General features: G+C 40.3%; 2 protein-coding genes across 5 annotated transcripts in view; one reads left to right on the forward strand and one right to left on the reverse strand.

Annotated features, from left to right (window-relative positions):
- Nucleotides 1-2,246, forward strand: part of arhgap32a (Rho GTPase activating protein 32a) — a 22,058-nt gene extending 19,812 nt beyond the window's left edge. For both annotated transcript variants that reach the window (XM_078284288.1, XM_078284289.1), the window contains one exon: nt 1-2,246. This exon is cut by the window's left edge and continues 1,173 nt beyond it. In XM_078284288.1, coding sequence (XP_078140414.1) covers nt 1-1,166 — 1,166 coding nt within the window. In that variant the 3' untranslated portion in view covers nt 1,167-2,246.
- Nucleotides 2,247-13,891: 11,645 nt separating this feature from the next.
- On the reverse strand, nt 13,892-108,364 carry cadm1b (cell adhesion molecule 1b). 3 transcript variants are annotated; one of them, XM_078284246.1, is made up of 10 exons: nt 108,244-108,364; nt 39,398-39,544; nt 36,525-36,677; nt 35,281-35,418; nt 31,366-31,524; nt 30,557-30,653; nt 30,061-30,233; nt 22,943-22,973; nt 14,163-14,314; nt 13,892-14,025 (listed from the first exon to the last, which is right to left on the reverse strand). In XM_078284246.1, the coding sequence occupies exons 1-10, from the start codon at nt 108,317-108,319 to the stop codon at nt 13,907-13,909; spliced, it is 1,245 nt and encodes a 414-aa protein (XP_078140372.1). In that variant the 5' UTR covers nt 108,320-108,364; the 3' UTR covers nt 13,892-13,906. The 3 variants fall into 3 exon arrangements, with proteins under 3 accessions (XP_078140372.1, XP_078140373.1, XP_078140374.1); XM_078284247.1 differs by lacking the exon at nt 108,244-108,364 and adding an exon at nt 45,038-45,124 and having other exon boundaries at nt 39,398-39,539; XM_078284248.1 differs by lacking the exons at nt 22,943-22,973; nt 108,244-108,364 and adding an exon at nt 45,038-45,124 and having other exon boundaries at nt 14,163-14,291; nt 39,398-39,539.
- Nucleotides 108,365-144,179: the final 35,815 nt, after the last annotated feature.

The following is a 144,179-nucleotide window of genomic DNA, read 5'->3' on the forward strand; positions in this document are numbered from 1 at the left end:
GCCTCCAACCTGTTCGGCCATACTATGAGAACGGACGTGCTGAGTACCGTTACAGCCCCTACTCAGATATAAGCCCAGTAGACAGCTCTCACTACTATGTGGACCCCTACCGGCCGAGCGGTATCCGACATAGTCAGTCCTATACCTTGCGTTCCACAAGGGATAGCGGGAAGTCTGATTACTACAACTACCCTCCGCACCATGTCCCCCCTTCCAACAGGGAGCTCTACATAGAGAGCAGGGACACCGTTGTTTACGAGGCTAGAGATGCAGAAGTTTTTGAAAGAGTTCTCTATCAACCAGTCAAGCAAGAGAATAGATACAGGCATAAAGCTACCAGTCCAGCTGTGTCTCCCTACGAGAGTCCCATTTCACCGACGGACTCAAGAAGTAGAGAGGTAATGCACACGAGGAGCAGGTCAGACCCAGGAAATGCCTGCCTTCTCTCCATCGACAGGGCGGACGGCCATCACGAGGTCGTAGCTACATCCCCGACCTCCCCAGGGCCCCAGCAGGCAGAGCCTGTGGTCACCAGGCGACTGGGTGGCCACCGGCCCAGTGAGGAACCAGTCCCACCCAGGAGAGAGAGCGTGTCCAGGAGGATTCAGATCAAAGAGAGCTCCTCCCAGGCGCACCAGGCGCACCAGGCTCACCAGGCGCAGCAGCAGCCACCGCTACGCAAAGTCCCCTCGCTTCCAGAGAGGGGCTGCCAGAATCTCAAGAGCGTTGAGCACAATGACAGAAGCCATACCCGAGGTCGCGACCAGGATAGGGTAGCTATGACCAACGCTGTTAACAGCTACTCTGGTATTTTGAAACCCAGCATCCTCAGGAGACCAGGGCGATCGCAGAGTATCAAAGAAAATCGTCACTACCACCATTACCACGCCAAATCCCCTCTGGATCCAGAACACCTGGGATCCTTTTCCACACAGCCCAACAGAAGGACTCAGAGCACTAAAGTCAGGCCCACACACTACGACCACATGGAGGGGTATTACGCAGCTCCCAAACCTAAACCCACAAGATCTGGTAAAGCTGTGGCTGGATATTTCCCTGGCCAGGGCTGCATGTCTCCCCACAGACACAGACTGCTTTCCAAAGCTCTGGGTCACGGGGCTTTTCATCATGCTGGACTGAGATCAGAGGCTGGGGTCTATGAGTGATTCCGACCGCTGGTTTTTATCTGATTCCACATCGGGGCCAAAGGAGAACAGCACTTTATCCTCTGCCAGACCAACTGACTATTGTGTTTAAAGCGTGTTTGTTTTAACCTTCAAGAGCTGCTGAAAGATGGTGTGAAGTGGGGCTGAGGCCGGGGATTCAACACTGTTGACGGCACTTGTACTATAATAATATATTGAGACGGGATTTGAGGGAGCTCAAAGGGAATGAATGAATCCTATGCAGAAATTGTCATAAATTTAGGGATTGATCGGATTTGAGAGTTGCAGTAAGAAGCATGTTTGAGAAAATGGTGGCTGACATTATCTATTATTTTGTGTCTAAACATGAGATGAAAAGGTGCAGTAACAACTGGTTTTGTGATTATGATTTTAAAATACTAGGAATGTGTACAAAATAACAATGTCATTTTAAATGTATCATATTTGTATAAATAATAAATAGCTAGCATATGTGGCCAATGTGCTGTACATTATTTTTTTCTATTCTAGTCTAGGTTGTAATTAGCTTAATTCTGTTGAGCTAATTACAGGCCATGTATCAGTCTGCAGACTTCAACATGCACTTTTGAGGATAACTGTGTATGAAACACATTGTCTTACTTAACCTGGTGTACATGAAGCTCCTTGATATTTTCTTCTGTAAGAAACAGAATGCTTTGAATCGTTGTGGAAAAACTTTGGGTAAATTAGCACTTTTGGTGGTTAAAAAGGAAGATAATGATCTCATGATTTCTAACTTTTCACCTTTCTCCTTATCACAAAGGGGACATTGAATAATACAATCATAAAATACCAAGGAGTACTATGATTTGTGTAAAGTCAAAACAAGGTGAAATATGCTAGACATAAAAATGAAAATCAACTCATTCATTAGGAAAGTATATTTTGTATGGCATTGTGGTTTGTCACAAAATGATTTTCTCTTTTTCTCCTTTTAGGGATCTTTTAACAATGTGGTGTTTTACATATGGTGACGTTTTATTCATTAAAGATGCTATTTCAAATCCAATCCTGTAGATGATGATATTCTGTTAAGACATATTAAATGGTTTATTTTAATGAGAGTCTTAAAGAAAAATAAAGACATATATTATAACTGATCATAGTTGAACTCTTGTGTTATGGGGGTATTCTCTTGAGGAGAGATATAGAGAAGTTGTAATACATGTGTAGACGTTTTGTTAAATCCACCAGCAGATGGCACTGTAGCACCGCAGACGTGACAAAGCTCCTGTTAGACTGAAGACTTTCATTTGCGTCTCAAAACATCTCATACCTTTTTAGAAACACTGCAAAGGATCATATTTTTTTTATGTTCATATTGCTTTGCATTTAGTATTTGTATATATGTATATTTAGTGAAGTCTATTAGCAGAACTACCTGTATTTGCAATACATACATGTTCAAATAATTATTAATTCAGCATTATATCCTCCAGTTTACTGAACTTATGACCTCCGCCATAGATAACAATAACATGCTCAGAATATGAGTGTGAGGCTATTCCTCATGAAAAATAGCTGACTGTGTTACTACTGCATGTCTGTTCTAACACGGCTTAAATTGAGTTGAGCGGTTGGAGGATAATCAAAAAGGATCAGTCAAGGTTGTCCAAAGTGCCTTGGGTATTATTGCTTTGTTAGAAATTATTAAAGTAGCCCTCCCATCAAAACAGCCCCCCCTCCCTCCCCCCCATTCACAGCTGACTGAAAGGCTTGGTCTGTGGCAAAAACCATTAAGAGAGCCCGTGGACTCAAAGCAATGTCTCCTGGCAGCTCTGCATTGCTCCTGGAGCAGTGAGCCATTGTTTATTCATCGCTACATTGGCATTCAAGGTGCATCCACACTGTTCTCTCTCATAACCAACAAGTTGCAATTTTTATGCATGTGAAGGTTGAAGGCAAATTATTTATGGGAGACTGGACCTGAGGAAAGAGAACGGCCTCAAGCAAAATGGTTTACGTTGAGAGCAATCCTTTTCTATAGGCTATTGAATTCGCTGGATCACAGCAAGATATGCATGTATTATTCAGCGTTTCTGAGGTGGAATTGTTGCCCTACTAGACAGCCATCTGCTTTTTGGACATTGTGATGCATTTGAGACAAGCTACCTTTCAGGATCAGGTTAAAGTCTTATTTTTCAGCGGGAGGCAAATGAAATGAGTGGAAAATGGCTCTCCAGTGTCCCTCCCTCTAGGTTTGCCTCCCGCTCTGCAGGGAAGGTTGAATGCAAGAAATGGTATATCTGAGCAGAAATTGCTTGTGCATGTCTTGAGGTGTCTAGATTGGAAGGAAAATGTTGAGCAAGTCGAGTTCAACTGTGAAGGGTAGGAACTTTCACCTGTATGTGAAATTATTCAGGAACATCTGGTGGCGTCCAGATGCAGAGATGGGATGTGCGAGGAGCCTGGTGCCAAACAGCAGCAGGTGTGAGGCGAAAGGACTGTCACCTCTCCAGGGGCAGGTGATCTGCAGGATAATAGTTGCCCTGTAGCCTACGGTCTAAAAACGACGGCTCTTTAGAGGTTTATTTGTGAGCAAAATGGTACGCTACAGAACCTTTAAGTTTTGAAGAACCATTTGAATTTCTTAATGGTCCTCAACTGCAATTTACATAACCGTATAACACATGGCAGCAACAATGATTCTGTGGGTCTTGGCGCTGTAATGGCCCCTTAAGGAACCATTTTTGGTTGTTCATTATAGTGTAATGTTCCATTTCAAAGCATTATTGGTACTATATGCATCTACTACAGTTCTTCATTGCTTCTTTGATAGTTCTTAAATCAGAACCACAGACTACTTACATTTAAATAACTTGGTGGTGAAATGGTCTACGCCTCTACCTCTGAAAAAAAAAAGCCTGCGACGACTTGGATATGAAACCTGCTTGATCTCACTTTGAGTCTCCATTAATAATCCTAAATAGTGGTTGATTTTTTCTAGTGAATATGTCTAAAAAAATCGTTGTATTTTAAAATGTTTCTATATAACGCAGTGTGATTGTGGCTTCGTACAGACCCTTAAAACAGAGGTTTTATAGGGCAGCAAAAGTGGTTCCTTAATGATTACAAGCCAAAGAAAGACTTTTTAGTACTTTTCCTTCTTTGAGTGTATGTGTGACTGTAGTCAGTATAAGTCTGATCAGCACTCTGCCATCCTGGCACAGTGCCACATTGTCCTTGGTGTTGATGGCTTGGAGATGGGTTTTACAAGAGCTAATGAGTAGATGGAAGTTTCTACTTTTAGGCACGATCTTGTTACAGTATCTTTATCTGTATCTTTTCAACATCTCACTGATTATGCAGTTAGGGGAGCTGCAGGCTTCTTCACAGTAATCACTATTAAATTGAGTCGCTGAGCTTTTGGCAAACTAAGCAGATCCATCTTTAAATGTATTTCACTTTTGCATCCTTCCAATACTTGCTTGTCAAATGTATTCTTGCCATTGACAAGGCAGAGACAGTTCTTAGAGATCATCTATGGCTCACTTAATTACTTAACATGACAATGGATTCTAATTTAATTACAACAGTCCAAAGAAGCTTGTTTGTACTTGAGACAGCCAATTAGGCTTTGACTATGGGCAAAAATATATATTTTATTCAAGTGTATCCATGGTTTTTGAAATAGAAAATCAGCTGCTTTTTACAGGATACAAAGGGTGGTAGGGTGGAGGCGAGCAGGGGCACAATGCTTATTGATTGAATAAGTGATTAGACCTCAGGTTTAGACAAAGGCTCCTCACTTGCAGTAATAGCTGCTTATTTAGGCTCGGTTTTCTAATTTGGCATTCACATGCATATCAGAGCAGACTACAATCTGCTGGCCCATACAATACAAGTCTCAGCTTGTGTTGCAAATAATGCTCTTGACCTTTAGCTGATGAATAATAGCCTGAGAAACAGAATGCAGTTATCCATGGCACTACAGTTGGTTCAAAAGGTAATCACCAGTTGAATAAGCCTTAGCCATGTGAATCCATTTGGGGCATTTACTTATAAATGATACACCTGTTACTTGGGCATGGTTCTATGCCGCTGAATACGGTTCTATGATTTTGAATTTAACCAAATTTAAAACCGTAGGGCATGACTAATGAGCAAATATGAGCAAAGCCAAAAAATTCAACAGACAGGTTCTAGGCTTTGGAGAGAGTGGTTTTACCCACACATAAATGTTTGTTTTAAGCCCCCATCTGGATCACTTAACATTTATTCTGCCCATCAAATGAAAGGCCTGAGTAAACAAGCTCAGAAGGATGCTCTATGTTGCCTGTTATTGAAATTATGGGAGTACATCCTGTCCAGGCAGTAGCTGTGGCTGGACATGGTTGGTCAGTGACCATATTTTGGCCAGCCTGATTAAGTCAGATAGGTCAGACATCAGTCTATATAAACAGGATGTGTGATGAAGACATGGTTTGGAAATTGTGCATTTAAAGAGAAAGCTAAGGCGAAGCAGAAAAAGAATGATGTTCATGCAGTAGTTTTACAGACCAGTAAAGGAAGACTTGCTTGCTTCAGGCTCCACTAATGTCACTTAGTGTAGCAATGCACCCCCCCACCCCCCACACACACACACACATACTCCCCCAGTGCAATCAACCTACATGAGCCATTGTTGTTGCTAAAATAATTTCCACACATATTTAATTTATGCATTTATGAACTGCATTTAATTCCCGTATTGAGGAACAAAGCATGCTTGATTACAATGTAGCTGTTTTGACACGCCCATTTTTAAATTGGACTAAATTAAATATGCTTTTGGAGAGAGGCAGAACATTTTTATGCAAACAACTTTAAGGTCTCAGCTACCACTAAACCACTTAGCAAGCACATGTAACAGGTAATGTGGTTAAATGTGAAATTGACTGTAATTGGCCTAAAATAATTACACCAACACCCCCCCCCCCCCCCCCCCCCCCCTCCATCGTTTCCTTATGTTCCAAGCTTTCTATTCAGCCAACACCCGCCTTCAACAGAAAACTAGTTTGCTATCAATTGGATGTACTAAAATTCAAACATGGATAGATCTATTCCAGCCCTTTATATCGCTTTGATTTGCTGACACATACAACACAATAACCCACAAACCGGAGTGGATAATTTTCACTATTATGTATGCAAAACAAACTTCGACTGTACGTAGCAGTCAGTGTTTGACAAATCTTTCCAGTGTCCTGACTAGAGGTAAAGGACATGATGATGAGTTTTGTTTACATTGTCATCACACTTGCATCAATATAATTAGGGAAGGTTGTTAGGTACTGAGTTTATTATAATTACTCAAGGATTAAAATGAGTTCCTTAAAATAACATAAATTGTACTGCTATTCAGCACAACAGTATAATCAACTGTTTTTTGGAAAGTGGTCTTCATGTCTTGTCTTCATGTTCATTTTGCTCTTTTCCATACGTTACATTTTCTCATGTATCATTACAACTCTTATTTTCTTCTGTTCACATCACAGTCACATAGTAAGAGTGAGCTAACATTGAATACTTACTACATCTCAGGCTCAGCCTTTCATGCCTGAAGTGAATACCCAGTGATAGCAGATGAATTATGCTTTTGATGATGGCTTTTCTCATCCGGTCTTGGCTCTTCCCACGTGTATGGGCTCTTGTGTGAACAGAAACTCTCTGTTGACGCACAGAAATAACCGTGCACGAACACTGGCTAAACATCTACTCAAATGATTTTGCATTGAGTTGCTGAGCAAAAACAGCAGAACAAAAAAGGACATGAACATCCCCCTGCCTTTCTCCCCAAAAACCTTTCTCTCTCTATTCTCTGTGTTAGTCTGCAACTCACATCCAAACACACCGAAACTGTAGTGATTGGCACAGTTACGGAGCATGAATCCGTTTTTTTCCAACTTAACTTATTCTCACAAATAGAATTCAAGCTCATTCAAGCTAGCTAATGAATTACATCCCATGATGCCTTTGTTTTCGGGTGGAGCCCCTGTGTTTGAATTCATGTCAATTTAATTAAAACATGTAACTTTTAATTACCTAACTAATTAATTAAACAAGTAAAAATAGAGTCAGACTGATAAATTATTGAGGAGGCAGTGTTCACGCAGCAAGTCTCTGGCTCACCAAAGCACACTTTGACTGGCTTCAAGGCTGTGTACAGATTTTTTTTTAGACTTTAACAGGCTGTCCCGCAAAAATAGAACGCTTTCATACACTGACAACTGGAATACACACGCGATACATAAGTGAAAAACATCTATAAAGGCATCATGTGCATCAGAAAGTAGTTGGAACACTGAATAAATAAACTTGTAGTGCAACAATAGCATCTTTATGGCACTCAAGGTACCTCAAAATAAGATAATAGTGAACAGTTATCTAAGTGTTTCAAATTAAAAAATCTAATTTAAATGAAAATTAATTATGCATCAACAATACTAAATATAATAGATTATGCACTGACATTACTGGAAAAAAAAGATAAGGGGAGAATATTGGGAAATGACTCCCTTGCCTATTGTATCTTGGTGGCTATGAAGCAGAACATCAGTGTGAATTTGGTAAAGTGCAAAGAAAACTTCTCCCTGCCTCCACAGAGAGAAGTCACCTTGAGTTTTTGGTTGAGGGAACTTCAGAGGCTGCTGCTGGGAGCTTAGTCTCAGAAGATAATTACAGATTTCCTGTCTGAAACACTTAACTTTTTTGGGAGAGGGGTATGGAGAACCTATTTTTCTTTGCTTTTTCTAATTATCATGCCCAAAACTTCCACATCAACATCAACCACATTTCCTGCCTCTGGTAAGCATCAGTCTCTGATTAAGTATCAGGCAACGAGTATTAAACATCAAGCACTAACATCGCTGACATTAGAGCCTATAGTGCTGTTCACAGCATCTTTTAGGTTTAGAGTTAATCACCTCACAAACACAAGTCTCCTCTCTCTGACACTCTCATACAGGATTAACAGGCTGGCTATGTGCTTTAATTAATGCAGATTTCTCTGGGTCATAGCAGCCTGAGATAATTGTGTTGTGGTTATCGGAGGATTCAGGTGCTTGTCCTTCATCACTCAGCATTGTTTAAAACAACTGGCACGTCTATTTCATGGAAAATGATTTGGCTTCCCCCCCCCCCCCCCCCCCCCCCCCCCCCCCCAACATTAGGCTAATACTTATTGACAGCAAAGACTTTGAAGATTTAAAAGCAGTCAATAGAGGGTGTATTCCTGAAAACCTTTTTAGCTTGGCATGACTTGGCCTGGTTGGACTGGGTTTACTCCTGATTCTCCTGTGGCCTGGATCTTGAATTCTCTTAAATAAAAGCCATTCCGCTTGTTAACTGTAATCATGCCTTTTTCTTTCAGGTAGATGTTATTTGTCCCACATATAAAATGGTTTAAATCTTGCAAAACAAATAAAAGAATAGTGGTGCAAAAAGCCATTGAGGAAGATGCTGTTGTCTCTATATGGAGTTTAAACAAGTTTGAAAAGCAGCATACTTGAGGGAATTGTCTTGTCATTTACATCTGAATCAACCAATAAATAAGAATTATGCAAGACCTTGAGCGTTTGTGCTACACAGGAGCGGCATGGAAGGAGCTAAGTGTGCAGACAGAGCCTGTCGCGTTTGCCTTTGCTCACCCACTATTTATTCCCACATCATTTAATTATACCTCAGCCAAGCCAAGTGCTACATGCCATCAATCTCAATCAATCAATTAACCAACTAAACAAGCCATGCTCAGACATTCGTTCACTCTCAATTTCCCCATTGTGCTAATTACACTTAAACATGGCATTCCAAATTAAAATTGAACATTTAAATAGATTTAATAGAATCTAACTGAAACATCACCCTTCTACATTCATGCATTCATAATGCACTGACAGCTGATACATCATGAGGGTCCACAGAACTGCAAATCCTTGTACCTGTTGTTAATGCAGAGGGTTTCATTTCAAGAATTTAATCTTACGATTTGGCAAAAAAAACCCAGAGTAAATCCTATGATCTGTCATGTCTCAAAAATCAATGGGCAGGTATTAAATGTTCCTCAAGGGAAGCATTATATTTCAATGATCGTGAGAATAAGGGAGAAAAGTGGCTGGTTTCTAAGGTTAAACTATTCCCATTAAAGTTTGAATAATGTTATTGACCTTTACCTGGGATGGATCACTTAAAGTAATGGGAAATGGCTGCACTGACAGAATTATGATGACAGAATAGCTTATGGTTATAAATTAGGTCTTGTTCTTCAAAATGCCTATCAATTTGTCAAATCACCAACATCCATGTATTCTACCAGAAACCTTTACGGCGACCGTGGCTGTGGATGTCAGTCATTGTGTCATTTAAAGCGCTCGCCTCACTCAGTGCGGCGCCTCACTGCGTGTCAGTCACTGGGAAAGGCTCAGATTGCTGCTACTCCCCACACAGCATGCACAACTGTACTGTAGTTTTGTTTGAACCCTCTCATTGAAGCCATATACATTTCAAAAGCTGCAAATCCTTCGTCCTCGGGAGTTTGGCAATTATCAATGGCTCGGGATGAAGTGAACAGGTCGAAGTGAGCTGATGTATTCAGTAAGTTAAACAGGAATAAACAGAGTCATTCACAGCTGGAGTGAATTTTGACTACAAATACGAGTTAATAAAGGCCGCTGGCTGCATCTCGAAGCAGGAGAGGACTACAAAGTTAAACAAAGGCAACAGGATTTGGCTATGATCAAGTCAAAACGGCACAGCACTTTAAACATTGATATCTTTTTATTAAGACAAGTAACTCTTCTCATTTTTTTTTTTTTTTGTAAAAATGTTTGTGAACCAATACAAAATATGTATGGTAATATGAGAAACATCTTCTTCACTACACAAAAAAATGTTGCCTGGGTACAGAGAAATTTAAGATTCAACAACAAAACAACTATTTGCTGTAATAAACAACCAAACCCCCCCAGGCATTAAAACATGGGTTTCATCCAAATATCCAAGACATGTTACAGATCATTCATAAAACTTCATGTCACAGTAAATACACCATCTTTTCATCTATGAAAATTTATTTGAAAATGCATGTATTTAATGGATGCAAACTTGTAAAGAGCAAACCGATGCTTGATTTTGTTTTGCTGTCACATTCTATAATTCATGAGAAACAACTGATACTGTAAACGTACGTGGGAAGTGTTACGATGGAAGAAGTTTTATGAACATCATTGTGATTTAGTTGACACTGACTGTACATAATTTGATATTGTCTGCTTAACAAATCTAGTTTTCTTTCTTTGTGAGCTAGGTCTATACAAAATAATATTTAACGTTTACTGTAACAGTGCACCATATTAAGAACACATAAACATGTACAACTGAGAAAAACATGTACATCTTGTGATTTCTTCACTTCTGAATAGCTGTGGTACTACAGTATATACTTGGGGCCTTAAATTTGCATTCTACCTGAGATGCAAAACACAACTATTAACACTCATGAACCTGAGAGAGTGAAAACAAACGTACTAAATATCAAGTATTAAAAACAAAATTGGATTAGAATGATGCTTCCGACAATCCTTAACGTTCCTCGATAAAAGCAGCAGTCACTTTATACCCAGTTAAGATAGATATCGAACTTCAAAACAAAATTAGTCATGCAGATAACTGCTGTGTGTTTCCATGACACCGAAATTCTTTATCCAGAAATAAATGTAATTTTCTTGCAGGTTATTATAGCTTTTAGTTATACTGTATACCCCTCTGATATTACTAGTGAGCCTTGTTCTAAGATATCCAAATAAATAACAAATGAAGTAACACTATAGTTATGGCCATATTGAAATTTTGTGTAAAATGTGATCACTAATTAAGACAATAAATACTACATCTTGGCATACGACATTCTAGTCAATGGAAGCTGCCATACCACCCTGATAAACGTACAAATATATTTTCAGCCGTTTTTTTTGTTTTTTTTAATACATCGAAATCATTCCAGCTTATTGTTCCAGGTCATAATCGTGATGCAAGTCTATGGTGCATGAATACAGACAACCTCAATGGATATTGGCCCTGTAAGTTATAAAGTAAGTATAGAAATATACAAGATATACTGTAGAGTGTACATGAAGATATGATACTAACCATATGCCTCAAAATCAAAGAAGGCACTAAATTAAGTCCTTCAGTCTTTTGCTTTATAATGACACGTATCAAGAGGTGGGTTTAAGGCAGTGGTTATCCTTTTTGATAATACATTTATAGATGTTTCTTTTTCTATTCAGGCAATACGATGAAATCACTCACTAATTACCAAACAAGTCTATGTTTTACATTTTCCTCTTATAGCTGTAACAGAATTAGACAGCGGTCTTGTCATGGACATTAAGCATGCATGGTGCGTCTCTCTCTGTGAGTGTGGGATCTTGTGATTTGTGGGGGGAAAAAAAAAGGAATTTGTTTCAGTAGACGGCTCTACGGTCTTCGATGAAGGTTTGAGGCTGTAGGATGACAGTAAGAAAATGACCTTTCCCGTTCCCCACACTAAAGCTCTAAGCAAATCTTTGATAACTTGCGAGGGTTCTCTGCCCATGTGACCCGCCAAGACAGCCCATAGGTAACAAGTCTTCACAGACAACAAGGGAGTTTAACTGGTTCATATCTGCAGCGTTTAAATGTCTTCTTACATTTGTATGGGCAAGGGCAAGAATATTCTGTGCAGCAAGGATTTCAAAGCCAGGAAATACGCAATAAAAGATTTTTTCACTTGCTGTAGGTATTCAGACTGACGTACCTTGATACGTTATACATCACTGAAAGGAAACATTTCAATTGAAATTGTAACATTCTGTCTTCCCTTTAACTCAGTACAATCAAATAAAAGATAAAACCTTAGATAATAAAATAACTCAAGGTCCTTCTAAAATTTCTAGATAACTGCTCAATATATTAAACTCAATATATAACTAAAATAAATCGTCCAAGAATGACACACAAAGATATAAAAAAAAAAAAGACAAAAGAAATCTATTCTATTCAGAGAGGAGCAGTCTGTAAAGTGGAATTTCAACTTTTGCTGTACATAAGTAATATGCTGTGTATTTGCCCACATACACTCACATAACTATTGTATTTGGTCCACTGCTGACCAAGTGGGTGGTAAGAAAATATGAAGGCTTTAATCTTAAAACCAAGCGCAGATCCAGCAGGTTGTACCAAGATCAAACAAATAATACAATTTAACAAGGCTTTATGATCAATGCAGCAAGGCCAGCTGCTCTTTAAACTATGACAGGGTTTAGTCAAAGTAAACCCTGACGCTAACAACAGCATAAAGTCTGCCAACGCAAAGGGAATCTAATGGCTCTGTAATTACGGGGGCTGCATTTTCTGCCATGTTTTTGGCCCATCCATCCCTTAGATGTCAAAATAAATGCTGGAAAAAAAATCATTACTAAACAACGGATTGGTAGGGGCCGTCTTGATCAGATGATGTGTTTTCTTCTCCTAATAGACGTGGTGTTTTCAAGGCCCAGATGTTCATCTAATGACAACAGAAAAGCATAATAAATAGATAACGATGTTATCTGGCATTGTTGATATACCATTGTCCTCTCAATCATCAGAAACACCAACTGTGTGTTTACAGATGATCCTGAAATGCTGCTTGACACCTTGCTTACGATTGCCAACAATGAAAAATGAAGAAATGGCACTGATTTTCTCTATGGAAATCTAAACTCTATGTCATGCCACATTTCAGCTGCCATGCCATAATCCCCTACACAAATACTGAATTGAGCTCGCATCTAGTGATAATCAGATGTTCTTATCTGACATTATTATCGTGTCTTTCAAACCAATGAGAGACCAAAGTTGTACTTTGCTGTTTTGGGCATAATCATCCCACCTTCAGGGAAGAAATACATTCTATAATGAAGATGATTACGCAGAATTGTTACATTAGTTATCAGCAGAATGAACCTGACCTCAAAGGGATGGGTGAAATCTGTGTGCCAAAATATGTCAAAACTAATCAAAGCCACCGGATCTGTATGTACGGGAGGACGAAATGTAATACAGCTAAAATCTTGAATTAACAGGGACCATTAGACTTTGACACTGGGGAGAAACGTGTTGACACTGTGTCCCAGTTTTTCTGGAAATTACTCAAAAGTGCGGGCGAGTTGGCTTCTAGTACACAGTGCCTCTGAGATCCAGGTACATGAGCTAATAGCTTGCTGCAGCACACATAGACAAACACGAGGCCATTTAATCTCCTCCAAAAGCCAAATACAACAAAAGGATCTAGTGGAGTACATGGGAAAAAATTAAACAAGCACGTGGGCGGCGGGCTGGGAAACAACAACAACAAAACGAAAAGAAAAAAAAACCCAAAAACTAAAGAAATAGAACAAGGCACAAAATTGTCTGTAAAATAATTGAACTGTACAGAATAGGCCCCAGCAGTCCAGGAAGGGTCGGATAGGAGAACCAACAGCACCAGCTCGTACCACTTGGCCATGCCTGTCCTCCTTTCCTCTTTTCTCTTTCTGTCGTCTCGTCACCCCAAATTCCACCCCCCCTAAACCCCCCCTCTCCTCCCCCACCCACTCAGAGTTAGACATAGTGCTCCTACAGTATCGCCCCCCCCTCCCACCTCCCACCTCCCTCTCCCACCACCATCCCCCCCCCCCACCCCCCCCCCCCCTCTCTCTCCCCTCTCTGGCCTGTCCAAATTAGATGTAGTACTCCTTCTTCTCATCTGTGTTGTTGTGTCCCCCCTCCGCATTAATGATGGCCGTGTCCGCATCTGCCGCATCGTCTGCCCCCTTGGCTTCATGCGTGAAGTAGGTGCCTGCGCAGGAGTACAGACAAATTAGCAATGTCCCCCCCCATGCACTTGAATGCGATTGCACTCCACTTGTAACCAAAAACACTCCAACTCTTAAGATGTGTTCATGATCAAGTATGATTGTACTGCTGGTGTGCTACCTTTGTGTCTGGCGAAGTATCGACCAAGAACAATGAGTGCGCAGAGGATGGCAAACATCACCACGGCAACCACTCCTCCAATGACAGCATGGTCAATTTTCTGCGGTGCCCCCTCGCCGGCTCGGGAGTCTGAAAACAAGACAATAACAGTAAATAATTTCATGATCAGTAAAACGCTCTCAGCCAGTCACAAAGCTAATACCTTCACATAGACCTTGACCACCCTGGAATCTATGGCTATTACCAGATTAGACTGCCAAAACACACTAAATTGGTTTACTTTCGTTCAAAGCTTCTTAAAGAATGACCTAACCATGGAGACATAATATAATGAAAAAGCTATTCAGTAAAATGCCAGCTTGTGTTGTTTACCGATAAAAATGAGACGGTACAAAGACACATTAGATTGCAGTTGGTCTGTGGAGAATGGCGAATGTTTCACCATTTATTGGAACTGAAGAGCCCTTCTGAGGGCATTTAAACCATCTAGTGCTTATGTGCTTATGCATATACACTGTCACTTCACAGCCGCTTCAGACCACCAGTCATTCAGGTTGATAACACCCTGAATGAGGCTTCTTGTACATATGATATGCGACATTAAGGATGCTCATGTTGTGTGAAAACATGCTAACGACAGTTTTGTTTTGTTTTTTTCCTTTCTAATTTCCCTGCCAATTAAGGTTCATACATAGTCCCTAACATACAGGGTTATCATCCTATGGCTTGTGAAACTCATTCGAATTCAAAACCCATTTTATATTTAATAAATCCATTCACATTTTCTATTTAACAAAAAAAAAACCATAATGTTCAAATAACTGACTGAGTAGTAATCAAAAAAATACTGGAGGCCTATCTAATAAAGAAGCTTTTTACTAAGTTGCATACCGTGTATTTGTGTCATTATACGGTTGAATCCAGCTCATTATATGTGTTATGATGTCTTCAGTGCCATAACCGAAATGCCTGTCTGAGCCTCTTCAATGAACAGTGTTGAAAAAATGTTTTAAGACAGTTATATTGCAATGATACACTAGACATCTTCTGCAATTTAAGAGAGAGCTCACACACTGTAAAATACACTGTGATTTAAGGGGCCATTTCTGGAGGTTATAGAGCTCAATCATCAGAAATAGACACAAGTCTGGAGATAAATTGGCGCACAGTGTCCCCATGCAGAGAAATACATGGCAGCCTCAGGTGTCAGAGTGTAACTCTGTCTACCATTTAGCCAGATTTATCCATGCACCACAAAAGAACAAGGCAAAATTTGAAGCCTTTAAATTTCCAGTCTCAGAATAGTTCAGAGGCATTTATCAATAGCCTATATCTGTGCACATTTGGACTGATGGAGGAGTGGCGGGTGAGGGAATGGCTGCACTGTTCTTTGCTGCATGAGGGAGCAGCTCAATTCTCCATCAATCTCGCTAGTCATGCTCTGAACTTGAATGATTCTGATAAAAGACGAAGAGGAGAGTGCAGAATTTCTTTACACTGTGAGGGTATAATAAGTCCACTTGAGGAGTCTAAGACAAGTGACACATTCACATCTTGTCCAATAACAAAGCCTTATATAAGTCACTTTCGGTTAACATGAAGATAGCGTGGAACTGGAACTGCAATGAAACTGTAATTAATGAGAAAAGTTCTGTTTCGGCTGAGCGCTCTTGTAAAATGGACTCGTCTTCACCGAGCAAACGGTTGCTGTGCGTCTGTATCTGAGGAGCAGGGATGTGCAAGGCGCAGTTTGTTTACTGTATCAGGATGTCAGATAACATAGCTCATTCCCAGAAGAGAGGGAGCGGCCCATGCTCCATGCTAATGAACACACTCCCGCTAAATGGCCTGAGCAGAGGAGTCCTGTCTCCTCGCCTCCCTCACCCCGCACCTCTCCTGCCCTCACCTTGCTCCCCGCTGTCTTCCACTTGACACATCTGCAAGGAAACATGCCGGGTCTCGGCCATCCCACACACCGAGGGAACATTTTATTTCTCAGGAAGAAATGTGCCCGGTGAAAGCACCGAACACATCTAAAAAGGTATCACAAAAATGTCAGCGAGAAACTATAAATCTTGTGACACTATGAACTGTAATGGTTGGTTGCATATCATGTCGCTTACATTATGTAATGAATGCTGGTTTTCTGTTTGGCAGTCATTTATTTATTACTTGGGCAGCGGGGTGGCGAAGTGAGAAGGGAGACCATCCTTCAACTGGAATGGGAGGGGGAAGACTTAAAGGTCCAGTGCAATGAGAATTGCATTTCTCAATTTCATGGTATAATTTAACAGAGGACCTGTTTATGTCAAATTACTCAAATTATAACTGTCAACAATGTGGAAACGCCCTCTGAAAAACTCTCCCTCTGGTTGTACGTGAATCCGATTTATAATTCCATTCTACTTCCTTTTAACGAATGCTCTGATTGGTCGACAGTATGCATAGTTAATGAAGTGGCCCATAGTCTGTCAGACAATAGCCGGCCAGCTGCTTGCCAAGCTAGTCAAAATCTCTGTGCCTCCATTGTTGCTGTAAGTGCTGCAAGTTCCAACACTAGATATTTGTTCCCCAAAGATAGAAACTCAGTTCTTCAAGAATTGTACCATCTAACCATCAAAAACTGAAAAAAAAAAAAAAAAAAGATTCTCATTGTGTTAGAAATGAACATCAACCTTTTCCTGACTGAGATGAAATCATTGCATCCCCACCAGCTGCCACTCTGTAGCTGACCCTGACCTCTGACCTCTATGTGCATGGTGTAAGCGAAAAGAGAATTCCTCCATCGGGGATCAATAGTGTCACATTGTTATTATTATTAGTAGTCCTCCCTCTTCCTGCGTAGTTCACATGGTACTGCGTTGCCCTAACACTTCCAGGATCAATCGTTTGATTCCCACCGGGGCTGTCGATGTTAAAAAATGTATGTATTCATAATACCGCTGGCTGCTTAGAATAAAAACCTTCTCCAAATGACAGACAATATTATTACAGCAGTCTTCGTGGCCTTACACTTGAAAATAAATAGAATTTGATTATGTGGGTAATGTGGATGGGCTGCGCACCGCCGGCACAGCTCTGCTCACTGCTCAGCGAGTGCTGACATGCCCACACCTCCGTCCTGACAGGATGTGCACAGCCATGGGGATTTATGGGGGAATAAAGAGGATTTGCAACTGATGCCCGTGTCTGCACAGCAGTGAAATCTGCTCCACTGAACTACAGGACCACATGCTTTACGGTCCCACCTTTCTGTCTCTGTACTGGAATGACTAATTGCCACTCTGGTCAGTAACAGAACATCCTATCAGACTCTCTGTCAGACTGGGGATCAGAGCTGTGTGTTTGTCACCTGGCTGATTACATGGAATATTGATTTTTTCTTTTACATTTTATTAGTCATAGTGTAACACACTACAGAATGCTGTATATAAGCAAGCGCACAAACACACACTCTAATAGAAATACCACCAGTACCATTATTATTTTTTATTACTACTACTAATAGTAATAATAATAATAATAATAATAATAATAATAATGATAACAATGGTAATAACACACTTATTTGCACTTTTCTAATAGCCATTTTCCTTTCTATCATTTACTTTTTGCAGTTTTCTGCTTCGGAGAAAGCCATATACAGGTAACACACACACACACACACAGACACAGACACACAGACACACACACACAGACACACACACACACACACACACACACACACACACATAGCAATTTATAGATGCAATTACATGGATATAATTGAAACAATGATTCTCTTGCATTGATAGAGCAATTCCTTCACTTACACAGAATAGGTTCTCAATGTAACCCTTTTCTGGGCAATAGCAGCAGAATGGGGCATTGCTACAAAATCTGCTCAAGGATTGTCAATAGCCATTTTGCAGCATTGAACTGCTAACATCAGTGTCTTTTGTATTTGCTGTTTGAAAAGGAAATGAACGTAATAAGTTGAGCATGTGTGGTCAATCTCCTCCAAATCATTTTTCATATTGCTATTGTGCCGAATCATCAACAGAACACAATATTGTCCTCAGTACAATTCCAATGCCACGGCTCTCCAGCTAAATAGCGTCCAGAGTCTTTTGTAATAACCACAACAATGATGTGAAGACGCACGTAATTCAGCTGTGACATTTAACGGAGGTGTTGAAAATACAAGTGAAGGTCTGACTATGACTAATAAAATGACAAATGAATGGAAACTGTGACCGTGAACTTGGGACTCTTCGTTGGCTGTTTACTGAAAATTTGACATTGGCAAAACTCTCCACACAAAAGCCAGTAATACCCATCTCCACTTCATGCTTCCCCTCTGCCGCTTTTCAACATGTTTTCCCCCAGCGGAGATCAAGGCGAGGGAAAAGGTCGACAAACTAATAGAAATCTCTGCCCTCTTCCCAAAGTAGCCCAAAGTAACATGCCACACAAGCGCACCTTATCTGCCGAGAACGAGGACAAGGAAAAAATTCAGCAGTCAATATGAGAGACACAATGACAGTCCATCTGTTTAAGTCAGAGGGCACATAACATTGAGTCTGCATGACCTAATGTGCTAAGTACAGCTCTCATAATCATTTAAAACTATCCCAATATTACTGCAGTGGAACACTCTTTTAACTTCAGGGTGGGCTGGCATTAGAAACTTATTCCCCAGACACCAATTAAAATGGACCATTACAATATTTTCTTTCTTTAATAACTGTTAAATGGAAAAAAAACAAAAAAAAAAACTGTGGGTCAAACGTAAAAAACGAACACTATTTCAACAGGGAATCAGAATAAACAAATCTAAGAGAAAACAAATTAGCATTTCTAAATGATCCTTTAATTATTCCAGTGAAGAACTTCAAAGGGTGATAATACTTGTGAGAGTTAAAACAATTCCAGTAAATATTTAATGATTAATTATGTTGAATATCAAATGCACTCCTAACAGTCTTTGTTGGAGTCAAAAGTGTGCATGGAGTAAGGCTTGATTGCACCCTAAGCAGTGGAACGCTGCCAATAGCGAACATGTATCATTGCAGAGGGCAGAATCACCAAACAAAACAAAACATGTATGACTCTTATCCTTAAGGAAAACACGCCAGAAATTAAATCCTAAAGTACCATCTGGCACTAAATCACACGTTTTCTTTCTCAAAACAACAAACTGCAAACAACAATGGCATATCATACATGTCCCATAATGCCATGAACAATATCTGCATGAGAGCGCGGAAGCTGAAGGAACAAATACATGGGAATAATCATGAAGTACTGTATATACTGTGTTGATCTGTCATAATTATCTACAAATCTCCAGTGGCTTGACCAAGTGGGCAATAAAGATCATATTCTTATTCTTATTTCTTATTCTTATTTTTACTCTTATTTTTATTCTTATTCTTCTTATTATTATCATTATTAATATTATTATATTGCTCATTATGATATTACTCATTATTATATTAATACTCATAGACTCGTGTACATGTTTACTTTCAAAACTATCTTTGGCAGGGCTTTACATTTTTTGCAGGACTTTGGTCGCACAACTATGCTATAATGTCATCTATACAAATTTCCACAATATGTCACAGTAGGCTGTTCATCTCAAGAAAACCCCTTTAAATGTTATTTAATGATTGTTCTGGACTACTATAAAGGCTAGTACCGGGTTTTATGTTACTTTAGATTATTCAGTGGAGGTCCTAACATGCTAAACAGCAATTTACCCTTGATTGTGGATTTGAAGAAACATAGGGCCTTTACAATCAAGACTTGAACGTAATTCCTTGTTCCGTGTCTTTCCTCTCCCTCCTCTCGACACGCTGGGGGAGAGGGGGGTTACTAAAGGCTTACCCAGGATATGATGTCCCTGCCTCGGATCATCTCTGAGCGTCTGACGAGCTGGAGCATTATCTCCGCAGACTCCCGTTATTCCCTTAGAGCTGGGAAATCTGGGTAAATTCTACCTTCTGCCCAAAAGAAACATGACTGCTGGCACAGTGCTCATGGAATACCATCTTCATTTCTTTTCTCTGTGCTGTGCTGTAACCTTGAAAGCCATGTAATGTACATGTTGCAAACTCATATTTTCTTTCACAATAGCTTGCAAGGTTGAGGTGCTTGTTCATTCGTGTTGTAATTACAACTCACAATTGAATACAGCACGTTCCGGCGAGGGAAACGCTGGCACTTTACAACTTGTACATTCAGTTCATCATTCATTTGAGAAATAGCTACCTACAATCTATTCAGTGTGAAATCTCTGAAACTGAATGAAGTATTAGAATCACTGAGATTGAAGGTCACCGGTATCTAGCTTAACTAGCTTTCGCGCAATACAAGATGTCAAGTAAAAGCAATTTCTAAATGCATTTTACAATGACCATCAATGTAAGTTTTAGAGTAAATGGGTTTTTTTTTATTTTTATTTTTTTAAAGAGCATAGAAACAAGGTTTGAAAATTTTCAAACACATGAAAGAAATGTTTTTATAAAATAGTGACTCATTTCTCCCAAGAGGTCTCCACAGGCTCTGGATCTTTTAAGACACTGAAAGACTTGACAATATGAACTCTTCTGAATTTTTTGAACATGCTCTTCATTCTGACACAGCAGATGAAACAGCATTGAAGACAAACAACTGTGAGATTCTGTGCTTTACCATGGCATTTGCTCCCCCTCAGCACAAAACCATATTTAGGCCTTGAACTGCTGCCTCTGTTGCTAGGCTACACCAAGAGGGGGAAAAACGCTTATCAGAGAGGAGAAAATCTAGCAGCGCGTGAAAGCATCACATTTTGGAAATTAAAAGCAATATTCGACATCAACTATGAGCCACAAGAAGAGGAGGCAGTGCATTAACAACTTACAGAAGCCCCATTACATGTTTCCTTTCACATTAAACAGGGGAAATAGTGTGACCACATGGAGGACCTGCTGCTTATGAGGATTAATGAATGATGGCAACTTGAAAAATGTGCTTATTCATTCAGTTGGATGATCCCCCTCGCATTTACGCTATGAAGTGCTCAGATCTGGGTGGAGCTGCCGAAACAGAGCGCACATACTGTCCAAAATCAGGATCACATAGGTCTTGAAAACAGTGGCTTCTAATAACAATGCCAAACCTCTATTGAAGGTGCCAGTGCCAGAGCCAAGGCACGTACTGATTATAATGAATGGATAACAAATTGTGCTGTATACTTCCTTAGTGGCAAGAGGAAAATGCCATACTGTGCTGTTATGCTGATTAAGGTAGTGCAAAGCGATCTACCGCAAGCCAGCTTAACATTGCCCCTGTGACAGGGTATTTAGAAGAGTAGTGAACTGCAAGAAAGCTCAATTACATCCTCCCAGCATGTACTGCATAAATCATGGTAAATCCTCTTTCAAGCCTGTCTTTCGGAAATTACTGAAATGTTACAGTATGAAAACATGGAGGCGGCTGCATCGCTGCAACTCAGAAGTGAAGACTTAAAGGAATACAACACGGAGCAATGCAGAGTTTTTTTTTTTGCAAAACAACTTCCTGTTTGACTTTGCCACGCCCAAAGAGAGGCATGGGATTGAAATGATCGTGTGCTGTGTCCATGCTGTGAGATTACTGCCATGCCGCTGACACTGAATCTGACAGGAGAAAACTGTCCTAAAGAGAAAATTTCACCCATAAACAATACTGTACAGTACTGCTTTCATTCTAAATGCAACCCACAGGACACAGTATTCCAGTCATTAATCTAAGATGTGCTATGGAAGGGTATATTATTATTATTTGACCTGGGGGAACTCACAAATAGGACCGAGGGCACTGCCATTTCCAAGACTACTCACTCTATTTTTCATGAATAAATAAAAGTAAATGAATGAATGAATGAAATATAAGTGAAAGTTGCCATTACAGTATTCTGATCAAATCTTACAGTATTTGGACCTTTTGATGCAGTCTCACATTAAGAGTTTCAAACCTATCATTTGTATATTGACACTACTCATTTCTAAAATTTCAAAAAATAATTAAATAGCTGTATCTTTGTAGCAGCTATTGATAATCCGATCTATTCTATAAGGATAGCTTTTTTGTATTGAAAATGTCACATACTGGCATATCCAAATGTCATCTCCCAAGGTTGCCTCGTCATCTGTCTAGCGTTAGCGCTGCTTTTGAAATAATAGTGATTTTTTTATGGTTAATATTGAAATAAATTTTCGTAACGCGGCCGAATCAAGGCGTAAAATATTGCGTACAAATGACGGCGAAAGGTTGCTCCGCTATAAACGCCGTAAATGAACTGGCTTTCATTCATATCATATGTCTTTGAGAAAATAGTTATTGATGTTTTCAGCCTCGCAAAGACGTGATGTGACTGGCATTTGTGGGGGAGATGTAAAGGGCATTATAATATGACGGATGGGCCGGTTGAGATATGGCTGCAGATGCTGATAAGATAGCGGAACAGCAAAGCAGAGTCTCTACATTTTCCCAGATCAAACATGTGACTGGAAAGGGCTATGACAGGTGTCTCTGACAGCCCCGTGCTGCCTGTCCTCAATGTCACCTATCAGCAGCACTATCTGATTAAAACTGGCCGTCTACAGTCTCTTATAACCTTATATTCGATCTCTCTCTCTCCCTTTCTCTCCCCCCGATCACCTGATCACGTGCACACACACACACACACGCACGCACACACGCACACACACACAAATGGTTGGTGAGAGGGACAGTAGTGGGGGCATACAGTACCTTGCGTGTAGTCTGGGTTGGTGGTGGGTGTGGGGATAGTAGTGGGAGCATCTAGATGGGAAAATAAAAAAAATAAAGAACATGTATAAGAAATAAAGGAAGACAAGAGTGAAGAAAGAGACAAAAGTCATTGAAGATGAAGAGCAAGCGCTACCTGCACTGCCTGCAACTTTCTTTTTATTTGGACACTAATACCTTCACTTCACTGTTTCTTGAGAACATTCTCTGAGCAACTGTGAATAATAATGTCTCACAATCATGGAAATGAATCGCCGTGTTCCATGATATCTTACAGTAATTAAGTCGAACTGTAAATTGAACCGTTCAGCTGGTCTCCCGCTGCAGCGCAGCAGAGGCCCGAGCAGCATCTTCTGCCCCATAGTGTACTGATTAGGCCTGTCACAAACCCCCTAAACAAAATAATGAGAAAGAGAAAATGAAGGCCAATCCAGGTATGCAACAGTACTAAGAGGGTTGAAAGCTTCCTCACCGGGGGAATATATGCCTGTCTCCGGTGCAGGGGAAAGATAGCATGACCCCTTGCTGGGGGAGAGTCACAGCAGGGGAAATTGGCTGGCTGTCTCCATGCCTTTACTGTCTGCACTCCATCAAAAGACAGCAGTGGGGGACCACACACTCCCAAACTAATGATAAAACATCAAGGACAGCATAATGTTGCCGCCGGGGATGGAGTGTATGGCGGAGGTGGCGGTGATGGTGGTAGGGGGGTATCAGGGTATCAGGAACAGATTCTCCTCTGACAGTATTTGAAGAGGGGGGTGGGGTAGATTTCCTTCCCTGTGACCGAAGGCAGTCTGATAGCTGAAATGTCAGTGTCTGGGAGAGGGAAATTGGCCATTCAGGGAAGAGGGTCTTCACAAAGGCCGGGATAGGATGTGGCACATATAATAGCCAGGCGAACAAGAATTCTCCATGGGCAATTTCCAGGCTGGATGACTCTGGGCTCAGCATTATGAGAGCTGAAATATGAGCGTATTTTGGACGGGGCCATATTTTCAGGGCGCATTTGTATCTGTGAGGAATTTGATATGAAGAAATTTAACCATAAAGTGAAACAATGTAGGAGAAATTGTTTATCTATGCCTGCTTAAACCTGACTGCCAACAGGGCAGCCGGGTGGGGATTCTGTTTTACTCTTGTCTGTTTGTTTTCTCTTGTTTAAAAGTTCTTTATCCTTGTAGTTTTATGTAGATTTTCCTCGAAAACAGGGGGGGAAATACGGTGAAAAGAGATTATTCCAATCCATCTAATGAATTCATATTGTGAATAATTCATTCACATGCTGATATGTCAGATGTTGTTCCTCAGTATGGTGCATGAGTGATAAAACCAGTATGATTCACACTTTCACAACAGCCTTTCATAAGTACAGTTGACCGAACCATATCTGGCCGTGTTATTCAAATTTCCGAAGAAGCTACAAATTCCCGATGAGTTGTGAGAATCTTTGACTTCATGACCATAGGAGATTTCTCGGTCCAAAAGTCAACTGCAGAGTAAACCGCGGAGTTAAAGACAGCATTGTTCTCCTGCCAACAGGCAGTATGTGTGAGTTATAGCACCGGGTCACCTCTGTCCAGACAGAGCTGTGAGAGAAAGGCCTCTACAACCAGCTTACTCCCACAACCTGACACCAGCCAGGGGGCACAATTCACAGCCTGCTGCAAACACATCCACACAGAGAACAGCCTCGCTAGCCTCTCTCCCAGCCTTCGACCAGCCACATACAATATATGCACCACAATAGAATTTGATTTGACATGGATTTACATCAGCCTCACACCTATCTAGGTTGTCCCATAGTGAAAGGTCATTACTCTTCTTGAAATAGTAAGGGCTCGAAGGACTAGCACCGGTAGAGGGTGGCAGCAAGATGAAAGAAAATTGATGGACAATCCACTATGGCTCTATCAATACTGCGCATGAGAAAATATTTATCTAGGACAAAACAACTCATTAAAGCAAGCCTATTCTTTGCGTGCCACTGGTTAAACAAAGCACATGCAGAGCAAGCCATGTTTTGACAGACCTGTGATGGCTTCACGGGATGTCACAAGAGCTGCATAAATTGCCAAACAAAATACTAAAAATGTCCATGCCAGGTCATAACGAGAGAAGAAAATGATAATTCTGCCGAAAATTGTCTGAGAGACAGAGGGTTAGGTTAGCTGGGCGGATGGGGGTGGGTATGGGGGTGGGTGGTGGTGGTCGGTGGGGGATTGGTGCTGTGTGTGGTTTTTGAAAGGCTTAGAGATATACCTGCTGAGCTAAAATGCATGTGGTTATCATGTTAAGACCAGTCCATGTTCATAAACACACACTAATTAAGCTACTGTTGCAAGCATGATTAGTCTGGGAAAACAAACCCTCGTATGGACCACAACATGATTTTGTCGGGCATTAAATCCTCCGGAAAAGAGGAGTGGGAATCTCAGACATAATTATACACTGTTATTAGCACCTTTTACCAATCTCCTGTGTCTCATTATAGCAAACTAAAGTCATAGAGCTTCCAACAGTCATACACCAGAGATACAATGCTTAATGGGAAGTGGTAAAATATGTGGATTGGAAGTTACTGATAGAAGAGGGTAAATTATATCCAAACGCACACAGATTGGTTAACCATGTATGTTATGGAGATCATTTGTTTCTGGACCAGAGAACATGTTTGCTTCCCATGTACTGTGAGCTACGTTCATCTGTGAAACTGCTGCTGTCTTATGGGTGCAGCTGAAGGGGCGATGAAGCAGAGCTATGATCACAAGAAACAAATGATACATAATCCAAACAGCAGCAGACACATATCTTTTATGACTGTTGAATGCCTACAGGCATTTCATTCAAAATGTCTGAGCTTTTAGAATATTATATTATTTTAAAGATCTTTGTTCAATGATAGAAAGCATGCCTTCCAAACTCGTTCCTAAAATATCAGAGATGATTTACTGAAAGAGAGGGTAAATCTCAGTTCTTGTGGATGTAAAGGAACTTAACACAATTAGGAATTCAGTGATGATAGCTTGAATAAGTCTGCCTTGAGTGAGCTATTTGCCGGCATATGCTGTCCTTTTGTTTGGGAGTGATCATTACGGGCCCATTGGGAACAAGCAGATGTCATCATCTGCCTGGCAGAGCACGATGATGAATAACCATGGGGTGGCAGAGTTATGAGAGTCACAGGAAACCTATGTCACAGTGACAAAGTCACACATGTCAGCTGGTGAAATAAACACATTACTTCTCTGAACATCAGAAGTGACCTACAGGACTACAGAACCTCAGACACCACAACTGACCAGGTAACCAAATGTGCATAAAAACAACATACGATGATGTGAAAATCTATATTTCTATATTATAGATCTATATTATAGATTGATTATTGAACATATTTCAATAATGAAAAACTGGAATACCTATGCTGTTCTGAATGCCCTCTGTTGGTGTTGGCTGCTGGTGAAGTGCTACTGTAACTGAAACCCAGTTTAAAAAACATGCAATACCTCATCAGTAACAGCTTACCACATCCATGCAGGCTGATTCAACTCTTATCAGCTATTTGTTGACAGCTTGTTGAAAAAAACATATGGTATTTCTGTGGAACTGTGAAAACACCCATCCACTAATCCATTAATTCAGTTTTGGGAGATGCTGCTTAGTTAAAGCCCCACTGCATCATTGCAGTGCGGCACCCCCTGTTGGAACACTGCTGCCCCACTAAATGCTTTATATTTTGATTCTTTACACTACAATTACTACTACTACTATTACTACTACTACTACAACAACTACTACTACTACTAATAATAATAATACAATTTATAGCACATATCCAAAAGCAGAGTTTACAAGACTATGTTCCTCAGGCAGGTCATTCTTCAGTCTTGGGGTCCTGACGGCAAAAAGCACAATCAGCTTGTTGAGTTTAGACTGAGGGACGGTCAGGGGGGCCAGAGGACTTCAGGCTGCACTCCGGCTCCTAGGAGTTAAGAGGTCTGCAATGTAGCTGGGGGCCAAACCTAGCTGTGCTTCAAACATGATCAGTAATATCATGCTAAAATGGGGGATATATGGTGTCTTCATTGCACCAGTTAAAATCCTAGTTGCTGCATTTTGAACGAGACAAGAGAGTTGCAATATTTTGAACAAGAAGATATAAAAGCATGTAGAACCTCCTCTAAATCTGTGGTTGATAAGAACAAATTGATTTTTGATTATCAATTACAGGAAGCAACACTGCACAACTTTCTACTTAATTCACTCTTAAATTGACTGAACTTTGACACAAGGACTGATAGCTAAAGATGCTAAAGACGAGTTCTATTTTGAGTTTGTTTCAGGCTGTAATGCTTGTAAACACTGAAGTAAAACTGTATTTTGAGTTACAGTGTGTTAGAGTTTGGCTGTGATTTCTTAGTCCTGACCCCCCGCACCGTCTCTGCTGGCCCTCACAGGTTTTTTTTACACACTGTCCCAAACCCACCCAGAAGCCCATACATCATTAAAATCCTATTCACTGCCTGCCATACAATTGACGAATTACTGCCTAATGTAAAACCATTACCAAGACATTTATTTTCACGAATTAATGTTTCCAACAATTATTAAAAACATTTGCTTATCAACTAGACAAAGAACCGGACGTATTGCTGGTTTTGTGACACACAGTTCATGGCTGTCGGCCGAACCTAAACAACTAAACTGAGTAATAATCAAAAGGAATATCGCCAATTAGGCTGCAGTGTTTTGCTGTCTCACAAAATCCATTTTCACCAACTTTACCATTAGCATAACACTCACCACCTCGCTGCTGCTCCTCCCATGGTTCATCTGATTCGGCTGCCTTAGGCTCATATTAGGTTTTCACATGTTGTTTTTAGAATCCAAATCTAACAGTCTATGTGCGATGCATGTGATGTAATGACATGCTGTGTATGCATGGCAGGCCAGCCAAGGCTTGGATGTATTAGGCAGAGGAAGAGTGATTTGCTAGTGTGGCCATTTTAGAAAGAAATACAGACAGATAATAAAGTCATATTCAAATCACATCAACTATTGTGATTATTCTCTTAACATCCTAACATGACTGCTCACATCTGCCTGAAGCTATTAAAAAAAAAACTCTACATCGCCAAAGTCTGTGTTGGGACCTCTTCCTCTTCCGTGGGTTGTTAATATTGCCAGAAGCATGTACTAATCAAAGTCTGTAAAAATGTCTGTGAGTAAAATTCATATGTCCAATTGAAATCTGGATTGGAGCTTCACTGTTGAGTATTTTGAGCATTGGACCATATAATATTAATATCAGTACAAAATTACCATAAATCAGCTATTTTCTAGCCAAATCAATTTGGCAAAGACGTGTTGTGTAAATCCTCACAGATACACACAGAGAGGTGGGGATAGGCAGAATAAACACACCCCTCTGGTACTCTCTCATAAATGTAAAACTGAGATGCACTGATCAATCATATCTTGAGTTCTGACCATCAATTCATACTTCTTGGTTTATACAAAATATTGCTTAATATGAATATTTTACTCATCAAGTTTGAAAAAAGACAAGCAAACTTCAAGAAATATTTTATCTAAGAATTCACCCCTTTTTATCTATCTAAATCACAAATTGGAGCTGCAGAGCGGGTCGTCCCATCCCTACTAATTGAGATCCCATAGATTTGCCCAAATTAAATTCTGGTGTGGGGTGTATGGGTCACTGAACAGCAGAGAGTGAGCACTCTGTGAAGAGAAAGCTGGACTCACCAAAAATGGTTGCACCTGCTGTGAAAATGTTTTTTTTTTCCACCATCTCTACCAACAGCCACTAGGAAGAAGAAATGCAGGTCTGAGGAGTACGCAGTTTACTGACGTCACGTTACAAAGTTTCTAGGTAATGAAGTCCTTTAACAACTTTGCCAAAACTTCACACAGTTATCTCCTGTTGCCACTTGCGGTCTCCAAGTGCGATGTAGCCTAGTGTGGCTTTAAACAGTGTTGTTGTCTGCAGAAATGCTGAAACATTTTGTCAGATCATGTGTGATTGCAGAAGCATGGAGTCAGTGGCAATAGGCTAACTCTCTCTAGGTTGTCTATAGCTTCATGTCATCTACTGCTTTGCCTCATTAAACGTATTGTGTTAACAACAAACAAAGGAGACACAAAACTGCTGGCAGTGTGCCATGACTGACAGTCATGTTAAGTTAAAAAGCCCTCCTTCCAGAATCTATCCTCCTTGGAAGCAGGTGCTGCAGTCAAGAGAAATTCAAACCAAGGGGCCAAAACTGGCCTTGGCATTTGAAGTACAGTCCTGGGAGAGACGGACCCTCTATAGCCCCCTACTGGTTCACTGCAGAACAACTTGAAACTCTTGGGACCAAAATCCATCTTCTATGTAGAAATATCAAGTCAAATTTCTTCTACAAGACCTAATAGCCTCAACAGCTAATTTAATTTCTACCAATGTTTCCCCTTATGGTGATTTTTTAAAAATAACTCTGCCATTAGGAACATATTTGCATGAATTTTAGTGCATGTGAGGGGGCATGTCTGTATAATCCTGTTCTTGGCTTGCAGCGTCAGCCACAGCTCCGGGCAACATGCGGGTGTTGCTGTAGGACCGTAAAAGGCAAATATGGGCTGACTTTTCCTGCAGTTGTAGGCTCCACCTGCTCCACACTTTTTACTTTCTACTTTTTCTAATATAAATGTATCGCCACCCAGAAATCACACTCCCTAGGCGGGAGACAGGTGACACCACAGTCACTTCATCCATTATTTTCTACTCATCGTGCATTAATAGTACAGTGGCAGTGGAAATCTTGAACACAAATTCCAGGCTACGTGGATTTGTCAGCTGCAGCCAAGTTCTGTCATTTTTAAGCTCGCAGTTCCTTTCAATTGTGCCTTATATCCATGTAAGTTTGCAATGCGACTCTGTTTGTTGCACAAATGCCGCGCTAAATCCTTATCATTCCAATACAATCCCCCGACTGCCACAGCTACTGCAGGCAGCCACATCTATAAAGCTTTCTATCTCAGCAATACAGACCGTGTCCTGGTGTAAAAGAGCGATGGTGGCAGCTGAACATCCATTGCGATGATGCATAATACCTACCATATACATGGAGGATGTAGTCGTCGTAGGCCTCTCCCACAGCATTGGAAGCCACGCAGCGGTAGGTGCCATTGTAAGACTTATTGAGGTTCTCGATGTAGAGATCAGAGCCGGTGACCACAGCGTGAGGCGGCACATCCTCGTCGACTCTCAGCCAGCTGATCTGATGGGGACTGGAAAGCACAAATACCACACACATCATTCAGACGCTGTCTATCCATAGCAGAAATCTGAAATAAAGGTCAAAACTGAGATCATCTGAGGAGGGCCATTGGCAGGCCCTGTCTAATGATGTATTTTATAAACAGCACGCAAACAACTGGTAACATTTAAATGCTACAATGAAATGGAAAGGTTAAGGGAGTGCTCAGACTGGCAGAAAAGGGATATAGAAAGTCGGAAACTGACATATACTCAGCTATCTGGGTGCTTTGAAGTTATAATGTAAGCATGATTCAGGGTAAAACGCTGTATGTCCACCTATGTGAATACTCACTGTGGTTTTCCTTCTGCAATACATGTCAAATCTAGATTGTCACCCTCTCTAGTTAAACCTTCGGGATATGTCACCACGATCTTCACTTCTGGTTTATCTGAAAATAAAGGGATGGGTTTTTACAATACCCCAATAGTACAAGGTTTAACAATACAGCCTTTTCTCTTGCATACCTATAGCCAAAGCAAAATCAAATTATTACTGCACTCTAAGTGAAGTGTTGAGTAAAATAGGCTTACAAATGAAGTGTAAAGTAACACAGCCAAGAGTAAAGCATACAGGAGAAGAAAATGATTATCCTATGTGCTCAGTAGACATCCAGTCAGTCTACCTACAGCAAAATGATTTCTTTCCTCTTATCAATGCTAGCCAAAGATTACCAAAATGTCAAGTGGTTCCAGTCAAGCTTTCCCTGTCTCTTTTTTCCTTGAAAGGTCAGACAAAACAGTTGTCTACCTGAAAAAATTAATATTCTACACAGACTACAAAAGGGTACCTTAACCTTTCTTTGATGTTTAACACAGTGTAAGGCAGCCTGTACTACCTCTTCAATCAATGCACCATTTAAGGAACACCAAATATCATTCGACACCTGAGCAAAAGTTACTTTTCCCTTGTGGTGACTGTATCCCAAGGGCCATGGTGCTGTGAATCTGTAAGTTTAGAGTGCCAGGACTTCACGATCCATGGCTAACAATCTTAGGTAGTGCAAAGCATCCTGTACATCTAGGAGCCAGTGATCAGAAATACACTGAGAGTCTACTTAGTCTAGTTCTAGGCAAGAAAAACGACACTTCCAGGTCACTCACATAGCACTTCCAAGTGTCTTTGTGCCTGGAGGTCCTTTACAGCTGGGTGGTCAATGATGCAGTCCACTGGCACTCCATCATCCTCTTTGGTGACAGCAAATCTTACCCGGCTGGTGACAGTGAACATCCTGTCATAGGTCTCCTCCGCTGTTGTCTCACCTAGAAAACAATCAGAAACACGAACAAAAGTCAACCGCTACACGACACAAAAACAAATCTCAAATCCCACAGCGGCACTATCTGCAGTGACCGCAACGCTCACACAGTTGTTAAGAAAAGAACATAACTTGTCAAAGTGGACCTTCTTTTCCAATTTCATTTGCATGTCATTTATGATTCAATGATGTGATGCTGGAAGCAGATTTAAGAGGATTCAAACGAGCCTTAGGCCTTCAATTTGGCCGAGAGTGGCAAGGAGCGGCTGGATTGTATATATAAGCTTGATAATGAATGCCTCTGCAGCTTGAGGGTTGAGCGTTGTTGGGGCTAACCCTGCAGTAATCTGCTGCCCACTAGGCCCCTGGCTGTCAGAGGGGCATTCATTTAGAGAGCATTACAATGCCACAGGGGCATCGCATTAGCCGCAGTGCTGAGTGTGATGGTTTACTCGCACTTAATGAAGTGAGGAAATAATTACAGCCCCTCTCTGACCTGCAGCGCACTTCCATTTCAGCCCTGTCACAGGGGAGCCGGGCCGGACTCAGGCAGGGCAAAACACTGTTGTTCCACAGTCGATGATCACCACTACACACATGTGTGGCCTCTTGATGGTTATTAACCCCATGTAACACACACCCAATCACCCAAGACCCGCCTACATAAAACTCAAAGCACTGGGATGGGTAAGTGGTCACTGCGCTTGAGGGCATTAAATTTGAGTGCTGTGCCAGCTGCTGTGAAAGAACAGGCTGTTTGGAAAGCATATTGATTCTTGAGGGATAATAAGTAAGTAACAATAATAACAGCAACAGTGGGTAATACTAATAACAGTAATAGAAAGTGTGGCAAGAACATTATCAAAAAAGTAAAAGAAGTAGCATGCTCTCAATTAGAAACAGAAATTATGCTACCTTATAATTATGGAATCAATCAGACAATAAATGATTGCGACATCAACAGACAAACAGTCCAAGGTAATCCATTTATTAAAGTTTCAAAAGAGCAAGACCAAAAATGACCACTGGCATTATGTAGAATAAATATACAAACTGACCTTAATCTTAAATGTTTATTGTATTTGTAAATTCCTGTTTGTAGCCTGTAAGGTGTTAACTGTAGTCTGCATCAGTGTTGTTTGATCCTATTTCACTCAAAAATGCATTGCAAGTATTACTGTTATACATACATTAGTTAATCCCAAACATCTGTAGTTAAACTGGAGTGCTGTGACCGATGGTAACGCTCTTCAGATTAATGCCACTGCCCATCCTTTCTGTCCCTCACTCAATAAAAAAAAAAATTATACATTTTAATTAGATTTCTCTTATCAGTCGCTGCTTAGCTATTGGTAATGATTAATTTTATAAAATAATTTAGATCTGAAAATATGGCGGTGGGAAAGTTAGTTCTGAATTATGTTATAAAAATCTGAGTCACACAGACCCACATTTATTGTACAGGCCAATGAATGCTTGTCAATTATCAGTTTCATCAAAACCTAAATGAGGAAAACAACTGCGGATCAGGTCGTGGAAGGACGCAAATCTGAATGCAGAGGAGCCTTGAGTGTTGCAGCAGAGATGTCAAATCAAACGCTCTTGTGAGCATCAACCACTGATCAATCCGGGCGCAATCAAGCGTAGCCTCTTCTCAGGGTGACTCTCTCTCCAGTCTAAGTCAGAAGACTGCCTGCTAGCATACTGCATAGCAGCTCCTGATCAAGCTGATATAACAGTGCTTCTAAATTACTATAGTATTGATATTACTATTAGGATAGCAGGCTACAATGAGATAACATTTCTGCCATCAAAGTTTAATACATTTAATCTCTTTTACACTCACCATGCTAAACTCACTCAACAGTACATTTGAATGGGGTGAGATTTGTGCCACCAGATAGACTGTGATTTATGTGTTCTGAATTTCTCAGTGAAATTGAATGCTGGCATCTGAATAGGATTTTTTAAAAACTCAACTTCGAAAATCAGTTTTTCAGTATTCAGATTTGATTTAACTGAAAACAGTTAATTACTATTATTACTATTTCTGTTAAAAAAAACAAAACAGAAAATTACTGTTATATGTAGTACAGATTTGCAAACTCTACTCAACCTTTCAAAGCCACAATTTCAAATTCAGCTCTTGAAAAGGTTTCAGATTGTGGCAACATCTGGGCATTTAGGGGAAAGCAGTAGCTTGCAGAAATCATAGAAGCCCTGAGAGGCAAGAGACATTTTTTTTTAATTCTCTTGGTGGATCCAAATAAGTTCCTTCTAATGTTTTTTCTCTCCTCTGTTTATCTAAACATATTAACTTACCAACAGGTGAAAAAAATAAATTCTACAGTGTCCTAGCAGAAGAGATGGGCTCAACTACATTTAAATAATATTACAGTTGTCATTTATGCTAACAAGAAATGTAGCCACCTTGCAGGGAGTCTTTCCCAGTCCTGAACCCATCAGTCCCATGCCTGCCAGCATGATAAATGGTTGCACAACCAATTGGGACAATTTGAAAGTGTGTGTTTATATTAGCCCACAGACTTCTTTGCTTCCACTATAGCTGGCTTGCCCACGCACAGACAGAAGATAAACACATGATCACAGTGATTCTATAAAACGGATGTGTGCCTTTTAATCTCAATATGCACGAGAGCTAATAAATTGTTTAGCACATCTGTAATGAGAAGTGATTTGTGTTTCCTGGGGTACAGGAGGACGTGACTCTCTGGCTCTCTTTATGTATCCACTGCCACTATGGATTAGCCCTGCTCAGCATGTCAGTGGCATTTCGCTGATCTAACCATCCTGTTGTCTCTCCCTCCCCTACACAAGACTCAACATCTCATAAACAGAAATTGACTTCGACTCCTGTAGGGAACACTGGAGGCACAGATGGCATTTAGCTTCAGATTCGCTCTTGTCTAAATATTTCATCTCTCAACAAGCCAAATGAATCCTCTCCATTCTAATACATATATAATTTGACAACAAGCCCAGAGATATCCACACTGTGTAAATATGATATGACCAAAATGAATATCCTTCTTGCTGTACAATAAGTAGATAATGAATAATTGATGACCCCTAATCATAACTGAGAGGTAATAAGGATTTTTCACCACCCCAGATTATATACCCGTCTCCAGCACCTCACAGCAGGCCTAAGGCGCTGAAATGGAGATGAGATGTGCAAATATGAGTTCATAACCATGTTTACCTTGTATAGATGGCCAAAGGTAAATAAATTAGATTCAGGGTTGAGAGTAATTCTAGTCTTAAAACCATATAATTCCATCCCCAGTAGAGGTAAAATAAAACTAAATATTCACAGTAAATATTTAAGCAACTTAAAGTCAAACAGGCATCTGTGAAATGAAAATTAATGTACGGCCGCGCTTTTAAGACAAATATTTTACCAAGTCTTTTTTTTTTTTTAAATTGTATTCCACTCCATGCAGTCGTGAATGCATGGTGTGATCATTAACAGGCTGAGCAAGCAGCCCGGCCTTATGGACAGGGGATTTTACGGAAAGGAAACAGCTATCTTTCCGCTGTATATGCTGGACATGATTACCGTCCATGGTGTCTCCTATACATGTCAATCAACATAATAAGTACAACACACATTAATGTTTTAGGGAGAGAACTACATTTTTGCTCACAGAAGAAGCCCCTCTAGAGACCTGGACTTCGAGGGAAGTGGACAGGCCTGGAGCGTGTGAAGCAAACTGGGGAAGGCTGTTATTCTACTGACCTGTCAGTTCTTCCTCTCCTTTCATCCATCTGATGGAGGCAGCTGGCTTGCTGCCCATGGCTGTGCAGGTGAGCTCGGTCTCGTTCCCATCGCTGACCACATCCTCACGGCTCTCGATGATTGGGCTGCCTGGCGGGACTGAGCCACAGCAACAGCAACAGTCAGGAAGACATGCATGTATACACTACCAGTCAAAAGTTTTGACACACCTGATTCAATATACTATGATTTAATTCTCTTAAAGCCAGTTTGATCTAAAGGCTTATGCTTAAATGCTTGAAATTTGTTTCTTAGACAAATATAAATAGTGAAGTTGATGCCTATGTATGAATTTCTTTCCAAAGCCTTTGCCTTTCTCTCAAGGCACAGGGCGGCTACTTTAAAGAATCTAAAATAAAAGATTGTTTGATTTGTTTAACACTTTTTTCATCACTGCATAATTCCATTTGTGTTATGTCATAGTTTTGATGTTTTTAACTATTATTCTAAAATGTGGAAAATAGTAAAAATAAAGAAAAATGTGGTGTGTCAAACTTTTGACTGGTAGTGTACAAAGAAACACACACCAAATATTCTGCTATGCTAAACTTATGTCAGGACCCCAACTGGTGTTCAGAAACCTACAGTTACATGGCCATTATATCTATGCAAAATAGGATTAGGCACAGTTGTCCCCTGCCCCTTGAATTAGTCACTGCATGCAACTTGCTGAACTTCAGACACTTGACAAAAAAAAAAAAAAAAAAAAAAGTCAGTGGGGTGTTTATTTCAAGGACTCTTCAATGCAACCCTTCGTTCAGAAATTCTGCAGCTAGGTTTCAATTGTACAACTAGAGTAATTACTTTAAAGTGTTCTTAATTCCTTTCAATCCCCCAGGATGTCTGCATGTATAATAAAGCTTAACTAGAGTAATTTCACTCCAAAGCATCAAAGTGTGGCACAGCTGACTCTCAATAGGGAATCGTTTGGAGCAGCCAAGTCAACATTCACCAGGATTCACAGAGTCAACACAGCTGCCAAAACCAACACGGTCTGAGCCATCAGTCTCAGCATCTGCTCCTTTTCGTTATGCTGTTGAGCACTGCGAGAGCCTAATTGGCTGACATTTTGTTTCAGTTGCTAAAGATAACAGGATCAAAGATTACTATTATTTCATATTCACTATCTATAATGGAGGGAAACACAATAAAAGTGTGAGTGTGTGTGTGTGTGTGCATGCTCACACATCCATGCTCACACATACCCAGGACAGTGATGTCTGCGTAGGCTTCCTGAGGAGGATCTGTGTAGAGCTGGCACACATAGCGTCCCTCATCGGAGAGTGACACGTTGGACAGAGACACCCGCAGTTCGTTGTCAGAGAAATTCACCAGCTGGAACCGGCTGTCCTTCAGAGCTGTGGGGATACATGCGAGACAGAGACAGTGAGGATACCGAGTATAGAGACACAAACGTGAGACACAGGAGCGAGGAGAGGAAAAAGGGAAAAGGTAAAAGGGAAAAGGGAGGTGGGTGTGGAAGAGAACAGGGAGAGAGAGAGCGGGAGAATGAGAGAGAGGGAATGGAGGAAGACAAAGGAGAGACAAGGAGAAAGTGTGAGAGAGAGAGAGAGAGAGAGAGAAAGAGAGAGAGAGAGAGAGAGAGAGCACTGCCCTTTTGTGGGCTTTCTCCTTAATTGAGTAAAAGAAAAGTGAGTTTCAAAATGATTCATACAAGTTGATTTATAAAGTAGCTTTACAGTCCACAGAGCACTCGCAAAGACAGGAAAGTGTGAGGAGTGCTCATGAGGACTCCTAACAAGCTAGGAAGTCTTAAAATGGGCTGCTGCTGGTCATGGGTGGATGCATCAAACTCACATATTCCAGAAAAAGGAGAGGCATTCAAACATACATAATGAATTAAATCACAGTGTGGAGGTAGAGAGGGTTAGATGCCAGAGAGTCTAAATCAAAAGTAGCCAAGAATCTGTATACTTAAGCCTGTATAGATTGGCTGAATTTTCTTTTAATGTCGTCAAACTAGGTTAGCCATCTCTCAAACTTTTCACTCTGCTCTTCATTTGGGTCAGCCCTCATCCCTAAGCACTATTTTACATAAACACCCTCAGTTGATTTGATTGAGAGCCCTTTTGATGTTTTGACCTGCCTTCTTTATCAAGTCCTCTCTGCATCTGTCGAGCTAACGAACTCTATTCAGCCCGTATCTAAAGCATAGGGAGTTATTCCTGTCAGGCCTCACAGTCAGCATCTTGATCATTACCCAAGGTCTTGGGGCAGCGTCAACATGAAACCTCATCCCCAATACTGTCTTATAATTTGAGAGTTCTTTGGAAGTCTTTCCTCAAAGGGAAATGATGACACTGATGCACTTTGAGAGTCAAAGCGCCTGCTAGGGAGGAAAACCCTTCATTTCTAAGACACTGAATCTAGTTTATACGAGGCAGTTTAATAACTGGCAGGCTGCTTACATAAGACCGTGGCGGTTACAAAGACGAAACCTTTGCAACACAAAGTCAGACAAGTCCTGAGGAAAGATACAGTGAATAAGTAATGGTGTGATATTACATCATCATACATGGAGTTCCACCTTGGCTGTCTGATAAAAGCTCATTCTACCCATTACAGACAACAACACTGCCAAACTGCATGCCATCAAACACATATCTAGTGGAATAAATGTTTCATCCCATCAAGAGCTGCTCAGCCTCTACTTATAGCATAATTCATTTCTATTTTTTGCGGTAGAAACTTGTTTATTTGACCAGCCAGAACCTTCACCGCTACTGCAAGGCTGTTTTAGTATATGTGTGCGTATGTCTCTATGGCTGCCGCTGTTCTTGTAGTTCCTTGTGTATGTCGCTGTTGTTTACCTCCTCGTATACAAAGACCTGCCACTGTGTAGAGAGGCCCTGTTGACAGGTAACAATGCCACTGGCAGAGGGGGGTCCCCGCAGAACCGGCAGTCCTTTAGGAACAGAGCCTAGAATAGCGCTGCCATGGGGTTCACAAGGCCCCATTACCTGAGCGCTGCTCCGCTAACAGCGGCAGCAGTCCAATAAGTCTTTAGCTGCCTGTCATAAATCTAACACAAATTCGGGTCTATTTAGAGATAAACAGGAGATTTGATAATGTTATCGCATTGAATGAGGTGGAGAAATAACAAAATGATGTTTGTGAGGCCACATGGAGTGGCTAAATCAAGAAAGAAGAGGAAAAAGTTGTCTTAACCTTGTGGAAAGACTGTATCCAGTCTTGCAAAGGGTTGGTTTGAACTAAAAACAGTACTGAGCCAATAGTGATTGTAACCTGGATGTAAGACCTAGCTATTCACTTTGTGTTCACTTAGGTAAATTGAAATGACCCTCACTCTCCGTCTCATCAATACAGTATATAACACAACATGAGTCAGAGGAAATACTTCTAAGATATATAACATAACATTGCCTATATGTTCATCCATTCTTCTATGCCATGTTTTCAGGCAGCTCTGGGTATTTTGTACAAATATGACAAAGATGTGTACTGAAACTCCCCTGATGCTGTTTGCGAGCCAGAAAATGGAGCACGCGTCCTGCTACCTAGACTTGTGAAATAACAGCTGGGATGCAATATAGACTGAAACGAAGGGTGTTTCTTCCTCACCTTGAATCCTGGCTCAGATCCCAGATACAAACAAGTAAAAAGCAGACAAACTTCAGTTCAAAGTAGAAGTAGCCCATATGCTCATGCATAATCATAATGTTCAATATCCTAATCTAAGAGATTATCGTAAAATCGAATAGTGACAAGGACACAAAAGTATTCCCATTATGGCCGCACTGTGTATTATCGCATATTAATCTTGAACCAATCTGAGCTTAATGACTTATGTAAAAAGGCCAGAATGTCAAGGACAGACAGCATGCCGTTTACACACACACTCTAACCCAAAGCCATCACTGAAGGCTATAATTGATCCCTTATTATACAGTATCTGATCCTTTACAGTAATGTCAAAACCAGGGAGATTTCTTTAGCACAGGAGGTCCTGAAACATGACATGGGGGACAAGACGGTGGTTGTAATACACGGAGAAAGAAAGGTATGGACGGTGTGACCGAGGTATAGCGGCACTTACGTCTAACGTCTTTGAAGTAGATGGTCTGTCTGTTGGGGTTGAGCAGCTGGATGACGGAGTCGTCGTTGTTCTTCACTCTGCAGCTGATGGTGGCCGTTTCTCCCTCGATCACTGACACGTTATCGGCCGCCAGGTTCTGACCCTCGACTTCGCAGCACAGACAAACAGAGCAGAGAGAATACAATTCAAATGAGATGCATGCATTTCTATCTGGGTATTTATAGCCCATCAAATATTTACATTTCATACAACAGGGGGGCTGTGTGTCAGCGCGTACACAGTGCAAAGATTTGCAAATAGGCCCTATAGATATAAACTAGATTGTCCGTTTGCAGCCATGTCTAATCCTTTTAATATAAGAGGCATGTGCAATGTTTGTCACTATTGATCTCCCCCAGCTCAGAGTGGGCCCTGTGAGTCAGTGCCAGATGGGCTGCAAGCTCCACTGCCCACGAAGGAAGGGAGAGAGAAGAAGAGGGTAGGAAGAAAAAGAGACAAAGAAAAAGAGTATAAGAGAAAGTGGTAGGTAGTAGATATGGGAGGGGCTGGGGGGGAGGAGGAGGGGGTGGGAGGAGGAGAGCTAGAGTTAAACAGAGAGAAAGAGAGAGGAGAGAGAGAGAGGAGAGAGAGAGAGATGAGTCGGAGCTGGATGCTGTTTCTGGTTAAGCTTTATCAGAGCCCTCCATCTGAGGTTCCATGTGACCAATGTGTGCTCAGTGTGCTCAGCGGTTCTGTTCTGTATCTCTACGAATAAAAAGTGCTGTAAGCCACTGAGTCACACTCTGTGATTTGGCATTGTTGCCACAGACAGCACCCGGACCTCGATCGTCGTAACTTACACCGTACACACCTTACGCCTAAACCCTCTGGTTTTCACAAAGGAGGCTGGCTTTGTTTCCCGTCTTCCAAGTGAAGGAGGAAGAGAATCAAAAGTCACCTTGTGCTATATTTATCTGGCAGGAGTCAAAAAAGCGTAAGGAGAAAGGAGGATGCTTTTAAATGCCTCAGATTCGCACCAGCAGAGGAACAAGACTCTCAGCCACAGCCCCAAGGAAACATCAAAAGCACATTTGCATGCCCGAGTTGTCAGACACCTCTATTGCATTCTGACATTTACAAAGTGGGGAAAAAAACACCTGCATTTTCAGATAGTGATAATGGGAATAGACAGCCAAACTAACATGATTCAAAATGAACTCTGTGAATGCGGCAAGCAATAAGAAATTAACCTCCTGTGTAGGAAAGCTCCTCAGAACCTGTCTGATGCAATGAACTACCCATCTCATTTCACACTGCAGCCACACAGTTCATGTTCGTGACACACGGAGGGTAACAAGTGAAAATAGACACAGATTATGTGCAAAAAGTACACACTGCGAGCCATTAATGTTTAATACGAGAAAGGTTTTTAATACAGTTTTTATCCACATGCAGGTGAATGTGCATGAACATTCTGTGAGAGATTAAATTCCGGAGAAAAGCATAAATAAAGTGAGGTATAGCTGAATCATGAGCATCCAATCAAAATGATGATCATGCGGTGTGCTGAAATGTTATGTGTGTGTAATGAAAGTGAGTGTGTTGCAGCCCGACCAGCTCTGCTACACTTATACTAGTATGACAGAAGATGAGGCAAAAGCGCTGTGAAGTGTTTTGATGTCTGTTTTATTTCTGCACTGTAAAAGTAATATATTTGGCAGTCAAAACAGCAACATAGAGCAGCCTCAAAGCAAGGTTATTCTGCTCCCAATCTGTTGGACTGAGAGAAAGGGAATGCAATAGATAAATTCTCCATAAGGTTTAGCAGCCCTAAGCAAGGTTGGTCCCCCTCCAATATCCCAGCCTAGGCTCATCTCCAATTCAAAACACACATAAATAACGTCGCTGTGATTAGCAATCCCATCAAAGTGAAAACAGGCCACTTTGTGGAACATGGAGGGTTTTCGCAATTGGAGTAAACATTTTCAATTGCCTCGGCATCCTGGTCATGATTGGGTGCAAATGAGGAGAGGCAGTCATTAATTCTGGGTGGTGGGTGGGGATGGGGGAGTGGGGCGGGGGAGTGGGGGGGGGAGTGGGCAGAGGCATGGCACAGATGACTGGCTGATAAATTCACACTCATTCCAGCAGCTGTCTGGGAGAGTAAAGTGCCTGTATCTCTACACATGGCTGCCCTCCTGTTCCTGCATCACAACATACTGAATGAAACAGTCAGAGGGAAATACAGACCTTCAAAAGTCTGTGCACTCTCTGAGGGGATGTACAATCTGGCACCAAGTGTCTGGCATGAAGGCTCATCAACCGTACTCAAAATGCAAAACAGCACCAAGCCCAGCCAATTTCAACAAAAGTTGACGAAATCAGGAAATATTATCAAACCAGCTCCTCCATCAGGAGTTAGGAAACGGGCACCTTTTGAATCAAGTTCCCTCTCTCTTTGAACTTTCCCCTCTTGTTTTCACATCAAAAGACATGAAAGGGGCAGCGAAAAAGCAGGACAGCCAGCCCCCAATTCCTCTCCCCTGAGTCACCGCTGTCTGGAACAGCCTTGTCCTTTCAAGGAACAACCAGGACGATAGACAGTCATTAACAATGAAAGTTTCCCTCTCTGCTTCTCTTGATGCTCCCTTTTCACAGCTACGTCTCTATCTCCTGCTCAGTCATTAAACCCTGATCCTCATGATGAAATGCTGTTTTAAGGATGTTCACAAGTAAAAGGCCTCTGTCTTAGGGCGTAATTAGTGCTGTGCCATTTTCCATGGACCCTTTGCATTGGGAGGTTTCAAAAAATTCTTGCCCACTAATTTGACCGTCTTTTCACCAAGGACGAGCGCTCTTAGAAGTTTCGGGTCCCCATTTGTTTAATGATGCTCCAACATGACTGCAAAAAAAAGGCTGTTCCACCAGTAAAAAAATGCTCTCTTCTTTTCTTCTGTCGAAAAATTATGAGGTTTGTGTCATTTTCTGACACGATATGACCCGTACATAATATAATTGTCAGGTGTTTTTCTTCTTTTTTTTGCGCAGAGTTCGTGAAGAGTAATACCAGTTAAAAAATTGAGAATTACTTGCGAGAGCTCACAATAACATTTCAGGCAGCACAACATGCAGCGGCAAGAAGAAAACAGCAACCATGAACATTCATGTGAAAAATGCAGAGACAAACTGACAGGGATGGACAGTCAATCAGCAGAAACAGACAAAAACAAACAGTGCCAAATGAACAGCAGATAGCAAAAGAAAGTGTACCTGTCATGGTTTCAGCAGCTCCTGTTGCAGCGCAGGCGAGGGCGAGAGGAGAGAAGAAGAAAACAGACAGGTTGTAAGCAGGAAGAAAGCAAGCAGAGAGCCATATTCCACTGGTATCACACAGTTATTTATAATTTCTAAAAGGGATGTTGAAATTCTTTCAATTCAACCTCCCTAGGGTTCCAATCGATGCTATTTGTGTTATTTTCCACTAATTAATATAATTCCCTCATACGGTATGTATCAGCTGAAAGGAAAACACAAAAGCTATCATAAAGACACATTTTTTACAATCCAACCATTTTATTCTTCCAAAAGACTCGACATAAAAGGAGCATTTTTCCGACTTTTCTCTCTCCGCCTATTTCTTCTTGGTGTCATATTAATATGGAGGAGCATGGGGGGGATATTTGGACTTTGTTTTCCCTCCATCTCTCTGATTGAGATTCCAGCCAGCCCTGTGCCGGAGCAGCCACTGCCTGGAGACGCTCCCCTGGGACCCTCGGTGTATACTGGAGAAGAGAGCACCCATTCGGAACGGTGCCCACCCAGACTGGCATCTCACAGGGCATGGGAGACTGGCATGTTCCCAAGTCCCCGCAGCGGCGCTCGGGGCCTGTACCCTTGGGAGGGTTTCCATCATTCATTGTCTGCAATTCATAAACACCCACCCCTCCCCTACACACACACACACACACACACACACACACACACACACACACACACACACACACACCTCCCCCCGGCCTACGCTGCACATCCACATCTACATTTTTATTCCCGCGCACCATCTTTTATTATGTTAGCACAGACTTAGGGTTCTTTACTGTTCTCTGGCTGTGTGCAATGTGAGCTTCAGCGCCTGGTGTACTGTATGGTGAAGTGACTGGTTGTCTCAGTTGTCATTGCCAGCGTAATAAGTATGTGAGGTATGACACATGTCCTTGTTATGCTCCTTTGTGCATTTCCAATGTGTCAGCAATTCCCACAGGACAAAAAGAACGGGCGACAAATCACACATGACGGAAAACAAATTTTGAACATTGTCCAGGAGTCTGCTATCACAGCATATCCCGTCTTAAGTCACTTGCGTTAAAACTCAGAAATCAAAATATTATCTTGTATTATGAGATTACTCAGTTTTCATTATTATTTGTGAGGCACTTCTGCTTCAAGTGACAGTGATTTGAACGAGAGGCGCCCACATGCTATACAGGTTGATAGCCAGATTAAAACTTGAGCTTGAGTGAGCACACCGTATGTGTCCCAGTCCAACCAGCCCCCAGGACACCCCATAATGAGGCTTTTGAGCTGCTTTAATTGCCAGGTAATTATAATGTTGTAGCAACATTATGTAAATTACTCATTATCATCTTGTATGTGTATATGTACCATATCTGCTCTCATTTTATATTATTTTGTTAGGAAAAACACAGTGCAACGCGGAGAAACGCAGTGCTGTGATACTGGGGCGTGTATTGGTGTGTATTCTTGACAGCGAAGGCCTATATGCTAACAGAGAGAGTTGTGATATAGTGTACTGACACCTTCCCTAACCCTTCAGTATGATCCACTTCCTGCTGGTGGCCTCAGAAAGCGCTATAAATAGCTTTGTGGTGGCGTCTGCTGTGCTCCCCTTCTCTCCTCTGTACCTGCAGCACATTAGGTAGGAGTTATGAGGTGCCAGCTCGCCTGTGATTAGATGTCATGGCTGTCGCTCTGCTTAGACAGCACTGATAGACAGATTTCTGGGGAAATGCGTGTGATGCCATTCGTGCGAGTGCGGCCATTGCACCAATCTGTCAATCACGTAGGATGAGACCAGGCAGGCCAACCGTCCTCCAAATAATGTCTGTCCTTGTCTCCTCACCTCCGCTCCTTTTCATCCAAATCTCATCCTCATGTTCCACAGAATGAGCGGTATTATGCTCAGTAAGATAAAAGTGGAACATTTCCACTTTCCACCCACAGTAATGCTGCATTTCCTGGCAGAAATGTGCTCATTGTGAACATTTGAAATGGCAGATTCTTGTACTGCATTATGTACTCTATAAGAAGTGAGGCACTAACTGTTCTGGTATTCAGACATACCCATCTGCGTTCAGCCCATTGTCACCCCAATGAATCCATAATAATCCAGGGTATTTTTTACTCACTGAGGCAAACTGAGATCTCAGGAGACTGATGTCTGTGTAGTAAGAATGGCACACAGCCTCTCTCTCTCTTGCTCTCTCTCTCTCTCTCTCTCTCTCTCGCTACTGCTCAGTAAAAGCAGTGGGGTAACACTAATGAGGCAACATTTCTTCTCAGTACTAGTGTGATGTCTTTGAATTAATGTTCTTCCTTTCAGGTAAAACATTCCCTTGCTTATTTATGCTCATGATCTGCAGCTTGTTGCATGTCAACCAAGTGTGTGATCGCACTGCATAAGAGGACATAGCAAAGTTGGATGCTGTAGCTCCCCATTGAGATCCACATTGGCTACCTCTGTGTGTGTGTGTGTCTGAGCATGCATGGGTATGTGTGAGCATGTGTGTGTGTGCAGGGTGGCTGCCTGGCTGTGTGTAGCCCACTGAGTTTTCATTTAATTAAAAGGATCAGAGGAGGGCTTCAGAGTTTTCTCTTCAAGGAAATCTGATGGAGAAGCCAGCTCCTGCAGAGTGGACCCAACAAAAACAGATCGACTTTTGTGTTCATCATTTTCAGAGAAGCAAGCAATCAAAGGGTTTAAACTCTCCGCACAAAGAACACTGTCCGGCACCTTGAAGAAGGCCTTTGATGTCAGGCATGCTCGTTTGTAATCCACATTAAATAATTCAAATAATCTCTATATAAAGATAGTTTACTTTTGCATATGACTACCATGCTTAGTTGCTTTGATTGTAATAGACCCAGCCATTTATAGAGCCACTTATGTCTCCTCTCATTATTACTGTAATAATTACATTATTTAATAATAGCAGAAATTAGTTACATTTTATTTATACAGTTGACCTGCTTCTTTTATTCGCAGCTCTAAGATACAGCTTAATCCAGGCCAACCTGTCAGTGAGATATCAGAAAACACTCACCTGTTTACTACTGGGAATATTCAGATTAAATCCTCCCCAGAGCCGGCTGAAACATATTAATCAGGTAAGCTTACAGGAGATGCCAGGCATGTTCCCACTCGATAAACTGCAGTAAGAGGAGATTTTGTATATATCCCCACAGACGTGGTTAATTGTTCGCTATTGATGGGATATTCTATGTAAATGGCTGATCTATGACCTGAATGTCAATGTTGTGCTTTTGTGGAACCCAGGAGGACACATGTAACCGAAAACAGCTTCTACTTATGGAGATTAATGCGATAATCCTTGGGATTCCTTGGATTTGGTGCCTTGTTTTCTCTTACAAATTGATGGTAAAGTTGCACTATGGGCATCTACAATTACACATAACAATGGATGCACTTAAGTTCTTTGGAATAAAGGGCTAAAATAAAAAAATTCAGCATCATTGATGTCTTTGAAAACTGACAATAGAAGGTGTGTAATCTCTGTGGTGTAAGAGACTGGTTCTTGTCACTCAGAAACACAACAAAACGTCTTCGCAGCTGACAAAAAAAGCAGCAAACAGCAGCACGTCGCTTTAATGACAACTCTGTACAGCTCAGGTAGGGTTCGCCTCTCACAGTCGTGTCAAGAAAAAAGAGAGCACTAACATGTTTCTGACTAGATGCCAGGCTGCTGTTCCACACAGCCACACATGACAGACACAAAGCTGCTACACTGTAGCTCTCCCAGTGACACAAATAAATGGCATCAAAATGCAAAAATGAAAGTGAAATAACTAAACAACGGTTACGTGCTATCACCATGACACTTCTGTCACTGGGTAATTTGACATAATGAAATAACAACTATTCTACCAGGTATAAGGCAGCGTGTCAACATAATAATCCGAGTCAGGAACAGCAGCATAATAACCCACTATTAAGTCATACTGATTGTGACAAATGCAATAACTTCAAAGGTCTATAAATCACCAAGCAGCTGCATTTGTTGTGAGGTACAAAGATTTCCTTTCCCTAGTAGGTGTGATCATCCACTGTGTTACGTTAACAAGACCGGTTGACTGAGCATGGACTTAAGTGCAGCAGTTGCAGTGTGCACTGAACCCATACCAGGCAGCAAAAAGAGATCCTTGGTAAAGCTTAATGAAATCTTATTCACATTGTCTATTTCAGTGACACTGCATCTTTTGTCTTTCTCCTCAAAGGCAGCAGGCACTGCGAAGCCTCTTTTCAGCCCAGTCTCAGGTGTAAAGAAAGTTGCGGCAGGAGCGTGTTTGTTACCACAGGAGAGCAACCAAAGCTCTGATTCAATGCACGGCTCTGCCCGGATCAAAATGCACGCATTTCAAACTTTTTCAAATCAAAGCCTCAAAACAGTCTTGGGGGATAATCATGCTATTCCAGAGACACTGTAATGTTTCACCTATGGTATGGTGTCTTTTGCATGGAGTGTTTTTTTCCCCTTCTTTTGGGTGTGTTTGTATGTGTTTGTGTGTCTTGTGTGGGTGCCTGGATGTTTGCTTGCCTGTCAGCCAGTATATCTGCTTACTCACTATGAGTGTGCGCACATGTGCATACGCGGTTTGTGTGTGAGTGTGTGTGTGTGAGAGGGGTAATTAGGACATTAGGAGAAGCTTCTGACAGGCTTGTCATCGCCACAGCCTGCCCAGTGGAAAGGAGGTGGTCAGAGGGGTAAGTGGGGGTCCAGAAGGGTCAAGAGACAGCTGCTGCACCACCACTCACTGTCTGGAAGCTCTCAGAGAATATTAAACCACTGGGGCCTCAGCCAAGATGCTCCCTCATTTACGGAAAACACAAAGCCTTTTCACAGGGAGGTAGCAACTAATTTATACCGCTGAACTGTTATAGAAGTCCTATTGTTTCAACAATGAAACGAAAACAACATAAGCATGAAAAGACCATAATAAATGATGATGGCATCGAGGTAATTGAGCAATTTTGTAAATCACTAAATGTGAAATTCAATGATTGTTGTTCTCATTTTTCACTCAAAAAGTACAGCCTGAGCTACGTTTTTTTCTTTTTTTTGTCGCATGATGATAAATCTGTGTGGTCTTATGCCTCCTGTGCATCTGCCTCCAGCAGAGAGGCTCTATTACAATATGAGACATATTAAATACAGCGCCCATGGCTGATGACCTTGGTGATGACATATCATTAATTGTATAGATGGATTATTATCATCACAACAATAACATGGCTGCTTTCCTGCTCCACTCTCTGTAGCACCTGTGCCCATTCTCTCGCTGCCTCTGCTCATACACTCATAATCACATCTATCAGCCCAAAACGTTAACTGCATCCGGGGACGCTAAACACGTCCATTTGTTTGCAGTTGTAATGCCTTTTGTGCGCCTCAATCAGACACCTGTCAGACACACACCTGCTACCTCAGTGCTAAGAGAAAAGGCAGAGGGAAGGCCTTTTGTTTCCTCACAGAGTTTATAATCAGCACGTTGTTTCCAATCTTCCTCCACCATTTTTCAATTTCCCATTTCCCTTTTCTCAGTCAAATCACTGCTATCAATCAGGTGTGTGTGTTTGAGAGAGGGGGGGGGGGGGGAGAGGGAGAGAGAGAGAGAGAGAGAGAGAGAGAGAGAGAGAGAGAAAGAGACACAGAGAGAGAGAGAGAGGTGGGGGAAGTTCCTTGATGGAACCATCTCCAGCCCTAGGCCCCATTAGTCAGAGAGTGCAGGAGGAAATGTATGTGTGAAGGTGCGTGTGTGTGAAGGTGTGTGTGTGTGTGTGTGTGTGTGCGTGCGTGCGTGTGTGTGTGCGCGTCAAAAATGAATACCGCTACAGCGTGTCAATATAAGGCCATTTAACATCCCCCCTTCCATCCAAATGATGCACAATGTACACAGCTGACATTATACTCTCTATCTCTAAATGGATACTCAACCCAGTAGGTTCTATTATATTTTGCCCTTTACCTCTACTCTAGTTACTGATATCATGACAGAAGTTTACCTATAATATCAAAACAATTACTGTGCAGCCATGATAACATCTTCTCCATATCGGCATGCCATGCCATGAACACATCTCAGAGGTGAATGCAGTTGATTGATATAGCAGTCAATACGAATCATACCATAACAGCTGCATAGGCACTTGTTATCTGAAGCCATATTGATCTCGTGACAAGAGGAGCTTATACGCATTGACATCTGAAGAGAGGAAACCAAGACACTCTGATAGTCTGTTTCATCCAACACACCAGGCATTAAAACAAAAATAGCACACAGCACTCTGTTAACATTCATGAGACACGAATTAGGCAACAAATTAGGAAACAGTGAATAAAAGACGCGCAAACACAATAAGTCCGGATTATTGCCGACGTGGCAATATGCTTGATGTTTTACAGAGTGTATTGATTAAAAGGGAGATCTATTTGAAGTGGCCGTACAAAATGGCAACTATAGTAAATTCACAATGGCAGGGTAATATACAGCTTCACTGCTTTCATTTATTCACAGCTTGACATTTCCTCCCTTCCACGAAGAGTGTGCTCTAACTGTGTGCCAATGGCCACATCATTTAGACTGGACCCGCATGAATATTTAACATTAGTGCCTGGCTCGTAGCTTCCAGAAAATGAATTATTTTTAGTGGGCTTTGCAGAGGCACCGTGAAAAACCCTCACTCTGGTGATGAATCGCTGGAGAGTTTATGTTGTATTAAGCAGGCAAAACAAATGGCTATCAATCATTTGAAGCTGCCATGCTTGCCAGCTATGCATCCCGTCCCTTTTCAGAGATTCTGTGGGTTTTCAGCAGGATCAGCTGCCAGAGCCTTGGGTGTGTAAAAAAAAAAGGTCAGCCTTGAGTTCACTGGTATTTGTTGACAAGCCTTCTCTGAAGGAGGAAAAGAGGCTGAGGATGCACTACAGTAGGCAATAGCATTGGCTACTACACTGCAGCTTTAGGTAAATCATACTATAAAGCAAGGAATCTCTGTCTGTCTGTGTGTCCTTCGCATATCTCGAGAACCGTTCGTCCGATCTACTTCACACTTGGCGGGTGTATTGCTGGGGACCCAAGGACGTGCAGTGTCGGATTGGGCACGCGACACGTTCAATATTAATAAACTTTGAATAAACAAGCGAACAGCGCTCTGTGCAGCAGCGGGGCGGGGCGAGCAGCGCTCTGTGCAGCAGCGGGGCTCAAAGCAAGCGACTGGAAGCGCAGTGTCCAGTGTGAAGTTGTTTGGATGAGCGGTTCTCAAGAAAGCTGTAAGCAGCAATACCGGAGGCCGAGCAATCGGCCCGTTCCGAACAGGCATGTTTTGAACGGGCACTGCACTAGTTTAAATAACATAGAGATGTAGTTTGTACGGTAAAGTCTTCAACTCTCCATCCCTAACAAGTACGATCTGATGCAATTGGAAATAAATAGAGCCTCCTGCAAAATTGAAAATGGAATTAAAGAAGCTTCTTGCTTATACAAAATTAAGAGGGTTGAGATTAAGCCAAAGTGTGCATAAAGGAGGAGTCCTTATGAATGATTAAATCAGCTCTTCATGCTTCCCCTACCTGCCTTGAGTAGTTTTATTTGATTGGCTACATAATTACCTTAACATTGGTTAATTGCTAGTTAATTTACCTCTCATAGCAACCACATAACTCTTAAGAAGTCTGCCAATCAGTGATTTAAAAATGATGCATGTATAAACTCACTCAGCAAGAACACACACACACACACACACACACACACACACACATCCACACGTGAAAAAGCGCCAAAATGCTGGTGAGACATACAGGGTTTAAAGATTCTCGAATTACTTGACAGTTTCATTAAGACAGATTACCGTGACCCTGAAGTTTTAATCTTCCAGATAAAGTGAAGCTGTTTTTACAACCATCCTCAAGGATGCACTTCATTCCCAACAACATCCAACCTGAGATGAGATTTGGCCTCTCTAAAATACAATCTGAATTGCTTCAATTGATTAAACAGAAACTGGCAGCCTGAGCCGAGCAGAGTAGCTACAACCCGTCCACACAGCCACTGGCAACTGCGGACACAAGATTGAGGGTAAGATATCTGTGAGTGGCCTGGCACCTGAGTCAGAGAGATAGTCCTGCTTACTTGGGGAGGGGGGTGGGGGTCAAACCAGAGACAGACTGGGTGGCTATGCCTATGTTTCCCCTGCAGGTTAATATTTTATGGTTGTGCGATATGGTTCAGATGACATGACAGAGTTTGAGATGACTGAGAGTCAGCATGCAGGCGGCTAGAGTTCAGCAATTTATTAGATGGGTGAGTGTCTGGCATGGGGGGGAGTGAGAGTGAATCTGAGCAGTCTGTTAGTAGGTGTTAATGTCAGGAATAGATGTCTCAAAATGACTCAAGTTTGTGCTTGTGTTTGTGTGTGTGAGCGTGTTGAGTGAGTGCTGTCTGCAACCTGAGCCCATTAAAACGCAGAGGCAGCGGGGGTACAGATGTGTCTCTCTCTGAGCCCAACATGAAACACAGGAAACGGCCTCTTTGATCATTACCTACCTGTCAGTCTGCCCTCCACAGGGACCGCCCATTACTACTGCTGACGTGCTGCACTGACAGGCCAGAAACACACATCCAAACTCAAACACATGAGGAAAAAAAAAAAGCAGCACCACTCTGAGCCTAATTGGTGTCGTCATTCAAACTCGTCCGCACGGAGGTATAACCATGACGACCAGTAATGTGAGCAATGCACAGGTTTGTTGGCATTCTTTATTAGGATCCCAATAGAGAGCCTAAGTCCCTCCCCTTCCGCTGGCCCCCATGGGACCTTATTTCGGAAAAAATATGTACGTTAGTGAACGGCGAGAGACAAATAATTGTTTGATCCCGTTTGAATTGTGCCATGAATTACACATATGATGTTTTGTCAATTTAAAAGATAATTTTGCAAGTCAAGAAAGTCGCAGTTTGTCGTAAAACAGTAAAGTAACGTTTAGTTTTGTGTGAAACCGCTCAGTGAACTACATTTCTCGTCTCGCACACTATGCGTCACCAACACCAACATGGAACGAAACATACGAAACACACAGGCATCGTTAACGTTAGCCCCCACTGTACTAAAACTATCCTAAACCAGTTTAAATCCGTTCTTACCTTCCAGGTTGTGTATAATACTCCTGCTATCTGAGAGGGACTTAGCTTCAGCGGCTCTGGGTAGCTTGTGGAGAGAGAAAGTTATGACGTCACTTATGCGACTTTTGGGTGTGTAGTCTTTCTAATTATGTATTTTCACAGTCTTATACTTCAACAGTTTTACGACAAACTGCGACTTTCTTGACTTGCAAAATTATCTTTTAAATTGACAAAACCTTTTAAAAATCATATGTGTAATTCATGGCACAATTCAAACGGGATCAAACAATTATTTGTCTCTTGCCGTTGACTACCGTACATATTTTTTCCGAAATAAGGTCCCATGGTGGTCCACCGGAAGGGGAGGGACTTAGGCTCTCTATTATCCTCAGTGACTGTAAGTCTAGCAGGGTTCACACTCACATTCATTCCTATGAGGAATTTAGTCTCCGATCCACCTGCATGTTCTTGGAATGTGGGAGGAGACCGGAGGAAGCACATGTGAACACAGGGAGAACATGGAAACTGCACACAATCGAACCTGGGAATCAAACCTGGGTCCTTGGACCAGGTAGTAACCTCTGAACCATCGTGCCACCCAGTCTATATATAAGCTGCTCATGTTACTGTGTGAATTTGAAATGTACTGCGTCGGTTCAAACTTTCTGCTTTCCTAAAGATTTTTTTTCTCACAGCTCCAAAATATTCTAAAAACATCCCAACACGGTATACCTCAGCTTAAAGGCCACGGTACACTTGCTGCGAGAACTAATTTCAGGGGGAAAAAAAATACATGTTTGCAGAAAAAACGAAGTGCCGTATCGGCTTCAGCCTGTGCTGAAGTGTGTGCACAGGCTTGCTGGCCAAACTAAAATTTTTCGCACACCAGCTCTCAGTGCAAGACCGGCTGCAACTAGTCTAAAATATCACGATTGGTTGTGTTGCATTTGTTTACATCGCTGTGCAAACAGCTTGTGGTCAACTCTTTCAAAACAAATATGTTATAGGTTATAGGATATCTGCACTTTTATGACCGATCCAACGGTTTCTAAATACTCATATTCCCTCCGCCGCCTTTGTTGCTCTTTCGCCGCAGTGGGTTGTTGTTGTTCTCTCAGTTTTTGTCACTGCTATTTCCAGTTTCCCTAGGTTACGGTTACCTCTTTAATCTTCGTGTGCCCCACTGGCATGGAGTTTAAATAACGAACAATACGAAGCCACAGCGAGTATATACAAATGTGTATGCAGCGCCATGTTTGACTGCATTTTTATTTTGGGCAAGTTCAACTTCGTTGTTAGTATACCGCCACCTTAACTTAGGTTGGTCGAACTTGGTTGCAGCAATTTAAATTGTTTAAGTTGTGATGTCTTTTCCACACCTTTCTAAGAAACAGCTAAGACACTTCTGTAACTACTTTGGCGATACGCTGGGTGACAGCAGCATTGACACCATTAGCATACATCGTACTGTGCATTTTAAGGCAATGTTTGCAGCTTAATTTAATGGGAGTGAGTGAATTTGTTTTAAGAGTAGGATATATGAGGATACGAAGACAGACGAAATATGCTGCTATGTATGACATAACATACACTGATGTACTTTAGAGTCCGAAGCCGTATATGCCAAATCTCCTGATACAGTCTTGCATAATGTCATCTCCATCAGGCTCGCAGCACTGTGGCATCACACCACCAGCAGCATCAGATGTATCAGCACACCATCAAAGACTCCTCACCAATCAAACAGACGCCAAGCCGAGAGCAGAGTCCGAGAGAATGACAGCATCACACCCATTCACAGGGACTTATTCCATCTGTATAGCTGTACGGTACACTGTGTCTGTATCCCCAACTCAACAACATAACCAAACACATTAATATGCTGCAACGTTTGCTCATCTCTCCCAGCACTTTCCGCTGAGCACTGCCTCAGATAAAGAAGATAGATATATATCTCTGCTTCTGCCTGCCTGTGTACAGTCTGAAGAAGATTTAACAGACAAAATATTATTTTCCTGACTTGATGATTAATAAATAATAATGTTTTTCTTGTTTGAGTCAATACAATAATCTCTTTGGCTAGACGTTTCTCCCTATAAGGCTCTTGGGGTGCAACATGGTATAGTGGGTTAACATGCATTGTAAGTTTAAGTCTGGCACTCAACCTTCGTCACATATCTTTCCTCTGTCTATAGTAATAATACTAACATGATACTAAAGTGATACTAACATGATACTAATAATTATACTATAACTACTACTCCTAATAATAATAATAATACTGCCAATGTTGCTATTACTACTACTAGTAATAACAATAATGCCACTAGTGATACTATTACTGCTACTACTACTACTACTAGTACTAATACTAGTAATACTACTACTAATAATAATAATAACAATAATGCCACTAGTGATACTGCTACTGTTAATACTACTACTAGTATTACTAGTACTACTACTACTAATAGGGTTAGGGTTAGGGTTAGTAATAATAGGGTTAATAATAATAAGACTACTACTACTAATAATGATAATCATAATAATAATAATAATAAGACTACCACTACTAATAATAATGCTCCTCAGGGCTCAAGTGAAGGTAATATGTAGCAAGGCAACTCTCATGCCTGGGGAGGTGATGAACACAGAGGAGATGATGATCATAGAGGAAATAAAGAGGAAGAAGCTGGCACAACATTGCTGACACCTAGTAAGATTAGAGACGCCTCTCACTCTGAATCAGTCCTTTATCTGCATGCTTAGCGCCATTACTTGCTTTGTGGGATACTACCCCCAGGGGTGTATTGCCCACACAATGACAGCTGCCAAGTTGCAGACAAGTTGCACGCACACAAACACACACATACCGGTATACACACACACATGCACCCGCACTCATGCAGAGAGAGAGAGAGAGAGAGAGAGAGAGAGAGTTGGGAGAGAGAGAGAGAGAGAGAGAGAGATGGCTTGAATAAGATGATTAGCAAGGGAAATTCAGGGAAATCTTTACAGAAAGTGTCTGAAGCTTTAACATTCCTGTGGGCTGATGACACAGACACATTAGTGGAAACTCCCCAGCAGTTGTGAATCACTAGTCAGGAGTTTCCTGACCAAATTGAAATGCAAATTCTTATAACTCAGGTTCAGCAAAATACTGCTAATACAGCAGGACAAACTGCTGGGACATTTTGATGACTGCAGCGACGGCATTTGGAGCCATTTCTGCGTAACACATAACACATACTGGTGAGAGAGAGCATTCCAGGAACAGCAAGGTTATGGATAGGGCATTGTTTGTCTTGGTTAGACGAGAGGCTGACACTGGGATGCCACTGGAAATACCCAGTTTTGTCCGGTCTCTGTGTCGCTGATTTGGATCCACCACAACCGCAGAATCAGCACCAGAGAAGGTTTTCATAGCAGGGCTTATAGACCCGCTGAACTGCAGCTCTACGTCCTCCTCCTGGCCGAACTGCCCTGAGCTACGACCCAGCTTTACTCCTGGAAATAAAATGGCCCCACAACTATTCCACACATTTGATTTGTGTACAAGCTGAAAGGAAGCACAGTGCATTGGCAAGTTCAAGTTTTTTTTTAGCTTTGTTGAAAATGTTTAAAGCCTTTGGAGCAGTTTGTGTGATCTTGCCATTGTATTTTATTGGTGTCTAAAGCATTCCTCTGTATCAATGCCTACTGTGTTCATCGGGCAGTAAAAAATATTCTAAGGGTTGAAATCATTTCATCGACTCAATTTCATCTTTCAAAATTGCTCAGCTTAAATTGTGCACCTTCTTGCTGCTGTACTGTGTGAAAGAGGTATAGAGTAATAGACTTGATTTTTTAATGAAATTACCAGAGTCAATTTCAACAATGCAAAATACCACACAAACAGCCTGGCAATAACACAGGCCTGTATAATGAGGTAAAATAAAGGCTAAATGAATCCAAATCAGAGGAGCCATGGGACTGGGGGAATGTGCACTGTGAACAATTAGCTAGCTCATCCGGCATACGAATCAGCTCCTGGCACATTACACACATACTGTAAAGCTCATTACTGCTGCAAAGCACATAGTCAGTCAATCAAATTCAGTGACAGAGCACCGAGTTAGCGATGTCAGGATCAGGCTGTCATTCAACTCTTTAACCCGCTGCTAAACCCCAATCACTGAACTCAGACACAACAACGCCTAAACCTCTGCTCATCTCTTGTTTTAACAAGTCATGCTTCATTACATGTAGGACTTTTCCCAGACTTTTTCGGTCTTTGATGGGTGCTGACTGTTGTGATGCTTTCATCTTTCCCTCCAAAAAAAAAAAAATTGGAACGCAAACACCCATGGTTACACATGAAAGGACTGAGATATTTTAAAACTGACATCACTTCAAAGGGAGTGAACAGATTCAAAGGGTGTCACAGGAAAGAAATTCAAAAGCCTGCTAGTCACCTGTAATCCACTGCTAATACTTGGTCCCCACAACTGCATATTAACATTCACGGCCGGGCCACGTTGAATATATGGATGCACAGAGGCACAGGAATGATTCATTAATATACTATTGAACACGGTTTCACTGCACATACTAATGTGACACTGAATCTTAACAGAAACGGGATGTACAGCTGCAATAATTGTCCAAGTAGATATTGTGTAGTTGTAGCTGCTTTGTCGGTATTGATTCAGCATGCCAGGAGGAAGGATCCTCCTGTGTTTAAGGCTTAGCTCATGAATATATCAGTGTCATTATCCATCAGCAGCTGTTTCATAGTGACAACTATTCTGTTCGCTGGCACCTACCTCAGTGTTTTTGCTGTTCCACTCAATGTCTCATTCTTTCATCACTTTAGCTCTTTGTCTTTGCCTCCAAACTCTTTGAATTTGTTGCCTCAGTAGGTTGTGTTGAAAGGTGTATCTTTAAAATGTGAACCACTTTAGCTCTAAATAAATTGGAGAAGGTATCTTCAAAGACTATTGACTGCAGGAGAGAAGTTAAAAAGTTAAAAAAGTTCAACAAAACCTACAAAAAAACATTAAATCCTTGATGCAGCACAAACAAACAAAATCCAATTACCAGGACTCTTTGTGATCGGGGTAGTGGGTGATAGACCTGGTGGATTGTTGAAAGTGAAAATATTAGATATGTGATAATGACAAATTTGTGTCATTTTGATTGAACCGGAGGTAACATTTTATTGTTTTGTTAAGTAATCTCAGGCATCAAGCGGCATGTTTGAGGGGAAGTGTACACAATGTAAAATAGAAGGACACTATGATCGTCAGCCAGTGTACCCTTGGTACGGCTGCAGTGGAAAAGAGAAACCCTCATTTGGCAGAACACTAACAAGCTCTTAAGGGAAAAATGAGCTTCATCTTTAAGCTGCTCAAATTTCCATTTCCATTTGATTGCCCTTTCAAACTGCTGCGTATTAGTTTGGCACTGGGGCAAATAGAGTCCACTCCATAAAACAAATCTTTAAACCATTTTGTTTCTGGGCATCCATGCTGTCCTAACCAAAAGCCAGCAGATTGTGTGGACAGATAACACCATTGAGGCGAGCGGAGTAACTAAAGGAAAGATGACAACTTGATGATGCAACTGTAGTAGCACAACAGAAGTTCCTCTGTGGACTAAATGGAGAGAGAGAATATTTAGGATTCCATGTGATGCCACCAAAAGCCATGACCTTTTCATCTTTTTATTTTACTTTTCACCAAGCCTCTAAAATACCCCCAGGCTGCAAGCTGATCTCTATTCCGCACAAAGACTTAATATTTTCACTACGGGCGTTCGGGACAGAGAGATGGCCCAAACATCACCTCAAGCTTTCATTCAAAAGGAATTGGGTAAAATACTAATGCGAAATCTATTTGCAAAAATATTCGCCGTATTCCAATATTGTTTCTGTTTAAAGCAAAGAATTGTTGATGGATGAAAGGTGACAAATGAGAATGGTGTCGCACAAACACAGGAGGTATGAGCGACCACCCTGCAGGTGAGGCTGCTCCACCTTAGTTGTTCCTGATGATGATGTATGTCTTTGTTGGCTAAAAAATAAAGCTGAGAACTGCTAAATCTCTCTACTCTGATTATTGCTGTCACTTTAGATTTATCATTATATGTGTGCAGATTTGGCAGTCAATTTCATAGCCTTAAACACAATCTCCCTGGGAAATGCTAAGGTCAAGAACGATCCATAAATAATCCCTAAGTCTGTGACTCCTCCACTAAGCGTTATTCAAAGAAGATCAATAGGATGTTGTGATTCAAACACAAAAACCTATTCTTTTGCTTATCAGCAAAGCTCTCTCCCAGCACTTTCTGGTGATCAATTATTAAAATCAACTTCACATGGCTCCCACGTGTCAACAATTTAGGGAAGTCAGATTTATTCTATAGGCTAAGACTTTTGAGAGGTAATTTTTCATCCGAGTGGCCTTTAGCATTTCTTATTAAAATACATTATTGTTCTTGTAGATTTATTTATTCAATGTGATAGCTCATTAGTCAGATTAATGTAATGTACTCTCTTCTCAGTAGAAGTGGTGTGCTTGCAAAGGGGACCGTGTTCCTGTGTAAATAAATGACGTGAGGGAAAGTTCAAGTCTTCTGCTTTGCCAGAACGCTGGCTCTAACTATGCATCTATTTTTAAGGATGGGTGATGCTCAATTTAACTTTCCGTAGCTCCGTTCTACAGTAGGTCACCTCACACATGCCAACTGTGTGAAAAGGTTTCCGAAATTTACTTCCGTTTGCAATTTTCCACAACTCCAGTCATGGTCCCTACCATCTGAATAGATTGTTGGTTTACAATACTGACATCAAAAATAGAATAAAGCGCAGAGACGCAGCTCACCTAACCTAACATGCAAGTGTGTACCGAGGCTGCATGTGACGCACATCTCAAGTGTCGTCTTTTACACCCCGACTGAACTTTTTAACTCTGTGTTCCTCCAGGTATATCACCCATCTCTCTAATTTTTGATCATTCCTTGAATAAATCATCCGTTTCTCTGTATCTTCCTTTAGAATACAGCACCCCTCTCTCATGTTTTTCCTCTTTCTTCTCCACTCTAAACTGTTTCCCATCAAATACACTGCAATTCACCTGCTGTAAACATTCACTCAAGCCTGTGAGTTTTTTTTTTCTTTGAATGCATGTGAATATGTTCACACATGCTCGCTGTTACTCTGATGTCAATGCCACTATGAGAATACTGCAACACCTGAGTTATCACAGAGTTTATAGTGCGATTATTACCCATGAAATCCATGAAATTGCAAGGTACAAATGTGTTAAAACAAAAATAATTGAAATATATATACACCGTAATTCAAGTTAACCTGTCTATCTGAATTTTCACAAGTTGCTAACACAACCGGTGCTTAATAGCTTCAACTGATTAAGTTGTTCATGTTTATGGCTACATTTATGTTTGCATCCAGCCTTAGCGCCTCTTAAGCTTCAGCATGGAACAGCTGACAGAAAAGATAAATGGGAACATTAGGTATACCATGGGAGCAATATCACTGCCATTCAAAGCTATTAGCATACCTGTATGTAGACTGCACTGAAAAAATTGCCTGGCCTCGAATCAGAAGTTCCAGTGGTTAAGTAATAAAAAAGACTGCGCATATACCCTGACTCTCAAGTGACTCTGGGGGTTTCGTGGTGTAATACTTTCCATCTAAAAGCCTATGTATGTAAAAAAAAAAAAAAAGAGCTGGAGCTGTGCACGCATTTATTCTCAGGTTTATAAAACACTACATATACCACCTGCGCACACGTTTCTTCATCTCAAACTGTGGTGCGCTTACCAATTTCTCTTTCAACCTGTTTCAACTCTGCCAAGAAAATGCGAGCAACACATCAAACCAAAGCAACCACAGTGTTGCTGACTGATCACTGAGGATGAGGGCCTGGAAACAGAGCATATTATGTGGAGGCATTTATTGGAATGCCAAATAACAGAATTTCTCAAACGGTAAGAAGCGATGCCAATAATAGTAAAGGTTAGTTCTGACTGGCGAATATCATCACCATCAGAAAATTGGCATGGCAATCATTGACCCGCATCCAGTAGACAGGCAGTATACACACTTCCACATCAAATTTCATTTTTATGAATCCAAAACATCGCATAAAAAAGGTGTGCACACATTTTTTACGGCATCTTTTATGCACTGTTTATACACAAGGCCTTAGGGAGTCAACTCTTTTTGGGTTTATGCTCTATCATTACTAGCTAGTAGCTTATACTGACCAGATTTGCAACTCAGGTATATTATAGATTTTCGCTTCTTTCTAAGAATAAAAACAATAAAATAATTTAAAAAAATAATAGTGTTTATTGGCTCAGGTCAGCCAGCTAAAATGCATTCTTACCCTCACTTTAAATTTTCTTTCAAAATCTAAAAAAATTAATTGTTGGTCAAAAATATCACATATCATTTTTGTAAACAAGTTATTTATTTATTTATTTGTTATAAATGTGACACCATTTGGAAATACTGGCGAATATATCATTACTTGTATTTGTAAAATTCCTCAAGGTTCAGCGGTCTTATTCCTCCTTTTCTCAAAGGCATATACTGTACTGCACATCAAAGAATTTAAATTGCCTGTCTGACTCCTATACATTTCTGGACACACCTTCACCCGGGGGAAACGCTGCCCATGTGCCCCGCTACTTGAGCAGTACTTACCCCCAAACGTCTGATTTCTAACATCAACAGTTTTTGTACAAAATTTAGCACTGACTCATCTCCACTCTAAATGCCAGCCTACACTCATGAAAAAAAAAACTGAATGATGTCTTTTGCTTTTTACTATGTCAGAAAAAGGATAGTGATTACAGATAAACACTGTTTACAAAATGTCCTAATACTGGCTGTTTGAGATGATGTGAATCCAGTGTTTGATCACAGTCCTAAGGCAATTTTTCAAATCTATCTGCACTACAAAACAGTCTGATGGAAAACGCATTTGCTGTGCTCTGATTACAGATTATTACAACCCAATGAACAAACATTTGTCTTGTCAACATCTCCAGTATGAACTACTTCCTCACGATTGTGATCCTGTTTGGATTCCACTCAGTGCCATTTTTCATGTCACAAAGTCACTCTCATATATATTACTCAACAAATGTAAGAAATGCTGCTCTTAATTGGCATTCTGGGAAAGATACACACATACATATTGTCAAAAATCCTAATATTCAGACACTGACCTAAGGATGGCCTTTATTTGGCAATATTACAGCTTCATTATGCAACTTTTTGCCTTGAGACAGTAAGTATGGTTAGTCCCGCCCTCCTCCCCCGCAGCCGGTCACTCATCTTGATGAGCTGTCTACCTTGAAACAGTATCTAGCCTAAGGCTGAGATAACTGGCATCTGTAAAGCCCACAACAGGTGTTGAAGGAGACAACGAACACAGGGCATCTGCAATAAAAAAAACAATATACACCTGTGTTTTTTAACAGGCTTTGTCTGCGGCACGTTTAGCCTCGCTGCTCTTTCGTTTCTGACTGCTTTCAGCCATTGTTGTTGTTGTTGCTATGACTTCCCTGCTCTTGACAGCCACAACCCAGCTCACTGTTGGCCCCGCCCACTGCAAAAGGTTTACGCCCAAAAAAGATCCCAAACTACATCGAAAAGCCAATATCAGGCAAACGGGGGGAATTTCACACGTTCAAACAGTGTCACACACAGACTCAGATAAGGTATAATATATCCTATTTATTTACAGTTATTTTGATGTAAAAGATTTGCATATTGTGGCTTTAAATCTACAGTTCACATCAAAAGATAAATATGATTTTAAAGTTAGGCCTGGCAGCCTCTGATTAATGAATAAAAGCTATGTAACATAATGATTTGACCATTAAATGCTGCAATAAGTTTGAGACCCATCAACATCACCTTGATATCTTCCTTTATGATACTCTGCCAAACCCTAAATACAGACTCTCAGACTTTACTCTCTGAACTCCGGTCCAGAATGAATTAAATGGTTGACAATATCCATGGCCAAACTATCCATTTGGCAATTCTGGTAAAGTGGGGCACTTATGGGCCACTCTAGGCTATCAATTGCAGGGAATTTTTATTTTCTTTTATTTATGCTTTAATAAGATCAGAAATGAATTTTTGTGAGTGAGATCTGGGTAAGAGGGCAACACATATGAAGTTTCACACAAACAATGCATTATCATATTACAAAAACAATCTCATAACCCTAAAAATACAGAGGGAGGGAGAGAAAGAGAGAAAGAGAGAGAGAGAGAGCAGTGCCACAGCCTGGAAGACAACAAGTTATGCAAAACAATAAGTCCCAGAGGATTCATCTTATACAGCCCTAACTAAGGCTTTGAACTCAGTGAGAGAAATTAATTTCTGAAGTTTAAAGTTTTCCTGCAGGCGATTCTACACAGGCGGTGAACTTAAGGCTCAGCCAGCAGAATTGAGGGTTAGGACCGTGGACTTCACTGACCTCCTCATCACTGTGTTTTAAATAAGTAGGGAGCTGTCCTAATGAAACGGTCCTAGTTTTATTCATGAATTGTCAGCCGTTGATTAACAATTTATTCAAATGTATTTCCCTATCTTTAAAATGTAGCAAGTTGAAATAGTTTTAAATGCTATATACCGACAAAAACAAAAACACTTCAACAATTAAGATGAACTCAATATCAACCACATTACAAACATATTAGATCATTGTTCCAATATGTAAAGTTTTCACTGTATGTGCTTTTATGGGGTTATGTTTTCCTCTGTTGCAGACACCTAACCAGATTTGTTTATATCTGTGTGTCACGGAAAGCACATCTGAACATGCATTTTTTTTTTTCACATCTGCATTTATTTGTGAAGAATGCATGTAAAACTGCCTCCTTTTAACATGCAAACACTGGCAGATATTCATCTCTGCTTTATTGCCTACAGGACTACCACATAGGGGAAATGCATATTACATATGCAGAGAGCTTTTCTGACGCACAGATACCCACAACCCCGCTCTGCCCTACGCAAACCCATTTAGACAGGCAAAACGCAGAGCTGTAAATCCTCCATAACCCTAACCGTAGCTCTCCATTTTGAGGTTGCCGGTCTGGTGTTCCCTGTTGAGGCCACCTCGTTAAGCTGAATGAGAAACACTTCAGTACTTGAAGTGGAGAGATGCTGCTAGGGAGAGGCCATGAGCTTCCCCACATTTCAGTTGCTTGTTAGGTTTCTGTTGAATTCTCTGTCTGTCTTCTGCTGTTCTTTGGTAGTCTGCTGTGCCATTTTGAACATCATCAGCCTTTCAGACTCCATTTTACACTTTTTTTTTTGCTGTTGGGGGAAAAGGCCTAAGAGCGCCTAAACACACACACACACACACACACACACACACACACACAAACACACACACACAAACACACACACACAGACTATGTACGATGTATACTATCGATGATTTAAAAAAAGGAGTAAGAAGATTTGATGATGATTGAAGTCAAATGAGATCAATATCGAATTTGAGAGGTCAAGCAAACTGTGAACTTGATACTGATATTTAAATTTGTTTTCCCTGGAAATAAACTGCAGCCACACATGAGATGCCAGTCCAAGTTGACAGGGCAAGCGAGGCTCCAGGCACTGCTGCCACAGAAACACAGCTTAATACTTGCTTTTGCTCCAACACCAACATATTTCCCCCACTGCCTTTCTAATTCAATGTATGACCTCTCACCGGAGAGTTTTAAAAGTCTTCAGGCAAAGATCCAGCAGCTTTAGGTCTGGCCAATGACAGATGAGCAGAGGAGGCAGAAGCAAGACAGCTTGCCCAGGGCAAACACAGAGCTTTGGTCAGCCTGCAGGGGTGAAGTTCTGCTGCAGTGAGGGGAAGGCACAAGCTACTGTAACATTCATTTCATTTTACATTATGGCCCTGTCTGTTCAAACCGACCACACATCCACAACATACATTATGTGGAATGAAACAGCAGGGATCAGCGTGGTACTGGCTTGTATAATTCTCCGCCAAAACACCGACCCTATCTGGCAACTGTTTAGTCATCTTTGTGATATTCCACGGGAAGCTTGGTCTCAGGCACATAACTCAGTATGCAGGGAGTAGACGCCTGTTCAGTTCACTAAACAGTAAGTTTGTGTCTCAATATGTAGCTGGCTCCGCACTTGGATGGAAACAAGTTTCAGCTGCTCCGGCTGATCAGTAGAGATCACAGTCCACAGATTCACCACAATGATTCATGACACCAAAGGCAGACAACATGAGAGCAACATGAAGACAAGCCATGTTACCCTCTGGTGTTACTAATTGCTACCATAGAGGGTTTTTTCCATTAGGGCTTTATGGTTGTTGGAATGAGGCAAGCTCATTTTGTAATTGGATATGCAAGCAAGCAAGTGAATAATAGATCTTAAGGAGTAAAAGGGCTGTTTTGCATATGAGGGGAAGCTGCTATTTTGCATATTGTAAGTAATACACTTGAGTATGCTGGTCATTTCTTAAACTGATGAATGTGTTTTTATGTTTGTATGATGTATAGTATGCATGAGCACACCCGGTTTTGTGATTAAAAGGAGCAGTTTTAACCAGAAACATTTTGCTTTAATCACTTTTAATGGGATTGCCTTATATTTCTTCTCAACAGTTCATGGCCCATCTTCTGTATCTTTCTATAGCGTGTTCCCTACACACAATATCCATTTGTGTTGACGTACTTACACAAGACACTGATGAGAATGTACTTGTGCTCTCAGGGCCTTTTTATAATTAAAACCTTAACCATTCAAAGCTCATTACATAGACTATTGTGGCTGTACTTCCATTGTCCATTCTCTCAAATAAAAATACCCAGCAAGTCTTACACATTTCATTCGATAATAATTATGTTGGCCATTACAAGTATTTATTTATTATTGTACGTATCACCAGCAGATTTACCATTTCCTCGGTTTCACATTAAGTCATGCATAGATCTTCGCTAAGCATCCTCTGTGCTATTGTAGTCCCATGCTGGAGGGAGCCTGCCCTCCAGTTATGCTGCTATCAGACGGATGATAAAATGTTAACAAAGAAGACATTAGAAAGCAAACGGGAGACAGCTGGTGCAATCTTAGTAGAGCAGAGCAGCGGTGGAGATGTCAGACAGTCATTCTGAGTCCCTGCCAAAAGCCACAATATGGTCACTAAAATTGCACTGCATGGGCAATTTGCTATTCTGTATAAGAAAAAAAGCCTCTTGAAGGAGAGACACAGCTGAGCATTTGAAGAGTTCTTTTCAGAGCCCTATATGTTTGTTTTGGAAATATATTATTGAAGTTTATATCATTACCTGAAATCATAAAGATATCACAACCTGGAAGAACTTAACCTTTTAAGACGTTGCCCTTTTAAAAAGTAACATTTTGTTTTATTCTTGAGCCGTCAAGTATTTTGTGTAGGTGTAGGTGTCACTTTTATGTAATGGTGGGAATCTCATTTTACAAAACTTATTTGCTTTTATTTTTATAACACTGATTACATAGTGTTTTTGTGCAATACACTTGTAATCACCTTGTCTTCACCTCTGATCTCAAGTAAGTGCTCCAACATCCGACTTAAAATGAAACAGTTGTGCATCTTAAAGAAAAGAAACTAAACACTATACGCAGAATCTACCTTGAATACAGATTATTATCGCCACTGGTGTACAGTTCTTTGCCTAAGGAATTCAGAATAATTGATCATCAACCACTGGGAAATTTGTTAAGCGTTATGCTGAGGTGAATGGTAGAAATGTGTGATTTCTCTGCATTTTTGTTCAACTTCTTTCAGCCAAAAGGTGTGTCCGTGTGTGTGTATGTATGTGTGTGTGCGTAGAAGTGTGTGCATGCATGTTGTTAGTGTAGTAATAGTATTAGTGGGGGCAGGAACAGATCTGTAGTATCGTCGTTCCATCATATGTTTCTGTCATTCATCACATGGAGTGACCTCTGGCCGGTGCCCTTAGCCACATCCATAGATGATGGATGCCTTATTAGAGTCCTTTATTAGTGTACTTTAGCCGGGAGATAAACTTTGTAATTAATGTCTCAGTTTGAGTATATCTCATTTATTTCAATCGGATAAAGGTGACTCTTCCAGCCGACCGGAGAACAATGGCCATCGGAGGAGACAGCAGCTTGGCAGCAGAGCGGAGCCTAGGAATGCTGAATAACAATCCCGTCATCCATCATGGTATGTGGGGAGTCGGCAGGCTGTGTTCGTCCTGAGGAGAAGCTCCAAGGAGCAGTTCACAACCGGGAGGGATGGGAAGACTAAAAATGGCCACTGACAAAACCACCAGAAAGAAGGAGAATGTCCCAAGATTTCCTCCACTCTGCTTCTTATACAGTATATTCCTCCAAAGAGAATAAAACGGTGGGGACGTACTTCTTTACGTTCCTCGCTGATGTGGAGTCCAATTAGAATTCAAAGCTTTACCAGCCAGCGGTGCCAATACGTACTTCTGGCATGCTGCTGTAATCTACAGTTCAATATTACCCACGCATCATTAAAATCAGAGCTGATGAATGACATAATGATGAGAGCAGCCCTAGCTCTGCTCAGCTATGGTCTGTGATGATGGCAGTAGTAATTTTCCTGTTAGGCTGGCCCCTCCTGTTTACTTAACCTTTCCGCAGTCCTCATTAACTCACCAACACCAGCAACTATGTTGGGTTGCCAAGGGCAAACACAATGGGCAGATGGAGCCGAGCTGAGACCATCACTTAGCTGGGCTGAGGTCACTCTGCTACCCTGCTGGTCACAACTCTTTACTCTAGATCTTAACATGTCATTACATTATCCCTGCTGCTAGCCATGCAACCTGCAATAACCAGGCTTTCATTCTCATTTAAGGCTAGAGAGGCGGTGACCAGCAGGGAGCTGGGAAAAAATCTTGCACTATTTCCTTTTGCCCTAAAGAAGCTATACACTAGACTCTTTTTCTGGAAATACCCTTCATTTTAGCTCCATGAGAGAGAGGACAAAATGCAAACCCAGCACTGGGGGTAATGGGATATGCAGTCATTCATTCTGCTGCTGGTTCATGCTCTCTGGCCAAATGACATCTTGGAACACAGCCACGCTGATACAGTAGCACCTCGTGAAATCACAGCTATTATTAATCCAGAGAAGGACAGCAGTCTGATTATACACAGCCATAAAAGAAATACACAAAACACTTGCACACAACATAGAGAGTTAGCCGTACCCATCTGTAAGGAATGGCTTAATGCAGCACAGAAAATATGTGCAATGAAATTTCAGAGACATTCAAGGGGGTGGTGGAAACATTTCAAATGTATGTTCTTTGCTTGGACACAAACATCTTAACAATGAGTTATGGATCAGCTGGAGCGGCATAATACGCATGCCAGGCGAGTCTATGGCAGTACTACTGGGAGTCTGGAGTCACATGGAAAAGGCTACTATGAAGGCTGTCTGAAGACGCTGCAAATCTGTTAATCATCTGTTCATGTTTTAAAACACTGCCTGCCTTCCTCTCAGATCGGATATAAATGGTTCAGTCGAAATCAAACAGTAAAATAGAAGAAAAACAGATTCAGTCAACAATAGACCGCCTACTTTAAGTTTGCCAATGAAAATTCCTGCAAAAATATATATCTAAAATGAATATATCAGTGTCAATATTTTAAATGATGAAAATAAGATGAAAATTGAAAAAGTACAGTCAAACAGCAATAACTAGACTAAAATACTTTACCATTTTTGTAGATTTAGTGCAAAATCCTAAGACTAAAACAAACTCTAAAACTGCTGGCAAAAGTGGCTGCTTCAGCGTTGGCCTCCCAGTCGGCCAGTTACAGCAGATGGCCAGTAATGTCAGCAGTAGCAGGAACTTCCTCTCCTAAGCCCAACTTAGTCTCTCACAGGTCCCACTGGTTATTTGAAATGCTTACGAAAGGTCACGTCTGCCATGTTAGAGTCAACAAGAGGCCCGTTATACTGACGTGTTTTGTCTCTGTAACACACTCGGCGGGATGCCTGTACTCTGTTTTGTTTAAGTGGGCCTGTCTCCAATCAGTTAAATCAACAGCAGCCATTTGGAAGGGGAGCCGGAGTGACAGGTGAACCGTGGCACTGTCTGCTCCCAGTCCCCATGTTATCAGCTCCCCAGTTTGTGAATGGCAGGACTTCAGCCACTCTCCTATCGATAGTGACACATCCCACAGGGACACACAGGAAATCCATTAGCCCAATGCTGCTGTTTGACATGCTCCAAGTGAACTGCACTCATCCTGACACACTGCCATCTGAGGCTGTCCCGCGGTTGCGCCGGGAATTACCAAGTGTAGCGTCAGTGTGAAGCACCCACCAAATTGGGAAAAAGTATTAAAACCGTATCAGTCCTCTGTGTTTCACGAAGATAACTACAACAGCAGGGGTGATCAGCAGACTGTTTAATATTCGTGACTCAAGATATCCAGTACTTTTGCTCTGTGTAATTGAAACTGAAGTACTGTTGAGATACTGTGAGGACATGGAGTAAGTTCAGGGAAGTGACATTTTATAGCCAGAAAGCTGTTGATGAGTGCTTACTTACACTTACAGTACCAACATTTTCATACTGGAATGTCAACAACAGCCCCCGCTAAAGAGGCTGCCAGTTTGTCTGGGGTAAAGGCTGCTGACTTTCATGCCATCTGGTGACCTCTTCAATGAGACGAAAGGACATTTCTCCAGTGCAGCCATGCAAGATAGAAACTCACATCATTTGTGATATCTCTGCGGGTGTCCTTCAGTCCCATTTAGGTCACTCCTTCGACCGTGTTAAACAAATAATATTACACACAGATTGCAATTCAATTGCTATTTCTCCGCTTGGTAAATTACAGTGTGGCCTGGAGAAATTGAAAAAGTTGGCAAGGTCTCAGGTACCTGACAGTGACTGTGACTATGATGAAGCATCTTCCTGTAACCACTGTTTACTTTGCCAAATATCAGAGATCTCCACAGTCTCCACCCCCTGCTCCAAGGCCCGCCAGCTTTATAAACAGAGAGGAACTGGTGCCAATATTCTATAAGTAGCACCAACAGACCAGTGATGAGTACAGCCTGTAGGACCGTGCCTCTCCAAATCTCTTGCTGAGAGGTCAATTCATCTTCATGTTCTGTTCTGCTCCTCTCTCTTGATTTGAGAACCAAATATTATGTGGCTTGGAGCGCTGAGGGACTGGGAACCGAACCTGTTTAGAGAAAAGTTTCTGAAACCCAACAATTGGTGGCAACTGAGCTTGTACCAACTAAACCAACCACGTGTTCCAAAACACACAAATGAGCCACTATCATAATCTTCATGGGGTAAAAAAAACACTTATGCAAATATAATACTGATATTAATTGAGTTTCAATCTAGATTTTCAATCAGAATTGCAGCAGCATATAGCAGGAGAATATTTTCCGTCTATCTTGAAAATAGCCGGCTTATTTGGTTTGTACATCTAGGGAGTAAATACACAAAACACACAGCCTGAGTGCCTGAATAGGGTATGCATATGAAACAAATAAACAAACACACACACGCACGCACACACTCACTCACACGCACACACACAAACAGATTTTTTAAAAATCAGCTGAACTCAGGGGGGGGGAGATAGGTTATGACAGGAGTAAAGTGGTTATCTGAGATAAGAAATGTCTATCCTTCACCTGAAATCATATTTTTCACTCCACATTTTATCTGTCGGAAACACCTGTTGCAATAACAAGTCAAATGGATACAGACACATGAGGAGTATTCACTTGCCAATATCCTTTTAAAACCCGGGCAGGAAAATGAAGCCACACTGTATATAGCATCCCATTTAAAATCGTTCTTTGATGTGCAAATGTGTGTAAAGTCACGTGGTGAATGCAAACAGGTTTCATAGTAAACAACAAAGTCCGTCTCTCTGTAAACACTTGTGTTGAAATAGCGCCTCCTTTGGAACCAGAATTACCAAATTACCATCGTCAATAATTTACTCTAATTCACAATCACACTCGCACTCTAAAGTGAGTCGAGGCTGCATGAAAAACATTAAGCCCACAAAGCAAGGACAGTAAAAATCTGCAGGTCGCTCAAGTGAATCTACAATAATGTCCTCTTCAGTGTCGATCGATCACGTCAAACCACTCTCTTGGCTTGGGGACATTTTGTGTTTTGACAAGCCTCACTAGACTGAGCACCCTGTGTTTAAGGGCTAAAAGCCTATGTTTATGTGGCTGTTGGCAGACTAGGCCCTGAACTACATGTGGCATGGAAACCTGATCCATTTATCTTTTGAGTTGTGAAGATGCATCTGACCTTGCTGCCCTGAGGAAATGTTGATAGATTGTGAGTAGCACAAAGATGAGGTTTCTACCTGAGAATCACGGTTGATAGCATTAACTTCCCTGTGCAGCTTTTGTGTTACAGATCAGCAACACACAGAATGTGGTTTGGGATGCTATGGTACACTATGTGGTGGCTTGAAATTGGATATTTCTTGGTTGTGTTTCCTGCCAATATAATTTAACGTTTTGAGAGTGTTCTCAAATTAACTGTATAAGGTTTTGAATCACACTAAAAAAAAACACTGTGTGGTGCTGCTGGACCCCTACTGTGCTGGTTTCATGACAAAATAATTTGTGCTCACATTATCTTGCCGAGCTTTATTAAATAGGATTTATAAAAGGTCTGCACGATACAGTTCAGCTCTGTTATGATCTATCTAAGAATGATTTTGGGCTTCAAAAATGTATCTCTATATTGCAACATCAGTGCATGCCAGGCAGCAGCTGCTGTAACTGACAAAAGAAAGGAAACATAGCAAATGTGGTCAGAGATAACAAGAGAGATGAAGAAACCGGGTGAAATTTTAGTACATCTATTTTCAGAAGTTCTTTAGGGAGATTGTCTCTAATGTGCTGCTGAGGCTATTTTATCAGGGGTTGACTGTAAGTGTTTTTAATGTGGTATTGATAAGTGAAGTCATTAGTCGTGATTAAAATCTCCGGCAATCATCCCAGTGTTGTCTGACTGTTTGGACTGTAGATGAGCTCAGTGGCTGAGGAGGGAGCAGGGAACCGGCATTAGCTCCATGCAGGCAGCGGCGCTCTGATTTACTGTTCCCATGGCTGGTGATTGAGGAGAGCATTACGTCACAGCTGATAGATCAGAGAGTCCTACAGCAGAGTGGAGTTCCATCAACTGCTGCTGACAGTAGCGTTAGTGCTGACAACTAACGAAAATGGGTTTGTGGAAAAAAACACGGAGATATGCACTAACACAAACTCGAGAGAGAGAGAGAGAGAGAGCTTGCATGCACACACACACACTAGCACGCAGTACCGTGCGGGCGCATAATTCTTGCACGTACACGCACAGATTCAATTAAATACACATAGCCATTATAGTAGTAAAACTCAAAGTAGGTCCGCACATTCTTGCCCCATCAAAATGTTTACTGACAATAAAAAATCTGGTGGAGCAAGAACATTGTGCAGACCTTTTTTCAGTTTAATCCTTGTCCAACACCAGTGAAAGAGGTGGATGTGTGTCACTTTAATTTACTCAGCGCAATCTCACTTTTTAATTGACGCGACTCATGCTCTGCTGCTCCTGCAACACTGTTGCTTTGCACCCACCTTTATTTTAACACACAAAAGGGCAGAATAGTCTGATAGCCAGTCAGAGACATGAGTGTTATGTAAAATGTCAGTTCTATTTTCTTATACTTGAGAGAGACTAGGCTTCAGCTGCCTCTGAAGTGCTAATTTAAGATAGATGTATGATGTCGTACAGCAGCTGTCACTGTACAGTCCACAGTGATTAATCAGAGAAGTTTGAAATTTGGAATGAAAATTATAGTTTCACTTGACACATTCCTTTAGTGCTGCCTCCCTGACGCATAATTACTAATGTTTATTCTGTATGCGCTGTATATTAGTGATATATTTTGTTCTCTCTTACTGTCCTGATTGTGCTTTTCCATTTGTTTTGGTGTTGTTTAATTTTAGAGATTACATTCAATCATTACTTTCCATATTTACTGGAAATTATTGTTTGATTGAAGACTAGCACACACTTAAAAGCCCCCAGTTTGATTTTTGAATGGAAACTGTCAAAAATAACTACTAAATTACTTTGTAATTTGATGAATCAGTCATCCCCATTAACATAGCTAATATGCTATAGGATTTCGCAAGCATTTGTCTAATAAGTTGATTATGATCTTAGAAGTAAAATTTTCACAGCGTATAGGTGTAAATTACACTAAATTGGTATGTAATGAAAAATGATTTGGCTCAATTATGTAAAATTCAAAATTTATGCAATCATTATAATGCAAGGGGCCTCCTGCTGCTCCCGTTAGGGGGTAAAACACATAGTTTTAGTTTAGTTATACATTGTAATAATTTTCTCAACTGACATAGTTCTGTATGTGTAATAATTTTAGCATGGCCAACATATACATGTGTACCAATATATGTCACCCTTTTTTCAATTTAGATTTGTTTCTTTCAAAACCTGCATGCATTTTTTTTTCTTTTTAGCTATTATGTGTAACAATTAATGCATCTGTGTGTTGCATGCATTTGTGTTCTTGGTTCTTGTTTCATCTTGGTGCATTAAAATACTGCAGCTCACCCATAGTTTGCCATAGATGGGGTGCAGACACCAAGATGGACTTTGAAAACAGCTCCCCAAAACATTGGCACAGACAGGGAAAAGTTTGCAAAGGGTTTTTCAATTCATGTTTTATTGAAAATCTACCTGGACATCTGAGACTTTAATTTTACAGCAGATAGAGGCTGCAGTTGCATAACGCCTCACTGCACTGAATAAATGCATGATTTGGCTACAGTCATTAACAAGGAATGACAGAGTGTCGAACCTTAACTAAACTCTGGGACAGCTACTCAATATCCATAGAACTGAAAGGCATTTCCATTAAACTGGTGATGGATAACTAACATATTGGTTGTAGAGCAGATTGTCATTGAGGAAATCATACAGTTGGCCTTTATGCAGAGGTTTTACTTGAAATTCTTTGATTGATATTATTTATATTATGGTATTCAACCATGAACTAAAACAAGCACGTTTTCCTATAATTCACACTGTGATGTGCATTTTTCCTGGAACATTACAACTTCATTCTACCCAGCAACAACACCATAGACTTGTGCTATAGGCCCTGCATACCAATTGCTTATCAACACAAATGCTAATGTGACCTTTAATATTAGAAACAAAATTATGAATGAGATTCGAATTCAATAGCTGGCAGACATGAAACATATTCTCTCACTTGATGGGGACCTACAGCGTTCACTCTGTGAGTACTGTAGGTTAATTGAACTTAGCCTGTTTGAGAAATACAAATGTGCCACTGATTTAACAATGGAAGACAAACATGGTTGAGTTTTGATACCGGCTGGTGCTCAAACATGAAAAAAGTGGAATACACATATAGAGTAAACTGAACTGGTTTGATTTTATGATATTATTCCCAAGGATTAATTCAACTGAAGAGAAGCATGAAGTGGCACATTTATCTTAACCATACAGCCAGGCGTAGGTTTTACCTGAACTTAAAACAACATAACTGTTGCACATTACAGTCGTGTAATCGTGAATTTAAAAAAAAAAAAAAAAAAAATATTTAACAGTTATTTGATAAATGAAGTCTGGATTAGTACTGATACATTTTAGCTAATGAACTGTCATCTGCATTTTGAAATTCTTTTCACCACAGATGAAACAACAGCATACAATGGCAATGAATAATCTCTTGTTTTAAATTGCTTATTTTTTACTTACTTACTAGCCACACACACAAAACACACACACGCACACACACACACACACACACACACACAGAATGCAATTGAGATGTTTTTTGGGAGAATTGGTCACATTTCTAATTAGCTGCACAGCTGCAGTGCAACGGCGATAAAGAGTCCCTTCAATTTGCTTTAATCAGATGCTAGAACACAAAGGCTCCGATAAGGATTATTCCTAAGACATTTAGATGATGACAGGCTGCAAGTAATGTGTATTTGCACTATGGCATGCGCTTATTACCACTACATAGTAATCTATGGACTTCCTAAGGAGCTTAGGTTGGTGTGTCATTTAAACATATGGCACTGTAGAAAAACTCTGGGGAGAGCCACTCCACCTCTTCTTAAATAACAAGCATCCTGAACCCACAGCTAAGAGTTACGTAAAGAAGATAATCCTTCTAATTTAGCATATTTGCACATAAAGCATGATTTCACCATAGCTAGCTTCACAAGTTACACTGCGCTGCCTCTTGTTTTGCCCTGAGCAAAACTCTTTTACGTCCCATCCAGGCTGGGAGTGATGAGCCCTGCTATCCAGATTGAGGTGAGAGTAGGGTTGGTCTCCTGCCTCCAGCGCCATCTGCTCTAAAGGGCCACTTTTAGACATGCTGAATAGACAATACTCTACTCGCCACACAGACTGTGATTATCAGAGCCGTGACATCATCAATACAGACAGGGCAGAGGGAGAATTAACTGCTTTAGAGAGGATTGACCCAACTGTACGCCGCATTTGTATACTATCAGTGTGTGTGCTATCGTTGGATAACCTAATTTACACGTGAAAGGATTAAAGTCACCTTACGATTCCTTGTGCGACTGATTAATAAAGATCATTGGATTTTTCCCCACACCATTTCTTATCCCTAGTAATCTGCATTCAAAGCGGTACATTTTCGAAAAAATACCTCACATCCACACAAGTTAAGAACAACCGGAGCCTAAAAGGAGGGGGGGAAAAAATGAAACTGTAATGCTTTTGAGAGAGCTCAGAGCTAGCAGCCCGACCTTTGAACCCGAGAACTAGAGAAACACAGCCTCAGAGTGAGGGTGCTGACCAGAGGGAGAGGCAGGGCTGAAGTAAGTGGGATCCGGGGTGGGAGTTTCCGTGTCAGTGGGCTCATCTTACAGTCTCCCTGATGGGCCACGGTGACGTCCCCCAGGGTCCAGATGGGATTCAGTGGTCAGCTCGGTGACAGCTGGTGAAGGGTGGTCAGGCCTCATGCATAATGGAGGCTCAGTCAGCAGACTTCGCCGCAACCTGACTGCTGCACTGATGTGGAAGTCGCTCTATTTGTATCTGAGTATCGATACTGCAAGGTTGCCGGAATATTAGCCGCAGTGTAATGCCTGCACCCTTCTGTTAACACTTTAATTTGCTGTTAACGTGTGTATTAAAAGACGACTGAGCATCTCAGATTGCCCTAACTTTACATTAATCAATAATTTTTTATATCGTTGCGTGATTACCAAGTGTCAATATGTATGTTAGGATAAATGTAAATGATTTTAAAGGAATTGCCGCGGAAACAAGTGAATTGAAATGTAAATGAAAAAAAGTAGTTTGGTGTGCATGAGAGGTGCAGTTTCCCCTTAAGGGCTTTGCATTTCCAGGGCCTGAGTGCTTGGTTGTCAATGTGTTGAGAAATCAACGCTACTAGCTATTCTGTTGTGAATGGACATACTGCAGTACATCACCTCAATCAGTCATCCCAGCCCTCATAGGCAGCCACCACGACTAGAGAACCGACCCCCATCCCCGACACAGGAGCGGGAAAGTGCTTACCTAGGAGAAAAAGACAGAGAGGACATTAAATCAGTGAGCATAATATTCTAGTGAGCAGCGGACTCGCTTTCACAGATTAGCCAATCTCTCCTCTGCACAGTATACTGCCACAGAGTTTTAACCCTCTCTAGCTTCAATTGAAATGGAGAGAGGGGAGATTATCCCATACATTCTGGTGCTCAGCATTTTCTAATGTGGCTAAATACAGGCAATAAGGCCGGTCAATGCGTATGAGAGTTTCTGGAGGAACAATTGGTATTTATCAAGAACACTGTGAAAAAAAATGGAATGAATGTGTTCCCAGCCACACTTTTGGTTGAGGGAAAACTTAATAACAAATAAACTGGGAGAGATTCTAATCTTTGCATTTTCAATTTTGTGAATATTCACAGAACAGAATAAACTAGATTGTGTCTGTCAGCCTGACCACTACAAACCTAAGGAGAGGAATAACAGGCAGAAACCATCAGGTTGAGGGGATTCTGCACTCTAGCCTGGGAGAGATTCAGCCCTGCATTCAGACCACAGCCGCGTGTGAAGTGTTTTGCACTCGGCTCGATCAAAAGACAAGGATGTCTTCCAACGCCGGATGTTACATCATACAGCTTGATTCTTCACACTCTCCTATCCATTTCTCTGGCTACTTGTACCTATTTAAGTCCGGGGAGCTCACAACCCTCCACCATGAAAAGCAAGGGACACAAACAAGGCTAATGAACAATAGGAGGAAGGATGCTGCATGACTACTAAGTGAAAATAAATAGAGATTCATGTTGTGTGTCGAAGACGTTAGACAAATGGCATCAAAGTGAATACAGTACCTCTAGAGAAAATAGTGCAAGAAAGTAGAAGTGGTGATTATGCTTAACAGACAACAATGGATGTGAAAACAGGATTTAGCCATCTGATGCCATAAATTATTCAAGCCATTGACACAGGGTTACTAGAGTGGAAAAAATACAGAATTAACAGGTGAAGAGAGGAGCGAGCAACACGAAAAACCTATAGAAAGATGGAGGGAATCTATTATAATCATAATAAGCAGAGCAGGGCAGAGTTTTACCAGACAACACACATTTGAGGCATGTAAGTAAAAACATCGCTGTGAGCTATAGCAGGGTCAAGAAGAATACCCCCGTACCCAGTCTGCTGACCCAGGTTCATCATTAAAAGGCCTTCGTCCTTCCTACCATTAGAATACACACCCTAAATATTTTTCCAGGCAGGTTTTATTCATTTAATTTTTTTTATCAACTGGCCTGCAGCAGCCAAGAAAGCGGGACAAAGATCTAGTCGAGCAGACAGCCTAGCCCACACAAAGCCTGGAAGACACAAGGGCAAAAACACACCGTCTAGACCGGGCTACTACTGATAATCAGTCAAAATGCATCAATGGTCAATGTTTAGCAGCAGTTCAAGGTTGTCTACTGCAGTGGGTCTCCCTCAGTGGGAGCTGGCAACTGCCCATTCAGTAGAATTAGCATTGGCATTCTGTGAGCTCTGCAAAGACCCAGCCAATCTTCAGAGCTGGAGCTAGTTATATTTCTCCACGTTTTGTCATTTTAAATTTCTTCCGAAGCGATTTGTGCTGGAGAGCCTTGCTGTACATCTAGTAATAAATTAACTATACATTTCCTTCTAATGCTACTACCTGCTCACTTGAGGAAAAAAGCTTACCAGCGTATTTTTACTGTTGTCAACACTTCACAGAGCAACGCCTGTCACTGAGTTGGTGGCTCTAATTTTGCAACCTTGAGCAGTGTTAAGCAGAGTGGTAGGATTGTTTTCAGCTTTATAAAGAGCTCTGAGTAATGACTCTCTACAGGGAGCTGAGCTGCCTACTGAGGTCAGACCAGAACAAAGTTATGGAAGATAAAGAGCACCGCAGATTTACAGAAGGGATCTGCAGACTCCAACTGCTGCCTGCTGCTATGCACCGGGAGATAATAACTACCATTATACTAATGATAACTAATTTTATTTTATGATATACCACTTACAATGTTCCCACTATAGTCACATAGTTGTTTGCACTCCCCATCTTAAGAAATGTATAGCTGGATTTTAATGGATTTTGTCAATATCAATACCACAACTGGTTTGATAAACAAATCCATAAAATGGCTCTTACCACATTGTTGGTCGCCACATTATTGTTCTCCTGCAAATGAATGGAGTTGTGCATATTTTCCTATTGTATCACTTATTTTATCACTAAAGCCCAATGTCTTGTGAAAATTGCTGTAGTTTCTTTTGCAATTAGTATATGCAAAAAACTGAAGGACTATTCAATTAGAAAGCCAAGATAGTCGGCTAAGACCTTAGACTAGCAATGAATCAACTGATTGCTAATTAACTAAGAGCCTAAAAGAATTAAATTACGATCATAGGGGACACCTCCAGCCGTTTTATACAGTAGCTACTGTACATATATATATATATATATATATGAACATTAAGGCAGGTCTAGATAGATAGGGGCTGTGGTGAGGAGCTGAACTCACTTCAAGTAAAGAATGTTTGTTTGGATTTTTCCTCAGGCAATGTTATGCAAAACATGCCTCTGAACCCTATCGATACTGCCCTCTGTTTTGAACAGAGGACTTTATACTTGCCCAGGGTTGTCAATCTACAGCATACACTTACAACTGCACCTGTGTCAAAAACAAAGGGATGGAGAGAGAACAACAACAAAATGCTGAATAATTTCACCAACAGACAAGGGCAGGGAGGCTATACTAAGAGGCACAGGCAAGATGGCATTATATTTGGGCATTGTGCAGCATTTCAAACCACTGAAGCAGCTTCATTATTTTAGAAGGTTCCTTCCCAAGAGCTGCGGTTCCCTGTTGAGGACAGTAGTGTCAAGTCATCATCTGTGACAGCAGGCTACCACTGCTGAAGACAGCAAAACGTATCCTCGGTAAACACATGGGAATGACAATATTGCTACTGCATGCTTTTATCTTTTTTTAAAAACTGGATCTTTTAACAATGAAGTTAGGCCACATCAATTATCAATTAAACTTAATGGTAGAGGAGAAATTGAATTAAAAAAGAGTCATGGCTGACCACGGGATACGAAGAGATATTGTGCTTGGCAGCCGCATTCCATTCATTCATCATTGACGTAAAGGTAATAGGACTTCAGAGCTGTACTAATGACCGACGACAGCCTCTCTGTAAAATAGATGAAAGGTGTGCCATTATGGGGTGGACTCATGAGAGGAGAGGCCATGCGGCTAATGACTCATTAGAGACATCTATAGCCAGACAGGCTGGGAGCCAAAAGGCCAGGAGTCCTTTTTAAAGACTCAATACCCCAGCTGACACTAATTGTAGCCGTCAGGATAGCATGGATTTTCATCGCAGATAATAACAGTCTGCTCCCCTGACACATCTTGGCCTGTTACCCACAACTGGCACTGCCCAGGTCTACTAGCACCGCTCAACATTATCCGCCGTCCCAAAGAGCGGGCACGCTACAGCCTGCTAGTCTAACCGCCATAAACCTGCAAGTGCTCAACGCAGTAATCATGGTTTTAAATCTGATAAGCTGGCAAATGTGAACCATCCAGGAGTGAGATGCAGCGGTGAGGCCGGCCCAGAAGGACTAAAGAGAATACCGGAGAGAATAATTTTCAATATTCCTGTTGTATCACTCAGCTCCTGCAAGCACCTGCAGTGTTGAGCAGACACATCTCTCATTTGGACAGAGGCAAAGCGGGATGTTTTATGGTCTAGTCATACTCCCTGTCACTGTGCTAATGTGATTCAGTTCCAAAACAGTCAGAGGAAATGAGAAAAGCTACTCTTTCCCACCCTTGCAGCACTCAGACATGATACACATGGGGTTTTAAACGGCTAGCAGGAAAAAAATATTTAAAAAAAACCTTTCATGATACATTGACATAAGGGGGGGAAAAGGCACTTACCACCAACTGCAGGAACAGCATGAGATTCTTGATGCTAGATTTGAATGTTACATTAGGAACTGTGGAGGAAAGATTGGCGGCAGACTCATGCACTTCAAAGTCAAATTGAACATGACTGACAGCAACTCTCCCCTGGGCTAAGTATGGAACAAGAGCCGGAGTATTTTATAGAATGAAAGATTGAACATGGCCTAACAATGCTGGCAGTCAAAAGTAAAAAAAAAAAAACAATACTGAAAGATCCCAGTGTTTTCTTTTAAAGCCTACATAATCAGTTGTTTCTGATAAGCATACTGATTGAACCATAGTGACTGATAACAACAGGTGTAGTGTTTATAATTAGCCATCACATAAACAATTGCAGACTGTCATTAACGTTTCAAAATGCAGGGAAAATGGGTGAAAGTTAATATAATTTAAGATATTTCCAAACTTGCTTAAATGGGAAGACAGCACTTACCTGTGAGTGGTCCCATTCAGTACAACTCAGTACTGTGACTGTGCACAATTGAGTGACGCTACGGAAGTGCTGCCTTCCCTTTCTTTTTTTTCCTTTTTTTTTTAAATGGCTTCCAACACAGAATTAAAAACACGCCACCTCAGCCAACCGGAGTCTCACCATCTCATTGAGGGGAAACAAATCCATAAGCACTGGCTTTAAAAGGCCACAGGACCAACAAACCTTTTAAAAGACCAAAAGAGGTGTAAGCTGAGAAACAAAGGTCAATCAAATATGGACTTCTTTAACGATTGTTTCGCTCTTTGACTAATTCCCGGAGGCAAAAAAAGGGAGGGGGAGTAAAGAAAGAGCCAGTTAGCTAGTCCGCTCTCCACTGCTTTTCTATGCCTATTGAGAAAATGCCTTACGCCACCAAGGACCCACTGGGAATTTAACCAAGGTGAGATTTTCTCCCACCTCGAAGTCCTTTTCAACTAACCTTAAAATGCCTCTTAAAGGTAATGCTCACAATTTTCATAAATATTTCAAGATATGCCACGGTAATGATAGTGGGATCGAGGCTCGCCCTGCCTCATGTCTGCTATTACTAGGTTAATCTAAGCTCCCCATGAGAATTTCTAGATTTAATTTAGGCATTTGGGGATGATGCTTAGCGGCGACAAGGGCCATCCATCTTCTCTTAACAGTCCTAATCTTTATAGAGGCTCCAGACTTCAGGTAGTGCATGTGATGGATAGCACCCCTGGCTGAGGACAGTCCATTAGCAGGAAGAGAAAACCACAAAGCCAAAGCCCAGTTACACTGTCTTAAGTGCAATTCTGAGGCAGTGGCAGCTCTGTATACTACATTACCAAAGAAAAGAACAATGTTTTGGAACAAACGTCCGCCCCAGTTAGCCATCCCAGTACCCCGCATGGTTTCGGATTATTGAACTCCGAGCCTGCAGAGGGTTGCACCACAACAGCCACAGTGCTCAGCAGCCATTAAAGCAAAGCAACTCTCCACTCAACAGTGTAAGTAGCCTACTGACAGCAATCACTGCCAAAAAGGGACTACACAGCATGCACTATAAACTTCATCTTGAAGTCCCAATCACAGGCATCTAAGACATGAACAACAGATTAGCCCGGCAACAGCAAAATAAAAATTTCTTTCTTCATTCTGATTGACAGAGCTCTTGATACAGAACATTGATTGACAGCGTGTGGCAGCTCCATCACGGTATTTGATATAGTTCGGAGTTGCGAGTGCGAAAGTGCTTTTTTTATGAACATTGGATTAAAATAGGCCAATATTTTGGGTTACGGAAGGATGGGGGGAAAAAAAAACATATTTTCTGTCTAGGGGACCTAACCTTGAAGATTTAAGATGTTATATCTGTTTTAAAACTCCTCAAGCATTAAATCATGCTCGACTTTAAATATATCACAGATGCTGATTTGTGTATCAGCAATCTCAGTGACCTTGCACTGTACGGCATTATCAGGATGATGTTATATAAACAGAAAATAAACAGAAAAACAAACTTTGCTGGTTAATCAGTTCAAGCGAAGATGATGTGCTTTTACTCCCCCCATGATGTCCAATTAAGAGTTGTGTTTATCACTGGAGCTCCGCAGTGGAGCTTTTTACAGGTACCCACTGCTGCTGCCACCACTTTTATCTGCACAGACAGCAGGACACAAGTTCAAAACAAAAACATGGAATATGTATAAAGTAAAAAAAAAAAAAAAGGAAAAGTCTCATCCGCATTTGCAAAGACTTGTTTGTTAAATCATTTTGAGCAAACACAAAAACACTGTTTATCACACATTCATTTGGCATTATAGCAAGCTTCAGTGCGTTTCAACAGAGTAAATAAAGAGAAGATAAAATGCAGTAATCCATCACAAATCATCTCAGGCCTCCTGTCATCTCACACAGCATGCTAGCCTGCCTTGGCTTTAATTAAGTTATTCTGGAACTGCTGACAACGAAATAAATAAAGAAATGGAGGGAAAATAGAGAAGAGTGTGAAGTGTGGGGAGTTTCTATGGAGACCTGAAGCATCTGGCTTGATCCCAATAATTTGTTCTCTGCTGTCTTCATCTCTTTTTCTCCCTCTCTCTCTCTCTCCCTTACTCTCTCTCTCTCTCTCTCACACACACACAAGCTTATATGCACATAAACTATCTTTCCCCACACATCCACTCAACAGCACTAAATTGATCACTTTCATTACTACCACCAGCACTGTCATTCTTCAAACATCACATCATTTCATCACATCTATGCACCCCATCTATTGCCCTCTGTTCTCTCCCCATTTGTATCAGTGGCAGATAATGGCCTGATGCTAGTTTTCATGCTTTCTCTACTTTCGGTTCTCAGCTTTTTTGGTACCAATGCACAATATTACAATTAAACAATTAAACAGTATTGCAATTAAACAATATTGCAAGGCTGAAGGAAAGAGAAGAATATTGCAAGGCTCTTCAAATTACAGAGTGCTTGAAAATGTCACAAAAAACCGTATATGATAATTTACCTTAACAAGATCATTGAAACATAATAGCTTACTGCACCTGGCACAATCTGCATTGACTCAGAAGACAAACATTTACTGTAAGCTAATTAAACTTCATGTTCATTTAATAACTGTGTTTGATTTTGTGACATTGATTTTGTCCATATTTGAGCAAAACTGCACGACATGCGCAGCCATCAATCCATGGCAGCAACCAGTGTTCCTCCCCACTGCTCCAAGTTGAGTCTTGTTCGGTTTATCTACATTAAGCCATCAACTTGGCACTGTGCCACGCACCGTGCCCAAGCAAAGTCTACATGCAGGCTACATTGCCCAACAATGGCTATTCCTCCTTTCCTACTGTCAACAGTAAAGCAACAAAAGAAAACCACTCACTGAGAGCAATTCAGGCATATTAGCATCATTAGGCAGGGGCATAACAATGATTGGACATTAGAACAACCATAAGTGGACATTCAGATTCAGGAGCCATCATACAAGTGGGCATTAAGTTACTAATGCCTCTAGAAAACCTTAAATTTGGCATTTATATGGCAAATAAGAGCTTAACGTTTCCACACATAAAAATGAGTGGGCACTTTGGCAGATTAGATTTTTGAAACAAGATAAAGCAGAATGGAGGATTTCCTCATGGGAGGAGAAACCTTGGCTCTCAACTCTCTATCCATTGTCTTCTAGTCTTTTATTTCCCTCTACTTCAACAGAGGGATAATCTGCTTCAAATGACACCATATTGTTGATAGTAGAGAGGCTTATTGTCCTCCTTTCATGTCTCTGATAAAAGACGCAGAGAGCTTCTGTTCCAGCCGCCGGGATTGAGAGGAGAGTACCATTACACTTCCTCATCTCCATAAAGCCTCCATTCATCCATTTACCTCTCAGGACTCTGGGCTCCACCAGCCTCAAGGAAGAAGCAGTCGAGTGCAGAAAGCTGCTTCACTTTGCTCTGCTCAGTATAGTATGGCACCCAAGCAGGCTGATGTGCTGAGTAGTGACAGTCAGCAGATTCGCTTTGTTGTGCACTTTCATTAAGGCAACAAGGGACTGCTTTCGTTAAGTGCAACTCACTGGGATGAAAGAATGAGAGTTGGCGAAGGCAGGCAACGTTAGTTTTACTCCTTCACTTTGAAATCCCAGCTATAACCATCTGTCTAACTCACTCCAGCAATTCAAGCCAGCAGAACCAGGGACAGAATAGATTATTCATTTCAACTCATACAGTAGATGAAGCATTGTAGTTATAAGGCTTATCTTCGCAGCGCCGATGCAGTAGCTAGACAGAGTTAAAGTTATCGCGAGTGAATATTAATATTACTTAATTATCCTTCAGGGGAGATATCAGTCTGCACATTGTTGATGGAAATGCTAGACTTACTGGAGCATTTTGCTGAGTACTTCAACTGCTCTGCGTTAATGGGTGGGGAGCTCAGGGATGGGAAAAAAGGAGCGCTTACAGTTGGAGCCTGTTCGCAGCTTAAAACAGATGATAGTGCCTGGTTTTTGTAGATAAAACCTGTCTGGAAAAGTCTAGAAAACTCTCCTGTTTGAAAAGGTTCAATACTTCACTCTCCTGCATCATGACATGGACAGATGGCTGAGCATTAGCAGGAGAGGCTACACTCTGAAACCTGACAGTCAATTCACACATCCACTGACCCACCCACCCGCCTAAACCAAACCACCCAGCCCCCCCTGCTACATACACACACTCAGAGTAATATGTGTTTACAAAATAGAGCCCTCGAGGAACATAATGGCCGGCGAAAGCTTTTGTGAGCTCTGAAGAGAAGGGTGACTGACCCTCACTTGGCCATCTTCATCAAAGCCTCTGGGAGAGCAAAATGTGCTATAGGCCAACGCTGCAGCAGAAGAGGGCGAACCAGCGTTCTCCCACACATATAAACATATACTTTAGCACCTACACAAACACAAACAGACACAGAGGCATGGAGTCACACATGCTCATTCACAAACTCACACATTCATAAGCTTGCGTGTTTGGTCTTCACACGCACGCACACATACACATTTTTTATTTTTTTTATCAGGAAACAATGATCACACATGTTCGCACTGTCAAAGTCTATTCTCGCACTATAAAGGTCATATTCACAGGTGCACGGATCGTCTAATTGTACATTTCATACAATCTTGAACCTCTGAATGGAAACTGCAAAGGCATTTCAAAAGATAAAAAAGCAATAAGAGCACACAATATTATGTTTCTCCCCAAACATATTTGGTGGAATCATTGGTATTCAAATTACCGAGTATATTTTCCAGCTGATATATTTTAAACAAGATAATCATCAGCAGAGGGAAGTGAGGTAGAAATTTCATTGAGCAAACAATGATTATTTTATTCATAATCCAGGGAAAGGAATAAGCAGAATATCAGATGAGATGATTCAGAATGAGGCAAAGCTTAAAGCCCCAGAGGAGTCTGTTTTCCTGAACACTGACTACTGTCCTGTATTGCCAGAAACAAAACAAAAAAACAAAGCTATGCCCCAAACGATCAATAGGAAAGAATGAAAACAGCAAAATATAAAGCTCATTTGAATGTGAAAGTTCAGACAAACGTTGCTCGAGTCCAGAGGAGTTTTTCATAAAATTTACCAGCAGGGTCATAAGGGACATAAAGGGCTGAGACAGTCATGGTAGAGTGTTTTCTAATTCATAAACACGCATCAGTTCACTGTTTCAATGTTTGTTTGTTGTGTGTTTTTTTGGTACCACCACTCATTTAATCATTTGTATATTGCCAAGATGATTCATGAATGCGCCCTGCAGGGCAAAACAAAATACCATGTTTTTCTGTAATCAGATGGAATATTCCTGAAAAAAACATTAAATATAGAAATAAAAAAAATTAAAATGTGGAAAAAAACAAATATATATAATACATGGTGTCATAGGGCATGTGGGTAGCATCATCATTTCTTTAGTATCCAGTGAAAATGTTCCACTTCTCTTAAATCAGAATTTCTTTATCGCTCTCTCATGTCTTGTCATGTCTTGAATGTAGTTAACAGATCTTGTACACAGTCTTGGATAGTCAGTAGCATGTGTTAATTATGATACATTCAATTAGCAAAGATATTTAATTAACATAGATTTAACATAGATTTAACGAAGATCTACATTTAATTAACAAGATGCCATTGGCTGTCACCTATAGCAATGCTCGGAGCAGCTAAACGGTAACTCAACCCTGTCATGGATATCAGTGGCAGGGAAGCGTATAATGTTTAGAAAGATCGTTCTGTAAGTGAAAGGTCACGCGTTCGATCCCTGCAGCAGCCGAAGTGTTCGTCAACAATCACTGTCCCACTAACGTCATGAACATTTCTAATAAGATTTTGCTTTTGATGAAATGCCAGAAGACTAATATAGGTGAATTCATAAACTGTGTCTAACAGTGTGAGTGTGAAGCGGGGCGTGGCTGAGAAAGAGCATGGATGGTCAGTAAACCTTCTCTGTTTAAATAAATGTTTTTAAAAAATATTCCTGTTATCTCTGGTGAGATTCAGCTGGTTCCTTGTCCTAAGGGTCCATGACCAGGTAAATCTGGAATGCCTGGTTAGTAATTATGGACATATATATGTATTTTTATGTGTGCATGTGTGTCAATTTACCGGAAAACAAAACCATGCATTCCAGTTTTACCTGGCTATGTTCAGACAGGCCGCTTTTTTCACAAAAACAACACAAGTCAGATTTTTTTTCAAAACGGCAAAAAAAACACATGGGATCCAGTCTTTCCAATCAGATTTAAAACACATTCTTAGACGGTTTGAAATGCATTTCAAATTGCATCTGACTGCACCCAGAGTTGTTGGACAGAAAACGCGCCCTTAGCCAGCGTGCGCATGCCTGTGTTGTTACTATGACAACCAATGTCAGCAAAAGATTATACTGTCTAAACACACAAATCCAATCTGGTCAATTGTAAATTCCAACGTGGACAGTGAGCCTTAAAGATTAGGTTTGAAAAACAAATTTGCCTGCTGTCTGAAAATAGCCTTGGACTACTCTCAAGCCAAACAACTATGTGAAAAAAAAAACTTTGCATCAACAACAAAAAAAAAGCCCACGCTACCCTTTCAGAGAATTTGTATGAACCTGTGAATACCTTTAAATATATCATTTCAACTGATACTAGAGGCTCAGTATGATCGGTGAGGTGTGAAGTGAGTGTGAATTGATCCGTAGTTCTTTTCAGTATTCTTTAACAGTGAAGATGTCAAGAACATTGCTGTGTGAATTACGTCTAAATCTATGACAGCTGTGAACTGCAGTTTAAAGTGCGAATGAAAAGCTTTGTATGAAACTTTGTATTGCTTTCTCATCATCAACAACATTGAACTGTTTGCAGGGCGCTGAGACACGAGACTGTCAGAATGTCATCCTTTGATAGTGTTGATATAAATCAATAAAACATTTAATAAATGTTATAATATTTCAAGAGAAGGACATTCAATTATAAAGGCATGGAAACAGAATAAGAAACAGAATAAGAAACTGATATTACTGACATACTAGTGCTTTGTGCAATATTTTATGAAAGGTTTTTTAACACTGGTATCCAATTACCATGCTCGGTATCTTTTTTTAATGACCGGCTTATCACATTAGAACTTAAAAATCGTATTGCTGTGTTGAATAAAACTAGTAGCTGTGTTATCCTACTGCAAAATCCAGATACTCTATGGAGCTCCAGCAGCTGAATGTTGGAGTTGGTATCGGTTTAAACATAAAGCTGAGGAGAGATGAAACACAGACTATGGACATGCTCGTTTCAGGAGGGGTCGATGTGAGCGAGGCTGCGCTGGACAACAGTCCGGTTTAAAGGCTTGTTCATAATGGTCCTACAGCCAATTAGACGTCCCAGTAAGTCATTAAATGCAACTTGCTCTGCAGAATCAAAAGGGAAGAGGGTAAATCAGTCAAGACTCAACGCTGGTTTGGGGTACACACACACACACAGAGAGAGTCACATGGTCGCTGTCCACATCTGTGAGAACGTCACTACAGACCGTTCACCACATAATGGAGTCGAGGGCGGAGCTTGCCTTTCATGCATATGGGCGCTATAGCTGTGATCTCTGTCCAGCCAATCATGTTCTAGGTCCAAAAGGAAGAAATAATGACTTATTAGCATGCTGAAATTACACCTAAAATTCACAACTAAGATGCAGTGCTAATTCCCAGTAAGCTGTCAAAACAACAACATGAGCATTTAGCTGGAATTTTGTGTATTTATTTGCTGATTCACAATAAGTCATGTAAGTGCATCAATATCACAGCAACAACATCAATTTTTTTTTTTTTTTCAAAATCTGCCATATTGCACCCACCCCAGAAAAGCAAATTTGTCAATAACTGTGTTGAGGTAAAGGTTATAAGAATGAAAATAGTTGATAATTGTTCATAATATGCTTATTCAACTTGTGAGTCATTTTTGCCATTATTACTACAATCCAAGTGATTCTCTACATTATTGGCCATGGGTGGCAGGCACCCACAGCACCCATTTAAATCCCACTTATGAATGGAGTGCGATCAGTAGGATAAATCCATTATCCATACATTAACACATCAAGAGGCAGTTAAGATAACATCAACTGGCCTAAGCAGTTATGATGACTCGATGACTGCTTCATCAACACCGAAACTGCCGAATAAAAACACATGCTTCCAAATCATAGAGCATTCCCACACAAACACCTCATCAACATTTTCCTTCGAAGGACTGTTTCATTTATTTTTCAGCCATGCATATTGAGCATGTTGCTCCCACTTGGGGAAAACAGACCACTTCATGGAACTCATTCCAGGAATTCATCAGCACTCTGTCAGGGAAACATGGCAGCCAAATATTTCTATGTCAGAAATGCACTCATTCCAACATAGTACACTGGGGACTTAGACTGGGAAATAGTACACAGTGGGGATCCTTTAGGCTTGAGACATACAGTACAGGAGGATAAATCTTAGAGAAGAAAACAATCATATTATGCAATCATTCGAAATGTTGAAGAATTGTTAGAACACCGCTGATTCCAAATCCAAAAGTTACACATTTGTGAGAGAAATTCAGTGAAACAAATGAGCCTTAATCCCGTTACCACCACACACCGCATCTTCTTTTTTTTATGATCACTTCCTCTCCTCGCCTTGTCAAATCTCATCATATCTGTTCTCCTCTCTTCTGCTACTTGACAGCTAGATCTTAGAAGATAGAAGCGAGGAATATGAGATACATGAGAATATACTGCCGCTTCATTCGCTGCATTACGATACTCTGCTGCATAATAATAAAAACAAATCATCAAATCTCAATATCAAAAATCACCAGGATCCTAAGCAGAAACATAACAGCAACGCATTGACAAAGACATCACATTTGATGTATTGTTTTCTTTTTCAATATATTGTTCTCTAAACCTTGATCTTGAGTCACTATATTTGCGGCAACTACTAAACTTGAGAACAGAAGAGAGGCAACAAAACAATAACAAAAATAGGAATATTTGGTAGACTACCATGAAAGCCCTAGTTCAAAGGAATATGGACTTGCGGTGCATTGCATCATGTGAGGGCACACCACCGCCTCATCTGCCATGGAGCTCATTCCAGACAAACCTACAGCCGAGTGTGTGCAGCGAGACAAAAAGATTCATTGATCTTTTTCTCCCACTATCACCTCATTTAAACAAAAATCCCCCCCTTCATATTTATGGGAAATAAATAACAGGTTCACAAATCTCATTTATTTCAGGGTGAATTCCATCAGCATCCGGTGTCAGCGCAATCAATGGCATTGAAAACACTGTCTCCTTAAAATCAAAGGGGAAAGAAATATTAAAATAAAAACGAAATCTCCATGACTGCCATTGCAAGATTCAGAGGGCCTACGTGGCTGAATCATAAAGGTCTAATTTAGCCTCTTTTTCTAAGCGAGAGCTGCATGAGCACACCCACTGATTGCCACATGACCTCCGCAAAGAACTAAAACACAGGGTGTTTCCCCTCAGCACAGCCATAATGATACACTACTATTTATGCTCAGGCAGCTGGTGGGTGGCTGTGCTGAAAACTCACTCATTCTGCCTCCTTTATTTGCCCCCTGAATCTTGTAAGACATTGCAAGGTTCAGTTTTATATGAATGTCTCTGTTACTTAAGTTGTAAATTCCTTTTACAAGTTGAATGACGACTAAAACTTTCAAGGCTGTGAATGAAAAATCCTTTATGGTCTGAAGGACTCTTCCATAGACTGCTGTAGCAGTTTGTTCAGCAGAACTTCCTGCACCATATAATGCTTCTAATAGCAATATACTATGTGTTAAATGATCAATGCAGCCGAGGCCACACATGTAATAGCTCATCATTAGCTACTTAACTTTATGGGAAGGGCAGAGATTCTGAACTCAAGAAATATAAAACATTAAGGGCGAATAATACTCAAGTCAAATTTATGGCTCAGATCTACTATGAGAATCACACCTTCTCACCACTAGCTGAAAAACGTGTGCAAACTGACTCCAGTTCCATTTACTAACACCTGTTGTGCAAATAATCTCAGTGGCAAAACCCAAGGCAATATTTAGGCTTTCGATTGTGCCACATTTGTACTAAATGGAGGTGCATGATAATATCTGCAGGAAAATGAAATAGGACCTAGACTGCCTAATAGTATGCCTATAATAGGCCATTAGACTTAACACATGAAGAAAGAAAAGCCAGCACTCATAATGTCCTTTTGTCATATATTTGAAACGGACGCGTTTCAGCAATAAGCCATCATCAACACTGATGATGGCTTATTGCTGAAACGCGTCCGTCGTTTGTGCTATATAGCTGCCCATTCAAATATATGACAAAAGGACATTATGAGTGCTGGCTTTTCTTTCTTCATGTATTAATCTTTGGCCGTGCACCTAAGGAGGATTTTCTTGATCGAGTTGTGCTCGCATTTGGCGGAGTTTGGACATTAGACTTAACACGCCAACATTGATTGAAACAATATTTATTTGCATATTTTCATATCTTTTGGTCAAGTTTCATATTTTGTTTCTGTTACAAATTTCAATCGAATGTAAGTATTTTCTGAAAATTACTGGGCTATTGTATGACCTCCTGTAATGACAATTGGTAAAGTAATAAACAGTGATTCACTTCATTTGGCTGATGGTTTAAACATGTGCCTATTTAAAAAAAAAACAATAAGACCAAAAAGTCTCCTATAAGCTCGGTCTACAAAAACTGGGCAGTGTTTTCACAGGCTGTAGTAGGGCCTAGTTCTACAAGCCGCAGGCACGGCCACATGTGTATTTTGTGACTGAAACATCGACGTTGCCCCATTTTCACTGAACTAATTCGAGCTTTGGTTGTTTCTGCATTTGGAAGAGAAACATTTGCAAAGATTTTCTCTATTCTTTTCATTAAAGATCACTGTCAAAACAAAGCGGCCACGGGAATACGCTCTCAGTTACTCCACACCTTGAGAGCCTTCCACCCCGGCCTGGAAACATGATCCTCTTCATCCTCATCCTCCTCCTCGTTCCCTCGTCTGTTCTTTGCAACCGAAGGCATTGCACAGTGCAATACAATGTTGTGCAGCATGCAGCACACAACACCAGACAAACAAGACACATGATGAGAAGTTTGATATGCTTTCTTTAGGCATTAAATACCGCACGCAGTCGAAGGTGAAATTAGCACTTTCTGGTTTATTAAATCCAAGGGAGGGAGTCATTTAATTAATCTGCTCCTCCATTTTTGTGCCTTACCGCTGTCACACCTCAAACAACGTATTAATTAGGTTAAAAACGCCCCATTTTTATTTTCCATATTTGACACATGCAAAATGCTTGTGCTCTGGGTTAGTAAATCAGAATCATCATTTTATATATTTGCAACTGCTTCATAATAGATGTTTAGTAGATCCAGGTATCAAATTATTACTTGTAACCATGAACTCTCTCACAAGGCCAGAAGCCAGAAAACAAAGACTTGAATCAGTCATCAAGATGTAAAATGTGGAGCTGCTCCATAGATAATGAATTGTGAGCATGCAGGGATTTTCTGGGGTATATTTTTGGGTATATTTTCTAGTTCAGAACAACAACTATCACAGAATAAGGCTTGTATGGGAATAAAAACTCTTCTGTCAGTCCACAAAGTCAGTCTCCCATTCTTGTTCTACAGTGCAGCTCCAGATTTTTACATTTTGATGATATCACAGGTTCAAGTGCTCTGGTTTCTGACCTTAGAGGAAAATTGTGCATGTTCAAAATTATCTTAGGAGTAGCATATATGGATTCTTATATTTAAGGCAATTCCAAGGCACCATTTAAAAAAAAAAAAGCAGATGTGTAAATGCTAAAGGGACCTTGAGTTCATGGGGGAATCTTTCCCACAAAAACATTTAAGGTAATCTTGGATTCAAAAACTAAACTATTTTCCAATCTTTCCGTTCACCATTCACCATTCTGAATGGATTATAATGATTGTGATCTTGCAGTGAACTCTACCATTCACCTGTATGAACAAAATAATAGCTTGGTTGATAATATTTTTCTTTTACTTTTACTAATTGTACTGAAAGTTACAGGCAGCCTCTGTCCTACATTATCAAGGTAAGCTTGTATAAGTTCAATACTGATGTAAGGCTATTTGTCTTTTTAAAGTAGGCTATATGTAGGTCTATCTATGCATCTGAATACTGAGGAAGGATGCACTGTTCACTCCTTTTCCACTTGACAAGCCCAAGCCATTAGGGAAGACAAAAACAAAGCTTAGGCAGAGAGGAAGAAAAGGAAGAAAAGGAAGAAAAGTTTTTGACTTTTTTTCACCGGCAAAGTAGCCATTGACAAGATTCAAATGGGTAACCTTAATTAACTGTAGCTGCTGTGCTCCAAAGTCTGCACCACCTGGCTGTCAAATGGAGAACACAGCTGGCCATCGCTGTGTGGTCAGGAGGAGGGACCTCTCAGTGTGTGTGTGTGTGGTGTGTGTGTGTGTGTGTGCGAGCGTGGGCAGTTTATTTATTGAACTAAAAGTCTCTTATTATACTTTTTTATCATGTTGTTGAGCACGTCCAGATATGTGTGACCTATAGGCCTACTTGTTTGCCCTTCATTTGCTGCATGCATTTCAGTCAATTACATGGGAAAAGCAAAATAATAACAACTATTACTAAGAGTTTTTCAAAATAACCTTTTTGTTACGGAACATTACCAGTGATTACATTCATATTTTGCTTTCATTCATGTAATAATTCTATTCAGTTCCTGTTTTTGTTTTCAATCCTCAAACCATTTCCAAGCCTTGTCGTAACCCCAGTAAAATGGCCTAGTTATTAGCATATGGTGCCTTACAAAAAAATGAAGGAGGTCACGGTAATTTTACCTCCTCTCCCCCAAATGGTTTCATTACTGAATTCATCACATGCTGCAAGTGCGGCTTTAAGAACTGCTTAAAATGTTATTTAAGTTTTTAAAGGTCATATAGTTTGATCATTCACGCTGCATAACCTGGTGACAGATGTGATCAGGTCATATACTTTGTAGAGCTACATCTGACCCAGAAAATTGGACTGAGAATATTCATATCTCCGTCCTTGGAGAATTCCAGAGACTCTCTCTTTTATGACCGTCATATGACCCTTCCTGTAGCACACATGGGCAAACTGCCGCACCATACTGTAAAAATGCTACCAGATGGCTTCCATATCCTCTTGCTGGCTGACTCTGTGGTTAAGGGTTAAGTGGTTGACGCCCACTCCCTTTCCAAGCATTTTCACTATTATTGTAATTGGTGGTGTTTGGGGGCACACAAAACTGTACAGTAGCCTTCAGAATCCTGTCTCCCACAACATAATAATAAAAAAAGAAAATAGCCGAAGGGGGAAGAAAGATTTTCATTTGCTCTTCTGGGCTTTCTTCAGAAAATGCACACTGGCTATTCTACAAGTTAGCGCTCACTCGATTTAGTAGAACTAAATCAAGGTTCCTATCTTGTTCTACCTTGTCTGTTGCACAAAGAAATTAGCTTTTTGCCCTATACCTGCTCATCTGCTCAAATTCTGGTTGTTAAAGTCAAAATGAAACGGCATATTGAGAGCATCTTGCTTCTGTAATTTGATATATTTCCTGTTGAAACAGGATATTGGAGCAGGACATAACGGGGGGAGTGATCATTCAGAAGTGTAAACCAAGGGGATATCAGCTAGGAGGAGAGAGGCAGTTTATATTTGATGGGAGGGGCGGTGGAGGAGGATTGTTCAAAAATCTGTGATGGTATTATTGGTTGTATTTTTTTATGTACCCATGGTACAGCATGAGGTAACCATTAAAGATACATCGTGTTCCAGGAAATACAGAAATGGGATTTTGATATAAAAATACAAGAACATAAAAGAAAATGTTGTGTTGGGGGGATTTATTGTTAAACAGATGTAATTATGACACGGAAAACAAGGTGAAAAAGTCATTTTTCATTTCATTGTGACTAAGTTTGTTACAACCCTCAACACTTCCCATTGTATTCGAATAATCTCACCCTCCACATTTTCAACAACTGAATTAACACTGACTGGGATTTTTCAAACTGAAGTGAGGACGAACGTGAGAATAAACAAAATGAATCAGGCTTTAGTGTATCTATAATTAGGCACCTCCAAGACACAAGGATTTGTAACAATGAGGGAGGCGGGGGATGAAAGACAGAATCAAGTCAAGATCATTGAAAGGTGAGTAACAAAGGACTGGCAAGCTTTACTGTTGTGGAAAAAACTCCTCACCTCAAGGTTACAAGCAGCCAGGCTATGTGCTGCAAATGAAATACTCAAGGAAGACATAAGTCTCATTAAGGCCCATAAAGGACATCCCTAATAAAATCCTCAGCCTGACATGCAAGAGCTCTCCAGTGATGGCTGATTAATTGCTGGTGCAAATGAAAGCATGGGAGAGAGCCTGGGCTCTGTGGCTGTAATTTATCCTCTCCTGTCCTGTCTTGTCCTCACAGCCTGGGGAGATCGCCCAGGAAGACGGAGGCAGCAGAAGGAGGGTGGGTGGGAGACGGGGGTATCGTCTTCATATTAGGTGCAGGATAACATGTTTAGGTGGCTGGTGAGATCATTTGTTTAGATTGTTTTTGGTGATAACAAGCTGTATGTGTTGACATCTGGGTGTTTCAATGGGGAGAAAAATTCCCATAACAGGTCACAGACTGATAATGATGACTGCAACATGGTCTGTGAAGAAATATGGTGTTGGCAAAGATGACCCAAAATATATTCTAGGCAGTCATATATCAAGTAAAGAGTGTGCTATTTGGTGACAGCTTGCTCTATAATCCATCAATAATATAATCTCACTGATTCTCAGACAGGATATATATTTCATCATTTCATCTTCTCCTTTTGTCAGATCCCTGTTTATGATTAATAGAGAGGTTTCCAATGCCAGGAGGGTATACTTGTCAAACATATGGCTAATGAGTGAGTAATTGCATCTATAAAATGCTTTGATGCTTTGCCTTTGATCATTTCTGAATCAGGCTGAAGTGGATTAATCATTGGTAAGAAAAGCTTTAAGAATAACTGATGATATATGAGGCCAGGCCGGTGCTGCAACAGCTTGGGTATAAGACAGACATGGGGGTCCAAGGACAATCTGGGCCAGGATAATGCCCAGCTGAGGCCAGACACATACCTGCCCTCTAACAGTAATAAGAGGCCGCGTGGCACATAAAAAGCAGTGAACAGAAAAGAAAAGGAATGGGGTGAAGGAAGAGAGGAAAGGAAGAGAGAGAGGGGGGACGCCTCTGTGTGTCAACTCTCAGAAGGTTACAGTGGCTACGTTTATGCACGGTGAATTCGGCTCTCCCGAATAACTTGCACTCCGATTATGAGAAATACGGCTAAGACGCCTGGTTTACTCCTATATTAAACAGGTTATTGTGGCATGTATAGATCTTACGACTTTGACTTTGGGGTTTCACTGCAAACTCAGACTCACGCAGAGTTATGGGTACATTTTGTTGTCAACAAAAAACATGGCATGCAGCAAGCTGTACATACTATAGGGATAATAATTTATTTTCCCTGTATTAGAAGAAACCTCAGTCAAAAAGGGAGGCGGTAGCTGGCAGCCGCACCTTTTCATATTTTTTTTTTGCTGGCGGACGGTTCTATCTGTGGGCGGGACTCCTCAGGTAGACAGGAATATTCCGCTAATTGGTTTATTCATGGCAACAGGAATACCCAATCTCAAAGGGATATCAAAGGTGCATGTAAACAGCTTAACCCGCGTAAGACCTTAACCGGAGTATGACCAATAGCCGGGTTACTCCGTGCATGTAAATGCAGTCGGTGTCTTCGTCATCACTCCCACCCGTGTGACAGAGAGGAGCGCGGTGAATGACATGTGGAGGGCGAGCCGTCGAGAATCAGGAGCGCTATCACAGTCTACAGTCAAACAAGCTGCTCCACCACCGAAAGGCTGATTGAACCGTGCTACGAAAAAAAACCTGACTCAACCAGCCACATCACTGAAACACAGATTAGCGCAAATAAGGCTTAAGGAAACATCGCTAACAGCTAACTGGCAGCTTAAGTAACGCTTAACACAATAGCATCAAATAGATAGGTTAATAAGGAGAAACAGATGCATCAAAAAGGCTGTGGCTGCCGAAACTAGAGACAGCTTGCCAGGCTCATTGTCACTGTCTGTTGGTCTGTGGGTGCTGCCGCAGCTCTAACAGGTGATATATCATGTGAACTATCATACAGCTGGCTAGAGTGATGATGATTTAAAAGGCTTTGTGAGAGGAGACAGCTTGTCTGAAAGGCTTGTTTCACTGTGTCTGCAGTATGATGTGATGCATCCCAGAGTCACCTTCAAATAGGGCTCCTCTTGACTGAAGGCTTGATTGGTCCCATAAATACCAATTGTAATTATGATCCACCAAGAAACAAACCCCCCTCTTACAGGCCATTCTGACAATCTTAAGAGTAAACCAAGTAGGCCTCTGTGCCATTTTGCATATCTTGTCTGACTGATATGTCATTATGACGGTTTAATACTCCATAATTATGCCATTGTAAATGTCTGATGGCTGGGCCGGTCGGGGTTGGCAATACACCACAGTCGGCGGAAGACTGAGATGTTTTGCCGCAGATTGCGTTGGTGCTGATGACATGAGAAGTGATGAATATTCTGAGGTGACCTACTCCACACAAAGAGTGATGGCAGCAGACAAAAACAAACATGCATTTTGTCTGTGTCTGACATGCTTGTGAGTCTGGGGAATCATTAAACATAATTATGCATAATCACCGGACAAGGAATACCTTGCACCAAAAACATGCCATCCATCACACTAACAGTTTGTTTACTATGAGTGTATCATTTGAAACTTTACGCATTATATAAGCACAAGGTGACAGCATTTTCATAATAATGTCACTTACACTTACATTATATTTTGACAGGCAGGTGCCTCCCTGAGGGCCCGCCAGCTGTCATTCAACAGTTAGTCAGCCATGGGCTCAATGTGTCATTCAAGTAATCATGAAAGTTCCCACTGCTCTCGTTTCATCCAACCTGTGCTAATCAACAAGTTATCAAGTCAAAGAGACAAATAGCCCTTTATTGTATGGCAGCGGAATTTGCTGTATGTTTCTGCAAAAGCACTGAAATATAAACTGTGGCCAAATTAATCCATTCATATTTTTTGTCCCAATATCTCCCCGTGACACATTCTCCATCCCCGGCACCGAAGCACTCCACAAATCCTACCATCTCTAGTCTATACTCTGCAGAATTAGAGCATAATAGCTCTGGCTGCAGATGTTCAACCACAAAAGACTGGATGTGAAAGACTTAACTGAGGCAAATACACTGCCTACTTGATTAATTCCAAATGGGATTATGTTGAAGACGCTTACTGTACAATGCTTTATGTCAACTGATAATGAAAATACAAGGTGATTCTACAGTAAAAAGAAATCTGGTGACGGAGTGGTAGAAATTGATAATTGCTTCTGTGTCACAGCCAAAAACGTATCTAATCTAGAGAAATCACTTTGGCTCAATAAAACAATATAGCAGTGTGGCTGAGGTTAAGGCTACAGTTTAGACCTTCACTTAAGCACTGCAAACTGCTGCTTTGTTTTTTTGACACACGGGCCCCTCTCCGTGGATTCCAGCCTTGAGATTGTGCAGAGGGAAAACAGCTCCCCGCAGAAATGCACACATGGAGTGGAGATGTATGTAAATTAAGGCATATACCACAAAATGCAGTGAACTGAATTGCAACCTTGACTGAAGTCACTAAAAAGACGCTGCGACCCTGCAATATGTTGAGCAGAGCTACTGGAACACATCTTCTTCATTCTCTTCAATATTAGTCCTAAATCAGTCCTAATAAATAAGAATAGTTTGAAGAACAGCAGCGTTTTCTGTCCGATAAAATACTGTGTCTGTGCAAATAGGCATACTCATGGTGGCACACACAGGCAAGCCATAATATGGAAAAATTGGACAGGATTACGACTTTCGCACATGGATTCTCACTTTATGGTCCAAATGGGAGATTTAATATGCCTCTTAAATGGATGATTGATTGTACAACTTTGAATTTTTAACATAATAAATGAGACAAGTAATGCAGTTAATTTAAAAGACAAGAGCATATAAACATCTAAAAAAGGGAATTTGATAATCGGCTTTATATGTTTATGTCCAGTTAAACCTATTTTCAAATGTCTTTTAGCATCTCCACAGGAAAACAGATTAACCTCTCTGCATCTACTGCAGGCAGCCTAGCAGGTTATTTTGACCTTGGTTATATTTTGGACTGACAACAAAATAGTTTATAAACGGCAATATTTGAATTGATAGTTCTGGCGCTATCCCCTTTATTGCATGTAATCTACAGTAGGTGCACCAAAGTACCAGTTTAAGATGTACCGGGCAAAGAGGAATGGACTCAATGGAAAAAAATGAAAAATGCGATTGTTGTAAAGCTAGATTCAGTGAGGGCTGAATAAACCCTCCTGCAAGTAAAGGCAAAGTATGCACAGAGACATCAAGCCTTAATAGAAACAACTCAACATGCACATGTCAATCCATGAGCATTTAGAAAAATCATAATATTCTATATTAGATTAAAAACCAACACAGGTCTCAATCAAAAGTCATCTCCTCCTTGTAACAAACCATTTCTGCACTCTGCTTAAACTGCAAATATATTTAATTATCAGTGCGCGGATGATTATGTGTCTTAAAGCTTTTATTATCTGACAGAGCACATCGGTAGAGAGCTGAAACGCCTCTCTGATTTCTATCACAAAAAGTCACAATCAACATTACAGAAAAATAAATCCTTCAGTCCTCACAATAAACGTAACAATTATATTATGTTTTTTCTTTCCTTCTCTCTTTTTTAATGAATAAAACTGACAGAAAAAAAAAAACATAATTTCTTTTGGCTGAAGAGAGGGACTGTAGAATGGGAAAAAAGAAATAGAAGGTCAGTCTGCAACAAAAGATTTCCTCACTCGATTTAACTGCTAGGTGAAGTCCTATATATCTTTAGATTTTTTCGATTTTTGGTCCCCTAGTGAAAAACCTGAACGGCCTTTGCCCAAATTACTGAGAATCAGCAGCTGCAGCACAAGCAAGGCTTTTCTCTGATAATTCAAATAATTCCAACCCCTCTTTTCAAATGGAACATTTTGATGGATTATGCAGTGTCAACCTTCACTGCACTGAACACATTTGAATAAATGTAGATTTGAGATTTACTGAAAGATGAGGCCACCATGTCAAAATGATACACAACTACATGCAAATGTACAGTATTCTGCAACTTTCAGCAGTTCAAAAATGTAGCTTGGAATTTTACAAACTTCTACCCAAAATGTTTTCCATATGACTTCAGTTATTCTGGTTACTGTCACATGCACTGAACATGTCAAATCAGGCTGTAATGAAATTAACAGAGTGGTTTTCCTGTGCTCCTGGATCCATTTATATTAAATAAAAAACCTTTCTGCACCACTTGGGTTCATGCTGACTTATGCAAAGCTTTCATTTGTCATCATATCACCAAACATTTAATGAAAGCAATCTTAAATGTGAGGCGGTTCAGGTAAATTGGTCTGAACATACAATATAAACAGGTGCAGAGGAGGAAAAAATAGCAATTTGAGCACACAGTGAGAAACAATCAGCACAAGCCTTAGAAGATATGACATTTGGGGACAAGTTACAAAATGAAATCATGTACAACAATCTTATTACACATGTATCCCATTTGACAACCTTTAAGTCTAATGACATTTGAGCCAGAATAATCCACGTTCTTCAGTTCCAACCTATTTACTCATGCTTAGATAGCGATGCTCTCAGGCTTGGGAAATCAGCTTTTGCTTCAGCACTGCCTTTGTCACACAGATACTTCCCTGCCCTCACTAACTACACTATCTCCCTGCCTGTTCAAGCAAAACTTTATGCTAAGTAAATCATTTACATCTCCCACAGCAGCCTATCTACATTTTCCAATAAAACTCTAAATTGATGGATGTCATCTTAGTGCTCACAGGCAATAACTCCTGCTGCTTCGAAATAACAATATGTTTTGGTTTTATGAGGTCTAGACATGCTATTCTTTTTAATGACATCCCTAGGCCAGTGCTGTTTACATTTATTGATATCTGTTTTAGACTAGAGCAAGCCGGTCTTCCTCTGAGGCTTGCTGTATGGATCTAAGTTTGGGTTATGTGGCCAAAACAGCACTCTCTCATTTAGGAAGTTTAGACCACAGAGTGAAAATATTTCGGTCATATATTTCTCTGAGATTTATTTTGTTAAGATTAAATGCAACATTTGGACTATACTTGAAATTCATGAAACACAAACATAAACCTCTTGAGTTATATGCCTCATTGGAGGTGGCAACTAAGGTCCTCCTGTGCTCAGGTCTATTTAGGGGTCACTTTCATGTACCGACATCAGTTTTAGATGCCCTTTAAAACCTGCATTAACATGCATCTTGGGTGGACGGGTGTATTCGGCACAAGCTTAACTGCATAAAAATCTGGGAGTAAATGCACTCAAGCCAGACAAGCCACTCAGCCAAATCACATCTGAATCTGGTCAGAGGCGCATTGGGCCACATTAATACCAAAATGCAATTGCCAATTCCCATGGTGGCATTTCCATGACAAAACTCGCAAGCATTGAGTGAGAACTTGGGTACGAGCAAGAGGGCTGCCTGCACAAGGAAATGGCAGCATCGCCCGCACAGATACTTCCAGGGAGTGGAGTGACAGCTCTCCGAAGAGGGTGAACTTCGTCTTTGTGAGCAATATTGCAGCTTGCAATCAAAAATCCATATCTGAGCGCCCACACAACCTGAAGGAGCAAGCAAAGTTCATTCCCCACACTCAATAACTCCGAGCATTTTTCTGCACTCAAGTTTCATTTGGTTTTGACAGTCAGGGGCGGGCTCAGAACTGGGCCACTGTGTCCATAAATTTCATTGGTTACTCAGTTTGGTTACTGAGTTGTGATTGGCTTTATACCCTGTGCCCCAGAACATCAACACAGTTCAAAAAGAAGAACACGAAGAAGAGAGGGGTGGAAGTGCTCGAGGGGCGCTGCCATGTGTTCTGCTTCAGAGGGTAACAGACAGCCAATCACAACACAGATGTGCAGAGATTACATTTCCTTGCGTAGGCAGTCTCTCACTTATTCTTGCGTGTTTGTCATGGAAATGCCACTGTAGTTTCCAATCAACATACAACAACTATGCAAATGCACTACTACAACACGCACACAAAGGAAACAGGTGGAAGGTAACTTGGTAATTACTGCAACTTAAAACAAGCTAGAGTAAAGAAAATAGTGGCTGATCAGAAATACAGTCATAATACTCATAGGAAACACGTGAGACCAGGTGTTTGCTGTCAGTTTGTTTTGACAAAACAATTAATTGTAATGACAGCAGCTGTATAAAGTGTCTTCTCCTCAGCTATGGCCCTGGGGATACCAGTTGTCTAAGATAACTTCTCCCTCTGTTTTGAAAAGTTAAAAAGTGCAAATAACAATGTGATTCCCATGGCCATCTTTTTAAAGAGCAATCTGATTTCAATGTGGACATGCACTGGAGACATATTTTAATGCCAGGTGTAAATGTAATCTGGCTAAATCATGTTGAAACACAGTCTGGATACATGAACGTCAGGTGTAATTTTGTACAATATTATAACTAAGTTGTACATGACTTTTCACGGGAAAGTTACAAAGTGCTGCAAAATACAAGGACCAAAACAAAACAAAACAACATCAACTCACAATCAACTATAATAAAAGACTTGCACTGCTGACTCCATTAAAACTCATAGCTCATTAAGGGAGACTCCACAAAATTCAGTAACCATATTGGACTCCCAACAAACAAATTCATCGTACCACCCCAACATAATTAGAGCAAAAACAAGAAACTAAAAACAAGTTGTGTCTTACAGAGTTTGCTAATGGTATTTCCCCAGACAGCTTGTTTGAAAGTTTTTGGGCCCTGTATGCAAATGATTGATGACCTTGTTGTCTTTAATCTATACAAGTTTACTAGACAAGTTTAGATGAGATAGCAATTACTATTAGTAGTAATTAGTGTAATTAGACTCAAATGAAAGATAACATGATCATGAGATACAGAATCATGATTTTACATAAAGCCTGAGGCAATCCATGCTTTTATCACCTCCACCTACAAGAGTCCTGGCAAGTGTGATATGACGTGTAATGGTGATAGTGGTGTTTTTTTGTTTTTTTGGGGGGTGTTGGGGGGGGTGTCTTAGGCAGCCTTGCATCAGTTCATGTCGATGTGTTCAAAAAGAGTTACAGTAAATAAAAGTGTCCTTGTGTTAAATTCCAAAACACAGACACATCGCTACAGAAAAGAACGACATGCACCAAACTGAAACATGTTTCTTTCAGTGAAGCGACGATTGGATTTGTTTTTGAGATAGAGACGCTCGCAAGTTGGAAGCACGACACCTGGACCACAGGGCAGCTGATAGTTTGGCAGTGAGCTTACTTTCCTTGTTAAATACAGACAGACTGCTATTAGGGAGCCAATGGATCAAGCCCATATTTCCTTTCAAATACATTTACCTGTCATCTTAGATGTAAACAATGTGACTTTGAGTTTCCCACTTCCATTAGCTCTATTGCCTCCCATGTCTCTCCGCAGTGCAATGACTCAAGTATGAGAAGTAATCAATAGGCTTCTGGTTTGGGTGAATGAGTCTTAGTGCTTGGTTTGCACAGTCTTGATCAGACTGACAATGACAGATTATAGTGCTGTATCAGAGAGTAATTAAGATGGGTCTATCGTCAGGCTGATAACTCAAGAGCATGATGCCCCCGAGGCAGGCAGCACCACCCTGTCAGACAACAGCTCTTTTTCGTGTAAACAGGATCAAAATTTTCTTATGTGTCACCTTGAGAGGTGGAAAAAAGTTCTCCCTTGATTGTAAATTCTGCAGGGAATAATATATTTTCTGTTACTATGTCAGCCTCGCTTAAGACGACTATAGAAATTGTGGCAAATGTAAACCAGATAAAATCTGTAAAAGATGCACCAATGTATTCAAAAACCTGAATATGTACATAAATAAATTCATGCATTTTCCTGCCAAATTAACTCTCAAGCAGCCCACCTTAGTATATTCCTCACCACCTACAGTGAAGGAAAATGTAAAACATCCACATCTTGAAAACACACTGCAAAAACATTTAATGTCCTTTCTTTATATAAGGTTTCTTAGTTCCTTCCAGTCCAGGTGGCATGAGTGTACTTGCTCAAAAAAATTACAGAAACATTCGGGCGTCCTAGTGGCTCAGTTCGCTAAGGTGCATACCATGTACCTGCGACGTCCCGGGGTCACCTTTACCGCATGCCACCCCGCCCCCCCTCCACCCGCCTTCTTTCCTGACTGTCAAATAAAAAAATAAAAATAATCTTAAAAGAAACATAGAAATATTTAGTATACAGGTTTCTGGAGAATAACTTACTCTGATGGCAGGCACAGGATATCCTAATGTTGTCCACAAGTCTAGTGTTATCCTGCTGTGTGGAAGTGGATAACAAGCCTATATTTCAGTCAGTCTGCATAAATGCATCTGCAAACAGCAGTGCAACAAGGAAAGGAGTGACTGATTGCAGAGGGTGGTGCATCAAGCAGGTACCTGTCCTAACAGCTGACTATATGTCAGCGAGATGGCAATCTGGGACAGCGCGATTTTTGACATTTTTGAGCAGATCTAAGAATAAAGTACGGCATCTGCAGCACACAGCCTTTTCCACTAGCATCGGTACAGTTATTGATCAGTGGAAGCTCGTTAACTGAAATTATTGATTAGAGATTGGGTCTCTCTCTCTCAGAAAGGCAGTCCTTTGTCCTCCACATTGATCAACAGTTATTTAGTCTTAATGCTGTGGGTTCTGGGCCGAGTCGGAGCCGTTTTCAAGGTTCCCTATTGGTTGAACTTCCTATATGGAAGTGACTGATCTAACTACACAAACAAGTACAATTTCTTACCCGTACAATTCAAATATGTGAATGCTCCATATTATATTAAACAAAAAAATGTAAGGGTGGACAAGTTTTAGTGAAGCAGCAGTGGCTGAATACTGCACATACAGCGCAGCACATTTCAGTTCCATTTTTTATGTATCTTCAAGCTTTTATTTGCTGTTTCTGCTATTTCTGCACTATGGATACCCATTTGTTGAACTTTTGCTGTTTGAATTATTGTACGGTGCAGGTTATGGAGGAAATCTGTTGTAGTCCAGTGAAGTTGGCCAATGTCTTCATTTAGGAAGTGCTGTGCTGTGACTGCTCCACAGCCTTAATGGTGGCTTGTGATTGCTCCATCACCCATACTAATGTGCACTCTATGCCCCCTTCAAAACAAAAACATTGCAATTTCATTTTTTTCATTGTGGACTTGATTGTCACAGCCTAGGCAATGCAGCCAATAGAGTGAGGTCTCTCAGATCCAGGGAACAGAGAGAACAATGTCATATTCATATGCGGAGACATCAGCTCTCCTCCTCATTACCACAGCGCTGCCATGAATGGAAGCTTCTGTCCCTACAATCATGAAAGGGCCTGTCATCTGTCTGTTTCTCCTAATTGACTGTTTACTACATTTCAACACAGACACATTTTTGATTGTCCTCAGTTTGTCATTCAGTTTGACACTGCGGTACAAATTCCTTCCATAGCGATGTCCTGAGATTTTGTTTCATATTTGCTACGTGACTCAAAGTGATAGTATGTCAACAGCAGCGCTTCTCTGACCTTCACAAAACCGTGTATTTACTTGAAGGCCATTCTAAAAAAGTATGTGGGCAAAAACCCTTGTGCTGTGTGCCAAAGCTGAAGTTTTTAAGGAGAGATTGGAGTCTTTCAGAGACTGAAAAGAATACAAGGTCGGAGATAGAAAGAGATTTTCAGCGCCTCTTCCACATGGCCCTCAATAACCAACTTCTTACTCTGTCAACTGACTGACTTCCTACAACCTCTGGCTTGAAAGGACAAATACAAAAGTGAAATCTCCCTATTCACTTGGAGCTCTAACTGCACCGGCACAAGGTCCTCTTGTGCTCAGATCCATTTTATGAGCTATCTCCAAGAATAGAGGGGGTGTGAAGTTCGATTATGAACACATTCCCACATTCACACCACCATGTACAGACACAGTAGTGATGGTGTACATGCGTTTGCACAATTCACGCACATTCACACATACTGCATGCACACAAGCATACTAAAAACCTCAAGTGAAATTCACAGCAGATAGAACCGCACAGCCTGGGGGTGCGATGTCCTCAGTGAAATGATAACAGTAAATCCTACATAGCTTATTTTCTTACAAATGTTACCAGTGGCTTAATTCCATACATGCATTCCTGTGTTGAATAGAGCTGCCAATTCTCTGCCAGCCCCTCCCTTTAACAGTAAGATTAGCTGCCACCACATAAAGTAGTGCCATGCATTATCTAGCAATTAGGGAGAGGCTTATTAAGCAGAGTTTAATGTAAATTTAATGAGCAATAAATTCAATTTCTTTAAATAGAAGAGTATATTATTGTTACAAATGATGTACTGTGGCGATCTCAATGTACAGGCAATGAAATACTTCACAAGCGGGCACATATCAATGGGCCATTAAGTAGGGTATTAAATTTAACCTGAAACATGGTAAGTGCAATTCCATACAGATAGAGAAGACCAGTTCAGTTAGCACTACAGTGGCAGCACTGATGTACTGTGTGTGTGTGTGTGTGTGTGTGGTTTAATAACTTAATCTTTAGCATTCAAAACCAGCAGACAGATATGAATATACATACAATAACCCCCAGCATGCACCACAAACAAAGAGGACAAGTGGAAAACATAAGATGCAGATCAACCTTTATATGGCAACGGAGGAAATAAACAGCTACCATCCCCCAACACACACACACACACACACGCACACAAATCAGAGGCCGAGCTCCACCAAACCCCACCATAAGCAGCTAGACGGACATCTTCAATCACTCACCATGTCACGTGCCAACTGGCAACCATGAGCACGGTAACAACTGTGTTTCCTTTGTTTCTCTGAGATCCAGTCCTTCAGCAGTGCCTTGAGGCTTCATGACAGCTTGTATTGATCCACTTCGCCATCACTCAGTCCTGATGAATGAGTTTAAACTGACAATAAGTAGGATTATGCAACCTTCTGAAATACTACCATCAGATTGCAGCCGATATGCTACAGTAGGCCAAGCCCCGGGAGAGTCAGGGAGAGAAATACTGTTTTTAGCATTTAAACATATTTTGTTTTTTACATACAATGCCTTATAGCAGCCAGTCAGCCAACGCATCTCTCACCTTTAGCAATGCTTTCTGTAAGAAAAAAAACTTTCCCTTAACGTAATATCTTTTCTCCATGTCTGTGACTGCCTGTTTGTCTCTCCCTCTCTCGGTGATTAGCTCTCTTTCTTTGTCTCGTCTTGTTTTTATGATAAACCTGCCAGCACATGAACACCTACCACAAGAAACTAAGCAATGTCCATATACTGGGGTCGTTCTTCTTTCACCAGAACATAGAAACAAAGTTCAAATCCAGTGATGAACTGAATTGTTGATTATCAACAAACAATTGGGAGGCGTCAGTGAGTGGATTGTCAGCACTTTATAGAGCTAGAGATCGGGCCTCATCGCTCCCAGCGGCTGACGCAAAGAGAATCAAACAAATGAAAAACCTGCAGTCAGATCATGCCATTTTTGACCAAAACACTGCATCAATTCCAACTGCTGCAATCCTCAGTGTATTGTACTTGAGGTTATTGTGCATTCCTGGTGCATTATTTTATTTGACTGAGAGGTTAATTAAATTAATGTGACAAGAAGACGCTAGACAATGCTGTAAATGTCATTCAACTGCTATTCAACACAGACCATAATAAATTCAACAACTGTGAAATGAAAGCCTTGTATGCAGTGAGCTGTAAAAAAACAACCCCACTGTCTAAAAAATCGGTTTAACCAGTAACCTCAATTAGAGAGCACAGGTCCTCAATCTCACCACACACACACACTTTGATGAGTTTATGCAGACCTGTTGATGGGTGATGCAGATACCACTACTAATGGCCAAATGTAAAAACAGAAATTAAATCACTTCGAATTCGCTCAAATAGTCTTCAAGTATAAACCTGTCAACACAACTGTTGCTTGCCATTTTAACAACCCGGGGATTGACAACGGAACATGTCCATCCTACTGCTGGGAGGGATTTAAAGCGGCTGCAATCTGACATTTTAACAGCTTCAGATGCGTCAGTATTGTCAGCGGAAAGACATTTTCCAGGAAAAACATTGACGCATGCAACTCTGACCGCGGTGGCACAACGGGGAAATAATCGGACCGGGGGCTGCATTGGTCGGTCACATTTGGCGCCCCCGGTTCATGCGGTTGCAGGCTATAGCCCTCAGTCCGAATAGCGACAAGGCAAATTTCCATCTTCAACCTTACTGACAAGAGGAGAAGTGAAGACTGCGGACTGGAACATACACTGGCATTAGAGGCTGCAGTTGTGCGGCCAGAGGACACTGTGTGAGACTAGAGCTGCATTGCGTGTTTTTTCCAAACGCGCACCTGAAGCCCAGACTTGAGAGATTTGTAGACAGCCAAATGAGTTGGGACTGTAAAGGTTTATGCGGTATGACAGAAGATACAAGAGCCTTTGAGCCAAATTCGTTCACGAGCCGATTATCGCTCTCATTTCATAATAAAGAGCCACGTTTTAGTGTTTTTGAGGTTGAGCCTTGCCATCAAACTTAGCCCAAGGTCTATACACCCTCATTTTACTCGATTATTATTGGCGATACTTTATTGCCACTTATGCAATTGTGCAGCACTCACATTACTTTTTATAGCAGTTCTGTGTAGCCCATTGCAGTAAAACCCAGGATGACACCCGCCACTGATGCCACAATTGTTGTAAGCTAAGTAGCCTAACAATCCCAATCAATGGTGAGGAGTAACACTGATATTTTGAAATCGACAAACAGAGACAACAGTATGAGAGCAATGGAAAGTGATGCTGAGATTTGAGGGAAGCTTGTGCGCATCTAGCGCGCAAACGCACCACAACTTCTCCCTGGTACTCTGTGGGCTTTTGCTGTTGATGGAGTAATTCTGCATCACACACACACGCGGACTCTCACACACACACACACAAAAAACTTACCTTTCAGAAGAAACGCCGTTGAAATCACGAAAACAGAGAGAGAAATAGCGAGAGATCCGCTCCCCGTGATCGCCATGTTGGACACCTGCTTGAGACTGGCGGCGCTAAATCACCTAGAGACGGCCATGGGATGAAAATGTAGACTCATGAGAGGCGGAGGGAGGGCTCAAGTAGGGTGCCTTCTATCATATTGGGCTGCGTTATGTTGCAATGACATCTAGGCCCATATAATATTACAGGAAAATTACAGTGATACCCATAGGAGATCAAAAAAATACCACAAAGTACGATAATGTCACTATAAACTCGCTATTGAGCACCAAAGACTGTAAGTCCCTATAGGAATATTATAGGAATATTTCAGTGATACATGGGAGGCGGAACACACCATAAAGTGCAATGAGGTCACCATAAACCCACCGCTGAATACCACAGACACTTTATAGGAATATTATAGTAATTTTCTTTTAGGGGTATAGTCTATAGGTTAGCTCACGTGGGGGGAGACCGCAGCCTATAAACTGTTCCCAATTGCTTGCAGATTCATTTTATAGCCGAAGCACAAATAGAGATTATAATAGAGCTAAAGTAGCATATAGTTTATGTTTATTATATAATTGGTATGCCTGTGTGTTGTAATGTGTTTTAGGATAAAGGCTACAGATTTGATATAGGAGGTCAACCATTTTGATACATTTATCCGTAATAAATGTCCCTGTTTTAGTTACCAAAGGAACAATCAACAGAGTTTGTGGGAACTCATAATGGTGAGCCATTGTCTTCATTGGCTACTCAAAGAGCGCCCCCTGTTCCTTGAACGGAGTATTACGTTTTCTAATAGCATGTTATTCAGTTATTATTGAAAAGATGGCCTACTCCTCTAAAACAGGAAAAACCAAATTAAACCAGAATTTCAGATAACCTTCCCCTTGTCCTAATACTTAAAAATCACAATCGCTGTCAAAGTGATGAAATGTGTGAGGAATAAGTCTGATATCTCTTCTCCTCACTATGTGTTTTGGTGCATCTTATAGGTCAGCTCTCCAACTCATTTTCACCTGAAACACGGTATACTTGGGATCCCTCAGGAGTAACAGTGCCACAGAGAAGCGTGCATGACAATGTTGAATCTCATTTCCCTTTTTCATTGTGTCAAAACAGCACAAAGGCTGCTAATTGCACAATCTATTCTCTGAGACTGTGTGTCAGTCCTCATTCCATGGATGAGTAGATAGCATTTAGAACTTCACTCTAATGCTGGGGCCGTTCCTATCACTACAGATTGAATTCCACACATCAAATTTATTTCAGATGTTATTATCTGTGGCAGCTCGCCAGTTCTGCCTGCCACTCACACAATGTCTCCACAAGGTGTTTTCTCCTCACTGCCAGCCGGGCTACTTTATTTTCCTGCAGCATAGAATTGGTGGGCATCAGGAGACAAACTGGATCCAGTGGTGATATTCCCCCTGTCATATTTTCACATTTTGTACTGGATTCTGGGCATTTGTAACTATTTGGGTTTCTAATAATTTGAGTTACAAGTTACAGAACTCCCTCGCAGACTATTTCAGTTCTTGTGCACTCATGATACCCAACACACCCAACTTTTGTTTTCACTCTCTCTCTCTCTCTCTCTCTCTCTCTCTCTCTCTCTCTCGCACTTTTGCTGTGTCGGTGATTCACTCCACTACTGCATGGCATTTCCTTTGCTCATGAGAATAGATGGGGTTCCTGGGTCTCTCTGAGAAAAGGAGCCCAGCGTCTCTGTCTCCCCGAGCAGGATGAATAATGGATGGGAATAGATCAGATGACTGAACTGCTTCATCTGGATCCTCTGTAGTAATGGCCAGCCATAGACTGTGTGTGTATGTTGTGGGTGTGTGTACTGTATGTGCGTGTGTGTGTGTGTGTGTGTGTGTGTGTGTGTGTTGTATATCTGTGTATTTTCTTGTGAGAAAAATGGTCCTGCAGCTTACAAACAGTTAAGCAGTTTATTTTGGAATCAGATATCAGTTTGTCGCACACTGTATTTCGGCGATGCCCATTAATAGGGCAGTCGTCAGCTTTTTCTATTTAAATTAGTGAAAACTGGTAATAAAAGATTTTTTGCCCCGGCCTCTTTCCCAGTTAATGTTTGATTAGAAATGCAATGGTTTTAAATTAAGATTTCTTTCCCCCTTGGTATGAAATCAATCAAATTAACGGAAATTGAATTATTTGAGATGGTAATCTATTTAGGCAAACCATTCACCATGAAAATGTTTTCCTCCTGTTGTGAAAGGAAGAATAATTGAATCAGACCCTTGTAAGTGACCCCAAATGGTTGAGCAAGAACAAAGCTTATTGAAATGAAATGAAACCACATAAGTGAACAGGCAGAGGTATGTAAAATTCAATTTGCTTCGCATAATATGTGTACATAGATTCAGAAGTGTATAATATATAATAGAACTGAGGGCATGTGAGGGGTTTGTGGAAGTGTCTGTGCAAGCCTCTGCAGTATCTCTATTCCTCCCCTAAGACAGTTTCCCCACATTTTTTGCCTATTTTAGCACAACAGCATTTAGCAACTATAGTAGTATAGTATTATCCCAAATTCCCTCTCTTTTCCCCTGTAGCAAATTATTACAGAATCACCACAGGTCATCAATTCTTTATGGCGTAGAGCAATGAAATATAGGCACTCAATTGGTTTCTCATATTTTTTATCATACTTACATATAGAGCCAACCTGTAAATCACAGTTGTCCTTTTTGACATTTTTGAGACAAGAAATCCTATAAGTGATTCATTCATCCAGCTAACAGTCACAGATAAGTCAAAGTAAAACACATATTATACTGTGTGTTATACTATGTATTATCACAGTGCAAGCCCAGCCACACCAACTGTATGATTGCACCCTGTAGTTTCCAAATGTTTTCTCATCATATTATCTTTAGTAGTGTAATACTTTATTTAGTTACATGGGGTTACTGATTGGCCTTTTTTTAAATAATCAGGCTAAGAAACTCCTATTCAAATGGTGATTTATGAAACTTGTTTTGTGGTACAGTTTGGATGGACTGTTTGCTAAAGAAAACAGCCAACAAACACACCTGTACACACAGGCTGTGTATCTGGTCAGTTCAAGCAAAAGGACTCAACACACGTAAGTCTACGGCATATAATAATCATCTCCATCATACTGTGTCTTTTTCACAAGGGACGACACATAAATACTTGCCTTTTAGATACATGCGATACATTTTATCAGCACATGCACACACAGGCAAATTTAGCATCCACACCAAACACACAGACATGCAGCAGGTGACTGTAATAAATCAGGAGTCACACACTACCTTACAGAGGCTTGATGATAATGTATTTGTTGGGTATACTATGTGTCAAGTTAGCTTGAGGATGGCCTGAGTGTGCCTTTCTTGTCTCTCTATGTGCGGAGGAGAAATATTGTTCCTCCTCCTCATCTATATTAGTCTTTGCTGTGAAAGACTCAGGGACTTGCACTCTGCAGTTTTTTTTGGCCACTTCGACCCTTTTGGAGCTTGAAAGAATGGTACTGACCCACTTCCACTTTTTTATCTGCTTCAAGCGCTCCATGTAATCCAACGTACCTTCGGGACATCGAAAAGGCAGTTTATATATATATTTTATTTTTCTGATGTAGGCATTCCATTATAGCGTGGATTACAGACCTTTCAATGGATTATTTTCCCAGGGGATAATATAGCAATAACACACAAGAGGGTGTTCTTTCCTGTGATTATGGGTATGACAGTGATGCAATATATCCCAGCTGTAGCAGAGATATACCCATAATCACGGTACAGAACATCCTCAAGGGGATTGTGGCTTTTAGACAACAATTACCAACACAGGTGCACTGCCTGAAAAGTTTTCTTCAAACTGGTACAAATACATATGAATGAAAAACAGGAGCAAGCTCCCTGGTCCCTGATGTGTTGGCATAGCAACCAATAATGTACGGCTAGTCATGCTTTGCTGGAACTATTAGCACAGCTGGAACCCTTGGCTGAAAATACCTATTGTACAGTATAATGTAGTGCAAACATCATTAGCATCAAACTGTCCATAACTATTACTGCTGGGAACAGGCTGGCTGGTAGACGCATGCTGTTAAAAGACATTCACCATGCCCATAATTTTCCACTTTAAAGTCAGACTGAAATCAAAGATGAAATATGAATAATAATGTTATTATTCAGAAGTCAATCAACAATGATGATATAATTGATGATAGCAGAATTTAAAGTTTCAAACTTTGGTTATCCATGAAATACTGCTGCTGAAATATTGCTTCTAATGCTGCATAGACTTCAAGTCCATTTCATGCTAAATGTTTACAAATATTACAAACATAAATTACCATTTTCCAGCCTCAAAATCCACGTACTCTGTGGAAGTATCCTCATGCTCACCCATGCTAAACAGTGCCCAGGGTTAAATCACATGTGGGTTAAGGCACATTTGCATTCTAATTAGTGACAAAAATCCCTTAAAATAAATAAGCCAGTGTAACTATGGATATCCCAAAGCCCCCTATGAACAACTTGATACATTAATTACTGAGTCTTAATTTCTTTTAGGTGGCAAGGTGGCCGGGGTTACAGAGGCCATCCTTCATCCAGAGGGCCAGCATCCACCCTGCCGAAGTCTCCTTGAACAAGACATTGAACTCTGAATCCCCTAGCAGCTCCAGGGCTGCTGTTCTGTAGCTGAACCTGACCTCTGACCTCTCTGTGGAGGGGGACAACTGCTACAAGAATTTCCCTACAGGGATCAATGAAGTATCACATTATTATTAGTAGTAGCAGTACTACTAGTAGTAGTGGTTGTTGTTGTAGTTATAGTTGTAGTAGTAGATCTCCATCAAAGTCGTGGTAACTAATACAGTTACCACTATTTGATGGAGCCTTTGTAGTGAATAAAATTTTAATTTAGACAGCAGTGACTCAGATCTGGTCAAAATACATTTGAATTTGGATTCAAGCTCTTCATCTACTTCATCTAAGTGCATCTTGTGCTTTTTTACTATTAAAAATGTACTCAGCCAATATTTTCCCCAGGTTTCTTGTTAGTGTATCCATGATAACGATGCTGTTCAGTTCCCATGATTACACTGCAAAATGCACACTGAGGGACCAACCAAGCAAGAATCAAACCTCACAGGAAATATCCAATAAAATCCTCTAACCTTGACAGAGCATGTGGCAACCATCTGTAATCCTATTTGATACACAAATTGTTAGTCTCTGAGATTATGTTTTCACACATCAAAATAATTTCAATTTTCAATTACTGAAATCAAAGACACGATAAATGTAGCATAGAGGAAAATCTTATCACCTTTTTATCAGTCTTTCTTACTGCAAATGTTAAGAATAGTGGGCAAGTGCTAAGATCTTTTAAACTCTCTTTTACACAAAAGGATTCTCTAGGCAACAAAATGTTCTGCAGAGCAAAACCAGTGTAAAAAAATAAAAAATAAAAATCACATTCTGTGGGTCACCTGTCAAAAATATGCGGTTAGGTTTTCTGCAATATTCCACAACTTTAAAAAGAACATTTTCAGCCATCCTTTTACATTATGTATTTCTTTTTATGGATCAATAACAGAAACATCAACAGAAATAAACAATCTTTACATATAACTAACTTGTTGCCTCCTACTACTACTACTAATACCATAGGAAAAATAGAATAGCTTATAAACTGCCATAAAAGTGTAATCAATCAACAAATCAATTGCCTTTGAGTAAATCAAAAGTGCAAAAACTAACTGCAATGCAAACAAAGTGCATAGGATTCAGTCACATATATGGAAATGTATTTCTTTAACCCTTATATTATGGTTAAAATTGCTAAAGCCATGTCCTATATAACCTATTAATCAAATGGTAATATTTTAACCAATCAGAACTATTGTTATATTTATCATGGATCAAGAGGAAGTATGAAAAATTTGCCTATATCATATCCTAACTGTTTCACCCTCAGTCAAATGTGTTTTTATGCAACTCCAGAAAGATCACTTTTAAACTGTACACACCAAGGGTACTTTAGCCAAAAAAGCTGGAAAACTGGACATAAAACACTAAAATAACCTTTAAATCCGCTGTGAATCCACATGCTATGATGTATAAATTTCCCCAGTTTTGACTTATATGGGTGCTGAGCCTTTCCTGACAGCAGGCTCAGTCGTCCTTCAGTGACATCTAGAGGTGGCAATAGGCAATTGCAGAATATTTGTCATTACTTTTGGCAAAATTTCACAACTTCACAATTTTTCTGCAGCACAACCATGTTTAGTAGACCCATTTTTGTCAAAAAATGCGCAATCGTGGAATCTTGGAAAACGTGCACTTTTTTATGCTTCCACTTGCCCTCCACTATGCCATCTTTTCACTGCTATGCTGATGATACACAGCTGTATTTGCTTGTAAAACCCAGTGATACAAGTAGCAAACACAAAATGTGTGATACCTTTTCTTCAATTTATTAAATGTGACAGCTTGGCAACTAATATCAAACCAGCTGCCATAAATTTGGAAGTAATTTCTGATTCTAGTCTGAATCATGAAAATCAAGTCAAACAGTTGTTCAGTCTCATTTCTACCAGTTACCAAATATCTCAAACAATTAGGCAATTTCTATCCTTTTCGGGCTCAGAGAAAGTTATTGAAGCCCTCATTTCATACAATAACTAAGTTTTGTTTTCTTGTAAGAAAGGTTTGTCTTGTCTGCAGGTAGTTCAAAATGCACCAACTAGGCTTTCAACTGGAATTAAGAGGAGAGATCCTATCTTCCATTTTGGCTACCTTACACTGGCTTGCAGTTTATTTTTTATAATAGATTTTAAGATTTCATTGATTGCTATTAAAGCAATAAATGTTTGACCCCAGATTATATTACAGAGCTTTTAAGTCATAGATCCACAGATAGCACTTTGGAAGATTTCATTGCCTAGATTAAAGACAAAAGGTGATTGAACATTTGCATTCAGATTGAGCTTTTGCATTTATGGCCTGAGGAGATATGATTAGCAAATTCTGTATTGTCTTATAAGACACCAGTGAAAACTTCCAAAGTCCAATTTCACTGAAATCTTGTTGCTTCATGCTATAGCGGTATTGTGTTGATGGACTCCAATATGTTTTCTGAATTTTGCTGAGCATGCCTTAAGGAACCATTGTCTTTTTTGCTTTAATTTGATGGTTTAATTAGGCCAGATAGTGGTCGATAAACTGTTGAGTGGACTTTAAAGCCTACAGTGTCTTAATTTGTATGTAAATTTACATCGTTATGATAATATTGCTGTTACATTGTCTTGCACAATTTCTATTCTGCTGAGCGGGCCTTAATGGAGCCAGAAATAAAGGTGTACCCTTTATTGTAGTTAATGTTACGCTAAAAGGATTGTTATGCTTCTTTTATTTTACAGCACTTTGAAACTTTGTTAAGAATGCTACTATTTCTTAGATGGAGTGTTCTTCTAAAGGAACAACATGGTGCTAGATTTATTATAATGTAGCCATGCACACTCAGCATTTAAGAATTCATCCTGCTCTAACGCTATTGCTATTCACTTTCTAAATCATAATGCCATTCATGCAAGCCACAGCCCATCGAGCAACAATCTTAGCACTGACGATTACTTATTTTTATTTTTATATGTGTTTTAAAAGTTCACTTATTTAACTAATGAATGGGAACTATGAGAATCTTTATGAAAACAGACAGGATTTCATCAGGTGTGAAAAGCAGTGTGGTTTTAGTCAGACTTAATTGGGTCTTGTGTGTATTTTTTATTCATTTCTCTCCCCCTGTCTCTCTCTCTCTCTCTCTCTCTCTCCCCCTGTCTCGCTCTCTTTCTTTCTCTCTCTCTCTCTCTCTCTTTCTCTCTGTAAAAGGGACGCAAAGCAAGTTTCGCTGAGGTGAGTTAAATTCAAAGTGTTTCAAACTCTTGACAAATTTGCCACAGCTAATGTCAAAAATGTTTTGTTTTTTTTACTTCTCTAGAGTGGCTCTACTTTATTTTACCAATTAATGTGGAGCATCAGAATAGCACGGAGAAAAGTGTGGTAACAATATTAATATTAGAATGACATTCCTAATTAATTATAGTGCAATATGTGTGGTTATCAATGCTTTTATGTCTGTAGAGCAGGTGCCTGATGCATACCTGATGTGCTGGAAGCAGTAGCCTCTAAATGGTTTCTATTCCCATGCTAAGACATGAACTCTGCATTAATGAGCATTCTCTATCTGTATCTCCCACGACCAGAGTGAACCAACATTATAGTGCGCCCCCACACACACACACCACACACACACACACACACACACACACACACACACACACACACAACTCCGTCCCCCTACAAGGCAATATCATATAATAATCAAATTATATGATAATATAAAGTACCAAAATCACATAATTGGTATAGCCTATAGCTAACAAACAGCCAATTTCGAATCAAACAGACAATTTAAAATATTAATTAAGACTAATAAAATATTATTTTTAATGGTTGGTTGTTGCCATTTTTAGATTGAGCTACTCATACTTTTTTCTCAGCCTTGGTTTTGACCATGTCTGTCCTCCAGTGTTAAGTGCCTTTAAAGCCCTGCTCTGAGATCTTTTTTTTTTTGACTACATCAATTATTAACATATTTACTTAGATCCTTGAAGTATATGACTTCATCAGGCAAAATAACCTCTTCACAGCTTTTAGATCCCTCTATAACTCAAACTACAGGTCAATTTCACACTCATGTTTACAAAAAACTGTGAATTTATACACATTACTTACAGCATCAGAATGCTTTTAAAACTCATGTTTAGCTGTAACATCAGTACTTGCTCCAAGACCTCGATAAATGTCAATAAATTAGTGAATAAATGCCAATAAAACCAGTAGTGATAAACACCATACAGAAGCCTTCAATCGTGTCATACAATATTTTTGTGATTCCTTAGTCATTGTTTAATAGTTTAAAAAGTAAGTAGAGTAAGTGACTCAAACATAAGCAGGTTGGGGGAAGGATAATTCTGGTATAGAGAGCTGTGAAAATGTTTTCACCCTCTGTTGGATTTTCTGCATTTTTGCACCCTTTTCACATTGAATTTGTCAGATCTTTATGTGGGTAATAGTAGTTTATAGAGGCTTTGCAGGCAACCTTTTGCAGAAGTGGAGCCATACATGCCGCATGTGCTCTGATTGTTTATAGTTAGGGGTGACCCTCAGCAACATAAAATAGCTACTTAGGATACATATTGCTTGGGCCTGATCTTCAAAACACTATAATCTACCCTGAATAAAGACTGAATTAAGTGAGACTGACACTGAATACAGACATTTTTCTTTGAAACTGATACTAAACTGACACCAAACTTAAGTTAAATCAGTAAATACAAATCACAACTCATTACTCTGAAATATGTCTTTCAGTCTTGTGACATATATAATTCATGAAAAAGACAGATTTGAATGAAAGAAATGTACAGATGCAAAAATGTGGATGAGACACTTGGCTCTTGAACTTTTTACACCTTGGGCCTTGGGGTTACTATTATGTGCCAAAATGTCCACTTTTGGAGCTGCCCAAAACACAGCCTGTCTGCCCCACCAATCAATCCATGTCACAATTTAGGACCTGGCTCATGGCAACCCACAATCATTTACAATAACATCAAAACTACAGTGCCATTTTCTCATAATCACTCAGTGGTGCAATGAACCGGACAGCAAATCAATGTACATGAAAAAAAGGCCACACTGGAATGAGAGATATGACGAGGCTTTGCAATTGGTCTCATTGTAATAACTAATCTGCACATTGAATTATTCAGCTCACAAGCAGGAGAGAATGATGGCTTGTGTTTACAGAGTGACCCTAATTATCACAACCCTCTATTAGCAATGTGCACTGTCCTGGTATGGTGGCCTAGTAATGTTAATGTGGGCAAAATACTTGTGAGCTAGGCCTATATCAGAATAACATTATGTACAATGCTGCACTGTGTGACTGAGCAAAGACCCATTCAGGATTTTAAAGTTTTCGTCACATATTTAACTCCTCAATAGTTTGGTCATAATCCCCTGATATCTAGACATCATTGTCCTATGAAAGACATGAATAATAAAATATTTTGAACCTCTGAAGGATCTCTTTCTCCCTCTCGTGAGTCGTGTGTGTGTGTGTTTGTGTGTGTGTCTGTGTGTCTGTGCAGACTGCTCTGAAACACACTTATGAAGTTAACTCATCTATAAAGCAATGATGTAATATATCTGTAATAGGCAGAATGAGCTACCTACACTGGGACAATGTTAATGAATTTGGTACCAAAAGATTATGTTAAAGTGTATCTGCCTCAAGGACTGCTATACATGAGAGAGAAGAGTAGATATTTATTTATTTAGGAAAATGAATGTTCAGATTCTTCCACAGACAACAAAACTATCCTATTTGATTTAAAATTAATTTATCTACCTGAACATGAAGATGTTAGCTAAAACTACACAAAAGTTTAAAGGTTTAATATGTTTTCATATAATTTTAATGGAAAAAATAATCATCACAACACAATTTAACATTTATCACCACAGTACAAAATAAGGGTTCAAAAACGGTTATTATTCACATGGTGCTCTGCTATAAAAACAAAGGCTCTGAGAGGATTTGTGTGTACAAAACCTTCTAAAAGGAACCGGTCCTTTTATTTGCTGAAACATTCACAGTCCAATAGATTGAGGTGGTAACCTGTTCATTTGACAACTTCAAATTTATTCTGATGTGTGTAGGTGTGTAGTGTCAAAGACATTCATCATCTAAAAACGTTGTGGTTAATTGTGCTGTTTTTTTTCTGTTCACGGGGAACATTTTAATTTACAAAACATTTCCTTGAAGAAAACAAAAATCTCTCACAAACATGGAGGGACATCACTAACATCTGCATTGCCATGGTGATCATGTCCTTTCCCCCTGCTTCAGGTGGGTGTTCATGCTCTCATCCCCACCTGTGATGGTGTGAAGGACCAGTGTGCTATTCTTCAGTTCAGCTGTACCTGTGAGTCTGTGACATGGCCGGGCTTCATCAAAAACTAGATTCATGATGGTGATGGACTGCAGACATAAGTCCTCCAACATGTGCTATTTTGGCAGTTCATGGTAAACCATCATGATACTAAGTCCACCACCAGTCGTGCTCCAACATGCGTAAGAAAATCTGCTGCTGCTACTACTCTCCCAGGAATTTGTTTTGTTGCCCTCTGGGAGGCGCTATAGAGTTGGAGGAGCATCCAAGAATGTGTACAAAAGGTCCTTCATCCCAAATGCAATCACCTTTCCCCTAACTCAAGCAACCTGTGAAGCCACAGACAAATTTCCACTGCAGTGGAAAATAAAGCTCTATTTTACTCTATTCTACTCACCTTCTGTATATCAGGATCAGGTTAAACAACAAACAACTGGGATTGTACATTGCATCAAGGGTCAACATTCACCTGTAATTCTACATTGAAACTACTTTGGCTTCTAAATTTAAAAATGTTCTATGCTGTACATTCAAAGATAAAGGCCAAATAATCTTAAAGGCTCTAAGTTGCACGTATTTTTAATTATTCAAATTAGTCCCAACTTCTAAGCTTGTCTCTTGTGCTGTGATTGAAAACATAACAGAAAGTCGGTTAACTTTTTATGTTATGCTTTATTTCTGATCTTATTTATACAACTAACTAGCGTACTGGCCTCGGGCTTATGCCTCTGCCTCTATATCTGACAATGAGAAAATGAGCTAACCTATTCTAATCTACACTAAGTGAGAAAATGGAATTGAATTAAACATGCTCTTCCCTCTTCGGTGAACCTTAATAAAAATCCATCGCTGGCGCATGCACTATCAATGAATGCTGAGCTGAGGATGCATTCTGCTTTATATTTCCTCTGTGTGAGATAACAGGCCACTGTGGGAAATATTGATGAAGCCCACATACACATTTTATTCTCTATTGAATAGTCTTTCATCTGTGATGGTTCATGGATGATTGATATACCAATTATTTAAATATCTGCCTTATAGCTTGCCTTTAAATTCTGCAATGTATAAGTCACAAAAAGTAACTGCCCCATGAGCTCTACAGCAAGTGAGAGATTCAGGCCAAAGTGGGTTGACGTTACAGTCAGCTTCACAGGCCTTTACACAGAATATCCTACATGTTAGGCAACGCTGTGCAGAACACTGTCAGTCACAAATCCTACATTATGATTCTGAAGTGGTTTATATTCCTCCCCAGATACACTACAAAAGCTCAAAAGTTCTCCAAAGTATCTTTCATTCTCAAAACAGTACTCAAACGTACTGCAAATTAGTTTACAACTCCGGCGCTGCTGGCTTGGCTCAGTTACATTTTCCGGTAAGGTTCATTGCTTCATTACACAGCGTTACCAGACAGGGGAAAGTCATGGTGTCCTTTAGATTAATTAAGCTGAACCCCAATTCAAAAAGATTCAGTATGCTATGTGATATGGCTCAGTCTCTGCTGCTATCATATATCATATCATATCAATTGATTTGGCTCCAAGCAGCTCTGTGTACTGTAGGGCTGATGCTGCAATGAAGCAATGAAATAATCTGTAGTTTATGCATGTCTGAAGTACAGCTTCTTACGATATGTTACAATTCTCAAAATCTTATAGTTTGTAAATATTTGTGGTTTTACAAATACAAAGTTCATAAAAGTCAGTCAAAATTAATATTCGTTCCAAGATGAGATATCCACCAACTGAGAGAAGTGCCATCTACTCTTATAAAACGATTCATATCACAGCTAATAATACTTTTAAAGGATATGAGGTAAGATAGGTCATATGCTGACAAAATTATTATACCATTATTGATTGCATCCCCTATACTTTAAAGACACTGAATGATGTAATGATTGTTTTTTCCAACTTGGACATATATTTTTCATACATTTTGAAATAGAATTAGGCTAGATACATTTTCTTTTGTCAGCCATCATTTTTCTACACATGTAGCTGGCATGTCCTAATATTACCACCACGTTACTTTATAATGTAGCCTATGTCTGCATTATAGTCAAAATTGTATGCCTGCTCATTCATCCATTACAAAGGCGCTTGCAGCAGACTGCAGGTATTATCACCTAATCTGAATCGCCGAATGAATAGTGACTCCAATATCTTTATTAAAACATGCTCAGCTCTGCAATCCAACACCTGCCTATTCACCAGTCACATGCTGTTCATTAAGTCTCCCTCTTTTCTGTCACTCATATCTCACATTGGCCATAACTCAGCTGGGGACAATGGTGATAACAACACATCATAGGCCTTTTCAATTAGTTTCTGAGATGAAAAATATGTAATCCTCATCCTTCATGCCAGGATGCTTTCCCAGATTACAACAGTGTCTGTATTAATCATTAAATTTATGAATCAAAAGTCTGTGCTTGCATAGCTCTGCCAGTCATATTGTTTGGCCCCAGGCACAATGACAACTACTCATGCACAAGCATAACAAAGACAATTAGGGGTTGTATTGTGTGTTTTTGTTGTATTCATTATTGCCTTTCTTTTTCTAATCAACAAATGCTAGCAATCACTCCCAGGCCACGCCAAGGACTGAGGGCTAATCATTTGCAGAAAGTATAAGATGCTGCCTGTGCTTAAGATGTTCACTTATGATAAGATTCACTCAACCTTTAATATAAAGTACTCAAACTGTAAAATGACTCAGCCACATATAATTTCTCTCCTGTATATTGAAAATTGGAAACTGGAATTGTCACTCAACTACAAGCGCTGGCAAACCAACGTTCACACAACAACCAGCCTTTAGCTTGCTAGCTAGCCTGACTTAGCTAATGTTACAGGTATAGCAAGCTAGCATAGCTAAAACATTTTCAAAACACATTGTGCAAAATTTAAATAGCTTCCAATATTCAGGTCAACCAGGCTATAAATTGTGACAAAAGTGTCCTACCTTTTGGTGAACGGGTGTAACAGTCCAAAATATCCAAAACAAAACGAGATGGGATATTTCCACTAATGCTGAAGTGCTGAAGTTGGCTTCTCTGTCACTTGTTGCTTCTCTGTCGCTTGTTGCTTAAAGAGTAACTAAACCCCAAAACCAGCTGAAAACTGCTGTATTTGGGTATTTAATAGTGTTGTTGATGGATTCAGGTCCAAATCTTGACATTTTAGTGCAAAGTATTTAGATTCTACATATTGTGTTATAAATATGCATAGCGACTGCCCTCTACTGGTTGAAACCCGGCTATTACAATTGAATTTTGCTATTGGCTGATTGTGTTGCCAGGTGACGTAGGGTGCCAGCTTTCGTCACCAAGCAAACATGAGAGGTTAGTTTTTTTTTAGGTAGGCTAATTATGTTATTAAATTTACCTTGTATGTCTTAACTATGTTGTGGGTAAACCAAAAAGGTAATTCCAACCAAAAGGTTTTTGCAGGCCATTTTTTTCTTTGACACATTGTATCTTTCTATAGTGCAAACAGGATTTGATCATATAGGATAAGACTACTGAGGGTCACTCAGGGAATTTGAGATCAGTTGAAGTCCAGTATTTAGCCCGTGGTTTCTGTGTTTAATGTTGTAACAAAGCAATTGGAGTAATGAACTGGCACAATAAATTATACTAAAATAATTTCTTAGTGATTCCTTTGTTCATTTTTATTGATTTATATTCAATTTATAAATATAGACAAGCTCAGCCAGTTGCTTGAACAGGACTCAAATGGTCTGTAGCCAGTAGCTCTTCAGGAGGTGGCATTCCTGGCAAATACCCACATCTAATTTTAACATAAAAAGTGTTGTGACCACCGGATCTGCAGGAGAGTAAGTCATTTTTGCAGTTTCAGATGGACATAAATTATGCAAATGTATTGTAAAAGTGCAGGAAATTGGTTTTTAAATGGCCAAAATTGTTCTGGGGAGGATCCCCAGTCACCCCATTAAGTGTTTGGACCTTTGGACCTCACTAAAAACTGTTGAACATGACAGCTTTTGTATTCATGCAAAGGCTGGCTGTTGCAACAATCAGGTTGGTCTTTTATGACAAAGGAGACACTTGTGAGAGTGTTGTGCATTACAAAATTATGCGACGGCTAAATTTAGGTCCTGTCAGTCGGGTTATTTTTTACTTGACGTATTTCATGTCACTCTTTGTTCTACTGTGTATTATCCATGACTCAAATGGAGCTATCTGGCAGAAAGCACCTAATGTAATAGTTCTGTCTTTTTTTCTCCTGTGATGAATTGAATTAGCCAGAAAAGACATGCATATGAACACTGTCTGAGCTCAGACAGAAATTAGGGGCAGAAATAGAACTGATGAGAACTCACTAAATTCAATCCACAGCATCAGCTAATGAGCTTATAGGTAAAAGTGCTACGTGCCTATTGGCTAGGGTTGGGGTCATTCAATTTTAGATTTAAAAAAAAAAAGAAGAAGGCACTTTAATGGTTAAATGAAGGCAATTAATTTCAACAATTGTCAGTAGAATGAATCTGAGAAGTATTCTATGTCAGCTTCTTTCATTTTAGAAATGGGGTGAAAATCCACTTCCTCAATTGAAAGTTAATGGACCTGGTGGATAAATATGGAAGCCTCCTGGACTGGCATTACTTGATTTTGCCGAGCCATCACACAATGCAATTAGCACACACTTTTTGCATGCCCTCTTCCTCTCTGTCCCAAATTGGCAAAATCATGACATTAGGACACTTTGCACTGTGGGATGGGTATGAAAAAATGGGTTGCATCAAACCAGGTGGCTGCCTTCCTTATGCACCAACCCCTCTCTTGACAGATGCTTATAATCTTATCTCTCAGTGACACTCATTGGAGAAAAATATAACTTGATCACTTCAAAGAGCAAAAAGAAGTGACACTTTAAAGTCCACCTCCCCTTCACGGCGTCATAGAGGGTATAATGAAGAATTGCATGAAAAATTTACACAATCACTTCAAAGAAAGCACAAGCTTTCATGATTTCACATATATTGTCTCTAGGATAGGTTCAGAATTGATGAGAATTGCTCAGGATCAACCTCTCAATCAAATCTCTTTGATAAGAGTGCAATTCTCCACATTAAGACATTTTCTTTTTACTTTGTAATCAGCAGATTGCCCTTTTTATCTCTCCTAATGGATATTTGTTATAGACACAGTGTCTGCACAGTGCTTTCAAGACACTGTATAATGATGATTAAAAGGTATTCAACACCATAATGGTGGTGTATTTTTATCCACCTAATGGTTAAGAACACTGTCAACAGCTTAGGTGTTTGAACACAAAAATATAATATGAAATATTTAGTTTAGTGGCCAAAGTTGTTGGAGTTCTCAGCTTACTTTTAGATGAAACGCAAGAGAAAAGAAATGATTGAAAGGCTGTGAATTGTGACTGGGTCACAGGAAATGAGCAACAGGCGAAATTTCTTTGTTGTTATCCTTCTCACACAATCAATAGAAGTGAACAGCAAAAAAATTGAACAGCCCCCTTCAAAGTCCAGCTTATTCTGTTTGAAGTCCATATTGTACTTTAAAATGGGAGTAATGCCAGAGGTACACTCTGCCCTCAGCTCTCATGAGACCAGGAGTTACAGCAATGCAGTGTTATGCAAGGGCAGAGCGATGCAATATTATACTGGGGAATATGAACAAAACCTCACTGTGCATTAGAAATGTTAACAAACCAGTGTCTTACAGTTAAAAAGAAAAGATCTGAGGTTCCTTTCTCAGGATCCAAATGTGAGAAATTGTATCTCGCCCTGTGCCAATGAAAACGCCTTAGTGCACCTTAAAAAGGATGGGCTGTGTTACTTTTCACCACATGTTGTGACAATGTTTGCTATTGTAATTGTAAGTTTTGTTGAAATACAAGTGCACTGCAGTTGCTTGGGTGGAGGGGTGGAGGGGTATGCATGGTTGGAATGAATGAAGCTATGTTGACATTGAAAACTCCACCTGTTATCACCTACTGTACAAGTACTGTTGTAGCACAGTGTTATTGTAACTAAGAGAATCTCTGAACAAAATATTTAATTCATGTGTTGACTACCACTGCAGTTATAGAATCACCGAGCTACTAATAATGTGAATATACTGTGCTCGTTCTCGTGTGACTTCTACCGTAATGCCTGGTGTACGAGCGCACGCTGTATTTTCCTTATATGCAGCGCTAAAGAGGCCTAAACAAAGATAGAGAGGGAAGGAAGATACTGCACATGCTCTTCCAGCCTATAGGAACCCTTCCTCACTAAAGCAGGGCTGGAAATTCCTCTCGCACATGAGTACAACTGTCTAAAATGACTAAATATTAATAAATAATAATCACTATATAATAATTTATATGATTCATATAATATTCATAATTAATGAAGAAACCTTAGATATTGGTCTGAATGTGAGACACTGTCATTGACTCCCAGCCAGAAGCCAGAAGCAGTCTAGTCTGACTAACAGTGAAGACAGAAATAGTCAGAAGTGACACCACATCACTTTGCCTGTAAAGAGCATTGACTGTAAAGGTATAGAGCTGCCCAGTCACATGGAAATCCTGAGGTCTTCAAGGTTCAACAAGTGTTTTGGCCGTTCATCTGTAGCACCCAGTTTTCAAATAGCTGGTTCCATATGGTTCCATTGATTCAGTTGATCGGAGAATTTGCAGTGCAATGGTAATGGATAACTAAATTGGATTTGCATCAAATTTGCTGTACTGGTATAAGTTTATCAGTACAAGATAGTTAGCTGTTCAGAGTGCTTGGTCAGTTCCTTTGTAAATCCTGCCCCTTGTCCTTATCATTCAATTGTGATAGGCTGCTTCATGTATTGCTCAAATGAGGGAGGAATTTTTTTAGTGGATAAGATAAGGCACCAAGACACCTGTGCCTTGGTGCTCTGGTGATTCAGTGGTGATTCAGTGTACTCAGTTCATTAGAAAGATTCGTTCAAAAGATTTGTTTGCTTACAACACTAGTCCACAATTGTACAGCATTTTACAGATTCCCCAAGAATGAATGCTTGAAAGAACAGTAGATTAGACTTATCCTGTAAAATAAAATTTCTTTCAAAAAGGGTATTAGGATACTACGGCTATTACAGAGCACATAGCTAGCTACCATGCTGAGCAGAGAGTGACAGTGGAATGAGCAGAGGAGTTCTGATTGTGTGATTGGTCGAGTTGTATTAGGTGTCCTGCAAACGTGTGTCTGATGATAAAAAAGCATATTTTTCAACACAGAGTTTGAAACATTCACAATCATTGATGATAGCAATCATATAATGGAGCCTTGCTTCACCCTGTAGAACATAATCAGCCTATACCTGATATAAATCGGCTGTAATCCACAACAGAATGAAGTTGGACGTGCGGCTAACACGGGGAAAATCACTTGTTGAAACACGGTACCACGTGACTATCCAGCTCTATACAGTCTGGCCCTAATTTCATGGCACAGACACACAGGTGTGTTGAAAATGACGCATCATTTTTAAGAGTTTAGTACTCTTATGTGGAGTTCGACTAGAAACAAGGCCGTGACCCATTTTGGTTCAAGTCAAATAGTTTAACAAACACCATGATGCATTGCCCATCTGAGTAGCTAACACTTTACATGAATTACGGTTCATGATCCCTTCATAACAACTAAACAAGAGCTTCATAACAGCCAGATGGTGGATTACCTGGATGAATACTGGTTGAATCCTTGTGTCAGGTTTAATTATTTAGACCCCACATGATGGGAGTACCACTATGTTTTCTTTAACCTGTTCAGGTATTATGTTATGAACCAGAGTTTGTGTATAGTGATACCATTATCATTTCGTTAATCTTCATACATGCAACAGATTATTTATTTTGATCAATGCATATTTCGTAGATGAGGCATATCGCTTGTCTTTTCAACTGGGCATTCTTTTGAGTTTCTATATTCCAGAGAGCACACTGAAGGCAGAAAGATGACTGAGAGCAGTTTTCTGCATAAGTTGAAAGTCGGGGGTTTGAAATGTGTATAGAATATGTGAGAGGCTTGTCATACATCCTGAGTGAAATCCAAAGTGACAGGCTTCTTGAAAGACTGAAGATCTGATGCAAACTGTCATTGCACATTACAGTAGCTGTGAATATAAACTCAGCTTACAAGATGTTTGAGGAGTCTGCGATGAAATCCTTAAAATCAGTCTGTTACTGTAATCGATAATACCTGTTATGCCCTTCATAAATCACAATGGGAGCATTTGGAGAGGCTGTGCGCTTATGTTTTGATAGATTTGTGATACTAGCCAGCTCTTCGCCACCTGCTCAGACATAACATCTGTGTTGAACTCATTTTATGTCGTTATCAGATTGTAATTTAGGTATATTTCAGAGATCTATTACAATAATTTGTCTATTATTGTGGTATGTAAATGAGGCAAAGGGTGCGTGTGTGTGTGTGTGTGTGTGTGTGGGTGTGTGTGTGTGTGTATAGATGTGTGTTCATGTCTGTGTTTGCAGTATATGTGTGTCACACTCATGAATATACAAAGAAAAGTCATCACCAAGCAGTAGAGTTTTTGTACAGTAAAACCTTGATGGTGATCACAAGAAAGGCCAAGGCAAAAGCATATCACACATTACAAAGGTGCTCAGGTGGAAATAATGAATTTTGTGAATTTTCATTTACTGTTTGAGTTGTCAAATATCATAATAATGGTTTGTTTTGTTAAATTCCAGACCAAATGATGTATACAGAGCGTTCTCTTTCATTATTCTTCATCACTATGATTTATTATATACTGTTCACCAAACATCAAATTAGATTGCAATGTTGTTTTCTGAAGCAAACTGCATTAATTCACATAAATAAAATCATTAAAAAGGTTGGAGATGGGCATAACAGATAATGGAAAAAAGTGAATGGAAATGAATAAAAACCTGCTGTAAAATATCTGAGAGCAGGACAAGTTCCTCTGACAAGTGAGTGAAATTGGACAGCAACACTTATTTTTATCTAGTCTACTCTACCCATAACATACCAATTTAGTTTTAGTTTAATATATTTACACAATTCTAAAACTAGAGGCAAAGTAGTGTATGACATAAACAACAGTGACAAAATATGACAATAAAAACACAGAAAGAAGAGATGCAAATGACTAAACTGTGTAGGTGAAATAAAAAAATAAAAAACTCAAGGGGCGTGGGAAAACACCTTGCATCAAAACAACCAAACTAAAATTCTAAACTAAATTCAAAAACTAAATTCAATATCACTTCAGGTGCACGGACTCTCACCTGGCGAGCTCGACCTCCCATCCAGCTGCAGCTTTGGGTCAAAGAGTCAACAAGCCCGGACAGGACCAGGCACCACGGGCTCACGATGAAAACAGGTGACTGTCTTCCAGATCCTATCACATTTACATTAGAAAAGCAGTCGACATTAGCTCTAATTAATGCTTCATTGCATTTGTACATTGCCCATGTATGAATAGTGAGTCAAGATGAAAATCTGTTGACAACATCTCTTGGTAAAAGTAGAGCTATGCTGCCTCCACTCGTCAAAAAGGCCACATTGCATGTAATGTGCTGTATGATGAAATATTGCTGTCTCGGCTAACGCTCTATTTTCATGCTGTAATGTTTTTCAGTCCCTAGGTGGCAGCAGATGTCCAAGATATCATCCAAACTGTGCCTTTCTTGTTGCTTTTGTTTGATTCAATTTGTGTCCTCTATTCCATATCCCTTCACACTTGGTGCTATACAATTGATCATTTAATTTAAGAATACTGAAACAGATCTGACAAACCTAAAGTGTTGTAGTATTTTTACATATTGGTTTAGACTTGTCCTCTTTTTAAGACATACTGCAGATGTAGTTCAGGCCTAAACCTGTGCTGGGTGGGTTTGGTAGTGTGACTCTGTAGCCAAAGGAACATTTTCAGCACTTAAGCAATGTAGTCCTGACAATGCTCAAGGACCCACTTTCAAACAGTCTTCAGTAAGGACTTACTAACTTCTGAATTCAATTAAATTCTCTGTGTAAAGGCTGTGTTAACATGTCGTCACAGAGTGTTGATAGACAGTTATTTTCCCAGCGCACTCAGCTGTGCTGATGAGGCGGAGGTGAAGATGACATGCATGTTGTCATTCTGGCCTGCCAGTCAAACACTGGATTATGAGGGGAACTGAGCCCTCTCTGTACTTGGCGATGATGGAAGTTGGTTGGAGCATTGCGCTGACGTGTGGCAGTGACATCTCACGTCTACAGTGGTGACAACACTCACGTTTGGAGTTTGAATGCATTGTATGAAGTGCCTCAAAAGAGCAAAACCTTGCTGAGGCAGACATACAGTACTCTGCAGCACAGTAATGACTTTCATGAAGATATCACAAACTCACCCCTGAAAGGTCTACAAAGGGATTGGACACGGCGTTCTCTCTCTCTCTCTCTCTCTCTCTCTCTCTCTCTCTCTCTCTTGCTGTTAATGAGTGTGTCTATGTGTGTGTCTGCATCTGTGCCTCTGTCTCTGTCTGTGTGTGTGTGTCTGTGCCTGTGCCTCTGTGTGTGTACTGATGCGTGTGGATGTATGTGAGTTCAGTCAGACTCCTCCAGATCTCCGCCTACGCAGATTAATATCAGCGGCCCACAAAGGAGCCCTCTGTGCCTTGCAGGACAGACTCCCAGGACAATGAATCCACTGTCTGACAGCACCATCTCCTACTCCAGCAAACTGATACGTGCCTCTTAGACCTGAGATTATAGGGAGTTCAGTCCTCCAGCTGTATCTGCTCCCTGCAGTAAAGGTGATAACTGAATGATGCAGGTAAGGATCAAAGGTTTCCTCAAAGCTTTGCGCTTCTTCATGCATCACTACATATACAGAACATTGAATCAGAGCAGCCGAGTTATACTGAATCTGCTGGGGTGGTAGTGGGCTGCCTCAAATCTTTAATGGTGCTTCAGTTATTATCATTATAATTTTTTTAAAAGAAATAAATAGAGTGCAGTGGAGAGTGAAAGAAAAATGGGAGAGGGGATGATGTGACAGAGGTTACGAGCTTGATTCAAACCCACAGTATTTCAAGCCCATTATGCCTAACAGCCGCGCTGCGTTTTTGTTTGATTAAGACTCAGTAAGAGGGAGAAAGCCTCACCACTGCATTCTCAAGAAATGCTGTGTGGCTCACCCATCTAACCAGTCGTCGTAGCTCTCCGTTCCCTCTATTCCCTGTCAGTCACGATCATATGCACCCCATGGATGCATACCAAACCTCCAAACCAGCCCCTCCTTTCCTAAGCTACTTCCTCTTTTCTTCCTTGACCTGGAAACCAAAGTTCACACTAATATGTTGCCTACTGTCACAATAGTGGAGGAGGCAAGAGGAGCTAACATCAATTCTGCTTCAGTGGAGGATGTGGAAGTGTATATCTTCCCCACCAGGATAGCCAAATAAAATGAAATGCCAAGTTTATCGGATGTAAGATGACTGGACCATTAGATAGATAGATAGATAGATAGATAGATAGATAGATAGATAGATAGAGAGACAGAAAGCTGGGCAAATGATGCTCTTCCTCTACAAGAAACTGTGTGATCATTTTTTTAGAAATTCAAATTTTTGTGAATGCTTAACAAGATGGCATGAAAATAACAAGCAATTTAAACTTTTCTGTAACTTTAACACACATTGACTAAAAAGCTCTATTAGAGGGCATTTATAGGCATGAGTCATCAGCTGACTCATACCTATCCCATCTATGATGCTGAAGCTCAAATTCTAGCCACGCCCACTTCAACCCCCCCATCCCCCTCACACACACATCTTTTCTTCTCCCCTCCTTCTCCCCTTGTTTTCTCCAACTTCCTTCCTGATAGGAGGCGAGTGGTTACAAGGGAGGAGTGGGAACGAGCGTTAGTGAAAATTCTTGGGATGCGCTCCCTGTGGTTGTGTGTTTAGAGGGAAAGGCTGTTGAGGGATGCACATACTGCACATGTGCAAGATTCAACCACGATACATTACACGATACAGCCAGCCCACAGACTGATTTCGATTCATTACATTTTTGTCCATTGCATCTCTGTACTGGCCCACAGTGTTAATCAAATGCACACCCCTCTCTCAGGGTGCCAATGCTATCCCCCCGCCGTGCAGTCAAACAAACAACATTATCTTCCCAGGCATCCCCTACAGTGTTGCTCTCTCAGGTGCTATTCAATTTATAGCTTAAATAAAAATGGATTGCATAAGGCTCTCAGAGGCCTTTGGGAGGAGGAATGAGTATTTGACCCGCAGCTGTACTTTAAAACATTCTAAGGAGCAAGGGAAGTATGCAGAAGCAAGGATTCTAGTTTTTATTGTGCATTTTCAAATGTGAACATATCTCTAATGATGTCTTTGAAACTTGTCAGTTTTAACCTATGCCAGTTTGATACAGTTGACAGTGCTTGGATAAAAACACAGTTACAGTAGGTGCAGCTAACCAGAAACTCAAGAAACAGTACTGTTCTGGTACTTATTTCAGAGTAATGGAACTTGTTTAGAAAGAACACCAAAAAAAAAGAGTAAAAGAGTAGCCAACTAGGAAGCACTGAAGCAATTAGTTAATTTTGAACTGAAATCATTTCGTTATATTCATGTTCCAATACTACCCCCACTCCCCTGCCCTCTTATCCAAACAAAAAATCAAAACAGAAACAAACAAACAAAGAAACGAACAGTGACTTTGCTGTGGTTATTATCAAAGCCAAATGTTTAGTAGGGTTCTATTAACCTCTCTTTAGAAATCTGGAATTAAATAAGGGACTTAAAAGTTCAGAATATATTTTACTGTAAATGACCAGTTTCACTGGATCAAAAACTCACCATTTAATAATAAAATCTGTAGAGGTTAAAGTACAGACTTTTAGAAGTATTCAGATAGTAGTAACCATGCTCACACTGATTGTACTTACAGAATTCTTCTTCTTCTTCTTCTTCTTCTTCTTCTTCTTCTTATCATCATCATCATCATCATCATCATCATCATCATCATACTATAATAACTAACAATAGCACAAAATACAAAATACAATACATATGTAGGCTACTTCAGAATATGTCCATCACTATACACTTCAGAAATACATTTTTTTGTATATTTTGAAACAGATGTATAAACATATTTTTTTCAGCATGAATAATATTAATACTAATAATATTTATACTAGGCTACTACTACTACAAATAATATAATATAATATAAAATAATATAAAATAATATAATATAATATAATATAATATAATATAATATAATATAATATAATATAATATAATGTGTTTTGGCTGAAACGTTATGACACTGGCTTCCTTTGAGACCAGCGCACTATTTAACAGGAGGTTCATTATTCCGCTTGTGCGGATTAATTCACGTGAGTAAGAAGGCAGTGCTTGTCAGTCAGACTTTGAACAGTGCGCTGGCGCTCATCACTGGTCCTCCCTGGCTGCTGGTCTACGTTAAGGACGTCGGTAACGTTACTGACAGTTACCTCCGACTTGCTCAAACACATAGACTAGGATGAACAGTTCCTAAGAGATAGCAAACCCGAGAGCCATATCATAGGGAGCAACCAGAGATTAAACGTTAGCTACGCGGTCTAACGTTACCGTTATTCGGGAGTTGCAATGGTCCAGTCAAGGGATATCTTTTTAGCCTTGCTTCTTGTGGGCTCTACAGGTAAGAAAATCTCACATCCAACACTCCTACCCCGCTTAGCAGCTAATGTATTTAAGTTTTTTTTTACATTGCTATGCATAACGCATTTGTTTCTGTCCGTTAGTGGTCAGGACCGCAGGCGTTTATTCTCCTCCCGTTCTCCCCTTTCCCTCCGCCCGCACACACTCGGTTAGCAGGTGCAACGTTAACGTTACTGCAACTGCACGTCGCTGCTAATTAGCTTACTGCCTAGCTAAGGTGGCCGGATGATCTGTTGGCTGAAATAAAAACAGCTTGCTGATTATGCATTACTTAACGTTACTGTAAGATACCATTCCCCCTGTTCAGTCAATAGATAATAGCGTTGTTATCTGCGTGACCAACACAGCCTGTACACTGACTTAGCGTTACTGTATCAGAAAAAAACCCCATCACGTTCAAGGAGGACAGCCTTTTAAATTTTATCAGTGTGGATTTAGCCCATGTGTGACAAGAGATATATGTCATGCGGATGCATTTTTTTTTGCCGTGGCTTTTTCATCCATAATCTGGTGTTGGCCATTGGTCTCTTGCTCGGATGGGACATGTTTGTTGTTGATGGGGAATGATGCTCCGCTCCCCATATTTGTAGGCACACATACACACACACACACACACGCACACACACACACACACGCACACACAAACACAGTGTTTTGGGTTGAGTCACGATTTTCCAGTTAAAGGTATACTGTACAACATGAAATACGTGTCCCTCGTACCAGGAACCCTTGTAACCCCAGCCTTATCAGTGTGTAACTGTACAGGTATATCAGTAGGCCTATTGTGGTTATCAATAATTGATATTGGATGTTTACATACACCAAGGCTTCATCCCATTATAGTGTTGGTTTATTTGGTCTCATCTGCACAGCCATGCACAGCACACTCAACTTCTACTGTATGAATCATCTGTGATGTAATCTCCTGGTACATGATGAAGGGCTTGAGTTGGGATCCTATATGTTGCTCCTATATGCTGCTATGTGTTAAACTGGGCAAGTTGATATGTGAGGAGGAGCATATGGTTGGACCACTAAACGCAGGCGCAGAGCTTCTTATATCTTTTAGTCCCATGTGGGCTGGGCATTCCTCAGGGAGTAAAGGAAGAGAAAGGGATTGGAAACGTCCCTGCATCATGATGTAAACACTATTTCTCTTACGCTTATTAGCAAAATTAAAGCATTATATAGTAGAGCTGTAAATTTGCAAGGGACTCTCATGATTTGATTTGGTTTCATTCTTGGGAGTCATGATTTAATGTAAAGATGTTTTCATGAGTTGTGGTTGTCAATTATATTTGATAGACTTATTTTTTTTTACCATTAGATTGCAGTTGAATACAATTAGAAAATTTCACTTGCAGACCTGAGAAGGGATTTTTCATATTTCCTGGAAGCGCAAGATGAGATCTACAAAATGATGAATCTTGCATGGAAATCAGAGAACAAATGAGGAAACTAGGCCTTCTCAAATATGGCTATGCTGTTTGGGAAAACATCTTCTAAAGTTTGGCAGGGTGTCCTCAGACTGTCTCTCTGCATAGTTATATGGTAACCATGTATGTAGAGCAGTTGACACTATAAGAAAAGGAATATGTGGCTAATACAGTTATTATCCAAATCTATAAAATAATAAGGAAAGGTGATACAGCAGTGGAGGTTTGGTTTGTCCTTTGATTTTAAATGACAGCTTGACAAACATTAGGCTATCACTTTATCACACAACTCAGGAAGCATCACTGAAGCTAGAATTATAATGTTATGCAATTTGTTTGTATTCCTCTTGTGTACATCGTGCTTGTTTTGGTCTGTAAGCCTATTCTTGATATGCTGCACAAATATCAGAACAACTACTTTTATAAATGCCACTTTTAAGCCTTTGATTGTTAAATGTGGATCAAAGAAAATCCTAATCTTTTTATAGATTACATGGCATGGTTGCAATATTTATTGCTGAACCGACGCTGGTGAGAGATTAGCCGAAATGTATTTTATTTCCCTTTCCTATTTCTGCCTCCTGCATGGGCAGTGGGCCTGCCTTTTGTCATAGCCTGCTTATTTTACATGTTAATTGATCCTGTTCAAACTCATAATAAGGACTTTATGATGGAATATTTTTAAAGATTGCTTTTCTAACAAAAAATGAAATATGGCCTCCGGCATTCAAAATGAGAAAAAAGTGCCCGAAACAAAACTGGGCTAGTGCGATTAGAGTTGGGTTTCAAATGTCTTACAACTGTGAGATTGATAAAAGAAAAGTATTTTCAACTCTGCATATCATCATATGGCTCTGTTGAGCAGCTTAATGTATGCTCTGTAGCTTACAGTGGGATTGTTTCGAGTTACATCATCAGTTACATCATGCAGAAAGTGTTGATGACGTAGCCTGGCTCCATGCTGCTCCATTTACAAAGCAAGATGGAACCATGGCTGACTGCAGACCGACTTACAAAGCCTCCAAAGTTCTTTGTCTTTGTCTAAGCTTTACAAGGGTGGAAATCAACATTGCCAAAAGCAATGGCTGTAGAACAGCTCCAACCTGATGAAGCGTTTACTTTAGCATGGTGTGATGACAGAAAATGCGTTCTTAGCGCATTGTAGGCTACCAGTCCTAACCATATGTCCTGAATGTGGTTCATATTCAGGTAGACTGAACAGCCTTGATACATTACGTCATATGTTTGACTGCTTTTCTGATCTGACATTTGAAACTTTTTTTTTTTTTGATTGGGCAGCTGAAAATGTTTATCGACCCCTGCTCGAAACCATAGTAGGTGTGTTAAACCTACTATAAGCTATACTAGATTTCACCTGTTCGCTAACCCGTTCAACCAAGAGAACAAATGAGTGAAATCAGTTGGTGGTTTCAGACAACAGCAGCCCTCTGGCACACCCCAGACAAAGGGAATCACAGCAGAATCTCATCAGGGTTTTTCTTCAACAGAGGGTAGTAGAAAAAACATTCACTTGCAAATGAATATGTAGTTTGTTTTGTAGTATTATTATGCTTAGCAGCAGTGCTGGCAAACATCTGTTCCTGGGTAAGTGAACTGCGCATGTCTTAATGGACTGCAGTACTAACCTTTATAGGGCAGCTGATGGTCCTGTTGATTACTTGAAGTCTCATGTGCTTGAACCTGTGGTGGTAACCCCCACTAGCATGCAAATGGTGCTGATTGAGTACTTGTTATTATCATTTGATTACGATGAAGAATTACTGGAGTGGCCTGTCATTGCTAAACTGCCACAGACTATCAATTGGGTGTTGTGTACAATCAGTGATGTAGCACCCCATAGTGCTGTAATTGCTGGGTATGTGCAAGATTTTTATACCTATCTTTCGGTCGAGGAATTACTTTCATGATATGTTAAGATGGTAACGTATAAGTGTAACCATGGATTGTACCATATTTGGATTTGACTCAAGTCTTTTTATTTTCCTATGTAGGGCTGGGCAATATGGCAAAAATCTTTATCACGATATAACATTTTTTTATCAGTCGATATTGATCACGATATAAACTAAGCCATTTTTGTCAGGCTTAAAAATTACCTTTTGAATGAAAGCTGAAGATTGGTATAACCTAACTTTGTTCCAAGGCTTTCTCTCCGCTGTGTGGAGTTGCATACTTAACCAACCAAGCAATGATTTCTATCGAGCATGTACCTATATTTATATTGAGTATAAGTTCTGTCGCGATAGATATCGTTATCGTTTTGGCGCCCTATTCCTATGTAACCAATTTCATATAGCAAGATCAGTTAAATGTTTATAAATAGAATAAATAAATCAATAATCAGCCTGAAGCATGAGTACATGTATGTCTATGAAGAATTTTTATCGTCCTGTAATAGCTATGTTTGGCACAAAATCAACCCCAAAATGTTACTCTTATATATATGATTAATACAATATCATCCGCCAAATGCAAGTGATATTGCAGATCTTGAAAAGTGGTTGGTGAATTTGTTCGCTCCACCAGGCACTGCGGTGGGTGACAAAGTTTGCCCAAACTGGGGAAAAATCACCAGTTAGCGGACCCTTTTACGAAGCGTGCTCTCGAAGTAAACAAATTGTTTTGATATGAAATCTCGTTACCAAGGAAACCATTAAATAGGGCAGCCGCACCGTCCACTATGTCGGTTTAGCCTGTCTATCCTGAGGCTAGATAAGACTATCAAACTGGAAGCAGAATGTGGCGACATATTGGTGGAATTAAGAGGCCAGCAGACAGATAATAAGAGAGGTGGTGCGTTGCAACAAGCGAAGAAGGACACATTCTGGCTAGTGGATCAAGAATAGTTCAATTTGATGGTGTAGATACATAAATTTAACAGCATTTTGATTAACAAAAACAATCGTTAAACCAAAATTTTATTGTGAAAGATGATGGACATACAAGTGAGTAATAATTCCTCACCCAGACAAATTTTTGTTACATCAAAATAATGCATTGCAACTTTATCATGAAAGCCTTAAAGAGTTAGCCTAGATAGCAATCCGAGCTAAGTAAAATTCAAGCTAAGTTAAATTCAACTCTACTATTCTACTCAATTTGTTACAACCACATCAAATCTTCTTACCTAATATAGACAGTTAGTTATTGAAATACCTGAAACAATGAAGATTGACCCACAACTAGTCACGCACACTTTATTCTCACACATTCAGACATTTTTATTACAATTATTTACAGTTGTCATTGCATTTCAGTTGCAATTTAATAAATTAGATTATTAATATGTTTTGTTGTTAACATCCCTCAGTATTCGTGATGTTATCCAAGACTCAAAACAAATGACTTAGAAACATCTTTCAATGCCTTTGTCGTCCCAGGAAGTGGTGTTGCTGAAAAATTACATGTGTTGTCTGTATGGATACAAGCCCCTTTGTCTGAGACACAAAAATCCACTTTTGGAAGAAGATGCAGTAGTCAGCAATATGACGTCTAGTGACATGCTACCACTAAGCTTTAGGGGATAGGCCTACTTATTGAACCAGGGTTTGTTTCAGGTCATGATGGAAAAACAGGACTATTGGGTGTGTAGGTAATGTTTGAGAAACAGCTGTCAGCCATGCATGTTTCATTTTTTTTTTTTTAATTTAAACTAAACAGATTCTCTTCCCCTATAAAACTGACAGTAGTCTCTCAAGAGCATCACCTATAAATCCCACAGATATCCACCGCTCCAGTATTAGGAAGGAGAAGCAAAAGAGGCAGTGTTTTTGTTCTAGCCAGGGCTGCCTGACTCTTTTGTGACGGGGAGTGGATTAGACAGATCCAGGCCTGAGAGAGATGAGAGGAGATGCGTCGCCTTTGGGAGCTAAAAACACGACATTACACGTGCACGTGACCCTGTGAAGCGCTATCAGAGGGACACACAACTTCCTTTCCTAAGGGTTTGCTTACAGAAGACTTGCAGGCTGCGGGCTTCGTTGTTGATTATTCAGTGATTAGCCTCTATGGTGGTTGCATTATTACTTTTCAATTAACACAGTTTGAGGTGATGTCATATTGGAATTATACTAATCAGATATTATTTAAGAATATACTAATCAGGTTTTAGGTTAGTCCCTGTGTCCACTGGACAGCTTTGTTTTAATAGCAGCACTGAACAAAGTCTTGGGAGGAGAGCTGGTCATGTCTCTTGTTGTTACTAAGTGGCTATTGAAAACCTGTTTCATTGCTTTTTTGCTAAACGTTGAAACATTTTAAACTAAAATGCTAAGACCTCAGTGCTATCCGTAATGTAGAACAGTGTGTCCTTTCCATTCAAAATAATGAAAAAAAAAAAGCCAGCGCCGTGAACAGAGGTTCCCTGCGGACATGTAACCTTAGATTGGCATACTTGTAGGTGTTGTATGGCTTCCCTCCACTTTGAAGCATTTGCTCTCCAGGTCAGAGACAAAGGGAAACATACGATAGGGTATTGCTGACTTTGTCAGAGTTTTGTTAAGGAAGCAGCTCTTTGCTGGAAATAGGCTAGCCTACTTGAGACACAGATTGTGTTTCTGATCTCTGAAGTGCCCAACTTAACATTTTAGACATTTTAACAGACATTATGATTGCTTGTTTGTGAACAGTTGAGTTTACCTTTGGTTAAGAGAACCTATGGCATTTTGGCCCTAGTTCAGGCTACCAGCATCCTGTGACAATGGTGAAAACAACTTTGAGCTTTTTCAAAGTGGACACATGATTTTCCTTTTTTGTTTCTCAATTTCTTTAACCTTTCACCTTTCATGTAAATTCAAGTTGCGCTTGGCAAAATGTATCGCCTTTTCTCATCTGGATATCTGCTTGCAGATAAAACCAGATTTCCTTTGCATGGGCTGTTATAAGCTGAGGGCATCTCCTGGCCCTCATTCTGCCTTCCCATGTCTTAATTGGGAATGAGGAGGGTAGGGGGAGGCAGTAAGTCCTGTGACCCGGACAACTCATCACGACCTTCTCTTTGGCCCATGCAGCCCCTGCAGGGGGAAAAGAGCTCGCTATGGTGACACTATCCATGCTGGAGGGCCCTTATCCCAAGTTACAAGAGATGCAGTGGAAGTCTGTTCAGCTCAAACTCCTGAAACAGAACCTACAGTATCTCTGATTTAAGAAAGTGATAGCATGCCTCATCTTGCCGCCATAAACCAATGGGCTATTTGCTAGTCTGATGAGCTCTGTGCATCTTTTATGTGGTGAAAAGAAGCAGTGTCTTCTTTTTTTCATGCATCCATGCGCAGTATGGTACATTCATTATTGAAACACTATAGGATGCATCACTTTGCACAGAGCAGGGAGAATCAGGATTGCAGTGCCTGAGGCTTTCTTTTTATGCAGTCACTATAAGTGTGCCACTCTTTTTTAACATTATACTGCTTTACATAGTCATTGCCTGTCAACTTGGTGACCTCTCTACCTCATGCAAAGTCATCATTTTTGTATTACAAAAATAACAGACTTCCGACAACCATGGAAGTACTGAAGTCACACGCTTATTAAGAGGAAAAACACTTCCTATCTCTTTTTTTTGTTAGCCCTAATTAGAGTAGCTGAGGTCCAGGGCACAGTTACAGGTGATAAGGTAACATCTCCAAGGGAGCTATAGTAGATACTGCACAATAACCATTAAAACTGAATTATCTTGTTAAGACTAGACATTAGGCTAAGTCTTTAAGTGTTAAGCCTAACAAGGAGATGCATTCAGCCCAGCTTTTTTTAATAGAGAGACAAAGCAGTTTCATATTAGGCTTTGGTGCTAAGGCAATGGACTCAGCTGTTTGCCCCTGAAGTTTATCATATTATAGCAACCACAATTAAAATCTTATAATAATATAGCCTAATCAATATTATAACAGCAACCACAATTAAAATCTTGTAAAAGTATAGCCCAATTAATATTATAATATAATTATAATATATTATATTTGTTCTTTCTTAAGTAGTATCTAATTAAAGTTCAGAAAACAAAGTTTTATTGTGACAATTAATCTTCACATCTTAGCTACGATTTTTTACACAACTCTCATAAGCCTCTTCTCTTCACATGATGTCACACAGCGGTAGATCTTTCTTCTGGGTTCTTCATTGAATAGTCTGCATGGACTGCTGTAAGGCTTTCAGTGTCCCCTAAAAATCAAGTCTTAAATTCGAATATTAATTGTACAATTAAGAGAATATTGACACATGAAAGCAGGACACAATGAACAGACAGCGCGTTCCAAACAGATAGAGATTTTATCCAGAGTTGATTCACAGCGTGCGGCCTTTGCTTTATTCAGTTTCTTGAAAGATTTGAGTTGGTGTTCTGCTGAATCTTGCCTTTTTACTGAGGGGACTCCGAATATCTTACAAACATCGCTTGGAGGAGTAGTAATCTCTTTGTCAGGCTGGGTGTTTTCTGCCATGATGCCGCTAGCAAGCATGTGTGTGCTAAAAAAAACCAAGAGATATCGCGAGAGAGACAGTATGAGAGTGTATGGAGACAAAGCATGGGGAGCCAGTGATGCATTCAGTTCAATCAGCTGTAAGAAAATAAATAAATAAATGTCAGTTTTTCACAGAATTGATGCAGGTTGGGTGTTCAAATTTGTTATCTTTTGACATTCAGCTGAAATTCAATTGAATTGTTCGTTCTGCTGTCAGACAGTATGGCCATATATAGCTAAATTAATTTTATGCTAATCTACACATACTCTGGCATTTCATAATAAATCACACTGTTATATAGCCTAAGCATTGTTAACATGTATGTAATATGCTATAAACTATATTTGTGGTTCAGTTGCAAAACCAAGTAGCCTAATGTTACTGTGTTCTCCACAGAAGAGATTAAAGTAGCTGATCAACTAAGGAGACAGAAAACTGAGACCACATCGAAATAAACTGCTAATTAATTCTATGTGTCATCACCAAATGTTCATTGGGACTGTGCAGAATCTGTAATTGTTTTATCCTGAGTCGCTTCATTAATAATTACAAACGGGCAAAATTGGCCTATAGCCTTGAAAAATAACACAGAAGAAATAGGCCTACTACAGTATCTAGTAAATAGTACAGTATTTGTTGTTACACTCTATTCCACTACAAGTATCACATTATTATCAAGTTAGTCATATATAGGCTACTGTATGTGTACATGTCTTAGAAGTAGGACTGTCAGAGTACTGGAAGGAAAAAATTAGCAAGTGATATTACTGGGGATTGGAATTAACCTCATTTCACTGCAGATTAATCTAAAATTATGTAACCGACTAGTCCAAAAATAGAAAGATGCCTAAAACAGACACAATTGACAGCTCTCTCTTGTATAAACCAAGAGATGGATCATGACTAAGTTGTTTCCCCAGTAAATTCAATTTATGTGAACTTAGGGTAATTGATGATGATTTACTGTATATTTTAATTGTCATTTTCATATTGCATTCTTATTGATCAGCCATGAAAATGTAGTGTTTTGGCAACTCTTCATGCAAGTTGAATTTAATTTAATTGCCTATTATTGCTGTTGCTGAAGAGTATGTCACACAGTAATTAATTCACTTTGTTGTTTAATAATTCCTATACCTAATCACTACTGATCACAAGGACAGCCAATGTTAATTGTTGACTGTTCAGGGAATTGTTTTAGGCTGTGGGCTACGTGTTCAAAACTAAATGTTATGCCAAAGTGAAATAGTTTTAACACAATGTAATCTGAGATCTTCACAGCCACTTTGACCTTTTTTATTTGGACAGCACATGCAAGGCTGTCGTGTTCCCAATGAATAATGAATGACTAATGAAAAGGACATTACACCATCTCTTGCCGCCATTTGGCTCAGTACTGCTCGGCCACTCTGCAGTACCAGGAGAAATAGTGCTGTTGTTGATGCCATTAGAAAGCCCTTGTTACAGATGGTATTATCGTCTTTAAATTCGAACCAAGTTGTTTTTTCACGGCATCATACTGTTCCCCAAATGGAGCTCCATATTGAAAACTGTTGAAGGTTTTTGAAGATAACAGCATATCTTAGATTTCCAATCACAGGGCTTTAAAGGGTGACCATTTTGGATGCACATAAATTGTGTGACATGGAACACAACTGAGACCTAATCTGAGCATGACGTCCTGTGGCAGCTGTGTCTATGTCCGGTGTTTTTTTTTCTGTTTTTTTCTCAGTAATTGTGTTGGTCATTAGCTTGGTCATACATTTGGGGGGGGGGGGGGGGGGGGGGTGTATTTCACCTTTGAAATGCTGATGCCCTGTAATTTAATGCAGCTGTGGTGGCACTTGGGGTAATGTCAGTTTTGGTTCCACATTTCTCCCTGTTTTGGTCCCACTGGTTCTAGTGCAGTTTGCAGTACTAACAGTGTTTTTCTTTTATCAAAACATAAACTTCACTTCTAAACATTAGGGCTCCGCCTCTTTGTGTTTTAGAGGGAAATTTGGCTTAATTCTACTTTTATTGTAAGTAACCCTTTTCTTTAGCAGTGGTGGTAGAGATCTTGCTGTTTGACTAAGTAGGGCATTCAGAGTCTAAAAGCTGGTGACAGTTTCGATAGCTGGCTAAGTAGGCTATCATGGCAGGTGAGGCGGCAGTCATAACAGTTCCAATCCTTTTAGGTGGGAAATGTAGCATGTCATTCCCTGATGGTTTCATAAAGATGAGCTTGGGTTTTTACAATATCTTATTGCAGTAAAATGTACTGTAGATTATAGCTTATAACCGTATCTATTAAAAACAGCTGATCTACAGTGGTCATGGCCTTAGTAAAATATGAAACATTTTTCATATTTACGAGAAAATGAATGGAGGTTTCGCTGAAGAAGTAATGTAACATGTAGGGGTGCTAGTTGTCACTCTCCTTCACTACTGGTCTCACTGGCTTAACTCGCTATGTGCTATAAAACTGTCCAACAATCAATTACCTGACACAGTGCCGAAATACAGTACATTTAGGCTATGTTTAGAATATACTTTGCTTTGATCTAGAACACAGGATAACAAAGATTGACTTGTGTCCTACTGGCCCAAATGTGTCCCATAAACAGTTGTGACCATCCCAAATGCATTTTTTGTTGTCCTGGGTACCCAGGACGCCATTAGTTTTGAGTTAATGCAGGCAGCTGGCTTTCGAGGAACAGTGTGGATGAATGCTATCTTTTGTACTCTCTTCATTTTTGCTATTTCCTTTTGCTATTAACTTCTTGATATTGGGTGCACCATAGCTACAAAGTAAAAACATAATTTAGAGCTCTGAATCTCATTCATTGATAGTCAGCTCAGAGTTCAGGCCCAAGTGCAGAAAGATATTTTAAATTAAAAAGGTCAACAAGCCTTTCTGAAAATTGAATTCCCAAATCTTTTAACTGTAAAGCTGGTGAAGTCTTCATATTTCTGCTCCATAGAGGCCAACTTCCATGCGCCGTGTTCGGCTGACTCAACCTTTTATAGGCAGATGAGCCTCATGAATTATGAAGTGTTTCCTGGTACCCTTGGTTGCTTCACAAAAACAGAAGAAGAAAGTGCTAGGGCTAGGCATATCCTATGCTAGCTAGTTTAGCTGTGTGTTAAAAAAATGTGAACAGAATATGAAACAACACATTTGACAAAGGGATTATGATCAGAATGCTGTTATGATGATTTTCTGAAATGTTTTGTACGTCT

This window comes from Centroberyx gerrardi, chromosome 6 (genome assembly GCF_048128805.1).
Source record: "Centroberyx gerrardi isolate f3 chromosome 6, fCenGer3.hap1.cur.20231027, whole genome shotgun sequence".
Classification (NCBI taxonomy): Eukaryota; Metazoa; Chordata; class Actinopteri; order Beryciformes; family Berycidae; genus Centroberyx; species Centroberyx gerrardi.

What these genes read in the sequence shown, in the direction of transcription:
- cadm1b (XM_078284247.1), bottom strand. Translation starts at nt 45,124, where the DNA reads ATGTGGATCTCAATGGGGAGCTACAGCATCCAACTTTGCTATGTCCTC. An exon ending in ATTGCAGAAGGAAAACCACA is followed by an intron (nt 30,234 to 30,556) that starts GTGAGTATTCAC and finishes TGTGCTTTCCAG; the next exon opens with TCCCCATCAGATCAGCTGGC. An exon ending in CTACATCCTCCATGTATATG is followed by an intron (nt 22,974 to 30,060) that starts GTAGGTATTATG and finishes TTTCCCATCTAG; the next exon opens with ATGCTCCCACTACTATCCCC.